This window comes from Glycine soja, chromosome 13 (assembly GCF_004193775.1).
Source record: "Glycine soja cultivar W05 chromosome 13, ASM419377v2, whole genome shotgun sequence".
NCBI classification, from domain to species: domain Eukaryota; kingdom Viridiplantae; phylum Streptophyta; class Magnoliopsida; order Fabales; family Fabaceae; genus Glycine; species Glycine soja.
In genome coordinates, this window is record NC_041014.1 from 10,235,506 (window position 1) to 10,374,179 (window position 138,674).

At 33.1% G+C, this 138,674-nt stretch overlaps 9 protein-coding genes and 2 pseudogenes across 13 annotated transcripts in view; 5 read left to right on the forward strand and 6 right to left on the reverse strand.

Moving 5' to 3' along the window:
• The window catches only part of LOC114381147 (probable receptor-like protein kinase At1g11050), a 2,169-nt gene extending 2,001 nt beyond the window's left edge, over positions 1–168 (forward strand). The window contains exon 1 of the mRNA XM_028340330.1: positions 1–168. This exon is cut by the window's left edge and continues 2,001 nt beyond it. The gene's annotated coding sequence lies outside the window, so the exon portion shown is untranslated.
• A 5,464-nt stretch (positions 169–5,632) lies between these two features.
• LOC114381148 (probable receptor-like protein kinase At1g11050) lies at positions 5,633–6,109 on the forward strand. Its single transcript, XM_028340332.1, has one exon. The coding sequence runs from the start codon at positions 5,633–5,635 to the stop codon at positions 6,107–6,109; it is 477 nt and encodes a 158-aa protein (XP_028196133.1).
• Positions 6,110–8,884: 2,775 nt separating this feature from the next.
• On the forward strand, positions 8,885–10,311 carry LOC114381565 (annotated as a pseudogene).
• A 20,935-nt stretch (positions 10,312–31,246) lies between these two features.
• Positions 31,247–33,321, forward strand: LOC114381476 (probable receptor-like protein kinase At1g11050). Its single transcript, XM_028340742.1, has one exon. It carries the CDS (start codon positions 31,341–31,343, stop codon positions 33,192–33,194), a length of 1,854 nt encoding a protein of 617 aa, XP_028196543.1. The 5' UTR covers positions 31,247–31,340; the 3' UTR covers positions 33,195–33,321.
• Positions 33,322–34,646: 1,325 nt separating this feature from the next.
• LOC114382590 (probable receptor-like protein kinase At1g11050) lies at positions 34,647–36,968 on the reverse strand. Its single transcript, XM_028342114.1, has 2 exons — positions 36,540–36,968; positions 34,647–36,402 (listed from the first exon to the last, which is right to left on the reverse strand). Exons 1-2 carry the CDS (start codon positions 36,910–36,912, stop codon positions 34,934–34,936), a joined length of 1,842 nt encoding a protein of 613 aa, XP_028197915.1. The 5' UTR covers positions 36,913–36,968; the 3' UTR covers positions 34,647–34,933.
• Positions 36,969–50,293: 13,325 nt separating this feature from the next.
• LOC114381566 (protein MAIN-LIKE 1-like) lies at positions 50,294–52,268 on the reverse strand. Its single transcript, XM_028340838.1, has 6 exons — positions 52,047–52,268; positions 51,895–51,933; positions 51,541–51,813; positions 51,278–51,438; positions 50,553–51,087; positions 50,294–50,470 (listed from the first exon to the last, which is right to left on the reverse strand). Exons 1-6 carry the CDS (start codon positions 52,266–52,268, stop codon positions 50,294–50,296), a joined length of 1,407 nt encoding a protein of 468 aa, XP_028196639.1.
• Positions 52,269–60,991: 8,723 nt separating this feature from the next.
• On the forward strand, positions 60,992–62,725 carry LOC114381381 (transcription repressor MYB5-like). Its single transcript, XM_028340622.1, has 2 exons — positions 60,992–61,583; positions 61,708–62,725. The coding sequence occupies exons 1-2, from the start codon at positions 61,234–61,236 to the stop codon at positions 62,420–62,422; spliced, it is 1,065 nt and encodes a 354-aa protein (XP_028196423.1). The 5' UTR covers positions 60,992–61,233; the 3' UTR covers positions 62,423–62,725.
• Positions 62,726–63,408: 683 nt separating this feature from the next.
• LOC114381379 (multiple RNA-binding domain-containing protein 1-like) lies at positions 63,409–81,481 on the reverse strand. The gene is made up of 16 exons (XM_028340621.1): positions 81,214–81,481; positions 80,741–80,851; positions 80,527–80,641; positions 79,678–80,414; positions 79,315–79,446; positions 78,345–78,431; positions 78,122–78,245; positions 76,894–77,217; positions 76,427–76,491; positions 75,037–75,208; positions 73,735–73,839; positions 73,537–73,638; positions 73,278–73,451; positions 71,634–71,765; positions 70,389–71,382; positions 63,409–63,841 (listed from the first exon to the last, which is right to left on the reverse strand). Coding segments are annotated over exons 1-15 (2,556 nt in total). The 5' UTR covers positions 81,216–81,481; the 3' UTR covers positions 63,409–63,841; positions 70,389–71,208.
• A 1,542-nt stretch (positions 81,482–83,023) lies between these two features.
• On the reverse strand, positions 83,024–86,317 carry LOC114381567 (annotated as a pseudogene).
• Positions 86,318–86,398: 81 nt separating this feature from the next.
• On the reverse strand, positions 86,399–97,030 carry LOC114382007 (NAD kinase 2, chloroplastic-like). 2 transcript variants are annotated; one of them, XM_028341238.1, is made up of 8 exons: positions 96,548–97,023; positions 93,212–95,185; positions 89,518–89,639; positions 89,264–89,405; positions 88,386–88,610; positions 87,995–88,069; positions 87,081–87,182; positions 86,399–86,866 (listed from the first exon to the last, which is right to left on the reverse strand). In XM_028341238.1, the coding sequence occupies exons 1-8, from the start codon at positions 96,755–96,757 to the stop codon at positions 86,663–86,665; spliced, it is 3,054 nt and encodes a 1,017-aa protein (XP_028197039.1). In that variant the 5' UTR covers positions 96,758–97,023; the 3' UTR covers positions 86,399–86,662. The 2 variants fall into 2 exon arrangements, 1 of the variants encoding a protein (XP_028197039.1); XR_003660137.1 differs by lacking the exons at positions 86,399–86,866; positions 89,264–89,405 and having other exon boundaries at positions 96,548–97,030.
• Positions 97,031–100,747: 3,717 nt separating this feature from the next.
• Positions 100,748–114,102, reverse strand: LOC114382572 (ubinuclein-1-like). 4 transcript variants are annotated; one of them, XM_028342089.1, is made up of 13 exons: positions 113,532–114,102; positions 111,438–111,524; positions 111,187–111,276; positions 110,956–111,032; positions 109,565–110,159; positions 107,505–107,613; positions 107,304–107,413; positions 106,992–107,075; positions 104,660–104,785; positions 104,113–104,244; positions 103,976–104,023; positions 102,778–102,879; positions 100,748–101,512 (listed from the first exon to the last, which is right to left on the reverse strand). In XM_028342089.1, exons 1-13 carry the CDS (start codon positions 113,778–113,780, stop codon positions 101,057–101,059), a joined length of 2,265 nt encoding a protein of 754 aa, XP_028197890.1. In that variant the 5' UTR covers positions 113,781–114,102; the 3' UTR covers positions 100,748–101,056. The 4 variants fall into 4 exon arrangements, with proteins under 4 accessions (XP_028197890.1, XP_028197892.1, XP_028197889.1 ...); XM_028342091.1 differs by having other exon boundaries at positions 104,660–104,740; positions 106,992–107,078; XM_028342088.1 differs by having other exon boundaries at positions 106,992–107,078; positions 113,532–114,101.
• Positions 114,103–138,674: the final 24,572 nt, after the last annotated feature.

Below are 138,674 nucleotides of genomic sequence, written 5' to 3' on the forward strand. Positions count from 1 at the left end.
ACACTTGTAAAATTCAAAGAAAAAAAAATTGAGAGGAAACAAATAGATTTTTAAGTTCAGGTCCAGGCTAGTTCATGTAGATAGTATTTAAATAGACTTTTTATTGGGAGGATCATCGCAAGGATTGGCCTTGGAGGTGTCTTCATAAGGATCAATTTCGAGTTTTAATGTCGGCTTCAAACATTTCTTAATTTTTTTATTTAATAAAGTAAAAAAAAAATGATCAACTCTATTACATAAATATGAATACATCATATCTCAAACAAGACAAAAATTTTGATTTCTTTTTTGTGAGCCGTTAGGATCCATCTCTAATTACTGGTATCACTGAGATTCTGGCATTTTGTCTTAAAAAATTAGCATTAGTATGATTCAAAGAGGGATCTTTATCACCTTTCCTGGTGTTTATGGAGGAATTTTGTTTGAGTAATCAAACATATTTTCAATTGAGTTTTTATTTATATTAAACTAACAGTGTTTTAATTTTTAACTTAGAGAAATATGATATTATTTTCAATGATACATCACTTTGATCTTTATGTTATTTTGTTGAATTAAGTTATTCGAAATGATTATTTCAATCAAGATCAAATTTATATTCGAATCAATAAATGTGCTAATTTGTAATTGTAACATCAATCAAAAAGCAATTCGAGACAAAATTTACTCCAATGAGTAAATCAAAGCATTCAGAAAATCATATAATGTTAAAATATTTTCAGTGTAGATAAAAGACTGGTTTGTTTAAACTTATTTTTTTAATAAGTGCTTTAAAAAAAAAAGAGTATTTTTGACAAGTAGATATGATTTGTTTATCAAAATAAGTAAAAAATAATTTCTTTTAACCATAAATAATTTAGACAAACACACTAATAAATAAAAAGTTACTTATTTTTTTTATTAAAAAAGTGTTTTTTTAAAAAAAAAATAAACAATCTTACCATAATCGTTTATGAAATCAGAAAACTAATTACTAATATCCTCAAAAGTAAACATTTCGTTGATTATGAAATTGAATCACAAATACGAATTTAAAAAAGATGCAATGTTGAATCAATAAAAAGAAATACACAAAATGCAAAAATAATGAAAAGTAAAGTGATCGAAATGTAAAATTATTGAAACTAAAAAAGTGAAGTTTAGAGAAAAAAAATGGTGAATGAAAATAATTTAAAGTTTGGAGAAGAAAACTAAGAGTAGAAAATTGCATAAAAGTAAATTAATAAATCAAACGCATTGACAATAAATGTAAATTACATTAAAGTATGAGTTGGATGGTATACCTTGTTCTTAACTCTTAAGATTGATAGTCATTTTTCAAGTGTGGTGTATTGATATAACATAACTGTGCGATCTTTGTAACCACAGAAAAATATCACCGAAATGTCTTTTTTTAATTTTATCGACTCAACCATGTACAACTTATTCTAACAGACTAAGTTATTATCATATGTCTTCTCATTATCTCTGTCGAAAAACAATTGATAACTGATTCTTCCGCTTCTTTTATATGGAAACTACTGATAACGTCTTCGATTGCACGCTTGAGAGCCACATATGTTTTTTATGAATTTGTTGTTGTCATTGAATGCTTTATTTCTTCTAAAATTCTTCCGTAAGTTGAGTTCATAAAACACTTAGAGTATGTTTGGACGAAGAAATTTAAAATTTTAAATTCTAACAATTTCAAATACTTCAATTAAAATTTTTTTATTTTCAAAATTTTATATTTGAATAAAAAAAATTAAAATGATGAGGGTGAAAAAAAATGAATGAAAAAAGAAAAGATATGATTAGTGTGCTAGTTATACGTGTTCCTCTATGCTCAGATTCGATCGATGTTCCACAATCTCATAAGATGTTTCTTGAAGAAGAATTTAAGAAGAGAATTTCAATTTTTCACCTTTTAGAAGAAAATTGAAATTCCAAATTTAGTTGTTTAAAATTCTATTTTAAAATTCCAAAATTTTAAATTATTCACAAGAAAACATCCAAACAATGAATTCTAAATTACAGAAATTCAAATTCTCTGATAAATTACTTTCCTCAGTTAAAATTTTCTATCCAAACATACTCTAGATGTATTTCACAAAGTAACTCTCTTTGTCGACCTCCACACATTTGGATTACTCAATCGAAATACACATTACACTTCCAACTCCTATTTAATCATGCAATCAAATGACTTTCAAATTTTCCAAACAACATATAAACTTAATTGTAATATCAATACTTAATTATAACATCAACCTTCATAAAGTCACTTTCGACTTACTAACAGTGTGCACATCTTCGATTCACCAATCGAAAGCAACATTTGGACATGAAAAATTGAATCAAACCCATTCTATACTTGGAAAATTTTACTCACACCCCAAATACTTGGTGAAGTTGGAAAGCTGTTACTGTACAAGTTGCAATGACCTATCTCAATTGTGTGTCCTCCTTAGCCAATACGTTAATTTAGTTTGTTTTAATTGTGATAATTTGAGTGATCCCTTGATTGCAATTAGTATTTACGAGTAGTATTATATTTCTATAGCATGAGTTTATTAAAAACTAAATGAACTTGATAATACAACTAGGTCGTAGCTTTTCACCAGCAAAGTTTTGTTAGAACTTGGTGAAGTTGAAGAAAGGTTTCGCAATCACCACATAAAAGATACTGTGCTATCTCTTCTACCGATAAGCACTGTCCACGTAGACTGTTTGATATTTATTTGTTCTTAATTAAATGATTATATGATTTTTTGTAACAATAATTTATAGTCATAAAAAATCATACTTAAATATATTTTTAATTCCTGTAATTTAACCTTTTTTCTTTTAAGATTATTTTTTTAGATAATTTACCAATCTTTTTTAAGACAAAAAATAAAAAAATTATTAAATTACATAAACTAAAAATATATTTAAACAGTTATATATTAAAGTTTATGCTCTACAAGATAAAATACCAATATATATGGAAGCGAATCTCTCCTGCAGTCAGCGTCTCCGATCCTCTCCTGCATCCTTATAAACCCTTGGATTAATATGAACGGATGGGATTAAAAGCTACATTAAAGTCATATTCAAAAGGCAAATAGCCAAAGTATTAGTGTGCTTTTTTTTTTTTTGTGTGTGAAATACTGTAGCGTGCTTGGACTACTTTACTAATAGTATTTTGGATTATTCATTAATATATGCTTAACTTTTATAATAAACAGATACTCTTAAATATATAAATTATATTATAATTAAATTTAAATAAATAAATATTTTAAACATATAAATTATATTTTAAATTTATGATATTGTAATACAATATTATTTATATTTATTGACAAATTATTTAAATTTCAATTAGAAATAAAGGCAAGAAAGATAAATTAAAAGAAAAAAGTTGTTAAGAAAATGTTTTCATACAATAAGAAATCCTAAAATCTCTTTCATTCAATAATAGTTCCTACAAATGCTTTTATATTCTTATAATTTTTTATTTATTATTCCCTTCAAATATATTCTTAGGTTTAATTTTAAATTTAATTTAATTTAACATTTATCTCAAAATATAATTCTCAAACATTTCAAAGACTATTCAAACTACATCACCAAACATGTGAACCGAACATGTGAATAAATGGGGTGAGATTATTTTAGCTTAACAATCTTAGACTTAAATTTTGAGTATGTAATTGCATTAAATATGTGAAAGTTTTATGATTCATGACCCGGACAAAATTAATGTCTTAAGTAAAAGATGCATGTAATTTAGAAAAAATAACTTAAACAATTTTCTTTATCCATATACCTAATTTTCTTAAAAGAAATTATCTCTTTTAAGTTATATATATTTTTATTTCTAAATTAAGTTTTGATATATATTTTTAAATAAATTTGTTAATACTTAAAAATAATCTTGTATAAAAATATAAACAATTTATTATAAACCTAAAATATAGTTTATACGTTTAAAATATTTTTTATTTATAAATTTAAATTATAAAAAAATAAATATTTATTATAATATTAATTTAAACTTATATGAAATAGTCCGTCCAATCACAATAAAATTCCCTTGTCTTTTGTATATAATCTATAACTTTTAATTCTACCCATCAATAAAGATCCAAGGGCTCAAAATAAGCTGGCTGGAGAGGACTGGAGATAATGGTGCAGGAGAGGATCCGGATCCTACAGCAGAAGATATACAAGTTTCAAGTTTGATAGCCTTGGGTGACTACTAAGTCTGTAAGTCAAAGACGGATTCTACACTGCACCAGTGGTATGAGTCTTGTAACGTGCACAAGCAATAAGAACCGTTAGATATGATGAGCCATATCATTGTGCGTTTTACATGGCACACCTGATTTTACATTTTTACTTATTAAAAAAAAAAAAACCACGTGCAAGTCATTTTTGATTTGTCCAGAGGTTGTTCTTCAGGTTTTGTCTTTCTTTCAAAACAAAAGAGTCATAGCTACATCGGAGTTGGTCCTTCGTTCTGACTTCCATGATTCGTTTTTAAAACTGATTTTCGAATTATGACTCTTCCTACCAACGACTCTTCCCGATTAGTATACATTTTCCATGCCATACTTGACTTGGTTTTTTATAAATTAAAAAAAAAAACATTTTTTTTATAAAAAAAAATAGTTTCTGCAGCTGAAGCTTGCAGATTTTATCCTTTTATGTCTAAAAACTCAGGTTGTTGAGATATTGAGTGTCATGAGATTTTTGGATTCATGAGTCACTCTTTGTTAGCAGTACTTTCGGACGGAGTCACTTGGTAAGTTTAAGTGACATATTTCATAATGATTCTTAATTTATGTAGTTGTTAAAGATGTCATGGTTTCTTCACCCAATGTAGCTGCAAGCGAACAAATCTCCATGATTTAGCTTCTTGTACATACATGATACTTGATGGGTTATGCTAGGGAATGCCGATGGTGTAAAAACGGAAGACACACCAACGTTGCTACTTTTGGAAGAGAGTGAAAAAGGTAAATGTTTTAAATAATAGACTAAATGTTTTCCTTTCTTAATAAATATTTGATTTCTGTGTTTTTTATTTAATACATTTTTTTAAACTGAGTGTTTAATAAAATAATATTTTTATTCTTTATTTTTAATATTTTGTTTTAATGTTTGATAAATTATAAAATTTGGTATTTACTTTCTAATAAATTAATAAATTTTGTTTTAGTATGTAGTATTAACAAATAAAAATATTTATTATAAAATAAATATAAAATTTACTAATTTATTAGAAACTAAAAAAAATGTCAAGGATTAAAAATAAAATTTTTATTTTATTAAAGACTCATTACAAAATAAAATTTATCAAAAAACAAAAATAAAATCAAATATTTATTAGAAATTAAAAATATATTTAGACACAAATAATATAATATACGGCATCAAAATGGAGACAAACAAAATGTACAATCAGGTGTGCCATGAAACCTGTGTACTAGCCTTCATCTCAGCCACACAAATCTAACAGCCCACATCTAACGGACCTTATTACTTGTGTGCCGTGCAAGATCCACACAACTTGTGCACCTTAGAATCAGTCGTAAGTCAAAAACATACATCTTTGGTTTTTGGTAATTTGAAAGCTAAGAGAAGGTTTTTGGTTTGTGATTTCATGCCTAATGGCAGCCTCATTTATCAATTGTCTCTTGCTGGGGCTAATAGGCTAACGTGGCCACAAAGAAAGAACATAATCCTTGATGTGGCTAAGGGGCTTGCTTATTTGCATTATGAAATCAAACCCCCAATTTATCACCGTGACATAAAGGCTACCAACATACTTTTGGATTCCAAAATGAATGCTAAATTGGCGGATTTTAGCTTGGCCAAACAAGGTAGTGAAATCCAATCTCATCTCACCACAAGGGTTGCTGGCACATATGGTTACTTGGCACCAAAGTATGCTCTTTATGGACAACTAACAGAGAAGAGTGATGTATACAGTTTTGGTATTGTCATCCTGGAAACCATAAGTAGTAGAAAAGTGTTTGATAATCTGAATTCATCTATGGATTCAATCACAGATTGGGTATGGACACTTGTGGAATCAGGAATGATGGATGAGATTTTGGACGAGTCAATAAAGAGGTGAAGGGCCACAAAAAGTTCTGGAAAGGTTTGTTCTTGTTGGAATGCTATGTGCTCATGCAGTAGTGGCGTTAAGGCCAACTATTGCTGAGGCGCTTAAGATGTTATAGGGTGATATTGACATTCCCAAATTACCTGACAGGCCAGTGCCACTAGGTCATGAGTCCTTTCATTCTTCTCTATTTGCAAAAAAAAGTGTTTAAAGATGAACGCCACTTATTTCAGGTGTTTCTTCCTACACCCCCATAAAAATAAGAGACATCTCTTTATATATCCGAAAGGCTAATGCCAATTATAAAAAGTTACATTCCAAATTAGAGGAGGTGTCCCGTAATTTTTATTGGGTGCAAGAAACTTTAGCCCTTATTTCATCTGTTATTCAAGCATAAGAATAAAATATTGAATCTACCTCTACTCTAGCTAGTTTGTATAGGTAATCTTTTGTTTATAATCGTAACATTTCTTATGCATACGACAAACTGTTTTTAGTGATAACTCTTTTATACACAACATTCAAATATGAGACATATATATAACTCCTATTTACCTAAGAGTTGTATCTATATTGCTGCACCATTAGCCACTTCGATCATACTTTCATCATTGTAAACCAATTGTGAAACACCTAATTTTGGTTTCGACTGGAAGAGGCCGAGCCTTGTAACATCCAAATTTTTGTTATTACAAATGACTTAATTAGTTTTTAGTCTCTGAATTTTAACAAATTATTTTTTTAAGTCTCTAAAATGTCAATTTATTTGTCATAAAATGTCAATTTATTTGTTAGAGACTAAAAATAATAATTTATCAAAATTCAAGGAATAAAAAAATCATAACCTAAATTCAGGGATTAAAATAGTAATTAAGCCGTACAAGAGGGTATAGTGAATTATGTGACTATGCTTAGGAACATTGACAACCCATAAGTTTTTTTTTTAAAATGTCTATCTAATGATAATTCAGTTAGTATATAGTATCTGTCATAATTTGATACTTTATTGGTTTTTCATGATAATCCAAGATTCAAAGCTGTAGCATGTTCAAATCAATAAAACATGACATCAAACATCTTAGTTTGTAATCATCAGAATCAGAAATGTATAAATTTTCGCCACAACATGGCTTAGCACTCAAGTATTGATGACAATTTTAGTATTTTTATTTTATATACACCACTATTCAGTCGTGAGAATTTGAATGGTGTCCACATTAAAAAATTATATATATTAAACCATTTCCCTATGAAGTTACATTGCTCGGCATGCGAATTTGCCTGCTGTCCGTTACTCATGCCCTCCTTTGGGTAGTACATTGCTCCCCTCCTCCTACTTACTGGGAGTTTGCTTGCCATCCCTGACTCATTCATTAATGGATTCAGAGTTCAGACCACAATTTTGGTTATGTAAACAGAACATAGTATTTAGTTGTTGGCGACAAAGAAATTGTAATGGAAGTATGAGTTACATGGTAATTTAGTTTTGCTTAGTATGAGTTTATCAAAAACTAAATGTACCTAATAATACAACAAGGTCGTGCAAGATTTTTACCAGCCAAGTTTTGTTAGAGCTAGGTGAAGTTGAAGAAAGGTGCTGAGCAGTATCTCTTCTACCGGTAAGCACTTCCCATGTAGGCTTATTAAACTGCAAGTATTATCAATCAACTACATGAAACATATGCAAATTCTTCAGCATGTATGATTTTCAACTAAATTTGTTGTATATTGGGCTGAAATTTAAGTTTCTGAAGTTACAATTGTGGGAGTTGATGTTTTTGACAGGTTTTGCCGGCTGTTATCATGATTTTTAATTTATACTTGACAAGTTGTAGTCACAGAATCCATCTCTGCCATGGATGGAAAGAAAACTTGCAGAGGAAGCTAAAGAGAAAAGAAAATGGAGGAAAATCTAATTAGCATAGAATGAGAATTAGCTTACAAAAGTGTTGACTATTACAGTTTATATAGTTGGTTCCAAGAGTAACTAACTTGTAACTAAGCTAACTCTACTTACAATGTGATCAACCTGAATTAATCATGATTAAAATGATATCTATGCTAATATCCCCCAATCAAGCTAGGAATAGATATTGGACATTCCTATTTTGGAATACAAAAATTAAAAAACACCAGGTAGCAAAGCCTTAGTATATATGTCTACAAGATGATTAGTAGAGGTAATAGGCAACAATTTCATAATTCCTTTCCGCATCTTCTCCTGAACTAGATGACAATCAATCTCAACGTGCTTTGTTTTCTCATGAAAAATTGGATTTGCAGCTATGCGAAGAGCGGATCGATTATCACAATACAAAAAAATAGGTTGATGAAAACCTATTTTGAACTCTTTAAGTAGGAAAGTAAGCCATTGTATCTCACAAGTGGCACTAGCAAATGCTCTATACTTAGCTTCTGAGGAGCTTCTAGATATGCTAGCGTGTTTCTTCTATTTCCAAGAAATCAAAGAATTACCAAGATATATTGCATAACCAGTAATAGTTCTTCTTGTATCAATACAACCAGCCCAATCTGAATCACTAAAACCTTTCAGATGAATGTTACTATCTGTAGAAAGAAAAATCCCTGCACCTGGAGACCCTTTGATATACTGAAGAATCCTAAAAGTAGCTTTTTGATGAGCTGAGGTAGGTTCAACAACAAACTGACTTAAATGTTGCACAACATAAGTGATATATGGTCTTGTGTTAGTCAGATAAATCAGTCTGCCAATTAATCTCCTATAAGATGAAGCATTCGTAGCCGAAAGACATGAACCGAAAGTCGATGGAGCCTAGTGGTATAATTAGAGGGAGTAGACACTGGTTTAGAACCAAGCATGCCAGTGTCATTGAGAATGTCCAAAGCATATTTCCTCTGACAGAGATTGATGCCATCAGGAGTTCTAGCTACTTCAAAGCCTAGAAAAAACTTCAAATCACCTAGATCCTTTATTTTGAAAGCATTGTTTAACAAATGTGTGATATTTTGGATTTCAATCAAATCATTACCAGACAAAACAATGTCATCAACATAAACCAGTAAAGTAGTAATGGACTTAGATTCATGCTTGAGAAACAAAGAATAATCAAATGTACATTGATTGTACCCATGTGAGATTAAAAAGGAAGACAATCCGGCATACCATTGCCTACTTGCTTGCTTCAGACCATATAAAGATCTTTGAAGTTTATAAACCTGTCTTGGCTTATCTGACTGCATACCTGGAGGAAGAACCATATACACTTCTTCATTGAAATCACCATAAGATCTATTAATCTTTATCCAATAAAGACCATTACATACATAATGATCTATCCGGATTATTGATGTCCTATTCACAATAATCCTACGTTCAATAACAATTTAGACAAAATTATAAATGACTTATCATAATCTCTATCATGATAACAAGTCTCTAATTTTAATCAAGGACTTATCAAATTACAATTTAATAAAACAAAAAATATTATAATAAAATAAAGAACAATTCTTTACTAAAATTGATAATATGATGGATTAGATCTTGGGCACACACATTTATCCCCAACACAAAGATCAATTGTCTCTTGCTAGGGCAAATAGGCTAATGTGGCAATAGAGAAAGAAAATAATCCTTGATGTGGCTAAGGGGCTTTGCTTATTTGCATTATGAAATCAAACCCCTAGTTTTTCATTGTGACATAAAGGCTACCAACTTACTTTTGGATTCCAAAATAAGATTCAAAGTGTTAGATTTTAGCCTGGCGAAACAAAGTAGTGAGGGCCAGTCTCATCACACCACAAGGGTTGTTGGCACATATGGTTATTTGGCACCAAAGTATGCACTATATGGGTAACTGACTGAGAAAAGAGATGTGTATAGTTTTAGTATTGTGATTCTTGAAATCATGAGTGGAAGAAAAGTGTTTGATGCTTTGAATTCATTTGTAGATCCAATCCATGATTGGGTATGGACACTTGTGGAATCAGGCAAGATGGAGGAAGTTTTTTATGAATCAATAATAGAAGCGCAAGTAAAATTTATGGAAAAGTTTGTTCTTGTTGGAATACTATGTGCTCATGGGGTGGTGGATTTAAGGCCTAGTATTGTTGAGGCCCTTAAGATGTTAGAAGGTGACACTGAAATTCCTAAATTACCTGAGAGGCCAATGGCACTAGTTCATGTGTCCTTTCAATCTTCTTTGTTACATGGTTTGCAAAGAAGTAGTTGAAAATCTACACTACTTGTTTCATCTTATTCAAGCATATTGAGTAAATTATTTAATTCAACCTTTACTATAGTTTGTATAGGTATTCTTTGGTTTATAATCATAACATTTCTTAGGCGTACTCTTTTATACATAACAATCACATTTGAGATATCATATATATATATATAATTTATACACTTTTTAGTTTGTTAGTTAAAGTTTATCTAAGAAAATCCAAAGACAAGAAAAAAATGAAAGAGAGAAATTGAGAAAATGAAAATTTGTCAAATATTGTGTATTAATCTTCTATTGGCAATAGTGAATCGAGCCTAGAATTTATAGAGGAACTCCACATTTTATTGGATCTTTACAATTTTCGAGTGCAAGAAAAAACTTTATAGAATAAGCATGACCTAATCTAAAATGCCAAGTGGTAAAGAAAGCATTACAATTGGAACTATTTGACTATGACACTTGATTACGAGTCTTATTGAACTGGAAGTTGAAATTGAAGGTGAAGGGACCACAAATGATGACTTTGTGATGTGGACATCATGAAATGCATATAGGCCATTTCTAAACTTGTCTTCCCAAAGAGTTTGGTTGGTTGGTTGAGATTTAACACAACATCTATCGGCATGAAATATAAAAAACACTCATTATCTCTAGCAAACTATTAAACATTTCACAAGTTTTTAGCAATGGGAACATGCTATAAATTGTGCAAGAATATGGATTTAACATTGTAGGAGATATGAAGAAATATTTAACTATGAGTTATATCCTTATTGCTACATCATTAGCCACTTGAATCTTACTTTCACCATTGCAAAAAAATTTGGTCACAAGAGTCCAAGATTCATGTATAATATGATTTGAGGCTCCAATTCAAGGTACTAAGAGGGATCATATAAGGTTTTAGGAGTTTCCATCATGGCTATGCTGAAAGCATCATTGCTCTTTGTTAGACTTTTGACAAGCGTACTAATGTCTTCGTAGGTTACAAATTTTACAAAAGAGATCATATCCACAAGGACTTGAGTTACTCAGTTTATCCAGATAAAAGTAAATATATCAATACACACACACACACACACACACACACACACAACAGATTTGATCGAAATTTCATGGGTTTAACGAAAGAACGGTAAATAGCGTAAAAGTCATAAACATGTAGGATTAGGAAAACAGAATAAAGTGAATTTAATTAATTCAAGAGAAGTGTAGGATTGGATTTCATCATTCATATCTTTAACATCGAAATAAAATTAATACATATGAATCATTTTCAAGCATCTCTGATGCACATGTTAGATCACCCCGAATCAATTCCTTGCATCCGAGAATCCTAAGAATATTTATCGAATATTGATTCCTCACATATGAAATAAATATTTCAGCGTTACAATCATAATCTCGTGCTATTTGCAATAAAAAACGTCCTGCTATATTCCTAGCAACGTAACGTAAAGAGTGAATTCATTCAATTCAAATTCTAAGAGTATTTTCCAACCAAACTTAAAATCCAATTTTCATGAAACTAGTGATCAAATAGAATCAAACATTAAGAATAAAATGAAATCACCAATAATGTGTAGAATCCAATTTTCACTCTTCTCTTTCTTCCTCGTGCTATTCTTGCTCCCTGTTTTGTCTCTTTTCTGATGTTGTTGCTCTTATTTTAACTTTTGTTCGAGCTTTTGATCCATGCGGTGCTAGTAAACCTCGCCCAGGCAAGTGATGGCTAGCCTAAGCAAGTTCACCCTAAAACTCCCATGTTCTACATGTAGGCTCTCCCAAGCGAGCTTTCATTAGCCCAAACAAGTAACAGAGAACTTCACCTTTTTATAATGACCCTCAACAATCTTCAGCTTGGCTCTATTTCTGGTTCAAACAAATCACCATCAAAACATAACAGAGGAATATAAAATATATAAAACAACGTAAATTAAGGAAAGTTTATAAGAAAACTATTAAAATCAAAATATTAGTGTTAACATTCAAACCCCGAAAATAACTAAAATATGACACTTATCACTTTTCCATTTCACTTGTCATGGATGAACTAGAGAAGGTTTCATTTTGCTTGAATGAAGTTAATCTTCTTGATATGTCTATGATAATAATTCAGTGTAACATGACCAAATTTGTCACAGATTGACACTGAGGCTTATTGCCTTGCCTACCCATGCCTCTTGAGTTCTTTATTTATCTATCTACTCTATTTGATTTTTTTCTTCCTCTACCTATATTACTTTTTAAAATTGTGGAAATTGAAACAGTTTGGTTTGCACACAATGCATCTAAATCTTTCTTATGCTTTTCAAGTCATTCATCTTGAGCCAGCAACACAGGCTTTCATTTCCTATATGGTAAAAGAATCAGATATAGAATGAAATTTTTTTTAAAAATATCATATTGATCTTTGCTCCAACCACTGCTAGCATATCTACAATCTTGATTGCCAAAAAGTACTCATTGATTGTACCAGTTTTCTTAACATTCTTTAGTTGCAACTTCAATTGATTGATCTTTGCTCTAGTTTGAGAAGAGAACAAAACTTCAATTTTTTTTCCAAATATAAAATGTATACTCACATGATCCAACCATTGTTGTTGTCAAGCTCTCAGACATAAAATACAACAACCAAGATGCTAGTATCTGATCCTGCTTCTCTTAATTGGTGTAGTTTTCATCTTTGATGAGTAAATTTTGTTACTTCCATGGCAAGCATTTGTTCTCATCCAACTTGATTGCCATTGGATTGGGGAAATTATGAACAACAAAGAGTGGAATAACTGCATAGTTTTTTAGTTTTCAAGTTTCACCATCACTGGATTTGTGAAGCTCTGATAGCATAATGGTGTAGTAAAATCATCGAGAGAAGCAAAGAATCATTGAGATAAACTGAGAAAATGGAAAACAAAATGACAATTTTGTGTATTAATCTTTAATTGGCAACAGCCATATTGCAAATTCTAAGCTAAATTAGATATAAATGTCTCCTCTAAAAAAAAATTGCACGAACCCCCATAGGGAATTGAAACACTTTCTTTTCGTTGTGCTACTTATAGGGGATTAACAAAGACAATTTGTAAGATCTAAAAATCAACACTTTCTTTCTGTTGTCCTAGTTACAGGGGATTGAAGGTGAAGTCTAATATTAAGTAGTGACTTTACTTTCATACTTGTGAGAAAGTATAATTGACCATCAAATATAGGTCCAAAAAAATGAACAGATTGGATTTGCTACCCTGGGGGATAACTTGACATCTTACATCGGGTTTCTAACTTGGTAATAAAAAAATATAATATTATAAATAAATTTTAAAAAAATGTACAAATGAAAAGAAATAATAAATGGTTACATGCCATTATTTCCCCCTCTGATTGGGAAGAACAAATGTTGCTTCGGGAAAGAAGTGAAGATGGTCTATGAAGGTTACATAGGTTGAGTTAGCATAGTGGTGGGTGGCCAATAAGGTCATTATACGTTTGCTTTGAGGTTAAGGGTGGAGTCGGAATTGAAAGCATTTGTGTGGCCAGCAGAACTGGAGAGTAGATTGAAAAATTCTTTTTAAAGCATTTGCCTACGTGTCGGATTTGAAGTTTAGAACTGAAACTTCTTTCAAAGCAGGGTAATAATTAATATGCTATAATCTTTTAATGATATGTTATTAATTTGGGTCTGAAAACCTTATTCATGATTGGTAAGTGGATTTAGTTATTTTGGTTGGATTAGTTTGGTTTGAAAATATATGATTACATAGTATTTTATCTATGTTAAATTTGTTTTACTAATTGTTGTGGGTTGAGGAATGTTGTAGATAGATAGATAGAGAATGTGTGTGTGTGTGTTTTCTCCTATACACTTGTGTATTTTGTGTATATTATTATTATTATTGTTATTGTTGTTGTTGTATTATATTATATTTGTTATTATTATTTGTGTATTATTGGTTTTGTCCTAAGTATGTACTTGTGTTGTGATAGTGTGTGTTCCTATACAATATGTATTTTGTGTATATTATTGTTGTTGTTGTTGTTGTTGTATTATATTATATTATATTTGGTATTAGAAGAGTATTATATTAACTTCTTATAGTTAGAATGTTTGAAAAGTTTTCAAGTCTAGTGTTAGTTTTATAATGACAACCCTAGATAGACCATGTCAATCTTGAGTTATAGTTTTCTATTTAAGGTGTTTTTTTCATTGTTAGAAAGCTTGTTGAAAAAGCTAAAATTCATTCATATATCTTAGAAACCAAAATCAGCTTCTATCTAAGAGAAAATCATCTCCAAAGTAGGTCACTTAATCATGAAAAACTCTAAGTTTCATATTGGACAAAATAACCTCATGAGCCCCTTTCTTTTCCTATATATAGAGGAGACCAACAAACCATATATGACCAAAGAATTAAGTGGAATTAGTGTTAGGCAAGAAGCTCCTCAATCAATATTTTTATATTTCCTTTTGAGTTTTCAAACTCAAGGAATTTAGACGGCTTGAGATTGTGTTTTAAATCACAATCAAGTTTTTGTCATAATAAGAGTTGTCGTGGATATCATGGTGGACAAAGCCATTGGGTCAATGTGTTTTAAATCACAATCAAGTTTTTGTCATAATAAGAGTTGTCGTGGATATCATGGTGGACAAAGCCATTGGGTCAATGTGTTCTTGGTTGTGGTCACGAGATTGTCTTCATTTTTCTTGTTAAGGAATTGCTTCATTTGAGGTTAAGGGAAGTGGGTTCTTTTTTTTTTTTTTTTTTTGCATGAGTGGTAATGAGCCACAAATAGATTGTATGATATGGGTTCTGAATACCCTAAAGCACTTTGTTTTGTTATGATTTGGATGAATTTGATTGACGAATGTTTTGATGTTTTGTCATTTTGATATTTTTGAAATTGAATTTGATAATTGATGTTAGACGCACTTGCTGATTTTTTTTTATAAAAAATGTTATTTTAGAACACCAAAATGTGTACTTAAATGATAGAATTAGACTTTGGATTATTCATAAGAGTTGTAGCCCTAGATGTTATCTAGCTAAGGGATTTGATTTCACTAAAAAAGGATTTATATAGCTCTAGATGTTGCAATTTTAGTGAGTAAAGGTTAAGTTGTCACAATTATGTAGTCAGTTTATATATTTCCTAATTTTAGTTTCATAAACGATTGAAATGAATTTTGAGGTTAACATAGAAGTTGTAAATAACTGTCTTATCTTTTTAAAAAGATAAGAACCAACTTAATAGGATTAGTACAACTCTAGACATGATTATTATACTCTATGAAAGTCATAGTAACGTAAGAGGAAAAATGAGTATGAAATATTGATATCATAATGAGTGGTAGTACGATGCATGACATTTATACTTATGATTTGACAAAGGAAGTGATGTGATGATAATTTGTGTAAATGAGTGAATGTGTCCATGATTGATATTGTGTCTGAATGCATGATGTCTATGAGTATATGCGAAAGTAATATGTCATTGCGTATGTATTGCGAAAAATGTTAGGAGAATCTAATCCTTATGGGATAGGAATCTCCAAGGGAATTTGAAAATAAACCATGTGCATATTTTTTATAAACCATACATCATGTTGTGCATATGTGCTTTGAAGTGAAAGACGTTTATGAACCTAACTAGGGAGGTCATGAATGAGTTAATGTATGACTCTGACCTTGGGGGTACAATGGTTTGGAATCTCCTTTAAGCTCATGTTAATCACATGTGTTGGAGTATCCTTGCAAGGTCAGAACACCTTAACGTGTTGTCAACAATGTCATCTTGGTTAGAGATAGTGTTAGGTTACTCATTGTGTGACAATTCGTTGACTACATGGACTCTCAGGCTACATTCATGGTGTTTTCCATAATAGTACCACATTCACACGAGTCTATAGGTCTAATGTGCATTGCATTTAGTGTGTGACTTTGTGTATGGAATGTTTGATTTGGATGAGGCATGTTTGTGTTGTGAAACGTAATTGTTTATAAATGTATCATATATCTTTATGATTTTCTTAATGTTTTAAATTTATTGTGAGATGTATCTCTCTCCCTGTCTTGTTTGTGTTTGGGTTGAATGTCATCCTTGCAGGTGAGTCTTTGTAAGGTTATGATGAGGATGCTACATGAGAACCTTAGGTCTTCATTTTATATTACTATTAATTTTAGGGTTATGAATGCTTTGAAACAATGTGACATTGGGACATAAGTTTTATTAATTTATCTAAGAATGAAATTAATGAGTAATTATTCATCATATTTTATTTAATATGATTTGTATGGACTTAGGAGCAAAGATTTGTTTAACATGTAGTTACCTTTTTTATTGATCTATTTTCTTTAAGTTTACAAATATTTGGTGTGCAATACTTTTATTGTAAAATTATTTTTAAAAAAAAAATCAATACATCATTTTAATTAAATTATGTTACGAACGTATTTAGAAAATATTAAAGTATATGTGTCTTAGGGTAGAAGGATTTTACACATGTGGTCACATGATTTACAAAGTTACGAAGTATAAAGTGATCATAAGGGAGTGGCACATATCACATTACCCTTTGTGTGAGTTGTTTGTATGTTCTTATCAAAGATATGAATCTTTTGGGATTTGATGTGGCCATGTAATTCCTGTTTTGGTGTATCTAAACTTTGATGAATTGCCTAAGTTCCTAATGCTACCAAGATGGACTAATAGTGCAAAGAGTGCATAAAAAGGTCAACTAACAACTGGGGCCAACTTTTGGGACTCACATATTGTTGGCGGATATATTTGATTACTGGAATCATGTAGGGAATGGTGTAGTCTAGCTTGCCAAAAGTGGGGAAGAGTACAATTATGTCAGAGAAAAAGTGGGGAATGAAGTTCAACAACTAAAAAATAAGTATGCTAGTGTGTTGGAGGTAGATGAAAATTAAGCATGTGAAGGTACTTTAAGGAATGAAGCAAGCAATGCAACTTTGAGGAATCCACCAGTAGCAAGGCAAAGGCAAAAGGGCGGTGGGTCTAACGATATTCCATCGTGCTCAGGATTAAAATCTAAACGTAAAACTAAGTGTGGTATTTTTAGGGTGCTTGGGCATAATAGAATAAGATGCCCATTTGCTGAAAGATTTTGATGACCATGTGCATAATGTTGTTGGAAGAAATATGGCAAAGGGTGGCGAAGGAATAACGTTTGGGAATGAGGATTTCAATGCTGCATTGTGAAGTATGTCTATACATTAATATGATTGTTTTTGACATATTTGTTGTTTAATGTTGGGTTAGTTATGCAGGGAATTGGAGACACTATGCATTCTGATGTACCCCATGAGGCAAATATAATAATTATGGAAGTGATCAAGATGTTTGTACAAATTCGAAGAAGATTGTTGTTGGGTTGTTAATTTTGTTTGTTTTGGTTCATATTGGTTTATTTTGCTTTAAGGACTAAGGTCATCGAATTTTGGCAGATTTTGGTTTCTTTTTGGGTCATATTGAATTTGTCGTTTGTAGTTTATCCTTTGGTTTGAAATGTCGGGACAAGTTTTCAATTTCCAATTTACGGGGCATGTTGGTATGTAATTGACCATCTACTTCCACTTAGTTAAGAAGCCACCATCTATTATGTATCATAAATATTGTTAAAATGGGCCAGAGCCAACAGATAATTGGGGTGTTACTTTGTGTATCCAACATTTTCTAAAAATATCAAAATTGTCCCTGTGTTTTTTTTTGTATTTGTGATGGGTGTGCGTGAGGGTGGTCCGTAAATTGTACGGATCAAGTTGATCCGTAAGGTTGATACGGATTAAGTTGATCCGTATTTTGATATTAAGCATACGGATCAACTTAATCCATAAGCCTTTTATGGACCAACTTGATCCGTAGAAGTCTTACGGATCAACTTAAAAGGCTTACGAATCAAGAGTATTTTCGTCATTTCATCTTAAGTGCTAGGTGCACCAGTAATAATATGCTGGGTGCACCTAGAAACACCCTATTAATTGTAATGTTCAGGCCAACACTTAAATAATCATCATTCAATTGAGCTATATATTTGTCTACAGTAAACTTTTACTTCCTGTACATCAATTTTTACTTCCTACATCTCTAGCTATGTGCTTTTTTTCTGCATAAGTATCGTCAAGGATGCTTGGGTCAATGGTGGTATTGGCCATTGGGTATAGATGGGATTTACCCAGGAGAGATAGGGGTATTTTTGTTCATTCAAGTCTTTTGGAAGGTTCAATAAGCAATAAATATTTACATATCTGATTGAGTATTTTTAAATGGTTGTATAACCCAACCCAATGGCATAGGGTGCAAACGGATTTTTTTTTTTTGAAAGTAATATCATCAAAGTTCACAAACCACATTGTGGTCAACATGTTCCAGCCTCTCCCACATGTTACAATGTGACTTAGCTCTGACTCGTCAACTAATGGATAGCTATTCTATCTTTAAGACAACTACTCCACAGGTCTTGCGTGTCCGTGTGACTAAAGGAAACCGAGACCACAGTTAATTATGAGAACGATGTCCAACAATTTTGTTTTATTTAATTCTTAATGTCTAATTTTTTTAATAGTCTTGAACAAAAAAACAATAGTAATTTTTTTAATACTCCAAATAATGGTTTGAGTTGGACTCAAGTGTTGTGCTGCTTTTATGCGGCTCTTCATGCGCTCCTTAATAAAATATTCAAATTATATCTCACCAACAATAAATCAATAATAATAAATACAAAATAATCATAGATCTTTTTATCACTTACATCCAATAATGTTACCAAAGATATTGCCATGTTTTAAGTCATTCATCAATTGATTGAGTTTTATTTTGAAAACTTGTGTGATAATATCAAGGCAATTATGAGGGGTGACATTGGATTGTGTGACCTTGCGTTGTATTTCTGGCCATGTTGGATTACATGTTATTGTTAAAAATAAGTCTGGAAATCCAAGATGTCCACAAATTGTCATCCCATCAAAATAGAGTTGCTCCATATATCTTTGACTACCAACAAAACTACTTGGCAGTATGATTCTCTTTCCTTTACCCCTACCAAGTGTTTCAGGATGATCATTAGAGACACTCAAATTGATGTATTTGTCAACCCTGAGTTTTTGTTGATGTTGTCTCACATAGTTCAATTTTTGAGACTCAATCATACAATATCCATCAACAATCCATTGCTGAAATAATCTTCTGGAATGAAGTATAGTCTGAGTTTCGTTGGTTCTTGACTGTAGCCTGTAACAAAAATATTCGTGTAACGTAACTTTTTTCCTCTTTGCAGTATGTATATTGGCATGATCTTTATGAGGTATATCTATTCTCTAACCATCTTCTCCTTTTGGGTATAAAAGTGGATATTGCAAAGGCAAATATGCAAGATGAAGTTCATGTATTCTCTTCAGAAGTCCGAATTGTTTTTCTATTATGATATCTCTTTTATCAGCTGAGTGTTCATCACCAACAATCAAAGTAGCAACTTCAGTGGTAGTTGGTAAGTTATATAACCTTTCGTCTGTTTGTCTTTGACTAATCAGTTTTATCTTTAGGTCTGGAAGTGCAGCAGATTGCAATTTGTCCCTTGCCATCCTAAACTTTTGGGCATAATGATTTTGATGATCGAGCATGTTTTTGATTGCAATGATAATTTGTTCATGAAGCATATCATGCATGCTGTAAATTAAAAATTAGTCAGAGCAGAATAGGCAGGCATTTGAAAATGTAATCTTTTATAAGTGTAACATAAGTATAAATACTGACGGGTTTTGTGAAAGTCTATTGTTAATCTCATTTTTTGTATCATAAATATATAGTTGTGCAAACTTGGGTGAGTTATTAGGCATAGGGAGGAGGCTTCCAATAAGATGATGCATTTGTCCATGTATACGAAAAGTTGGAGGTCCCTTTCCAGTGTTATAGGATGTGTCAATTTTGATACCGGGAGATGTGAACGTAAACATTAGATTATATATTCGTATGTACTACTGGAAATTTTTAGCTGTAGGATCCTGGTTATTGAAAAGTAAGTAATTCAATGGATGGGGTGGTTGTTGCAACAGAGACAATTGTATTTTTCCATCAGAACAACATAATGAAAACCTTGGTTTCTTGGTTTGTTTGTCTTTATTTATCCTCTCATCATACCACATCATAGCTTTACAATATGGGCATTCCCATACAGGATCTCTAATATCAATGTAAGCACCACCTATAAATAACTTATCAGTAATTATATATATCAAACACATTTGAATACAATTTTTAGTTGGAAGATAAAACCTGTATTTTGATATGCAGATGAGGCGATTATAATGGTCTGTTCATCATAATCATCAAAGATCATCTATCGTTGGGTCATTCAATGAGTATTCTATATATATTGATTTGGTATAACACACATCAGTTGAAAGTATTTGATTGATTTATTTGATGATGGAAGAAGCACAATATAAATAATGGATGATTACCTATATCGATGTTTTCCTGTGTCATATTTAGATCATCATCAGTGGAATCTGAGAGGTCATGGCTGACAAATTGATGATCCTGTGTAGTGTTAGATGGTGTGTGATTTTTATCTGCATAATAAACACACAATATGACATCAGTTGACTATAGAATAAGATTTGAAAAGGATGTAATAATAAATAAAATGTGTCTATGTACATATGTAATAATAGCATAACAAAAAAAATTACCTATATGAATGTCACACTGTGTGATATTGGAATAATGATCACTGACTTGGCATGTGGATGTAGAAGGGGTTGTTCTATTTTTTTTATTGTCATAACATGACATCAAATTCCTCTAGATGGAAGAAAGATTGATTGTATGGTTTGTCGAGCAATGTCCAGATTGATTCATAGATAAAGTTCTGTGTGGTGGTGGTGTACATTGGGAGCTTGTAGTGGGGTTATTATTATGGTTAATGGTTGGGCTACATTTTGAGATATACTGCAAGTTGCCTATAATAATAGTCTTTGTAAGTATAATGTTAATTTGAATAATGTATAAATGAATTACAAATTTGTATTAATTGTTACCATTAGTGACAGAACGTTGTGTTTTTCGTTGTAAAATAATTTTCCTACGCTTTCTTCGTTCAACATAGTTGTCCATGAGAAGTTTGATTTCTGCAACAATTGGCTTATATAATTGTCAAACAACATGAAAATCAAACGTTGAAACTGACTTAAATAAGTAGCTGTAGTAGCTGGATTTTGAAATGATACCAATATTACAGCTATTTGGATGAGCGAGTAAAGGGATATGTATTTGCAATTGAAAAAGCACAATAGCATAAAAGAATACAAAAATTTATAGTAAAACATGCATTAAATTTCATACTCGATGGTTTAGTCTAGTGCGAATGATCTACTGTTGTAAAGTGTTTGGTTTGCAAATTCTCTTATATGTGAACATTTATGATCATCGTCCTTGTTTTTGAAGTTGAATACATTCAATGTTTGATGAGTGAGGAAACAAAATGTTTGAAATTAAATGGTGCATTGCCAGATGAATTGAAAGTAACAAAAGTTTTTGAAGAATAGTTTACATAGCATTAATATTGATATTGATTGATTGACATCAATGGAGGATTGACAAAGGCCGTCGAATGAGGGAAGTAAGTTTATACACTGGATGAAACCACCTAACCAATCAAGGTTAGTCAGTGTTGCTGGTAAAGGTGTATCTAAATTTGTTTCATTAAATGCATGGAGCGTGGCATCCCAAAAAATAGCTGCCTATAAAACGCAGAACAATCATATCATACATTTTTATAGTTGTACACATTAAATGCATTTGCAGGTAATGAGGTTAGTGACAATATAAGAATAATTTTAAGTATTGAAAAATTCACAAAGCAATAGACATATATTAACGACATCATTGTTATTGTTTTGGTTTGGCTATGGATTTTTAATATCTACTCAAATAGGGTGGAGTGATGGGATCAATTTGAAAGAGTGTTTACGAATTTTGATTGTTTGATTTTCTCCCTTTTCTTATATATCTATAAAACTGTGACACTAATGCATGGGCACCTGAGGGAATTGTTTAAACCGATGGGAGAAATTTTATGAGAGAAGCAATTAAAGAGGAAGAAAATGGGAGATGTTGGACGTAGAAGACATTGTGCTACGCTTCTGTTGTGTCTAGTCACTAGTGCATGCGGTGTTGAATTCATAAATGATGTGATGAATTCATGAATTTTAATTGTGTTGTGTTATAGGCTAAGTAAATAGAATTGATTTTGTGTGTCGGTAGACAATGTTTTACGCAGGTATATAATAGTAATAATTGAATTAAAATTTAAGATCACAAAAAGCAAGAGATTGTACAACTGATTAAGAAACATGTTTATTATATCATATATAATATTGATTCAAGTGGAACAACAAATATGATATTGAATTAAAATTTAAGATCACAAAAAGCAAGAGATTGAACAGCTGATTAAGAAATATGTTTATTATACCACATATAATATTGATTCAAGTGGAACAGCAAATATGATATTGTCTAATATCCCAACACATATGAAAGCAAAAAAAAATATAAATTTTCTAATGGACAACCAAAGCAACGAAACATTGTTATAAGTGTTATCACTCTTATTTAGGTAGACTCCTTTTTATCCCATCCAATGTCTTCGCTCAGGATGATCAGCCATAGACCTCCGTTTGGGTGGTAATAAAAGACAATCTCATGTTGAGGCATCAGGTTATTGTGTCTCAGGTCAACAGAAAGATATTGAGATCTGTGATCAATGATATGCACGCCATGTGTTGGCAACAATAATATTTAAACAAACGAAGTTAAATATAATGGGATGGACGTGTTTTTGTATATCAATATTTCCATGTAAGGATATGATGGTCATCTTACCTGCAACAGAGAAATGATTGTAAGCTATATCTATTGTGGTCACTGACAAAGGCAAAACCCCAAAAATTTCTATATAGATTTCCTAAGAAATATAATCACACACTACAAATAATGGATCTTGATAGCTTCTGTAAGTTCCAATTTATTTCAAAGTCATACTGGAAGCAGCATCCCTGGTAAAGTAATAAGCATTTGTGACATTAAAGCACAACAAATGTAAATATAATATACTATAATATAAAATATAAATATGAATATTTGATATATATATATATATATATATATATATATATATATATATATATATATATATATATATATATCTGTGTGTGTGTGTGTGTGTGTATGTATAATATAAAATTATAAATATGAATATAAGAATAAATAAATAATAGCATTAAATCACATAAGCTAATATTTGGATATATAATAAAATAGTAAATATGACAGGAGGATATAGCATCGAAGGAAGTATTTTGTTCGTGACATAGTCAATGTCGACTTAGTAACATCCAAACAAAGCAAACTGAATCGATTAATATGTTATTGTATGGTAAATTGAACAGTAAATTGTTATGCTCTGATTTAATTGATTTAATAATTATAACGGCAATGGCGATAGTAAAGAGTATGAGACGGATGAAAAAAAACAGAAGTCAAAGGATAAATACATATTCACATATATATTTGACATTCGATTTTTTATACATCATTGCTATTAAATGGTGGTGGACTTCACAAAATATATTGTCATATGTACTAAGTTAGCACATTCAAAACGATGAAATTGATGTAAAACAAAACATAGAGGCTGATACCACAGGATTATGTAACCACTAATTACTTAGCTTTGATATGTTTGTTAGTTGATAATTGATACTATGTATACTCATCAGAATCCAAATCAGAACTGGTTTGCTGACAACTAATCCTTTTGGTTGGAGTTAAACAGGTTGAGTTTCCCGGATCGTAATCAGCGGATTGTGACAACGATGGTTGTGGACACATTTAGTAGTATATATATTAACAAAAAATATGATAAGGAAAAATTTGTCATGATGTAATAATAGTTTAAAACATTTGTCAATTGTACACCCAGAAAAATATCGAAACAAAAATACCCACCGTGGGATGGAAAATTGGCGGTGAGCTTTCAGGCTCAACAACTATTGCCTTTCCCTTACTTGATTCTTCCTGTATGAAAAATATTAACACAGGAGAAACACCATTTATTGTTGTTGGCCTTATATTCTGATAAACTTAATTAGTTATTACCTTCAACCCAAGGGTGGTTGTCAATGTTTGAATATGATGGGGTTCTTCACTAACATCCAACACAGATGATTAGCGCAATTGTGAACGGAACTTAAATCAGATAGCCCAAGTTTTGGACAGAATTTCATCAACACAGGTTGGAAACACCTTAATATCGTCCCCAGCCTACACAGGGGATTTAATTGGTGTCAATCACAAACCACAGAATTATTATTTAATCTATGATTGTATCGTGCAGAACATACCGCTATCAATTCATCTCGACATTCTGCAGCAGTCTTACCAAACAGCTTGATACATGTTGCATCCCAGAAAAGGAAGTTTCCTTTGTCCCCATTATGCTCCATCCTAACATTTAATTTATACCTTGGCATCCATAGCAGTGTCAACAAAATTTGGTTAAACAATTAAACGTGTAAGTAAATAATTAGTGCAAAAAACAATCATGGCTAACCGTGGAACTGTATCGGTCACACTGTTTTGGCAAGAACGACAAGCTGAGTCACCTTTCGATGGATCAAATGTGGTTGTACAGTTAAGACAACTGTCATAACTCCATGGGGCATCAATGATGATTTCATCAACTGTCCCAACAGTCAAGCAGTAACAATCCTGAAACACGATAAATAATAGATGACAAAACAAAGATGGGGTAAAGCCTACATAAAGGAAAGCATTGTTCAATTAGTAACCTGTCTGAGGTTGTTAATTTCACCTATACTGACCACTCGAGCATTATGCAAAAACTTCTCCACCAGATTACTCTGGCTAGATTGGGACTGAGAACCACCTTTATCATGGGTTATTCCACCACAGTAAAATGGGACACACAAACTGAATGGACCACAATTTAAAAAATTAGAGTTACACCATTAAAGCATATAAAAAATGCAAAGAAAGTAAAAAAATGAGGGATGTAGCATGACAACATTTTAAAAATGTAAAATTAATGACAAACCTTAGACGAAATTGTTGTATCTCTGCAATGTTAGCGTTCACATACAATCTAGATCCAAATTTGACATTAGAATCTCGCAGTTACTATGACCAGACAATGACAATCAGCATATTAGTTGTTGCTAACCCATTCATCATATAAAATAATAAGGAGAAGCTGGAATGGTCTGATTTGATTAGTCTGAGAGGATATATATATATATATGTTAAATTAGGACATTTGAATACCTGTTATCCCTGAGCCTGACTGTCATCCTGTGAGGGGGATTAACTGTCTTAACATCAATGAGATCAACAACCACACCAACGATGTCTTGCCAAACATGGCCACCCAACACAAACGTTAGTTCGAGACAAAGATGCATATCAAATTGTTGGTTATATGAAAAACTAAACAAACTAACCCACTAAAGTATGGCGGGGTGCCACCCCAGAGATTATATCAACAAAAGGAGTAATCAGATAAATATTAGAAGGAATTTCTGGACGCTGGATTTCCTTGACATATGTAGTTTTTAGGAAATAAACCAAAAGTGGAACTGGGCTGACTCTGTATTCAGATTGGTTGTCAATAATGCTCAGGTTCTGAATCAAATACGAAGAACCACAATGTAACTTGTCCCACAACTCAGTGAATAGTTCTTGCCAGAGAGTAGCCCCAATTTTTGAACCCTAAAACACTTAAACCACAAAATGAAGTGACATCACATACAATACAAATGACTAATAGCAACAAACAGAAAGAACTCAACAATAACCGTTTGGTCCATCAACACCATCTCAATTGCTTGTTTACTATTTTGCTTGCGAACTTGCTAAAGATCAGTGATACGAACAACTATCTTCCATGTTCCTTTTCTGGTGTGTAACTCAGATATGAGATTTTCTTTCCAAGACATGGCTACAACACAGATAATGAAGACCACAGGAAATCACAAAAAAAACAGACAAATATAGAGAAAATAGGAAGCACATTCAAATAGGAGCAAATAGCGGGAAGGATACCAACATCCAAAACCTTTTTGTTCAGAATAAAACACCAAAGAACAGGAAAATAGTAGGAGACAAAATACTACTGACAATGGAAGACATAGACAGACGCAAACCCAAAAATAGTGTATTTGCACCATTTAGTGATCAGAGACATTTTTAAAAACCAACAAATGGGCAGAGAATCAAAAGGAACCAAATACAAACTTGGTCAATGAAAGCAATCAAAAAAGAAGAGCAAAGCATAGTTCAAAACCTGGATAGAACAAAATAACAACAGGAGTTAGCAAAACCGAATAAAAAAAGGTAAAGAGTAACTAGAAAAGAAAGATGCAAAAAAATAGAAACCTGGATAGGAGAACAAAATAGCAACAGACGTTAGCAAAACCCAAGAAAAAAGGTAAAGAGTAACCGGAAAAGAAGGATGCAGAAAAATAGAGGGAATAAAAAAGGAACCAAATACAAAGGTAAAAGCTTTTTAGACATCAATCAAAATGAACAGAAACACAAACCACAGAGGGGGCAAAATAAACAGTACACAACAAAATGAGAATCAGACAAACGTCACGTTTGTTTTCAGTCCAAAGCAATATACAACCAAACCAAATCAAAATCAAAATTAGACAAAGGTCACGCCTTTTTTCAGTTTTTCAGTCCAATGCAATATACATAAAAACCAAATACAAAGGTGAAAGCTTTTAACACATGACAGCCAACATAAAGGCCAAAAGGAACCAAATACAAACCTGGAAAAAGAAGAACAAAATCACAGTTCCAGACCTGGATATAGAAGAACAAAATAGCAACAAACGTCAGCAAAACCAAAGGAAAAAAGGTCATCTGTAACCAGAAAAGAAATATGCAGAAGAATATAGTGAAAGCCACAAATTTTTAGACATCAAAATGAAAAAAAATGCAAAACGATAGAGGAGGCCACATAAACAGTAGCGAACTAAATCAGAATCAGACAAAGGCCACACCTTTTTTGAGTTTCCCAGTCCAGAGCAATATACATAAAAAAAAAACAAATACAAAGGTGAAAGCTTTTAACACATGAAAACCAACATAAAGGCCAAAAGGAACCAAATACAAACTTGGAAAAAGAAGAACAAAATTGTAGTTCCAGACCTGGATATAGAAGAACAAAATAGAAACAATTTTAGACATCAAAACGAACAGAAAGGCAAAACCACAGAGGAGGCCAGATAAACAGTAGCAAACTAAATCAGAATCAGACAAAGGTCACGCATTTTTTCAGTTTTTCAGTCCAAAGCAATATAAAAAAAAACAAATAAAAAATAAAATGATTACATGCAAAGGACCGAGAATGAAAAGGAAGCAAAATACAAAACAAAAAGCTAAGCCAACAGGAAGTAAAACAAAAACCCAAACCGAAAAAGGAAAACAGAGAATGAACACGCAACCGCAAAAAAAAAAAAACAAATGCAAGACAAATCGAAAGTTCAGAAAGCAAGCCCAAAGGAGAGAAAGAGTGAACGGAGTGAGAATGGGAATAGAAGAGAAGAAGAAATGAAAAAAAAAACTCAGGAGAGAAAGAGTGAACGGAGTAAGAATGGGAAGGGGAAAAGCAAAAAAGCAAAAACGGGCAGGACAGGTGGATTGAAGTGAGCAAAGAAGGATTGAAGGATTTATTATTTTTTTTATTAGACATGTGTCAACAGGATAGACAACAGGCAGTCAGAGCCTTGTTTGTATATAAGATAGAGATTATGTGATGTGCTTGTTTTAAATTTTGGTTTTCAATTCAGGTTTGTTATGGGTTCAAATTTCTTGTTGTAATAGGTATTTAGTTAAACAATGTTAAAAAAACCACGAAAATATAATATCTGAGGGTTTTTCACCATCGGAAAATGGTTTAATATATTTTAAATATTTTTTCAAATAATTTTTTATAATATTTAATTAACTGCCAGAATATAAAAATCATCCCAAATATCTTAAATTAATTAAGAATTATTTGCCACATCCGCATTTAATAGAGGCACTTGATAAAAAAAAAGTGAACAAATGAAAGACTAAAAATATATTTTACTCTTTATAAAAATTTATAATCATAACTTATTAATGTACTCCTTTAAAAAAATAAGTGGATTTTCAGTTAAAAAATTCTATATATATTTGTTAATATATACTTATTTTTAAAAAAAATAAGTTATCAAATTACACCCTAAGCATATTTTAAGAAAATTATAGTTATAATTTATTAACGTGAAACGAGGCCAGCATATTTCTATCAATGAGAAGGAAAACTTTATGAAATTAAAGACAAATTTATTTGCGCTTGATACAATAAAGTCTAATAATAATGTAACATTTTGATAATATAAATTCAGATGGTAGGAGTTGAGGTAAATGGAGGAGATTATAGGTTCAACTTCAATGCGATTATTATAAAAAAAAAAAAAAGACCAATTTATTGCACTTGATAGAATAAAGTATAATAATGTAACATTTTGATAATATAAATTGAGATGGTACAAGACTTAATAAATTATCTAACATTATACATTAAAAAAAATATAACATTATATAAGAATTCATACTATGTAAGTAATTTCGGATCAATATGTTTAAATTTATTTGATGAAATAAGTATTTATTTTAATAAAATAAATAATTTTTTAAAAATGGTTAGTTTGTTTAAAATGCTTGTACTTAATAAAAAAAATAATTTTCTGTTTATTTTATGAAACAAATCATACCCGCTTCTTAAGAAATACTACAATGAATTTAAAAATTATAATCCAAAATCTTTTTCCTTTATTTTATTGAATTTCTTTGCCAATGTTTGAATTATAAATAAAATTTATAGTATAGGAAAATAGAATACTATGTTGGGTAAAAAATATGAGTTTAATGATTACATATTAATAATATAAAATATATATAAAATATTTTTATAGTGTTATTCAATCACAATATATTTTTAATATATCTTTTAAAATAATTATCATAAAAATCAATAAACTTAATAATATATTTTTTATATTATTATTTAATTATAATTTACTCTTAATATGATTTTTAAAATAATTATCATAAATTTAATAAATTGTGATGATGACTTATCATTGTCAGGAATAGAATGGGGCCACCAGGAGCTTCAACACCCTCGCCCTCCCTTATATGTGCAATATTTTTTTAAAATATATAATAATAATAATATATACAAATTAATAATAAATATACTACTTCCAATAAAAAAATAAATAGTATATACTAGTATATACTAATTAATAAATTTGATAATTAATACATGTTACTACTGATTATATATAAATATTTTTAATACTGTAAAAATACTAATCCTTTTAATAATATATCTTATCACTAATTATAATCTAATCCAAAGTGATATATACTAATTAATACATCTAATAGAAATGTCATTTTTATATGAATTTTCATCATTTTTTATTATCTACGTTAATTATGTTTTTTTATTATTATAAGTATCATTTATTTATCTATATATTTAATTATTAACATTAATTATTATTAACATACATTATATTATAAACATATTTATATATAATTATAATGAAATTTGATGATTTTTACTGTGTTTGAAATTTTCAAAAAATATTTCAAAATTTGAAAAAATTGTATGAGTTATAAACATTTTTTCTTGTATCATTTGAAATAAAAAAAATCAATTTTATGTGTAAAATTAATAAATAATTTTATAAAACTTATTATTCATTAAATTTTTATGGGTTAAAACTTAGAAATTAGATATTTAAATAATTAAAATATAAAAAAATTCAGCCCTTCATAGTTTCTTGGATCCGTTATTTTCACTGTACAACCCTCTTTCTTTTAAAAAAAAAAATATAACTAAAAGTTTGTTATTTAAAGATGTTGACTTACAAAACATCGGCTTCAATGGTCCATTTTTTTGTCTATCCCCGTAAAGACACTCCTGCGCTTTGCTTAAGGAAAGTTTGGTCAGATTCAAACATTCATCTGATTAAAATAAAAGCGTTGATCATAATAATTGGTATTTTAATTTTACGAGAGGAACAATTAAACACTGTACATTTTTTTCTTAATTTTAGATATTATAATTATCTCTTCCATTATTATTCTAATTAGTGCATGCAAATAAATATTTTGCTGTGAAAATTAAAACTGTGAGTTGAATAATAAAATGAAAAAAACATATAATGTTAGATGAAACATGGTCCGGTCATCACATTTTTATATTGATAAATTTGATTCTTAAATTTTAAAAAAAAAATGTGAATTTATTCTTTTTCATGCTAAGAATTTATAATACTCTTAATAAAGAATAAATCCATATAATATTTTTTAAAATTTGATAACCGAATTCATCATTATAAAATTAAAAATAAAAACTGTAACCATGTTTAATGGAAAGTAAACACCTTTTCTTAAAATAAATTATACTTTTTGAAATATCAAATTCTAAACATCCTATTTATCTGTATCTCTTTCTAATTTTTTATTTTCATTTTCATATCCATGCATTTTAAAAAAATATTTCACAGAAACAACAAATAATATCTGAAAATTATTATAAACAAAGCTGCACTATGAAAAAAAAGACTAGAGATCGTCGACCATCGCAATCCGTTCTTAGTTCTTACCTACCAACAACCCCCTAACCCAGAAAAACAAAAAATGTCAAACACGATAACCAAAAAGCCGGTCAATAAATAAACCGCCACAAGCGACTTTTTAAGTTTTTAAAACAAAAATAAACTAAAACATTTTCCGAAGTGGCTTTAGACCAAAGCAAACTAAGTTTGACTAGTACGATGTACAACATCATCATTCCTCTGAGAATGCCTTATTAAAATGCTTCAAAATCCAAGTTCCCAACAATTCCAACAAAACCATTGTTTCACCATCACAAAAAAAATCTCCAAATGGAAAACAACGTCACAATATTACTCTTTCTTCCCCTCTTCACCATTCTCACAACCGTTGCAGCTTCTAATTCCTCCTCCTCATCATGCCCCATCAACTTCACCTACGTTGAAACCTTCCCATGGAACACTTCATCTTGCACAAACCCAATCAACAAACAACCTTGTTGCATAGCATTAAACACCATCTTCCACATAGGCCTCACCCAACACCTCAAAGAAACCTCATTGTTTCAACTTCCCAATGAAAACACTTCCTCAACTTGCTTATCAGATTTCCAAACCAAGCTAAAAGCCTTGTCAATAGACCTTTCTTTGGTCCCTTTTTGCTTCCCTAACCCCTCACAATTTGTTACCAACTCTTCCACATGTGCAGGTATTATAACCACACAAGATTGGGAACAAAAAGTGGACTCGGTTAGGCTTGGTCCATTATACTCTTACTGCAAAGAAAGCCTTGATGACGAAACTCGGTGTCAAAATTGCATTGCATCAAGTTTTAAAGTGGCTTTTCAGCTTACTAGTACTAACCAAAATGCTAGTGTCAAAGAATGTTTTTCCTTTGCATCACTATATGCTGCAGCAGTTGTTAATCCACAAGGTGCAAGTGATGCAACCACGATTGGTTGCATATTGAGGGTGCCACTGAATGGTGAAGTAACAACAAAAGGGTCATCAAAGAAGAGAAGAAAAGTTGTGAAGCTGGTTTTTGCGGTATTGGGTGGCATGGTTGGTGTTGTTGTCATTGCTTTTGTGGTGATGGTTGTGTACAGGAAGTGGGATAGGAGAAGGAAGGAAAGGGTTTATTATCATAGGGAAATTGAAAACGGTGTGAGGAACAGTGTTTTGCCTAACACTGGTGCAAAATGGTTTCACATATCGGAGCTTGAACGTGCCACTGATAGATTTTCAAGGAGGAACATGCTTGGCCAAGGTGGTGATGGGGTTGTGTACAAAGGGAAGCTTTCAGATGGCACTTTGGTTGCAATTAAGGAGAATTTTAATTTGGAGAGTAAAGGGGATGAAGAGTTCTGCTATGAAGTGGAGATCATAAGCAAGATAAAGCATAGGAACCTTCTTGCTCTCAAGGGTTGTTGCATTGCAAGTGATGATTTGAAAGGTAAGAGGAGGTTTTTGGTTTATGATTTCATGCCTAATGGAAGCTTATGTTACCAATTATCTCTTAATGTGGCCAATAGGTTAACATGGCCACAAAGAAAGAACATAATCATTGATGTGGCAAAAGGGCTTGCTTATTTGCACTATGAAATCAAGCCTCCTATTTATCATCGTGACATTAAGGCTACCAACATTCTTTTGGACTCCAAAATGAGTGCTAAATTATCAGATTTTGGGTTGGCAAAAGAAGGTAGTGAGGAGGAACAATCTCATGTAACTACAAAAGTTGCTGGCACATATGGTTATGTGGCACCAGAATATGCTCTATATGGACAACTAACTGAGAAAAGTGATGTGTATAGTTTTGGTATTGTGATTCTTGAAATCATGAGTGGTAGAAAAGTGCTTGATAATTTGAATTCATCAGCGGATGCCATCACTGATTGGGTGTGGACACTTGTGGAATCAGGAAAGATGGTGGAAGTTTTTGATGAGTCAATAAGAGAAGGGCCAGAAAAAGTTATGGAAAGGTTTGTTCATGTTGGAATGCTGTGTGCTCATGCTGTGGTGGCTTTAAGGCCTACTATTGCTGAGGCTCTTAAGATGTTAGAGGGTGACACTGATGTTCCCAAATTACCAGATAGGCCGGTGCCTTTGGGTCATGCTTCTTTTCAATCTTCTCTGTTGCATGGTTTGCAAGGAAGTGGAAGATCTAAGGCACATGTTTCATCTTAATTATTCAAGCGTATGAGTATTGTATTGATTCATTTCAACCTCTATGCTATGCTAGGTTCTGTATGTATAGGCAGTGTTTTTGGTTTATAATTATAATATTTCTTAGGTGTAGGACTAATTATTTTTAGTGAGATTTTTTTTATACACAACACTCAACAAATTTGAGACATGACAAATTATACATGTATCAGGATCACTTGACTTTTATATATATATATATATGGTAAATTTTCAACTTGTCATTTTTTATTCAAATTTTTCAAAATTAAATTAACTAAATTATTGAAACCCTTTGTATATTTAAAACTTGCAGATCAAAACATTGAATATTCCTCTCAAATAGAAAATCTCAATTTTTAATTTTTATCTCTTCGGACCTATATAACATTCTATAAAATCTTTTAAATTTTATCAAATTTTGAATTTTTAACTTCTAAAACCTTTTTATACCTTAAATCCATCATAAATCTTTAAATATTTGGATAAGAAAAAGGAGAATTTAAGGCTTTTAGGTAAAAGAAAAAAGGGTAAAATATGTGACCAATTTTTGCTTAATTTTAAAAATATAGAAATTTAATGAACTTAAAATTTAAGGAATTAAAATCCAACATAAAATAAACTAAGAAACCAAAAGTGTAAAAATCTATTTTTAGAATAAGTTTAAATAATTTAATTTATTACTTGTTGATAATAAATTTTGTTTCATAATTGCTCAGTATTTAAATAAAATGGCTAAACTTTTATGTTTTAAAAAAATATGAGTTGAATTTTATTAAAAATTATACTCAGACCCTAAAGTTTAGAAAATGACCCATATTTGTAAGTAAAATGCTAATAATTTTCTTAAAATACTAGCTAAAAATAAAAGTGCTAACAGTGTAACACATTGTTTAAGTGGAAATAAAGAGTAGGAAAATGGAAAGGAAGAAGATACTATATAAATGTTATTTTTTTATTATTTGTTTGAGATTCTAATGGCTCCAACTCCAACTTTCATGTCGAATTCAAGTTCAGGGTTTTGAAGTGTGTCCTGCTCCTGGCTAAGAGAAATAATAAAAAAAATTGGTATGCTTGTCTATTACTTATAACGTTAATGATTTGGAATCCGAATCTTAGCTGGACATAATTGAAAAACTAAGGCAAGTTGGCCTACTACATGTTAAAATATACAGTTGTTGAATTTGGCCAACCAAGCAAGTTGACGGTTGGGGCCGGAAAGTATGAAGTATGAACAACTTACTCATGTGTTTAAAATGACCAAAAACAAAAGCAAAAGCCAAATTTGAATATAATATATATAAGGGTGGAGCAAGAATAAAACCTACCTAAGTTGTAGACTTATTTTTTAAAAATAAAAGAAAGAGAAAGAAACGAAATTATAGTGTTTCACTGTACAAGTTGATCTTACTGGTTATCAAAGCAAGAGGGTTCCTTGCTTTCAAAGCATTGAAATATATATTCACCAATAAAACAATAAAGTATATTAGGATTTTTACTTCATAAGTCTTTTCCTAGGACGCTATACATATGCAACAAATCAAACTTCATAACAATCGTATATGATCAAATTACAATGTACAAAATGAAAAAGAATAATCAAAGATATTTACGGCACGATTTCTGAAGGTCAATTATTCGAACCTTCAAATGCTAAGTGGTGGCCGTGAATTGCTGACTTACACCTAATTCTGATCCAAATACTAATGGCAGCACAAACAAACTAGTCTAGACTTTTCAATCTATACTGTGCTCATCCTTGTTGAAAAAGATGAAAGATATGATGAAAAATATGCCGTTGATCTTCCACTTTGTAAACCTTGCAACAAAGAAGATGGAAAAGACTCATGACCAAGTGGCACTGGCCTATCAGGCAATTGAGGAATGTCAATATCACCCTCTAACATTTTAAGTGCTTCAGCAATGGTAGGCCTTAATGCCACCATTGCATGAGCACAAAGTATCCCCACAAGAACAAACCTTTCCATGACCTTCTCTGGTCCTTCTTCTCTTATTGATTGGTCAAAAATATCTTCCATGTTCCCTGATTTTGCAAGTGTCCATGCCCAATCCGTGATCAAAACAACCGATGAATTCATTGTGTCAAGCACTTTTCTCCCACTCATGATCTCAAGAATCACAATGCCGAAACTATACACATCACTTTTTTCAGTTAGTTGGCCATATAGAGCATACTCTGGTGCCAAATAACCATATGTGCCAGCAACCCTTGTGGTGAGATGAGATTGTCCCTCATTACCTTGCTTGGCCAAACCAAAATCAGAAACTTTGGCTTTCATTTTGGAATCCAAAAGTATGTTGGTAGCCTTAATGTCACGGTGATAAATTGGGGGTTTGATTTCATAATGCAAATAAGCAAGACCCTTAGCCACATCAAGGATTATGTTCTTTCTTTGTGGCCATGTTAGCCTATTAGCACCAGCAATTGACAATTGGTGACTGAGGCTTCCATTAGGCATGAAGTCATAAACCAAAAACCTCCTCTTACCCTTCACATTATCACTTGAAATGCAACAACCGCGAAGAGCAAGAAGATTCCTGTGCTTTATCTTGCTTATGATCTCCACCTCATAGGTGAAATCTTCATCCCCTTTAGTCTCCAAACCAAAAATCTCCTTAACCGCGACCACGGTGCCATCCGAAAGAGTCCCTTTGTACACAACACCATCACCACCTTGGCCTAGCATGTTCCTCTGAGAAAATTTACTTGTGGCTCGCTCAAGCTCCGATATGTGAAACCATTTGGCACCAGTGTTAGGCAAAACACTGTTCCTCACACCGCTTTCAATTTCCCTGTGATGCATATCTTCCTTCCTTCTCTTATCCCACTTTCTATAGACAACAATCAACACAAAAGCAAGCAGAACACCAACAAAAGCACCCAATAGCCCAATAACAAGCTTCAACACTAGTCCTCTATTTGATGACCCTTTTACAGAAAGTGGCATGCCTAGTATGCAACTTGCCGTGCCTAAATTTGTTGGACCAAACTGGTTAACAATAGCTGCAGCATACAGAATTGTGAAGTAGAAACATCTTGTGGAGTTACTGTTGAGCCCTGATGTCACTTTGAGGCCAGCATCAGAGCATATGCTACAACGAGTTTGATCACTCAGGTCCCCATTGCAAGAAGTGTCTAAGGGGCTAATCAACCCCACTTTTTGCTTCCAATCATCAATGGTTATAATACCTGCACGAAATAACAATTATAAGACTGACTTAGTGGTAATGGAAGAATTGAGTGAGAGAAGTCGTGAATTTGAATCTTTCATTAACAAAAAAATTAACAACTAACATTGATCCATAAAGAAAACTAAAAAACAATACCTGCACAAGTGGAGGAATTAGTGACAAACTGGGAGGAGTTGGGAAAACAAGAATTGACCAAAGATGGGTCAATTGACAAGGCTGTGAGTTTGGCTTGGAAATTGGATAAGCAATTGGAGGAAATGGTTTCATTGGGAAGTTGAAACAAGGAAGTTTGTTTGAGATGTTGGGAAAGTCCTATGCCAATTACACTTAGCAAGACTTGGCAGCAGTGGTTCTTGTCAACAGGGTCTCTGCAGGATGAAGAGTCCCATGGAAAGGTCTCAACATAGTTGAGATCCATGGGGCATGAGCTGGAAGATTCAGCGGCTATTGAAACAGTGAAGAGGGACATGATGAGAAGGGGAAGAAGAAACAAAATTTGCTTATCCATTTTGTGAGTTTGTTGTGGTGGAGACACAAACTTGAAACATTGCCTTTTGGAAACGTTGCACTCTTATAATAACAACCTCTTTTAGAGAGTTGCAACTTTACTAGTCAACCTAGGCTTGCGGGTCAAAAGGCACGTTTAGTATATAGAATGCATTGTAAGATTCGAATACAGTACAAATTTTGATATTAAAAAACTCATTTTGGAAACGAGGTCTTGTTTTTTTATGCAGACCCTGGTCAATTTGTTACTACCACAATTCTTTAATAAGGACATTTGCATTTTCTTTCCAGTTTCCTTAGTCCGAAGTCTAAGAAAGCTAGCTTTTTTTAAAACTGCGCCGGTTAATGGTTACGTACTACTATCATGGTTAGACTATAATAACAATTTAAACGTAGTATTATTTTAATTTTAATATAATAACTAGTCAGGTCACTTGATTAACCAAACTTCAAAGATTGATGTTCATGTGAATTTAAAACTCGTGCATACGAATGGGTCACTTGATTAAGGGAACTTCAAAGATTGATGTTTATGTGAATTTAAAACCTGTACATACGCATAGATCACTTGATTAAGGGAACTTCAAAGGTTGATGTTCATGCACAATAATTGTTTCAGATCACAAAATTAACAAATTATATTAAGCTGAATCTCATGAGGCTCAAACATAATAAAGAAAATAAATGTTTAAAACTAAAAGGGTTAAAAACTAAAAAGAAAGTGTAATTAAATTGAGAATTGAAATTTCAAATAAATCAAATAGTTTTTTTATAAACACATGACAACATGTCAATTATAATACAAATTACTCCATATTTACATTTGTCAGGTCACATAACAATAAGTTGATTGTTAATTTACACTTAAACACTTGAATTTTAAGCACCTCAATAGTGACCATACTATTTCCTCTAATTACCTGCAATAAGAGGGAAAAATTATCAATTTCAAATTCATGTTCATGTTCTATTAAATGCAATATCTTAACAACTTAAATTTAAAAGACAATGCAAAAGAATAGGACTCACCACCATCCCTATGGCATTTTTCTCATTGCCATTCACTTCACCACAAAAAAAAAAAAATCAAGCAAAAAATGAGAGGAACACTAACGTCTTCAAATCCCGTGGTTGTTCTGGCCTACTCATGGTGGAGAGAAGGGATCATACAAACGAACGAAGAAATATGATAATAACATGACTGTAATTGTAAAGAAGAAAATGAAACATGAATTAATAAGAAAGAAGACATAAATCCATAGCACAATAGCATGAAATTTGAAGTTGAAGAACCTCTCAAATAGCTTGAACCTTCCATCAAAATAATAATAATAATAATAATAATAATAATAAACATGCATAAAACAAAGCACAAAGAAAGAACCTTGCAATCAGGAAAATCAAAAAGGGGAAAAAACGGAAAAAATTAATAAGGAAGAAAAAATATGAAACAAACAACAATAACTAAATAATAATAATAATAATAATAACAATAACAATAATAATATTGTCTTTTGCTAATATTGTGCCTGTAGTTGCACATTCACTCAACAACAAAACAATTTATTTTTTTCCTAATCTTTTTTATTTTTTTTATTAGAAAATAAACTAAGAAATGATAGAAGAACCTAAGAAATTATAGAAGAACAGAACCTACATAATAATAATAATAATAATAATAATAACAACAATAACAATAATAATAACAATAATTTCAATAATGATTATGACTTTATATGCATTAAAGGTTGATGAACGTTAAACATCAATTACCCAAATAAAGCAAAGATAACAAAATCTTGTGATACAAAACTTTGCTTCAACCCAAAGGATGTGACCTTTGTTGTTGTGGATTGATGTTTTCACTTGAAACAGAGATTAAGCATTGTATATTTTGAACAACTACAACAAAATATAGCCACTCCATTCCAAAGAGGGAAATAAAGAAACAATATTCAAACACAATTAGCTTAATAAAATCTGTAACAACAGAATCATGTTTGCTTGATTTGTTCTTCAGAATAATCCTCCTTAATCTAGCTTTTAAAGTCCGCTGATCTCCCAAATAACATGTGGGGAATTTTGTGATAAAAATAAATAGAAAAAAGAAGTGGCAACCTTATTATCTTCGACATTAAAAAGAAAAAAAAAAAAGAAGCAAGTGAAACGATGGAACAATTTCGTGACATAAAGAAGTAACTTAATTGTTGGTAATTTTAATTAAAAAAAATCTCACCTTTGAAATCTTACATATGTTGGTAGCAACTATTATATCTTACTGTATATGTTCTCGTATAAGGCTTAGAGATACCCAAGACGTAAAGCAACAAAGATCTTTATGGATTCCATGAGCCATCCTCTAACGTGAAAGAAATTGTGCAGAACCAATATATCCAACTAAAACATGGAAGAATGTGCAGAATCTATATATCAAAATGAATAAAGAAGAAGAAGAAAAATATAACAGCAATACAAATAAATCAATGATATGAACAGTGTTTGAGTAGATAGCATAAACTATACAGGAATGAGAACCAAATGAGGACCAATCCATATATAGAATCTACACATACTGATCTAAAAGCTATAAGTTGTTTGAAGGGTGCAGTGAGGAAATTCCTTGCTCTTTAACTAAGGCAAAAATTTCACAGCATCATTCGACCTTGTTTTCAAACTGAAAGACTATTTAAGCACTTAAAAACACAAACCAAATTACACATCAATTTTTTTTGTGTTTTCTCTAGTAAAATTCCAATGATTTAAAACAATTTATCAACTTCATCTCACCCACTAAAAAAATTCTTAAAGAAAGAATATGTAAAAGAAAGAATTCAAAACCTATAATTACCAACTATAATTGCAGGGAAGAAACCTGCAATTGTCATTATGCAGTTAGAAAATATCAATAAGTGTGTGAATAAATAACCCATTAGATATAATATTGTATGCAGATTGAAACAACTTTGTCAACAACTTGAATAGAAAATAATATATGTGCTTCCTTTTCACTTTTACATTATGTTCCATAATAAACCCCATATGGAATTACTTGACTTTAAAGTGATAAGGTACCAAGTTGCCTATTTTAAATCGAGTTCTAAAATTTTATAGTCATGAAAATTCAATTAGTAAAAGGAATACCAAAATGGAGTATTGGAAATTGTATTATTACCTTTGGTGGATCCCATTTTTCCATTTGAACTACTTTCCTTCTGTGTCTTTGTCTTCTGTTAATCATAATTAGTTATTCAAGTGTTGGTGGCCTCCTTATCACGTGTCTTTCTTAATCTTCATTATCAAAATCCTTAGCTCTTAGTTCTTGTGTACTTGAAGTTTCTTTTTTTCAAGATATCATCCCTTTCAAGGAAGCAATATTGATAAAATATGAATATATAGTCATGAGATCTAAAGGACTGATAATTAGTTGAAGGCAATAGAACCACATCGATAGCAGCTAGCTGGACTACTGTAGAGGATATTCAAAGTTCTATGTATTTGGTGAATCAACAACCAAGAAAAGCTCTCATTTGACTCTTCAAAATATCAATTATCTATATGGACCAACAAAATGCATGGGTTATAATCTCTGCAATTACCATAAAAAGTGTTATGGAAGTGATGAAGAACAAACAAGAACAACAGCAGGAGATGCAGCAGAACAAAAATATCATACACACAGATTGTAATAGAATTGAAAGAGAAAGAGATGAGAGAAAGAACGCACAAACAGATTTACGTGGTTCACCTTGGGTAAGGCTACGTCCATGGGAGGGAAAAACAAAAAGCTTTTTATTATGGTCGCAGTATACAAGTGGAAGCTTCTCTTATATGGAAAATACAGTGCATCCTTGCCTTATATAGGTAGAGGACAAAACAAAAAAATAACAGAATAAACTTCCAAATGGATTTTGGTCACAGCCTAACAATTCACCACCTTGAACTAACATCCATATAGGACACAAACTGCTCCCTCCAAGCACACATGAACTTAACCCCAACAATCAACATTGAGCAAGCTTAAGCAGTGATCAAACTTGCTCTTTGGAACTGGATTTGTGAACATATCAGCAGGATTGTGCAAAGTGCTGACCTTATGAATTTTGATTCTTCTTTCTGACCGAATGAAGTGATATCTAACATCTATATGCTTGGTTCTATCATGATGTACCTGATCCTTGGCCAAGCATATAGCACTAAGGTTGTCACAGTAGATGTTAGCATATTCTTGATTAATTCTGAGATCATTTATCAGACCTCTTAGCCAAATTCCTTCCTTTGCAGCTTCAGTAAGAGCCATATATTCAGCTTCAGTAGTTGAGAGGGCAACAGAAGGTTGAAGTGTTTCCTTCCAACTCACCAAGCATCCACCAAGGGTGTAAGCATACCCTGTTAATGACCTTCTCTTGACAAGATCAGCAACAAAATCTGCATCAGAATAGCCAGTGAGGCAGCAATCTGAGTGAGATCCATAGATCAAACCTACATTTGCAGTCCCTTTAAGATATCTGAAAATTCTCTTCACAGTCTTCCAATATTCCTTCTGAGGTTGGTTTAAGAACCTACTAACCATGCTAACAGCATAAGCAAGGCCAGGTCTGGTGCAGACCATGGCATGCATGAGACTGCCAACAACACTTGAGTATGGAACCTTTGACATATAGTCCTGATCGGCTTGAGCTTGAACCTTTATCACAGCAGACAACTTCTCTTTTTCTAAAAAGGGAGTGTTGATAGGTTTAGAATTAGCCATTCCAAACCTCACAAGTATCTTTTGAATGTAATCCTTTTGAGACAAAAATAGCATTTTCTGAGTTCTGTCCATGTAGATCTCCATTCCTAAGATTTTCTTTGCAACCCCTAGATCTTTCATATCAAATTCACCACTCAGGAGGATCTTCAGATTTTGTATATCACACATGCTTTTTGCTACAATAAGCATGTTATCTACATAGAGTAGAAGATAGATCATTGATCCATCCTCCACCTTGTTGTGATAAACACAGCAATCATAGAGACTTCTCTTGAATCCTTGGCTGGTGATAAAGCTGTCAAACCTCATGTACCATTGCCTTGGAGATTGTTTCAAACCATACAAGGACCTTTGTAGTTGACAAACATACATTTCTTTTCCTTGAACTTCAAACCCTTCAGGCTATTTCATTAGAATATTTTATTCCAATCTTCCATGGAGAAAGGCAGTCTTGACATCAAGTTGTTCAAGTTCCAAATCTTGGTTTGCCACAATAGCAAGCAAAACCCTGATGGATGTATGTCTGACCACAGGTGAAAAAATTTCGTTGAAATCTACTCATTCTTTCTGGCTGAATCCCTTGGCAACTAACCTAGCCTTGTATTTTATCCCTTCCTTTTCTGAAAGACCAGGTTTCCTCTTGAATATCCACTTGCAACCTACCACATGTCTTCCTTTAGGTAGTTCAACAAGTTTCCAAGTTTGATTCTTATATAAAGATTCCATTTCCTCTTTCATAGCTAACAACCAATTTTCAGCTTCAGGATGATTGATAGCTTCTTGATAAGTGGCTAGTTCATTTGAATCTATTTCTTCAGCTACATGTAATGCATAGGCAGCCATGTCTTCAAAACCATATCTTTCAGGAGGTTTAGTGACCCTTTTTGGTCTCTGATTGACTCCAGAATTAAGCTGTGGAGGATCAGGTTCAGCAGTCAAATGAGACTCATTTGCACTGAAATCTTCTAATTTCTCACCTTCTTGAAGAACCACAGGAGATGTTTCAGAATGATCCCCTTTTTCCGAGTCTTTGGCTGCAGATTCTATATCCTTTTCTTGAGGAGATTGGCAGCTCTGTGTTCCAACAATTGGAACCTCAAGCTTGGGATGAAACAGGTGTGATTCATCAAAAATTACATCTCTGCTGAGAAGAACTTTCTTTTCCGAGGGTGACTAGATCCTATAGCCTTTCACCCCATCACCATAACCCATGAATAGACCCTTTCTTGATCTAGGTACCAGCTTTCCTTCATTGACATGATAATAAGCATTGCAGCCAAATACTCTTAGGTTTGAGTAGTTTGTTGTTTTGTCATTCCAGATTTCAATAGGAGTTTTAAGTTCTATAGTAGTAGAGGATGTTCTATTGATCAGAAAACAGGCTGTATTGATAGCTTCTCCCCAAAAACTTCTGTTGAGACCAGCATTAGACAATAGGCATCTTGTTCTTTCCAGAAGTGTTTTGTTCATTCTTTCAGCAACTCCATTTTGTTGAGGAGTGTTCCTAACAGTAAGTTTTCTAGCAATCCCTTCATCTCTGCAGAATTTGTTAAATTATGTTGAGCAAAACTCCAAGCCATTATCAGTTCTGAGTTTTTTAACTTTCCTTTCAGTTTGTTTTTCAATCAGTGTTTTCCATTCTTTGAAGCATTTGAAAGCTTGACTCTTCTGACTCATGATGTATATCCATGTCATTCTTGAGTAGTCATCAATTATGGACAGAAAATACCTTCCACCACCTAGTGAAGGTACTCTTGCAGGCCCTCAACAGTCAGCATGAATGTAATCAAGAGTTCCTTTGGTGGTGTGAATTGCTTTAGGAAATTTAATCCTATGTTGCTTGCCGAAAACACAGTGCTCACAAAATTTCAGTTCATCCAGTTTCTGATTTCCCAACAGCTGTTGTTTTTTAAGTATCATCATACCTTTTTCACTCATATGACCTAGCCTCATGTGCCACAATTGAGTTAAGTCAGGTATGCTCTTATTGGATCTTGATGCAACAACTACTAGACCATCCTCAACACATGTTGTACCTTGAAGTATATAGAGATTACCCCTCTTTATACCCTTCATCACCATTGTAGAGCCTTTCTGAATTTTCATCCCATTTTCAGTGCTGCATTTGAACCCCTTTCCATCCATAATACCTATAGAGATTAGGTTCTTCTTCAGCTCTGGAACATGCCTAACTTTAGTGAGTGTTCGGATAATTCCATCATGCATCTTGATTTTTATTGTGCCAATTCCAATTGTCTTGCATGGGACATCATTTCCCATGAAGACATTTCCACCCGATTTCTCTTCATAGGTGTCAAACCAGGTTTTGTTAGGACACATATGAAAGGAACAGCCAGAGTCTAATATCCACTAATTTTCAGAATGTTGGTGATGATCAACAACTGAGAAAACAAGCTCATTTTCAGATGTGGAACCTTCCTTCGCAACAGCAGCAGATGGTTTGCCCTTTTTCTTAGGACAATTTTTCTTCCAATGACCTGGCTCCTTGCAGTAGTTACAGATGTCCTTTGGATGGACATGAGTCTTTTTCTTTCCTTTAAACACCTTTTTCTTGATGTTCTTGTTAGAGTTAGAGACAACAAGACCAGATCCATTTGATTCTTCAGAATTTCCAAGTGCTTTAGATCGAAGTTCCCTTGAGTATAAGCTGGATTTCACCTCCTTCATGGTGACACATTCCTTACCAACACTAAGAGAGTTGACAAAGCTCTCATATGATGGTGGTAGAAAGGCTTACAGAATCATGGCAGCATCTTCATCCTCTATCTTAACATCTATATCTCTTAATTCCATCAAAATAGAATTTAATTCATCAAGATGATCCTTAAGAAATGTACCTTCTTTCATGTGTAAACCAAATAGACGTCTCTTTAAGAAGAGCTTGTTGCAAATTGACTTAGTCATATACAGCTTTTCCAACTTGAGCCATAAGCCACTTGCAGTTTCTTCATTTGCAACTTCATATAAAACTTCATCAGACAAGGAAAGCAAGATTAGTGAGTGAGCATTTTCTTCTTGTTCTGCAAGTTCTTCAGTCTTTGAAGCAGAGGCCTTTTCTTTTGATTCAGAAGCCACTTCTTTCTTCACAGATGCAGAAGCAACAGGAGCCCAAACACGTTGTTCCTTCAACAAAGCACGCATCTTGATTCGCCACAAATTGAAGCTGTTCTTTCCATTGAATTTCTCAATCCTGATTGTGTTTGACATGATTTCTTGAGTGTTCTTGATCACAAAGAAGAAGCGAAAGAACCAAAAACAAGACTCCCACAGCTTGATCTTTATATTCATACGAGAATCTTGAATTCCCTTGATCGCAACTTGAGCTCTTGATACCAGTTTGTTATGGAAGTGATGAAGAACAAACAAGAACAGCAGCAGGAGATGCAGCAGAACAGAAATATCATACACACAGATTGCAGCAGAATTGAAAGAGAAAGAGATGAGAAAAAGAACGCATAAACAGATTTACGTGGTTCACCTTGGGTAAGGCTACGTCCACAGGAGGGAAAAACAGAAAGCTTTTTATTATGGTTGCAGTATACAAGTGGAAGCTTCTCCTATATGGAAAATACAGGGCATCCTTGCCTTATATAGGCAAAGGATAAAACAGAAAAATAACAAAATAAACTTTCATATGGATTTTGGTCGCAGCCCAACAAAAAGTTTGGGAAATCGTTTTTTTTAAGTCATGGCTTGAAATGGATACTTCGTCATCAGGGTTTAGGTACATCATCATCCTATCGTCAATTTAGGTACAAATTTACCAAACATGCATAACAGCAAAAAGGGAAAAAAACTTGCCTATTGGATGCTTCTTCATCAATAGCCTAGGAAAATAAAAAAGGAACCAAAAATAGAGTTGAAAAATCAGTAAGAAAAAATAACTATTATTAAGAAGAAAACATGCATAACAACAAACAAAATTAGAATCTTGCAAATAAAAACAAATAGTAATGAAACAAACATGCATAACGGCAAAAGAGGAAAAAGTGTGCCTGTTGGATGCTTCTTCATCGATAGCCCAGGAAAATAAAAAGGAACCAAAAACAGAATTGAAAAACCAATAAGAAAAAATAACTATCATTAAGAAGAAAGCATGCATAACAACAAACAAAATTAAAACCTTCCAAATAGAAGCAAATATCAATGAAACAAACATGCATAACAGTAAAAGGGGAAAAAACTTGTCTGCTGGATGCTTCTTCGTTGATAGATTGCCAACCTACAATCACAAAGAAATGGTAAATCATTTCCTTACCGCTTCAAATTTAAAAGAATAAGCATGGAGAAAAATAAAGCCTTAGTGCCAGAACAGATTAATAAAGCATCACCAATAACAAAGCATCCTTACAATCTCCTTGTATCTCTCCTCATCTAACCCTCTTCTCGAAAATAAAGCATGCATAGTTCAATTGTTAAATACCATATTAGGCAGCCAAGATCAATGTCAAAACTGGGAAAAATAACTAAAAATTAGAACCTTGCAAATAAAAAAAAATAGTAATGAAACAAACATGCATAACAACAAAAGAGGAAAAAACGTGCCTACTGGATGCTTCTTTGTCGATAGCTCGGGAAAATAAATAAAAAGAAACCAAAAACAGAATTGAAAAATTAGTAAGAAAAAATAACTATTATTAAGAAGAAAACATGCATAACAACAAACAAAATTAAAACCTTTCAAATAGAAGCAAATATCAATGAAACAAACATGCATAACAGTAAAAGGGGAAAAAACTTGCCTGTTGGATGCTTCTTCGTTGATAGCCTGACAAAATTAAAAGGAATGAAAAGAGGAAAACGGTGACAGATTATTGAAAAAGATAAAAGGAAGGGGAAAAAAAGTGGAAAAGAAAAAACCTTTGTGAGAAACAGGAACTTTCTGGTAAGAGGAACTTGCATGAATGATCCTAACACCGATTTTCATGTTGGGTCGAGACCAATTGTAAGCGATTGAACGCGAAATACCATTGAGCCACAAACACCCTGATCCAAATAAAAATTGCAAAAAATACAAAATGATAATGTGAGGTGCAGAGCTTGCATGCAAATCCAGATAATTAAGAACTGAGGAAAATGCATAAAAACTCGAAATCAGACAAAAAACGGTGATAGATTAGCGATAAGCAAAAGGGGCTTACACGATCAGTATGTATATCCTTTGTAACCTTCGATGGCTTCACGAATCTCTTTCCTGCGGAGGAAAATGATGACAAATTATTGAAAAAGATAGAAGGAAGGGAAAAAAGAGTGAAAAAGAGACATGCACAACAGTCCCTCCTTGAACTGCAAAAACAACGAAAGAGGAAGAAGAGAGCCAAGCGAATAAAACCCGGAATGACCAACCCAAAAGCACAACCTCACACCAAGAACAAAATCAGCAGAGCACGTGGCAGCAGAAAATAAATCAAGCATGGACGTGTCAACAAAAACTACAAATGGGAAAATTGAAACTGCAATATCAGAACCAACGCAACAAAAAGCAGCAATCCACGTGCTAGAAAACCAAGCCCAAAACTGGAGGGATATAAATTGACGAAAAAGTCAAGAAAATTACCACATGTCAAGCTCTCAGCCATGGGCACACCAGTAATTTTGACATACCTCAGTTTTATTAGATAGATATTGATGATTGATGCATTAAATAATATTAAATAAAAATAACATAATATTTATAATTGAATTATATTAATAATTAAATTTCATAACTCATAATATAAAGTGTTGAAAATTATGCCTGACGTAACATACAAGTGTGCGAAACCCGACTAAAATGAAACGAGGATCGATCACACACAAAGTAAAACTCATCTAACAACTATACCCAATTAACTTTTATACAAAATATTTTTTTATGGATGTTTTAATATGTTAAATTACATGAATAATATATCAAAACACATAACGTCTTATTTCAAAATAAAATATAAAAAAATATGTTTTTCTTATATGTCACAAAAATATCAATAATTACTCATTTTTTATCAATTTTCTTTTCAATGTACACCAACAAATAATCAATAAAAAAATTATTTTCCATATCATTACTCATTGTAAGCTTGTTATTAAAATATTAAACTAAAATATGAAAAACTAAAAATGCATTTCTTTTATGTGGTGCGGTGTATTTTAGTCTTTTTCAATCTAGCCGGCAAAAACTAATTGCATAATAATTTAAACAATAATAAAATATTAAAGATAAAATATGAAAAAAAATATTGATTTTATAATTTAGAAATAAAGTTAACACATAAAAACTAATTGTATAACAATTCAAATTAATATATATATATATATATATATATATATATATATAATATTAACTCTTAAATCATTTTTTTGTTAGAAATCCAATCAAGTGAGATTAACTCTGAAGGAATAAAGATCACCAAATAAGTTTTGCATCTCTCAATACATTATCAGAAAATTGAACGGTTAGCATATTTTAAAAACTAAGTCATCTATCAACTATAGTAAACCTTATTAGATTTTCAAATTAGATTATTTTACTTAATAAAAAATAATTTGTTTTAAAATAAATAAATAATACTAATCTATTAATTTTTTAGATGAGAAAAAATTCAGAGGGGACAGGATCCCTCCTCCTAACCTGGGTCCGCCTCCGAGTTCAACGACATATCATCACTGGCGAAGCTTTGTTGTGATTAAGGGGTCGTGACATCCCAAAAACCATTATATAATATTCATATTTACATTTTTAATTGTCACTGATAATTTGTTATAACATCCTTCTATACTTCCTACACCCCCTAAAAGACATGAACGGACACAAATACCCCTATCTCTCCCAAGTAAGCCACGTCTCCCCCCAATACCATCATCGACCCAAACATCACTGCCGCAACCATCCAACACCACCGTCCACGACCATCATGCAGAAAAACAACTCTAATGAAGTCGAGAACAAAAGAAAGCTGTAAAATTTGACTCTATCCTAGAAAGGCATTTCCATAATACACTGTTTTTTTTAATACCTCGATCATTGTTTTTATGATAGTATAAAAACATAATTCTAGAAAAAAAAAAAAAACCTTCTCAGATGTATAAATACATAATTTTGGAAAGGTCTGGAAGTATAAAAAATAGTATTCCATAAAAACCTTTTCAAAAGTACAAAAATATGCTTTTAGAAAGGTTTTTTCAGAATAAATTATTTTTTATACTTCTAACAAGGCTTTTATGAAATTATATTTTGTACTTTCAAGATGGTCTTTCTGTAATTATATTTTTATACTTCTAGAAAAACCTTATAGGAAGTATAAAAAAATAAGTATATTTTGGAAAGACCTTTTTGGAATAGGGCAATTTGTACACCTATCTTTGATTCTTGATTCATCTATGACTTTGCGCCTTCTTTCCTGCATTTGGGTGGTTCGACGCTGGTGTAAGGTGGTTTGCAAAAAGTGGTTTGGCGCTAGTATTGGGTGGAGGCGAGGCTTTGGAAGAGGCAGGAGTATTTGTGCCAATTCAGGTCCTTTGGGTGTGTAGAAAGCAAAAGAAAGAGGTGCAGGAAGTAAAATCTGAATCACTAAGCACACAACAAATATGAAGATTGCAAGATGCCTTTGTTTTGGAAGAGAGTGTTGTTAGGTGCACCAGCATTATTGTTGGTGCACCCAACATTCTAAAAAATTGACAAAATTGTCTTTGTTTGATTTTCTTCTTACGTACCGATCAACTTGATTCGTAAGAGAAAAATAATAATTTATTAATTATACAATATATTTAAAGATATTTATTTCATTAATTATAATATAATTAAATATATTTATTTATTTTATTAATTATAATATATTTATAAATATTGATTTATTATAAATAATTAATTTTTAATATATTTTTTTAGAATAAATTTGTTTAGAAGATGATATTAAAATACTTACTCAATCTCATTATAATTATTGTTTAAGATTATTTTATACATATTAATAAAAATCAATAAATACATAAAAGATAATAATAATTTTATAAAATTAATATTATCATCATTAATTTATTTTTTATTTTTATAATTAATCATATCATTAATATTATAAAGAATATAAAAAAATAATTAGTATTATATTAAAAATTAAAATACTAACTACTTTATAATACATTTTTTTACATGATCATTAGTATAAGAGGGAAAATAGTAATTATAAGAAAATTTAAAAATATTAGTACATTATATAAAATAAGGATCTTAGATAACGAATGATGTCCATTTTTTGTTTAATTTTTTTTCTACGAAAATATTAATTTATTTTTTTGTATGACCTCTATTCATGATGTCCATTTTTTGTTTAATTTATTTTTTTCTACACCCTTTTCAACTTCTTTATTTCAATTATATTTAAAATTATTTTTTATTAGTTGGTAAACTAAGTTAACTAGACCATTTATAATAATTTACATATATTATAACTAAGTTAACTAGACCATTTTAATAACACGTGTGTATATTGACACAAATGGAATACACAATCAATAGAAATAAATAAAACTAACATTACTACTGAAAATAAATAAAACCAACAATACTCATAAAATGAGTTCATGTACAATATATGTATATACATGGAATATCAATATAAAATATGTAAATAAACTACGCCTGATCCGTACGCCGCCTGCATTTAGACCTAACATATACTAGATGATCCTGTGTCACACTCCTGGCCAACCTGAGGAATTCTTCGATCACCTCATGTGTCAATGAGCCTGACGTGACCACCCCTAGACTCAGATGGCGCTCCAACATCTCAGCAGTGTCATCACAAACTTCCTATTACATACAAAACAAACTAATTACACAAATTATTATGCAAATATTGAGGTAAATGACATAAATTATTAGTATTACTTACCACTGCATGTCTAGGCTCCTCCGCAGATGTCGACGATGCTCCTGGCTCCGGCACGTGAGGGATATTCGTCTGCGAGACCTGAGGGACGACTCGGGGCTGAGGGGCATGACCATGAGGTAGAGGATCTAATGTGTGGCCTAGTGTCATGAAAGGATGCGAGATGCGGAAGAACCAGTACATGTAGTCACTAGAACACTGACCTGACACAATGCACACCTCACCTGCTGGAACGATATGATCCGAGTAGTGCATCCACCTGTCGTGTATATCATCATACGACACCCATGAATCGACAGGAGGAGCAGGAATGGTATGCGTGTATCCAAACTGCCGCATGACCCTCTCTGGTCGGTAATAAACAGCAACAGGCCCCCAGCGCAAGAGACCGAAATAGCATGATCTGACGTGGAAGTCTCGGACCGATCGATGCTCCCCATATGGGATCCAACAGACATCCGGAATTCGAAGTCGGTCCAGGCGCTCCCTATACGCCGGTGTATGAATGCTTTTCACGGTCTTCTTCGTCGCAATCCACCTACATGCACGCGGATAATCCTCATTGTACTCCTAATCAACAATGCAGTCCGCGACTAACAGAAAGTGCTCGTAAATCCAGCACTACAGATGTAACATCAAAATTATAAACATTAATAATGAAAGTGTAACAAAATTTAAAGTTGAACATTGTTGAGGCTAAACGAATGAAAAACATATTTGTTACCTACAGTAGTGTGATGTAACCGTCAAGCTGTCGGTTGTGGCTCATAGATGCATCGTTCAGCTGGTCGTACATATGTACCAAAGCAGTCACTCCCCAGGCGTACCTCTCCGTCATACTGAGGTCACGAAGGGCCTCCAAGTAGACAACATGGACATTGGTTGCACTCTTGTTAGCAAACAGAGTGCAACCCAAAAGATGAAGAAGATATGCGCGAGCCGAAGCTGTCCAATGACCTGCCTGGCATCGGCGCTCATATATATCACATACCCATTGCAGACGTACATACGGTCCACGACACTGGGCTGTCTCAGCCCTGGCAGACTCTGCAGAGACCATCAATAAGTCCACCAGCATCTGAACTGCATCGTCCACGTGCAAGGGCTCAAAGGCGTGTAAGTCGCCAACCACGGGAAGATGGAGAAGCGAGGATACGTCGTCCAGCGTGATGGTGAGCTCTCCCACCGGGAGATGGAAACTAGACGTCTCTCGGTGCCACCACTTCACAAACGCGGACAAAAGTCCCCGATTGTCGGTGTTTACCTAACACGCGATCAGAGGACTTAGTCTTGTACCAACAACAAGTCCCTCAATGGCAGGGACATGCCTGCCTAAAATGTGGACCTTCCTCCCATGAGAAGATAACTTCAACTCAGGACGCTCCTGAATTGAAGTATAAAGGAATGCAAAATTCGTTAAAATCATCATTTAAAGGAAAACTAATTTCAATCATAAAGTATAATTTACAAGTAACTAAAAATAAATATTATAAATACCTCTCCCGTCCAAACACTGCAAGCAACGTGATCCGCATACTGGGTTAACACGGATGGGTTGCTCGGACCACCCGAAAATCCCTCATGCTCATCCTCAGCAGCCTCTGTGCCTGTGTCCGCAGGAATGTCTGCCACAATGTCCTCTACAGCAGTTGGTGCCTCCATCGGGTCATCCTGAACATCTGGCATAGGGATCACTGGCTCATCGTGCGCCGCAGTCATCACGATCTCCTTTGCCCACACCTCTGCCAGTAACCTGACCTAAGACACGACCTAATCCTCTGGTCCTAACCATGATCTGCAAATGAGTACCGCAAAATCCATCACTCATTTCATTTTCTCAAATTTCATGCGTCTAACGCATATAGGCATTATGTTTTATCAGGCACTACTTGGTAGAAAAAGGATATTCGAACTTTGAAATTAAGATATATGCATTGCTTATAAGTGACACTGATTTGGGACAACAAAGCACCATCACCCAATGCTTGTTGAAGCATTTGGTTGACTCAATTCAATTACTCTAATGGCCACTTGTTGTTTTATCATATGTTTTAGTTATTAGAGAGAAACTTGCTGAGCTTTATGAATCTGAGAAACAATGGTCAACAGCATCTCAAATGCTTAGTGGTATTGACCTTGATTCAGGAATCTGAGAAACAGATCATTCCTGTTAACATCAGTATAGTATACCCTAATTCCATGCATGGTTTTGGTTGTGTTCCTCTCATTCAATGGATCAAAGTTAGGGCTTTGTTGCAAGAATTAAGGGTAAAATTTAGGGAAATTTCATTAAAAAGAATTAGTCAAACTGAATAGGCATATGGGATATGTGGGGGATTGATGGTCTACAAGCAAAAGAATAAGGGTTAAAGAATTATCAGGCACTCAAAGAATAATACTCTTAAGGGCAGAGATTTGATTGTTATCTTAAGGATCCATAATAAAAGTAAAGAAAGCTGTAGAAATTGAGAATCTCCCCCAGTTTCATTAGGTGTTGGTGGGGGTAGCATAATTGGATTCCTAAGATCAGCATTTAGGACTGTGGAAGGTGTTGGTGGGGGATGCATCTTTGTGCCCGTGCTTACTCTAGTTGTGATTTTTATCTTTGTAATAATGAGACTAGTTTTACTTGCAATATATGGTTTGTAATATTTGGATAATTTCATACAAACACTAGGTATCTCTTATAATTTTTTAAATGAAGTAATTCATGCTAATCAATCAATACTATTTATCTATAATCATAATTCATACAAGCACTAGGTGTCAACATCTCAATATAATCATAATTCATGCTAATCAATATATACTATTTGGATAATTTCCTAAAAGAGGATTATTCAAGCGTTTGAGAAGTACAATGTGGAGAAAGACGTTGCGGAGCAGATAAAGAAGGAGTTCGATAAGAGGCACGAACCCACTTGGCATTGCATTGTTGGTCGTAATTTTGGTAAGCTTTTTTTTTAATTACTTGTCAATGATTTTGGTACTTGGGTTTACTCAGATTTATGGTTTATATGATTTTTCTTTAGTAGAAATTGAGTAGATGTAGATCTATGTAAGTTAGTCCTTGGTTGCTTCTCTGCGTGATTGGAATTTAGAAGGGATGTTGAAACCTAGGTTTTTGTTGTTGTTCTTGTTGTTTACTTTCTGCTTATCTCTATTCTCTAGCGGAAAGTTGTGGGATGAATGGTATATGATTATGTAGTTTAGTTGGTGTGGTTTGTGTTGTGTACTTGTGTTGATCATTCACCATTCCTAATGTATTGTGGTGTGTAATGGTGACAGACATTTTGTTCCACTAGGCCCTGAACTCAACTCTTTGGTTGTACCCTCATAAGCTTCAGTGGATGAGTGAAGTCTTAAGTCGTTTTCTTGAATTAGTGGTTACTGGAGGAGAACATGGTTGAATGTAACATTGACTATTTACATGTCAATATAATCATAATTCATGCTAATCAATATATACTATTTGGATAATTCCCTAAAAGAGGATATATCTATATATATAGAAAAGTTTATCTAAATAGACCCATAAATGTAACGATTGATGTGTGTTTTATTCTATTCATCATATACTTTATATAACAAGCCTAACTAATATGTATGTCTATGAAAAAAGGATATTAGGTGCTAACCGGGACAAGATTTTTTTCTAATGTGTCCAAGAGTCAGTAATTAGTCATGAAGATATATTTTAGATGCAAATTACAATGTTCAAGTTCAACAATATTGAAACAACCAAAAACAAAATAAGGCAAGCAAACCTAATTAAAGGGGGAGCATTGATTTGCAGGCAATGATTGTACATTCTAAATTAAAATACCCTAAATTAAAATACCCTAATTTCAAAAAAAGCTCACAATGTATCAAAAATTTGGCATTTTTTCAATTAAAATGAAACTGTGACTTTTACGGATCAAGTGATTCGTAAACTGTTTGTTAGTAGTTTATGGATCACGTGATCCGTAAACTACTAACAAACAGTTTACAAATCAGGTGATCCGTAAACAGCCTAGCAACTTCCCGATAGCGGTTTCCGCCATCGCCGGCAACAATGGTGGAAAAAACAAAACTCGAAGAAGAAGCAGAAACGCGAAGAAGAAGCAGACCCACACCTTCCTCTTAATCACGGCAACAATGGCGGCTGGGGAGGTTCACTTGGGAGGCGAAGAAGAAGAAGAAGAATGAAGAAGATGGAATCGCGGCGCAGAAGAAGAAGACTGAAGAAGCAGAAGACTCCGAGGAAGAAGAACCAGAACTCTAAGGAAGAAGAAGCTGAATCATGGCGCAGGAGAGAGAGAGGTGAGAGAGTTGTTTTTTTAAAAAAAAATACTCAGGGGCTTAAAGGACTTTTCCCAATAATTGCTGGGTGCACCAGCAAAATTGCTGGGTGCACCTAGCAGTGCTCTTTGGAAGGCATGCAAGCTAGACATGTCACTTTTTCTACTTACCCCTTGCTAAACTTACCTCCCTGTTTGCTAAGTTAACTCCATTTCTTCTCATTAAATTTAGTTACCAATTATACCTTTTTAATCTTGTTTTTGCACTCACCTCTTGATTTCACATTCCTCTTCTTCCATTCAAACTGCTTAAAATGAAATCATATATGCAACAATGAAATTAGATTTGCAAAATGAAATTAGATATGTACAAAATGAAATCAAATCTACAAAAATTGAAGCAAAACGAAACCAGATCTAGATTTGAAGATGATTTCTCTCTTCATTTTCAATGTTGGTTCACAATGGGTGTGGGCAAAGCGTCGACAATAGGTGTGCGACGATCTTGCATGAAGGCCATCCCTTGCCGAACCAAACAATCGCAACAACCATTATTCTTCCTCTTAACACACTCAAACCAATTTTTATTGTTGAAAGTAAAAGTGAAACCAAGGTTTCAAGCCAGTTTTTATTTGCTCTGATGTGGGGTTTTTAGTCGGCAATGTTGTGACACTAGCAACAACCATTCTTCTTCCTCTCAACACCCTCTACCTTTGCTTCTTTGAAACCGATCACCTAATCGGTGACAAAGTCATGTTTTCTATTTTGGGGTTTCAATTTGGATCTCAATTTATAGTTGTTTGGGTTTTGGGTCTGTTCGCAGGTCTGATTGAGGTTGCAAGGGGGAGTAAAGGCAACGAATAATAAAGGATTCACAATGGTTTTGAGGTCGAGCGATTTGTGGAGGTTCATGGTGTGTTGGGTTAGAAGATTTTGTGAAGGTTCATGGTGGAGGTGGTTTATGGAGACAAAATGAAAAACACAATCATGGGGGGTGTAAAAATAGGGTTAAAAGGATATGGTCGGTATTAACAAATTTAATAAGAGGGGGTTAACTTAGCAAACTGGGAGGTGCATTTATCAAGAGCCTTTCTACTTATATACACAATAGTCTTTAGAGTGTTACTTGGTGCACCCAGCATTTTTGTTGAGGCCCCTAGCATGTAGGGTGAAATGGCAAAAATGTCCTTCACCCTAATATAAATAAAGCTGCAGTTTCATCCGTACGGCACACACATCCTTCTTTTTCCTCTTCCTACGACCTTCTTCTTCCTCTTCTTATTCCTACGACCCTTCGTCTTCCTCTTCATACGAGGCTTCTTGTTCGTCTTTCTCTTCCTACGGTGCTTTTTCTTCCTGTCATCGTTCATGTTCATGGTTGTTCCTTGCGGTTCTTCTTCTTCCTCCACTTTCCACGCAGCTATGGTTTTTCTTCTTTCCTTCATCTTCCTTCACTTCTTGTGCCGCTGTGGTTCTTCTTCTTCCTCTCCAACAAAAAAAATGACATTTTTTTTGAAAAAACTCCATACAAATTTGGGTCATACGGATTGTTGATCCGTATGAGTTTTTTTTTTGTTAAATAATTTTTTTCAAATTTTATTCTTATAAATTTGTTTTTTTGGAAATTTTTGATTTGTCAATTATTATTTAAATTGTTTTGTAGTGTAATGTTGTTTTATAATGTTAGTGAAATTTTATAATTTTTTCTTATTTATACGTTAAGTATTGATTTTATTTATAAAAAAATATATTAATTATTACTAAGATTAGATTAGATTGCTAAAATTAAGATTAGATTGGTGAAATAATTAATTTTCAATATTGTTATATTATATTTGTGTAACTTTTAAAAAAATTGAAACAAATATTTAAAAGATATTGAATTTGTTACTTATGAAAAATATTGAAATAATAATTAAAAATAATTTAAATTTTTTAGTTACAAAAAATATTTAAATGAAAATTTTTAATAATTAAAATTTGTTATAAAAATATTGAAACTCAATTTTTAATTGTACAATAAATCTAATAGTTATAAAAAATATTGATACCAAAATTTAAAATTTAAAGTATGATAAGATTGCTAGTTTAAGATAATAATTGAAATCAAATTTAAAAATATATTAAATTTGTTAGTTATAAGAAATATGGAAACCAAAATTTAAAATATGATAAGATTGTTAGTTTAAGGTAATGATTGAAATTAAATTTAAAAATATATTTGATTTTGTAGTTATAAAAAATATTGAAACCAAAATTTAAAATTTAAAATATGATAAGATTGTTAGTTTTAGATAATAATTTAAAATCAAATTTAAAAATATATTAAATTTCTTAGTCATAAGAAATATGGAAACCAAAATTTAAAATATGATAAGATTGTTAGTTTAAGATAATGATTGGAATTAAATTTAAAAATATATTTGATTTTGTAATTATAAAAAATATTGAAACCAAAATTTAAAATATGAGAAGATCGTTAGTTTAAGATAATGATTGAAATCAAATTTAAAAATATATTATTTTGGTAGTTATAAAAAATATTGAAACCAAAATTTAAGATTTAAAATTTATTTATTAATCCATATGTTTTAATTTTTTAAAAATAATTTTTTTAGAAATTTTTTATTCATTTAATTTATTTACAAAATTTGATAATTAAAAAAATTTGATATTTTTAACATATGTAAATACTTATTAAACTATCATTTTTATTTATAATTTATATCTGTAAACAAATTAATTATTATATAAAAAATAATCATCACAAATTTTATTATGTAACATTAAATATAAATTAGAAATTTTAGTGTTATATATAGCGACACTATTTGTTTATAACATAATGTGTCAATTAACTCAGCTGGTTTGGGTGTTTTATTAATATTGTCAGAGACTCAAGTTCGACGATCTCTTCTTGTATCATTAATTTTAAATTAAATCGTAAATTATATTTTTGAAAAATAACATAAAATAAAAATCCTATGGATTCGTATGACCCATACAACAATTCGTATGTATTTCGCGTATCTCTTCTTCTCCGACAACAAAAACTGACCAAAATTTAACGTATACTTCTCAGCATCGCACGTACATCACCGGAGACCAAATACGTTTCAAATCGACCTTAACAGAAGCAACCTACACTAAGTGACAGAGATTTTATGGGAAAAAAATGGCAATGCAGAAATGAAAAACTCATTCTGTTATTTATAACCGAAAATATCATAAGGATATTTTTGACATTTCAAAAAATTGATTGGTGTCCCAGGAAAAATGTTGGGTGCCCCAAGTAATTCCCTAGTCTTTACCTAGCCTAAGCTTTCTTACAATGACCTACATAGCCCATTGGCTTGGTTGCCACCTATCCTAGGGTGCATGCTATTTAGTTCAGAATTTCCAAACAATTTTAAAGTATGGATAATGATGATTTCTCTTAAAACTCATTTTTTTATTTGAAATATCATATTGTATAAAAAATAGTTTGGTTTTGGAAATACTAATCATTATTTAATTATATTTGGGAGTACCAATTAATTAATATACTATCACTAAAATTAATCTTTTATATTTATCAAATAAAAGCACTATTATTTTATGTGAAATAAACAACATTTTATGTGAAATGGTTGTTATTTTATGTTAAAATAGTTATTATTTTATGTGCATAAAATGACACATGAAAGAGAAATGTATCTATAAATTTGTCACAATCAGTGACATTTATTATAACTAGTGTTTTATTTTATTGCAAGTTTTCAAATAAATAAAATAATTAACCTACCTGATGTGTTGGTGTGCATGTATATATGAACTTAATTTCACAAAAGTCATACATAAGAACTCGCTTCACCTACGAAGATATAATTTTTAAGATTAGCAAGAAAATTGAATTTCGTGCCCAAGAATTTATTGTGTGCATATGATCGATCGAACAAATATTGGACCTTCAAGAGCATACTTGTTGTTCAAAGAATAATTTGGAAGTTATGAAAATGTTAGGTGTACACAAAAGAATCTAAAAAATTATTCAAGAGATTTAAAGACATTGATTAAAGACTATGATGCACATGTTTATATTGAAAACTTTATGAGAAACAAGAAGTAAATCCATCATAATAATATTATGCATATGAGGCATATGGACAACGTCAATTGAAACATGTTTTTTGAGCAGATGGTATTTTTAAGAATAAATTAGATTAAGATATATGTTTCGTCCTATAAAATTTTCAAAGTTTGTTTTTTGTTTTACAAAAATAAAAATTATTTATTTTTTCATTCTTGCAAAATTAAATATATTACTTTTTGACCCTAAAGTAAGATTTGGGCCTACCCAAATTTCACGTTCTTTATAATTTAAACTTTAAAATACTATTTGTGGAAGCTAAAAAAATCTTAATTATCAATTTGGTTTTTAAATTATTTTTAAAGAATCAATTTGATTCTTATGTTTTTAAAAATTTAATTTGATGTTTAAGATTTTTTAAAATGCACCAACTAATTTAATCCTTTCTGTTCAATTATACTTACACATACCTTTCGAGTGTAAATTAAAAATGCTTATTTTTGGCGTGAACTCATTTTAAAACGAAATTGGGAGGTTTGTTTTAATTGTTTAGCAATCTCATCATTTCTGTAAGTTAAGAGTCGTTACACTACGCTCCTAGTTTAACCAAAAAAGAATTTATAATTACAATTCTAAGTCTCATTAATAAAATAAGTTATTTATGATCGATTAAAATCAATAATAGAAAATTTACAAAGTTACGGTCAAGTATCCAAACAAATTTTCACCGTAAACAAATACGTTTGCTGCCTATATATCTATCTGTGTGTGTGGTCAAAGAGTGTTTGATATTTTAATTCATTGTTTTAATATTTAATTAATATTTTAATTTCTTAAAAATTTATTACATTCATCTATTGTCAACTAATTTATATCTCCAGAGGAAAAGAAAGAAAAAAGTGTCAAACAAATATGTATAATATTATTGAAATATTCATGTATCCTTGTTAATTTTTCAACATCCAATGATCACTGAAAAGATCACTTTATATATTTTTCCAATGTAAAATCTGTGGTTTATTTGAATAGTATACCTTTTACCATGTTGTCACTGTCAGCATTTGTCCTTCGTTGTTCAGAATAATTTCTAACTAACTAATTACGTACAAATTTTTACATTTCATATTTTAACATTTCCTATATTTTCATAAAATATCAAAGTACTCAACATATAACGAGAGAATCTCTAAAAAAAACATATGACGAGAAAAGATAAATTAAAAAAAAAGGAGAAAAATATCAGTAATCGTAAAAGTAAATATATAAAATAATATGAAATAATTAAAAATGACTTGTAGACATTCCCAATCTTTTTGATAACTATAAAGAGTAAGATTTTAGTGTTTGGTAGGTATGAAATAGAGAGGAAATAAGAAGCAAAGGTAGAAGAAGAAAAAATTAAGAAATAAAAAAGTGTGTATCCCATTCTTTTTTATTTCTTCATAAAAATGAAAGCAATTTATGCATACAAGAAGTTAAAAAATTTGGCTCATCAAAAGGGGCATATCATGTTAATTTGATGCTATATATGGCTTTTTATTTATTTTATTAATTTCTCTTAAATTAACACTTCTATTTTCACTCGTTTTTCATCTACTTTCATTCATTCAATTTCTCTCTTCTCTATTTCTATTTCTTCCTACTAATTACTTATATGTTATAAAAGTGTCATGATGTGATAAAGAAAAGAAAAAAAAATAGTAAGAAAAATTATTAAATAATCTCACAACAAATAAACAAGTATGATAATTAAGTATTGTCGATCAATTCTCAATAACTAAACTCTATCAATAAATAGTGAAACGTGTTCAATTTTATTTTATTTTTATAAGCACGTGTTGTCACTTAATAACACGTTCTTTTAACTGAAATTAAACAATTAAGTAACTAAATCACATAATTAAGATTACAATTGCAGCTAAAAAAACTGAAATTACTGGCAGTTAATCCTTGCATCGTGTTTGCTTGTACTTTGTACTACCACACACATTTAGGTATATACTATATTTTTATTTTAAAAGATTAAAAAAAAAAAAGAGAGACAGAGAAACAGAATAATTAAAGGCAACAATAAAAGACAAAAAGGTTTAGTTGTTATAGCAACAGAGATATCCATCCACACGTGGATGTCAGTGCCGCGCCTCAGCGCGTGTTCATTGGTGTTTAAAAGCAGAAAAAGGAAAAAAGAAGATAACAGAGAGAGAGAATTATATAGAAACCCCTTCCAATTTTCCATTATCATTTCCTTTCCAAACCCAAAACTCACTCACTATATACTCTTCATTCTTCGTTCCACTTCCATTAATTGCCCTAATTTCAGAAGAAGAAGAAAATGAGGAATCCATCATCAACAACAACAACAGCAGCAACAACAACAACCAAGACCAAGGTGAAGAACAATAGTAACAACAACATTGGTAGCAACAACTCTCCATGTTGTAACAAGGTTGGGTTGAAGCGAGGTCCATGGACGCCAGAAGAAGACGAGGTATTAGCGAATTACATCAAGAAAGAAGGAGAAGGACGGTGGAGAACGCTCCCCAAGCGCGCCGGACTTCTCCGCTGCGGCAAGAGCTGCCGCCTTCGCTGGATGAACTACCTCCGCCCCTCCGTTAAGCGGGGCCACATCGCCCCCGACGAGGAAGATCTCATCCTCCGCCTCCACCGCCTCCTCGGCAACCGGTACTTATATCACCTTCTGTTTAGATTCAGGATTTAGGGTTAGGGATGAAAAATTAGGGTTAGTTCTTACATTTTTTTTCTATCTAGGGTTTATTAATTTGTTATCTCTATACTGGATTGGCAGGTGGTCTTTGATAGCTGGGAGGATTCCTGGAAGAACAGATAATGAAATAAAAAACTATTGGAACACCCATCTAAGTAAAAAGCTTATTAGCCAAGGGATTGATCCAAGAACTCATAAGCCTCTTAACCCAGCATCCATTAATGTTCCTTCTTCTTCCACTACTTCTTCTAAACCTCTTCCAATGATCATTACCAACAACCATATTAACCCTGTTCATCACGATCTCACCAACATGTTTAATCAAGGAGTTCATCAAGTTCATCATCTGGGTCAACATCACCACCAACCTCCAGCTTCTAATCCCTATGATAACCATAACCCAGTACCTGCTGCTGCCACCGGTGATGTTTCTGCAATGGCTTTCATGGACAACAACAACGAGGATTGCAACGATGATATCAACATCAATTATTACTCCGACGATGTTTTTTCTTCCTTCCTCAACTCTTTGATCAACGATGATGCTTTTGCGGCGCAACAGCATCACGTGCAAACGGAAATCCCCACACCCAGTGAGCGTAGCATCATGAATCCACTTCCATGTGATGATCGTGTTGGTGGTCATCTGGGTTCAATCGCCACTGCTTCTGCAGCGCAAGGTTACGATGATGAACTTGGGGTTCTGTGGGAATCGCCACTCGTGAATGCTGCTACTTTCAGCCAACACGTTGACGATCACATCACCAAGAGGGTTCATGATCACCACAATCAATAGTATCTAATACTGTTGTTATTAGTTAACTGCTGCATCAAAGGGTTCAAGAATACTTGTGTTGTTGTCTATCCTGCTGTGAAAAGATGGAGAGAGTTAGTAAGAAGGACATTAAAGAAAGTTGTCAAGAAAGATCTTACATTAAATAATATTCTTGAAGCTAGCTATGGTCTTTAACCGAGATGAATAACGTCTAATAATTCATATAGTCGACCTTACTTAATGGAATAATTAAGCTTTTCGTTGTTGTAATTGTGTTGTTGTGGTGCTTCCATATATAAGTTATTGTTGCTTTTGTTGTGTTGAAATTTTAGTATTGGACTTGGTGAGTTTGGTGTGCTTAATTTCATGTCATGCATGTTTGCCTCTAGCTAGCTTTCTGCCCTTGATCTATTCAAAACAAGACAGATTTTAATGTATTAATGTACTATGATTTGTATTTTAAGTTATAGTAGTGCTTTACATTAATGGATTTAGTTTTTTTTTTATAACACATTAATGGATTTAGGCAAGATGAATAGAATTGAGATTATTTGATACTACGTGTGTCTTCTCCACTTTAAATAAACTTCACTCTTCATCATTTAAAGGATAATTTTGTTCGTGTTCCATTTTGATATTCTTTGTGTGAACGAAAGAAGTCTTTATTATAACAATCAATTATGAGTTTGAAGATATTAAGATATCAAACTCTATGAATGATGTAATGATATATACATTATGAAATTATCCGTTGTGTAATATTTACTATTTTCTTGAAGACAGAATCTAATTGTTGGAGAAAAAATCAAATATGTAATGGGAAAAATGAAAGCATGGAAATTACAACATTTTTTTATATCAGCGTGTGTGTGTATATATATATATATATATATATATATATATATATATATATATATATATATATATATATATATATATATATATATATATATATATATATATATATATATATACACGAGGTGTATCCCTGTTGGAGGGATAAAAAATTATAAATAAAGATGGCCATTATATTTCTTCACACACTTAATTAATATAAAATGTCTCCTATTTATTCTAAGGAAATAAAAAGCTTGAGAGCTTTAAATAATGACTACACTATAGCCTCAATTACATAATTCTTTGAATTAATACAAGTGCGCACATGCATGACTATCCACACAACTTCATCCAATTTCTAATTGTTGCAACCTCTAACAATCGTCTAGAATGGAAGTTTGAATTTACCTTCAAGGGCATGTTTGATATAGCACAAACATATGCCTTAGTAGTCTTTCTCCATATATGGAAACATAAGTACACTAGGATCTCTTGTGCAGTTTCTTGAAGTTTGCATCCCTTTATATTGCCATCATGAAGAGGGCAGCAGGTCAGCGGGTACAGCTTCACAAAGTTGAAGAAGCACAAATCATTCCTTACATTCTGAAGCGTAACAAAGAAAAATTTACGTTAATCCCAAGTGTATTGAGTGTATTTGGATAAGCTAATTCAATAAGTTTATTAATTTAGTCATCGCAAAAATAACATATAATATATTGGCCGTACAAGGTATCTTAACCCTTCTATAAGCACACACATTACAAGGTAATGTTATTTATCTTAGTAAAGCATAAGATCCAATGATCATTCAAGAAAAGAAAAGAAAAAGAAAAAGAAAAACCTTTACCTTAGTAATTTATTAGATTAAATTAAAAATTTTACAAGGTCTAACATTTGCAATGTCACCTTTTGAAGATAATATTATTCAATCATCTTTTCCTCGGGTTTATAACAAAGTGTCAAAGTCAACCTAGTATGACTAATCACCTACTATAATAATCGACCAATATTAATTATTTTATAATACTCTGACTTAACGTACTCTGAGTTCACCTATATTCATCTCACTTACTCTAATGTTAAAAAAGAAAATTACCCTCCCAAAAAAATGGCACACTTGAAGCATATGAAATTCCACAATATATATATATATATATATATATATATATATATATATATATATATATATATATATATATATATATATATATATATATATATATATATATATGCATGATGCTCACAATGAAATCAACCTGTCTCTATAACATATAAGTGGAACTTAATTGGCTGAACCAGCATGCCATAAGAGCGCTATTGGAAAGCTATGGACATCGATCTGACAATAAAGTGAACTTCTTAGATTAACTAAGAAGCTCAACGTTTGGAATCAAGATGGTACATATAATAATGACTCAAAATGAGAAAAGAAGATATATTGTTGAAAACTCTAGAAACAACTTGAATGGCTGAATATAGAAGAATCTATAAATTGGATGCCATATGTATCGAATGAAGGATGGTGATATAGCTCAGATTTCTTCTATTTATTTGCTACAATAATTAAAGCAAGTCTAAAAGTTAGAGGAGAAATCGATATCATCAATTACTTTAAGAAAAAGACCCCCACTCAGGATCTTCGTCAAAACCAACAACGAAAATAATCTCATAACTAATGTTATACTGAAAAAAAAATGAAGTTTTCATATTGAGAAGCCGCCAAAAAGTGGTCTAAAAACATCAAGATGGTGCACATGATATAATATGTCAAAGTCAGGAAAGAAAATAAAGAATGTAAAAATATCCTATAAATTACTTGAGTGACCCAACATAGAAAAATAATGAAGTTATAGGCTATGATTACTCAAAAGAAATAGAATGATATTAAATCTTAATTCTTCATATATAATTATATGATTTAAATTTAATTTTCTTAATCTTATATAAAATGTTTTTTCTCTTTTATATATATAATGAGAAATATTATTTACATGCATAAAGCTACATTCGGCTTATACACAATACTAGAACCAATAATCATGAATGAGAGAGAATAAAAGATAAAGAGAGAAGATGAAGGGATACAAAAAATGGACCTGTACTACATAAAAAAAGAAACATGTGTCAAAGGCTGAGTAATTTTTTTAATACTATTGATGAAGAGTACCTAATCACCTAACCAAATTTGTAACTCAAAATTAATTAACTTCCAACTAAATTGTAACTTAATATTTAATTGTAATAGCTTCTTGCTAGCTGGAAGTGCATATTTGCACTTACAGATTCCAATATCAAATAAAATGCAACCAAATCAGCAAATTATGGATCATAAGTAGAAGTAGTCATGCATCTAGCCAATATAGAAAAAATGTTTAACCATAAGACAAAGGTTTCATTCAATCTACTTAACCACCTAAGCTACTAAAAGTAAAATGAACAAAACTTAACTACAGAAGCAGAACCTAACTCCATGCTTAATCATTTTGCAATCAGCAATTGAGAAACAAAGGCTTAATTACCATGTGATCATGAGGTAGAACTTAGAAGCAACAAATAGTTAACTATTGATAGTAGAAGCTAAATATGAGACATATTAACCACACAAGACAGAAAAAAATCAAATAAATATCAATGTTTCAAAGTAGAAGTTCACATCATTAATGCTTAACCACTAACAACAGAAGCAAACAATAGCTAAATAGTGTCAGGCAAATAGTCACCACCAGCTAGCCAACATGAGTCTAAATAAGCCTTCAGCAAGTAAAATTAGAAAATCAGAGAACACCAAACGATTTCACTAGCCAAAACAAAGAAACATAATCTACAATAACATACTACTTCAAGAGTCTATCACCAAATACACGAGAATAAGGAATTACTTTACCAGCCCTGCATATAACAACTTCAAAATCCCCAACATTTGCATCAGGCAAATAGTCACCATAACGCAAGCTAAGCAAGCAAAGTCAAGAACTTACCAAGGAGCTCTAGCTCAATTGGTTGAGCGATCAAGATACATGAATTGTTATAAACTTTCTGATATCTATTTTCGATTCTTACACTTAAAAAAAGAAGTCAAAGAACTTGAGCATACTACCAATATATGATATTTCCGACAAATCCCGACACAGGCTTTTCCTCTCTATGCAAATGCATCACAGGTATCTCTTCATTCACATGCACCATAAAAGTAATGTTTTATTAGAAGTTAATTGAGTCAGTTGGATTAGTTGGAAAACCAATCAATGGCTAGTTATTAATTTGATAATTTCGGTTATATTTGTCATTTTGTCAAGTGAAGTCAATTGGCTACCAATTGCCCATGTATAAATAGGAGGACCAACTCGTTGTGGGATTAATTTTTCATTCACTCCAATAATAGAAAACATTCTGTTCTTTAATTTCTGATATTTATAATATGGTGGTATCATAAAACAAAGTCAAGGAATTGCACAATTTCCCCACAATTAACAAAATCCATAAGCCACCAACAACTAGGAATTTCTTCATATCTCTTCACTCATCTGATTGTGGCAGGGGTCAGAACACGAGCCTAAGAAGGTCGAAAGTGGAAATAAGACAATTTATTGTAACTATAATATTCCTTAATATTGGTCTCGTTTTAGGTTTGGAGAATCAGGGTACTAACTAGAGTTTTCGAGATAGTAGACCCTGATATATATCGGTTTTGTTTGATTACCCTGTACAACTGTATCCAATTTTCTACTAACTTTTCGTCCTTTGCATTTGGGTACACCTCTATGTTGGTCTTGCGGAGGACCAAGTCTCCCAAGATGAATAATGTGAGAACAAGATTGTCTTTCTCACAAACAAAAAGCCAATGTTCGGTGTGAACTTAAGGGATGCTTAATTCCGACATGAGTAAGAATCAAAATGAAGGTTGAAATTGTGATTGAAAATGGTGGGTAATGACAAACCATGATGAAGATGAGTAACAATGCTGGTTGTTGGACCACACTCCAACGCTCAAGTAATAACATCTAAAAAAACTAAGAATGTGATATAGAATTAGTATGTACCTCTGAAAGGTGCAATTACCCACTTTATATTTGTATCACCTGACATCATAGACTCTAATAAGGCAATGAATTTTTATTTTTTTCTCACAAGTATCTTGTTCAGAAGCAATTATGTATGAGATATTAAACACTAAATATAAACATTTCTTGCACGAGAGATTAGACAATGATTGCTATCATTTATTAATTTATAACCAACTAGACTGTTTAGTTTATTATCTCACTATTATTATTTTTTTTTTTTAAGAGAATCTCGCTATTAAGTTAGTCATTGAATTGATAGCCTTCGTGAGAATAAAATATATCTAGACTGGATCTTCAAGTGGTTATTTATTAGGCCTCATATTAAACTAGACCTCAATCCAAAATAATTTCAAACATTCATGTCCCAAATTACTAATTAGCTATAGTAGAGATTTTAAGATTGGACCAAACTAACTAACTAGTATAACTTGATTAATCAAGAACCTGTTCACGGATTGATTTGGTCCATCCTTTTCAGTCCAATAGTTAATAAATTAGCTTCTTTTTTTATAACAAAAGTTAACAAATTAGCAATTAATCATTAAATCAGGTACAAACTATACCACACAAACCAATCATTGTTCAAGCTCTGTCTCACCAAAAATATGAAATTTAATCCTGATTGTCAAGCCCTAACATTGATAATGGCTTGGAGACCTGAACCAAACTTTCAACCAAAAATACACTCGTTATTTATTTACCAAATGATTTATTATTTTAAATAAAAAATATATTTATTCATAATACTTTCTTAATTTATATCTTTTTTATTAATTCAACTCTTATTATTATTTTTGTTTTATAACTTATAACATGATTCTTATAATTTAATTTAAAATTTAACTTGAGTTTTTTTTTATACATTCATCTTAGTTTACTATTTAATATTTTATATATATATATATATCATTATCTTAATCACACTTCAATCATATATGAATTAATGTGTTTATAGGTTTAATTTAAAGATATCGGCTATAACTCAGCTAAGAATGTTTAATTTATCAGTAACTTAGTATTTTCAGTTCAATAATTGGTTCAATTTAAAAAATATTGATCGTAATTCATTATTTACTTAAAGAAGTAAAAAAGATCCAACGTTTCAGTAACTCATCCCAACGTGAATTGGTATTAGCTAGATTTGGGTCATATTTAAAGTTGTATTGACTGCATTTGATATTACACTATATTTTAAGGTATATATATATTTTTAAAAGAATTAAGAATTAAAATAACTTATATGCGTTCTACGTAACATTCTAATGATATTACACTTTTAATTAATTCATTTCAATATTATAATAATGTTAATTTTTTGCAACTTGGTGATTATCAAACCAATACAAACATCTTGATTTTATACTTTCAGAATATTATTATTTTTATATTAATTTTTTTTTATTACCCATAGAAATGTATTAGCCAAATCACTTTTTACATTCAAGTGACGATATCGTATTGTTTTTAAAAAATTATTAACTTAATCACTCTACTTTTTTTAAATGATAAAATTTTCACGAATCCTACCAAAATCGACTCAACATCAACCATGACCCAACCTAATTTACACGCATTTCTAATCAATTTTAATTATTGTCAATTATATATAATTATGCAATCAAATAATTGTTCAACGCATTTCAATTTACACGTGATTGAAACTTGAAAGGATTAAAAAGAAAAGAAAAGGTGAGATAATTATTACAGGCGGTTGATTGCATGTCAGAAAAGTTATTTATCAAAAATCTATCAATTTTAACTTCCTTGGAGAAATTATAAAGTCTGACAATTTTCCAAATATGGAAGGCCACAAATAATCTAACAAAATAGTAATGATCCTCAACTCAACTCCGACTCAAACTACCAGTCTTTGCAACTTGTATATTGACTTCGACTTTGCAAACTGATTTGACCGTTTGATATACAAATTTTACTATGACTATTTGATTTGTTGTTACAATGCAATTTATGTATGAGAAAAATTAAAGTACACTTTTACAGTACCGGTCTTTTATGGAAAAAAAAACTTTATTTTGTATTATTCTACTTCAAATACTTATATCTGATAATAGTCTCAAACTACACAATCTCCTTTTTTAAAAAAACAAAATCATAGTACCATCATTACTTTTTCACATATACATATCTTGGAAATAACATAAAAATGTGGGAAAAATTCTAAATTCGAAATATTTTCTCTACACCTATATGCAAGTAATTGGATGGCTTGTACAACAACCTATTAAGGTGTGACATTCCATGCATAGACTTGTACACACGAGATGTACGTATTAAATCAATTAATATTACAAATAATTATATAAAATATTTATGTTTTAAAATTAATTTATCACTTAATATATATAGCAACGATGTATATTATTTGTACATGAATCTCTTTAATTTCTCTTTCACATCTCTACGATCTTTTGCCGGTCAAAAACTTGAGTTTTAATTAGCTTTCTTTATTCACCAGAAACTGATATCTTAACTCGTTTTAAAAATCAGAAATGCTTATTTATGTAGCCATTAAACAATAAAAGGGATATCCAGAGCAACTAAAGGTATTCTTCTTAACGTACAATAGCAACAACAAAACTTCAACCTAAGATGATATGCAGATTATGCAAACACAACTACCATTAGGCCAAACCTTAGTAAGTTACTTAAGGTATTGTTCGATGTATGAAAATGAATTTGATATCAATTTTGGATTCAGTAACTTTTGCTACATTATTTAGTATGTATAGTACAGTACAATTAAATTTCTAATTCTGAATATGATAACTTCATAAAACTGAAAAATAACCAAGCAATGTGAATTTATTCGCCTAGCATATTCTTTTTATATTCTTGCGGGAGAAGAGGAAACAAATAATAATCAAGATAAATAGTTGTTAACCCAAACAAAAATGTTAGAAATAGCACAAATACACGTATAGCTGGAAAATAAAACGCACAAACATGCAAACAAAACTAAGCATCCAATTCATCATGCATTCATTCGAAAGATTAGTCTTTAGTAGCTCTTAGTCAAAAAATACTCCAAGCAAACACAAAACTATTGTTGGATGGCAAGGACTCACTTGGAAAACTTGCAACATGGAGAACATCATGCTCGAAAAAGACAAAGTTGAGCATTCACTTCATGGTTGAAGTTGAGGCACACACATTTGAGAAATTGAGAGCCCTCCTCCCATCTTCATTACTCTCCCAGCTACCTCAACTTTGGATTCTCATTTTAATATCCAAAATTTGGATCAACCAGTCATGATGTGGAGAAGGGAAAGTTGATAAGTGAAGAGTTTGTGTTATGTATATTTGTTTTGTGACATGCTGTTAGGTCGGAGCAGTTGAGGAGTAGTAACTGAAAATCTATGGCTATGGCTAGGTAGATGCTTGCATTGGGAATTGACTGTTAGATTTGAGAGTCCAGAGAACTAAGAATGAAGGAATTTATTGACCAAGTCTAGCACTAACCAAAGTTACCAAACGTTCTTCACGCCATCCAAACCAACTTTCCTTTCAGCTTTCAAAGTCCAACACTGCTTCTCTCAAGCAGTGGCAGAGAGACAGACGGCACCTCTTTCAAGTTCTAACCCACATTTAATTAATTATCTTGAAATTTGATTAAATCAATATCCACCGACTCCAAAGAAAAAAAAATGATAAAATGGAATTACAATGATGGGAATATAAAAGTTTAGTGTAAATAGGTGAACACAATTTTACGGGAGATAGAATTATGGATGAAGAATAGAAACCTAAACTTAGAGAAGTTATTTTAACACTTGATGATAAGAAGCAACATGGCATGTTTATATAAACTTGGAAACCTATGACAAAATTGTGATCCCAGAATTTCCAGGACATACGCAAAATACTGTTTAAATCTTTGGAGCTGTACTAGTCAGCCATTCTTCCAAACTTCATCTTCCCTTCATCCAAGAAGTCAACCTGCTTCCTTTTCTTGGAAAATTTCATAGCACTTTGAAATCCATTCTGTTCATCACTAAATTGGGCAGCTGTTCGAGCCCGCAGTTCTTCCAAGCTCTCAGCTTCTTTCGCTCTCTCTATCACCTGAAAATAATAAGAGCTATTAGTTCTCAAATACTTCAAATTTTAACAGGCCTTCTCGATGCCCAATAAAAAAGCATACAGGGTGTGTTTGGTTTAACATTAGATTGAACAGGCACACATTCCCATGCCCATTTTGAGAAAAGTAGGAATTCATAGCTTTTGATTAAACAGCCATTTGGGGGCCTCCCAACGGAAAACCAAACACCACGCACTCACTAAATTTCTCAAATTCAAAATTTAGTTTCACTAACCAGATGCCTCCCATAGAGATGGGTGCTTGAAAGTGCTTTGAGGGCATTTTGTGCCTCCTGCTGAGTAACATACTCTACAAAAGCAAAGCCTCTATGGTTTCCAAACTTCATTGGCAACCTTAAGCTCTTAATCTGCACAGTTTAGAGCAATCAAACATTAGTGAAAACAAAGCAGTAAAATGCACCAGAAAACTAGATCTACATGTTTTGGCTGAAATAATAAACAGATTTAATCAAAACTCATGTGAGTTTCATGCACGAGGCTTCACTTTTAGATATCAGCTAAAATTTAGCTAACACAGGATTGAAAACTGAGATGAAATAGTCATATAACTCCTATAAACAATAGCTAAAACTAATTAACACACAAATTGTTGGGATATCAGGTCCGTTAATGTGTCTCAATTTTTCGTGAATCTCATTTCAACATGTAAGATGTAACTGACATCATTTGGATTTGGCATACAAGGTAATTGTACAAAAATCATGTGCAAGTCCAGGCTCATTATTCTGGACCCACTATCAACATAATTGCACATTATCATTTTAATTAGCAGTAAAGAACTCAAATATTCAAAATAAAGCAAATATTAAACCTTTTTTTGTAGCAGGTTACTGATTGCAAACACCTTAGGAGTGGTTCAATATCAACCAACTGGCATAATATGTCTTAAAATTTTGATCCACTACAGACAACACTCAACTAAAATCCAAAACATTCTATTGGATGCATCAAACCATGGATAAGATAACTACTGGAGGTTGGTATATTCCACAGGACGTGACTGGTGATAGATGCATTCAGAAATAATTTAGAGAGGAAGAATGAATATTTACAACCAAATAGCAATTGGCACAAAACAGGGATGGCAACATGTAGGGTTTAGGTAAGGTACTATAACTCCTGTCTCCATACCCACATTTAAAAATATATACCCATACCTTACCCATATTCACATGGGAAGCAACCTCAATACCTGTACCCTTATTATCCGATGAGTACCTATACTCACTCAATACCTGCATTTTGGTTGACTTGAATATGGTCTCTCATTATGTGTTTGACAAATTAATAGAACATGGATGCTATCATATTCATAATACTAAACCCTAAACCCTAAACTCATACCCAAACCCAAACCCATAACCTGCATTTTGGTTGACTTGAATATGGTCTCTCATTATGTGTTTGTTTGACAAATTAATAGAACATGGGTGCTATCATATTCATAATACTAATATTAATGATGAAAAATCAATAAAAAAAAGAGCACTGATTAAAAGCAAAATATATAACTTAAATGAGGAAAACATTCAAAGATATTCTAATTTTGAATTTTTAAAGCATTAAAAATAGAGTTCATTAATTTAATTAACAAACTATTTTTTAAAATTTCAAATTTTAGTTATAAAATAACATAAATATATTACGCAGATATGAGTAAGGTTGGGTCACTTGGGTGGTATAATACCCATACTTGCAGCCATACCAGCAAAATTTTGTAGGTAAAACTACTTATAAGTCATAACCAAACCCCCGTAGCTTATTTGACAGATCGCAGGTAATTTTAAAGGGTACGCATTGGGTTTGGATCCGAGTGCCACCCCTAGCATAAATTAACTCTCTGAATAGTAATTAATCACCTGGCCGAATGGGCTAAACAATCGTCTCAGGTCCTTCTCTGTTGCCTCAAAAGCAACATTTTTTATGAGCAATTTTGTTGAACTCCTATCCTTCTCAAGTGTCTTTTGTTTTTGCCCATCATTCTTGACATTACAAGGTTGTAAAATAAGAGCATGGCTGTCCAAAACTGTCCCCTGAATTAAAAAGAAAATAGAATTAAAAAAAAAAAAAAAACAGAAGTAGAATTCGGATCTCAAAATGCAAATAACATGTAAATACCTGTAAATCTTTGCAAACATTTGTAGCAGTTTCAGGGGAGTCAAACTCAACAAATCCAAACCCCATAGAAACATTTTTCCCATTTTTCAAATGCTTCTTCACCTATTTGTGAAAGCAACAAAACCAAAATAAGAGAAGCAACAAAACAAAAATATGAAATATAGCCAAGTCATAAAGAGTTAGAAATAAAACCAATACCTTGACACTCAAAATGCTTCCCTCTTTCATGTGTTCAGTTAAATGTTTCCTCAGACTTTCATCTATAGTCTTGAAATTTAGGTTCTTGACAAACAGGGACCGGGCCTGAAGCATGACAGATTAGTTAATAATTAATAATGAGGAACGGGCAGTATGGATTAGTTAGAAGCAACTAATTTCAACAATTTAAAAAATATTGAATATTTCTCCATAGAGGCATCATGATGCAAAAATATAGATAGATGACAAATTTCATTATTGGAAAGAACAGACTTGATAGCTTGAATTCCCTATAGGAATATACTTACTTGGTGTGACTTTTCTTTTCTTTTAGCTAAACTGTAAGTCTAAACTATAGTTAGTAGTTAGACTATGGATAGTTAGTTTAACAGTTAGGATGGCTGTGTGACACCTGTCACTAACTAACTCGGGTTAGTTGACAATTACATAACTGTAACTGTTATATAAACTGAAGCATAATCAGTTTCTGTTTGGGTTGAATACAATTATACAATCAACATTTTCACCTCAGTTTAGTTTTCTAAATTCTCTTAGATTCATTTATTCCCACATCACTTCACTACCATTTTATAAAACATCATTTTTTCAAAAATATAAAATGCTCAGGGACATATTGACTTGACAGTCCAGCTAAAGGATTACTTTAATCATATGATACACACTGAGGGTAGACACTTGACAAGTCAGTGACTATGTATTTAAGTAGAACCCTAGAGAACATAAACAAGACAAGGACATACCTTTCCTTCCAGAGAATACATATCCTTCAAGATTTATAATAAATACAGAAAAAGAAATTTGCAATTTGAGGTACTGTTCTTATAAACTAGAAAGTATAGAATGGGCCAAAATTAAAATAAGTACCTTCAAGAAAAGTTATAAATGTTTAGTGGATAAATACTTATGTTACAACAATAAATAGAAAAAAGGAAAGAAAATTTTCTCTCTAAAATTTAGGGGGTTAAATATCCAATGTCTGTCCTTTTTCAATAATTTGGTCTTGATTGTATCACCATCAGACTGAAGTATTTTGCTAGCATCAAGTAATTTTCCCACAGAGGACTTTAACAGGTGGTAAAATGTTGAATGAATGTCTCATTTTTATCCTTCTTTTGTTGTCACTTGCATATAAAATGGCCTAAAACTCTGCTTATGTTTGTCCTCTGACCTTATCTTTCCTTCTCTTATTCTCAAAAGACTAATGCATCAGATCAGAAAAGACAATACCACATTAAAATAGAGGAAAAGTATAGTGAAAGAAAAGGATTTAATAGGTCAAACCTGTACTCTGTCTGAATCAATATCCACATCTGTTATTCTTTCCACTTGTTGCTCCAATATCTGCCTCTTGGCTTCATTTTCACCAATTGCACCATTTATTTCATTATTTTTAGATGTTGAACTTTGGCTAAGAATATTGGAAGGAGCCCACTCCAAGTATAATGGAGCATCTCTACATTAATTGAATATGAAAGAAGTTAAGAACCTACAATGGATCAAGACAGGAAAGGTTTTGGAACCCCCATCGATATCATGGGCAGCAGATTTATTTATATAGGTGTTGGAACACCTATTGTTAGCATTTATGATCTTTTTTATTATTATTTTGGAAACGGAAGGAGGGGTTGCTTTAACCAAGAATATTCACACATCCAAGAGAGGCAAAGCAAAATTGTGGTTTTATGTAGCATCTCAAAGTTACTTTCCACTCCCAACCAGCAGATTTTAGTCCAGTTACCACAGTAATACAAGTAACTTCGTACCTCATTGCCCAGAGGCTCTTCGCTATGCGAAGGTATGAGGGAGGGATGTTGTACGCAGTCTTACCCTTGCATATGCAAAGAGGCTGTTTCCGGATTCGAACCGATGACCAACAAGTCACCAAGGCACAACTTTACCACAGTAATACAAGTAAAAACCAAAAAGTTAAAGCCTCAATTTTGGGTTATTCTTCCACAATAGGACCTCAAGAGTAACTAAGGTGCGTGTATGAAAGGGTAAAAAGGGAGTGGTGTAGGAAATCATAGCTAATAGAGAGAAGATGCAACATCATTTAATGACCTGGCAAGAATGATAGGGTGTAAGAGAATTCTGTTGCTTTTTTTTTTTGAGGGGGGGAGGGCACATATGACACGATAGTGGGATGGTAAGAGATAGCTGAAAATTAGTTGGGAATCTAGGGAGACTGGACACTTTCAAATTGCCTAGACCACTTTCATTTTCTTTAGCATTCATAACCTGTCATCACCTTGATACAGGCCTGGGATTAGCATTAATACTATATACAAATTCTATTATATCTCTGATACCTATCATTCCATTTCTTTTTTCATATGCTCTATACCTCCCACTCCCACACTCCTCCCTTTGTGTGCAAGAGAGAAAGAGTTCTGACAAAACCATTCTCACTCAATGCTTTCCATTTTCAAAATAACACAGAAGACAGAGCAGTACGGTTGTAGACCTGCCTAAAACTTATAGCTAGCACAATAGCAATAAGTTTATTTTCTTCTTTTTTTATGAAAATCAAGAGAGAAGGAAACAATAAATTCATTCATGGAGGACAGCCTAAAGGGTAGATTATCCATTGATAGAAGTTAAATTAAAATATTACATTATTACTGAACACTACTAGGTGAAACTTATGACCAGAAGAAAAATAGATTATTACTTGAAACGCTTGTAAGCTAAACCTCTAAAAGCTGCTCGAGCTTCCACTGGTTCGAGGAAAACAACCTGAAATATCATCTCCAAATGATTCAAAGCTTGACATAAATATCATTACACAATGAACAAGTAACAGTGACAGCAATAACTTTTCCAATACCTCACTGCTGAAGACAGTTTACCAATCCACTAAATAAGAAAAGCAACAAAAATGCCAAGATAGGATAATGAGCTAGAAAAGATCCTTTAAAATCTTAATTCAATACACCCCTCTAACTCCCCAAGACTGTTTCATATCCACATACTCTGATGGAAGAAATACTATTAAAACTAGAACAAATTAATGAAAAATGTATTAGAAATAAGGACAGAAACTAGGCTATAAGATAGGATAATGAGCTAGCAAATATCCAATATAAACTGCAAAGGCATGTCAAAAACATAAAAAAAAAATAAGAATGAAAAATATACCAGCGCCAATGTCTTTGTTGGAGGGAGAATTATTTTATCCAAACTACCAAATTTCCCAAACATCTTTGCAAGTTCATTTTCTGTAGAACCATATGGCAAGTTCTTCACTAAAAGCACATGATTGCTTCTTTTTAATTCATCTGTTTTATTATTAGCAAGTTCCTCCAAAGCCTCCACATTCACTCCAGCATTTTTAAATGCCTTTTTTGTCTCTGAAATCACTTGAGTCTCTCCCAAAGCAATACGTACAGCAAGATCATCAGCTTCTCGGTCAAGTAAATCACTTTTACTAACACCAAATTTCCGGGCAATGTTTTCCACAACCTATTAACAGCGAAACATGCCTAAAATATATATACAAGGAAATGCACAACCATAAAGCAAAAGAGAGCATTTTTAAGAAACATTTTAGGAAGAAAAAAGAACAACAATAATGTTAATTCCATTACAAGAAAACAAGATCTTCTTTGCACCCATCAAAGGCCAAAAACAAAAGAAAATGATATGGGAATAAAGATTATATTCATCTATTGTCAAGAAAATATATGAATGCATTTTTGAATGAGAAATGCCAGCATTGCAATTTTCCTGCTACCCAGGCCTCTAAAACAAGAAACTATACTTATATAACCCTGAATGATTTTTTATAGAAATGGAACTTATTACAAAGAGAAAAAATTCCAAAACAAAGAATACCAGCTGAAAGAAATTTTTTTAAAAACTAAAACTCTATGGATGCTAGAAATAGCAACTCCATTAAAATAGCCATTAGCTAAACACTATTGTGAGGCCATAATAACAATCAAGCCTAAGTTATGAGGTAGAGAGGTAATGCTTAACATGAGAGAAATCCATTCCAATCAACGTAAAATTACATATTCCCACAATTTTATTTGTCAAATCCTTGGAACCAAATAAGTAGAAACTGTTCCAGAGTAGAAAAAAACCAAGAACCCTCCAAAAACTTTATCCCATGAGAAAATTATCACTAACAGTGTAGGAACAAGTGACCATGGCTTCAGAAGTAGAGCAGCACACACAAACAAGGGACAGCTCAATAATGGTGAAAAACTGAAAACTAATAAGAAAATGTTGTTATTTTCTTTTGAAAAATGAAGTTAATAGGCATATTTCAGAATTTTAATTTACTGATGCCTACTCAGCTATTCAACAAAACCAGAAATACTAGAATCATGGTTAGCAATTTATCAAGTTTCAAGAAACATACAGTATCAGAGCGCATGAACAGACTATTCCATGCTCTAGTATCTCCGCTAGCTTCATCTGCTTGCCTTTTTTCCTGTCTCTGTTGTTTGAGGGTTTTCGAGCTTTGGTCCTTCAAAACATTGTTCCTACAAGAAAATTGCAAACCATACACTATTATGCTAATTCCAATAGAATGGCATCAGAATTTTAACACTGTTCATAGTGCAATATTTATTTTCACTTACTCTTGATTATCAGAATGTCTTTGTAAGGCTGGCATTACATGCAATAATCTTCCTTGAAAGATTGAATTGTCTAACTCTTCTTGAGCCCTGATAACCAATTATCACGAGGTCATGTAAATTATCAGCAAAACAATTTTTACTAACTCATTGTCAGCAGCTGACAAGCACCAGCTTATGTTTTGAAATAATGTTAGTATAAGACGAGGTGGCAGCTTTCTGAGGCCTATAGTTGTAGCTACATTTCAGATAGCAGGGGATTACACACTAACAACCTATGTTTGATTTATTGCAGAAAACCTCTTACTCAAATTCCAAGATGTTGAGAATCTTTCAGGTCTTCTCAACAACTAAACTTACCAAGCAATATATATTATTTTGACTTCATAGTCTTAATGCAAAATCCAGATTTGGAGCATTGAAGTATAAAAAGAAAATACTATTTTTAGTTAAAAAAGGTATTGTTTAAAAGAAACAAGGGCAAACAAAAACATTTGGATTAGATGCCTTAGATACACAGAGAAACATAGAGAAGACACCCACCCTTGGATGGACAATGGGGTGAACATTAAAAGGTCATAAAAACAATCCAGTCCAAGCACAGATTTAAGAACTATGGACTGAGAAGAATACTTAAAGATAATAACGTTTCATTAAGTCCAAATACAAGAAAAGAGAGGCATTGAGACATATCATAGTAAAGTCTTTCCCTCCTCGGTTCTACCAAATCCACTAAAGTTAAACAGAAGAAATTGTTCCAAACTGAAAAGAAAAACCTAAAATTAACCAAAACCATCAAAGAAGTAAAGAACCAACTCTAGAGAGAAGTGGCAATAGGCAAGTCTAAGTAGTAAAATGGTCCAAAAATCATTGTCAACCTGGAGATTCATTCTACAATGAAATGGGTTAACTTGACACTTTAAAAGAATATCCTACAGACAACAACTTCCAGTTCCAGGCACCGAATTGTTACCTGGCTGCAATATTTGGGGCTGTATAAAGAATGTATGCTATTCCTTTGGATCGCTTTGTATCTTTATTAACAACTAGATGAACCTGTGAGACACTTCCAAAGCGACTGAAATGTTCTTCCAGTTCCTCCTCACTGTAACAAAACAATGGAATGATTCAAACCAACTAGAAATAAAAGAAGCATTAAGTTCAAGTGAAACCATAAAAAGCACCTATAGATATAGGTATTGCAGATAATTCAACTAGCTTAATTAAAACATTCTTTGGAAAACAATGTAATTTGAAAAGTTGCCAAAATAATATCACACATGCATCCATAATAGAATTCAAGAAAAAAAGAGAAGATATATATGTATATAAGTACGTGGTCGTATATGGCAGATTACGGACAAACAACCGACAGGAATCAAAAACTCCTTTCTCGTCTTCTGATTTTGATAATTGCCCCCCTTGCTCAGTCACGTTCACTTGAGTCTTTCCATTGGTAACATTCTCTCCACTAGTATCTTCTTTGCCCTCTAGATCTACATCTACCTCTCGAGCACCATTTCTTGAATCACAATTGTCTTCATCTTTACCAGCATTACTATGATCATCTCTATCACTGTCAATGCATGAGGAATCATTGTCATCATCATCATCTTCACCATCACTACTTTCAGAATCAGACCACTCTGTCGTCACCCTACTCTTGAAATAATCCATATCAGAAATGACTTTATCGCGTTCAGGCTCATGTGACTTGTTCTTGGGTTCAGAATCCTCCAGAAAACCATCTTCTAATGAGCCACTCTGATCACTTGCAACCGATGCCCCGTCGTTATCCTTATTTGGCATTGCCTGCCTGTTGTCAACATTAGTTGCAATTGATGTATCATTCGCCCACATTTTAGACTTAACCCGAGGCTGCATGACCTGAAGAAAATCCTGAAGCTGCGGGTCATCAACATCATCACCAACACTGCCCTTTGAATTCTCTCCTTGTCCCTTATTAGCTCTAGCAGGTTTCTCCACATCTGGGGCAGTCACTTTATCGTCTTTCTTCTTCGAATGTCGACTCCATGGACGAGGAAGATTTTCATCCCCATGTTTTCGAGCCACCTGCTTGGTTAACGAGAAGAACATTATTGTAAAACACATTTTGTGGCTTTCAGTCTCAATAACACAAATTTGAATAAAAGACACAATAGAAAAAGGCATATATATAACAGACCTCACAAATAATTCTAGATGTCCGAAGGAAATTTTTATTGAAATATCGAATGGCTTCCTGAGCTTCATCTTCAGTACGATATCCAATAAAAGCAAATTGGCGACTCTTACCATCTCTGAATTAACAAGCAAGTCCAAACATATAGAACAGTTGTTATGATTTCAAAATTCTATGTTGTGCACCGAGGAAAGAAAGAGAAAGAGTAGTATAGTACTTGGTGCGCATAAGCTTGGCATCGGTGATTATTCCTCCTTTTCCAGAAAAGAATTCCCGCAGTTCATCCTCGGCGACATCTTTCGGCAAATTCTTCACGCATATCCTCGACCTGCAGAATCACAATGGTGCATTGGTTCTCACTCAGTGTGAGTTTCTCATTTATTATTATTATTATTATTTAATAAAGAGAGATGAATGGATGGCACTTGGATACAGAAATCAAGAAAGTGCAGAAACATAGCCTAGTAAAAATTGAAAAATACCAACAATTGGCAAGAATATAAAATCCCCCATGTAGACAGAGCAAAGGAGTAACAATGTAATGAACCCCCTGAGTTATTTACATAAAGAAATCAATCTATAAACCATGATATGAGACTAATAAGTACTATGTAACACGCACGGTGATAATTTTGATTAGTTCAGAAGGTGAGAAATTGATGGAAGAAACAGTGGCAAGGGTGCACTTACATGAGGCGATTGCACTTGGATACAGAAATCAAGCAAGGGTAGCTACAATTCACGACAGAGGTCAGAGAGGAACTAGGCTAAGGATTCTCCTCTTTAACCCTAAAATGTGTGGTTCTGAGTGTTGTTGGAGATTTTAGGGCTTGGTGGTGTCTGTGCGTCTGTGTGCTGCGCAGTGGGAGGGAGGAAGGGATACTATACGAAGCCAGACACCTCAACACAATATTCAATGTCCGCAAAGCATGAGAGAGAAGCTTAGGTCAAAGGCAAGAATATCAGCTCAAGATTTTATTTGTCAATTATTATTTAAATTGTTTCATAGTGTAACGTTGTTTTATAATTTTAATGAAATTTTATAATTTTTCCTTATTTAGTGAAATTTTATAATTTTTCCTTATTTATATGCTAAGTATTAATTTTATTTATAAAAAATATATTACTTATTATATGTTAAGTATTAATTTTTAAAAAATATATAAAAAATATATTACACACAAGGTTCCCTGAAATAATTCACCTAGTCATCTGCTCCCTCGAACATAAAGTTCAAGATTATCACAGGATCCAAACACAAACAACAGAGGAAGTGAGTTATCACATGCCTAACTAATATAGAAAAATAAGACAACATATAGGTATAAATATTATATAACAAAATACAATTTACTTGAGCATAACTCACGTTATTTCACCATACGACAAGACAAACCATACACTAGCAAGTCAAGTCACTCTCACTATGTAATATCACAGGGAGACCAGTCAGCGTCACAGTGTTTTGCGAGAATGCTCCAATCATGCGGGATCAGCACAAACTTAAAGGAGCACTCAAACCGGGTGACCCCAAGGCCTACACTCCAAAGAGTCCATCAGGGTCTCTCCCTCCTGATTCAAGTCCAACACAGAAAGCATTTTAGCACACAGACTCTATCTATGAACTGTACAAAACACACAACTCCTCAATTGTTCTCAAATATTTTTAATTCATTGCCCTTTAAGGGTCTTAGTATTAACTCGTCGCCCTTAAAGAGTTTTGGCATTAACTCGTCGCCCTTAAAGGGTCTTATAGTCGTGTGATTGTACAATCCACCGTTTATAATTCAATGCACACAACATCTCAATCATGTGCATACTCAATTAATAACATACACTCGATTTCAATCACAATGTTATAATCTCAAAATAACATGTTATCACACCTCATAAATCATACACACTTTACTTATGAACTATGCAATACACACAACTACTCAATTATTTTTAAAATCATTTTAACTCATCGCGCTTGTGATTCAACTTGTTGGGTTCCCACAATGGATCCTATCACAATACTCGTCGCGCAAAACTCATTGCCCTTAAAGGGTCTTACAGTTTTGTGATTGCACAATTCATAGCTCACAACACAATACACATCTCAATATACATGTATTACATCATTCATCACATGTTCAATTCACCACATACTCACAATTTGAATCATCATTTCATATCCTCACTATAACAATTTATACAAAAGACTATCACAACCTAGGGAGTAAAACCTCTCAAATAATATTACACAATTATATCAAAATCATAGGTCAAAATATACAAATATCAAGAGCACAATTTATCAAGCGATTCTCATTAGAACATCAATATTTTATTTATAATCATAAAGGAAAAATTGCAATTTAATAAACATCCCAAAATAAAACCCTAAATTAATCCTCTAAGGATCCATACACGTGTTCTCACTAACCCCCAATTGTGAATAACTCATCCCTTACCTCTAAGCGGACTCACGTGTCTTTCGACAATGATAGTGAAATCTCTAGCGGTTCCCCGAGATTTCTCCAGTTTTTCCTCCGACTGCTTCGATAGAGTTCCCAAACGTCAAAGAGACGGAGAAGGGGTTGAAGCCTCCATTTTTACTATCTTCGTGCAATTCCTTTTTCTCTCCCTGTGAATATTATCTCACAAATCCCAACAGTGAAAGTGTGCAGAATTGAATTGCGAACCACATATCAAAATTTCATGAAAGTCCAACGGTTAACAAAATTGGGATGGTAGTTTTACTGAGACCATTTTGGGTTTCTGTGGGAAAAGAGAAAGCTACGGTGTAAAGGGTATTTATCTTAGCTATGACATGTTTATGCAATTCCCAACGGTGAGAATGCTAGAAATTGGGTTTCAAACGTGGTGCTCAAATTTGACAACGGTCCAACGGTGAATGAGTTCGAGACCGTAGTTTTTCTGAAACAAGTTTGGTGGGTTACGAGCAAAAGAAAGGGCTTTGGGAAGAGAAGAGAGAAAAACGAAAATGAAGGGAAGATAAGGCATCGTCAGTCTGAAAACTGACCTAACACGTCTCTACTTATAGCTAGGGTACTTACAACTTATTATTTACTTTATTATTTATTTTTATTATTTTATATAAAAAAAACTCTATTTTATTCTCTATCAAATGAATAAATAAAATACTTTTTTTCTCTCAAACTATTATTTTATTATAACTATTTTTATTTATTTATTTAATTATAAAATATCATTATTCTCTAAAATTTTATTTACGAAAAAATGAAATGCTACACATCGCGTGCCTGGAACATGGATACAATGAAGGATATAATGTTAACATGCATTATATTGCATAACATGATTATCGAAGATGAACAAGATACATTCAATGGTAACACCGATGTTAATTATGATCACGTAGATAATGACATTTTAAATGTTGAAGTATCTGGTGGTGCTCCTCTTGCTTTTACTACCTACTTGTAAACAAAATGTGTTATGCATATAAGATAAATTCATCAGAATTTCAAATAGACTTAGTGAAGCATATTTGGAAACGTTATAGTCACAATAATAATGAAATTTAATTTTTCTATGGCATTAATGTGTTGTATTTTTTTTATATCAGATTTATGTATTTCATTTGTTTAACATTTAGTCATAAATAAAAATTAAATTTATGCTCATTTTCCTATTTCTTAATATTTATAAATTTTTTCCTTACATGTTTTATTAATTAAATTTAATTACTTAATTAATTATATTTAATTTAATAAATACTTAAAAGTTGGATCCATGTGAGACCTATTAAAAACTATCTAAGATTTTAAAATGAGATCTAACTCTAAAAAACAATGAGAAAGATCTTCAAACCTACCTGACACTCTACTTGTGATATACTGAAAAGTAATATAGATCTCAATTTAGAATCTCTCACTAAAAATACTCTTAGAGTCTGTTTGGATGGAAAAATTTAATAGGATAATTCCATTTTTAAAGGATTTTAATTACTTTTTAGTGAAATAAGATGTATGGATAAAAAATTTGAAAAGAAATTAAAATTTCAGTATTTTGTTCAGGTATTTTAATTAACTTAAATATTAGGATTTGAAATTCTTTCAAAAAATGAAAGAATTTGAAATTCTTTTGTGAACTTAGGATAAGAACATGTTACGTTCTCTTGCACCTTCATCATTTTCAACAGTTTCTCCCTCTTTTCTCTCTTGCAACACTTAGGATCCTTGGCGAGCTCCATCAGCACCGTCTCAGGCTTCCCGACCCACACGACGAGATCAGAGCCGCATGCCTGGAGGCTGCAACAGAAGTTAGAGACGGAGTTGATGAGGAAGGCGGCTCAGTAGGGGCTAGTCTTGTCGAAGTCGGATGCCGACTTGCCGTAGTTAGAGGGGTCGAAGCAGTAGACGGGGAGGACAGAGAAGGAGTCGTTATTGGCGGTGAGACACTCATTGTCGAGGAGGCGGAGGTCGTTGCGGAACCAGACGAGGGTGGAGCAGTGGAGGGCGGCGACATTGGAAGGGTCGTCGGGGCGGTGGGGAGCAAGGGGCGTGGAGGGGATTGGCGGAGATGGTGGATTTGAAGGAGGTTTGGGAAGGAGAATGAGTGGTGGTGGAGAGAGAAAGGTGTGTAAGGGATGAGGCTTGGGTTGGGACTTTGAGCTTGCTTGGTTGAAGGGTGATTGATGGGATGTTCTTGGGTTGGCGAAGAGGAAAATAGTGGGGAGAGAGAGAAAGGTGTGTAAGGGATGAGGCTTGGGTTGGGACTTTGAGCTTGCTTGGTTGAAGGGTGATTGATGGGATGTTCTTGGGTTGGCTGCTTCATGCTCTTTCTGCTTCGGAAATTGTTTCAATCTTATTTTTATAACTAATTTTGTTTTTTTTTATTACATGCTCAATCCTATTTTTACTAAAAAAAATGTTTTATTCAAATATAAAATTTTTAAAAAAATGCATTTGATTATTTTATCAAAATAAAAAATTTTGAAAAAGAAGAAATTTAATTTCTTTATCCAAACACAAAATTTTAAAAATGAAGAAATTTAATATTTTATCCAAACACAAAATTTTAAAAATGAAAGAATTTAAATTAAAGCCTTTGAAATTCTTAAAATTTAAAATTCTTTAGAATTTTAAATTTTCCCCTCCAAACACACTCTTAGACTCTATTCTCACATACTTTTAGATTATTTTTTTTAATGGCACGGTGGGTGCTAAGATGAATCCGTTGGAGCTTGTATCGTACAGCAACATTACATAATTTCTACTTTAATTTTTTCTCTCCTTATTTACCTTTGTCCTGCCCAAGGTAGAATATGCAGTAGTATATTTTTGCAAATATTGTATTTTTTGAAGAAAAAAACTCTTTTTTTTTTACTTAGCTTCAGGGCAATGAATCAAATATTGTAATCAATACCATCCTTTTTTAACGTGATTATTAGAAACTTAGGACAAAACATTGCCACTTAAACTCAAGCTATAAAATTTTCCCTACATCTAAGTGTCTGTTATAAAGTGATGATAATAACAAAGTGCAACATTTTTCTTTCTTTTTCTATTCTTCAGGTGCACATAGTTTACTTTTCTTTAGGTGAAGCCTCATAGTCACTTTTGTTGGCTTTAATTGGTCCAAATTATACTCTCATAAGCATCTTAAGCAGACTAATACATATCTTAGAAACAGAAAGTAACCAAATAGCCAAACACTAATAAATCTTAAAATCCTGGCAAGAAAATGGAAATTACTTGGCTAGATTTTGTAACTCAGTCAGCTGACACATAAGTGAAAGAATTGCAGTTTCTGCTTTCCACATTTTTGCATGAAAATAGTTTGTAGGTCAGAAAGAATTCATATTTTCCCAAGGAAATAAAGAAGTCTAGCAAACAGTGACAAATTTTCACATGGAACAAAGAGCTTCTTCTAAGATTAAAAAAAATTACTACATTTTATAAATGTATATACAACAGCATCTTGCCATTATGACATGTTGAAAAAACATTGGCAAACCCTATCTTCACAATGGTAGCCAATGTAATAAAGTGTAGGTATCTGCTATATATCTAAGTTCTGTAATCTCAATGTACAAGCTGTACAGTAATTATAGAAGCCCTATCCTCACGTTAGGGTAATGCATATCTGTTCTTCACTTTCACATGCATCACAGAGCCTTTTGATCAAGCCTCTCATTCCAATTTAGGCAGCGAATCAAGCTACTGAACCAATCACCCGTTTGGTCAAACTTGTTAACAGTTGGAAGGGGATGCTGGCTCATCGATATTCGGACAGAATCGCCTCTCGAGAGTTGCTGCCTTCTCTTCCCATCAAATGAAACCCAGGCATTACTTCTAGCATCTTCCGGAATCTGTTATTAGTAAACCCTATGTTAAGTGTGTAACTCACATCCTTTTACTAAACCCTGAATTGTTAATCACAAATGAATGCCTAAGTCTCAGATCATAATTTATCACGTATCTTTTTCTAACACATGCCGGAGATGCAACTTAACTTAAAAAGGGAAAACATTTGGCATAGGAGACACATCATAAGCCATGAAAGAAAAGAATGATTAACCTCACCTTTAATTCTAGTTGAGCAGAATCTGGAAGTATAACTGGCCTAAATGAGAGTGAATGTGGACAGATTGGGGTAAACAGTATGCAAGGGACATTAGGATGGACCTGCAGTATTCTTTTGCATTAGATAAAAACATCAAGGAGAGCAATTATGAATTCCAGTATAAACTAAAAAGCATGCATTGGTCCATATATTGTACTGATACGGCGACACCATGCCATTGGAAGATGTACATATATTATATTTGAGAAGTTCTATGACATAAAATCATACAAGATGACTTCTATGTTTCTATACTAATTCAAATAATGACAATAGTTATTTATTCACTGTCTAGAAGAGGAACAGGCGTTTACTTTATTACATCTAAAGATTGATTTACTCTTTCTACAAGAATCTACATGTATTCACTACTTTTAGTTCACATACTACAAGCTAAGCTACAATTGGAAGCGTAAAATAAAGTATATTTTCTTTAAGGGATATTTTTATTTTTAGGGAAGCAACAAATGAAAGGCGTACTCTATTTAGGTATTTATTTCACAAAAGGGAAAAACTCGAGAGAAGAAAACAAAATAAACATAACAATGTTTAGATATTGTGCACTGCAACTCATTCAGCATTGTCTACCGACATTTGCACAATAGGAAAAAGAGGATTATAACTTGAACAACATTACTAGATTCACTACCATCACTACCTCCTTGTTACATTATAAAGAATCTTATCCAGTAATCTTTTAAGTTTTCACCTATAGAGCAATGCTGTAAAATATGGAAGACACCTCAACACAATATTCAATGTCTACGTCTCTTGTGCAGAGAAAGCATGAGAGAGAAGCTTAGGTCAAAGGCAAGAATATCAGGTCAAGACATCTAATAATTCCATAATGAGTAAATCTCTAAAACAAGCTTACCATGGAACCTCCGGCAGCTGTAGAATAGGCAGTACTTCCTGTAGGGGTGGCCACAATGACTCCATCACCTTGTACCTGAAAGACATGACATGAGTCATACAGAAGGTATGCCACTGCTTTATAAAGGTGTTTTGAGATGAGTTGAGAATCAGAAATATTTAATGTATAGATTTATTAGGATTTGATTTATAGGAAACATATCTGATTTAGAGGAAATTGAACATTCTCTCATTATCAGTATTTATTGTAATGACCACTATATACTAGAGCATCCGCTGTGTACTTTGACACACAATTTCACTCGATTATCCCTCTATATTGACTGTTCTCATCATAGAATATAAAAAATGCAGATATCTAGAGAGCACATAATAAAGACTCTAAAACTCACTTTGGTTATAAGTCGATCATGTTCATAGCATTCAATCTTTGAAAGGTATGGATTAGAACCCCGATCAACAACAACCTCATTGAGGATGTCAAATACTTTCCCTGGCATTGCTTTACCTTTACGAAAAATTTCACATCGGAGGCGCATTCTAAGAGTAATATACACACCATCTCGTGTATTATTTCCATGGATGACTTGTCGTAGGTCTTGCTTGTAATCTTCAAACTGCAGACAGAAGTCAAACAAATAAAATAAAGCTATCTATGCTATTTTATAGTAAAATAAAGGTTTAATTGCAAAAAAAGTTCCCTTATTTTTCTCATTTTACTAAATCTGTCTCCCTATTTTTTAATTCACTATCGGAGTCCTCCTATTTTTTCAAAAATCACTATTTGAGTCCTCATAGAAAAAATTGAACGTTGACCATTAACATATTTTACACATCTCACATTCTCGTTGCTCAATTTGGGTTCGTGTTGCTGATTTTGGGAATTATGGATTTTTGATAATGTGAAGGTTAGGGATTTTAAGTGGATAAAGTTTACGTTTTGTGGTTGGGATAATTGTTTTTGAGATAATTATTAGTTACCTAATTACTAATGAGGATAAATTGAAAATAACGTAAATAATAAATCACTTTAGTTACCAATAATGATATTTTCTAAACACATAAATACCTCTTAAACGATCAACTATATGCGAACATGTGATAGTCAACATTCAATTTTTCCTCTAGGACTTAGATCGTGAATTTTGAAAAATATGGGGATTCCGATAGTGAATTAAAAAATAGGGGGACCGATTTAGTGAAATGGAAACAATAGGAGGACACTTTTTACAATTAAGCCTAAAATAAATTATGAATTTGGAAAGCTAACATCATGAGAAGTCAGAAAACCAAGGGAGCCAAGGTTAAATGACACAATAGGGGGAACAGCATCTCTGAATAGATTTGACGCATGCAGTATAACGCCATCTCCACCCAAGCATGCCACAAAATCGACTTTCTCATGTAGATCACTGAATCAAAGACACTTGATATGTTTAACAAACATTGAACGAAAGCAAGACATTTTTAGGAGCAGAAAAAACTGCTCTGAAGCTATTCATATAAATTTACAAACTCCAGTACCTGGTATCTTGACTATAGAAGGTCTGAACAAATCCAAAGCCTGGAATTCTAGCAAATATGTCATGCACATCAGGTTCCACAAGAACATTCATTTTCTCTTGGTGATAAAGAAAAGAAGCAACCTGCAGATTAGATATAGAACTGTATTAAGAATGGATGTAGTGAAATTATTTATAGAAGTTCATAATAAATACTCACCATTACCATAATATCATATGAATTAAAAACGAACCAAAGGCTCTTGAATACCATTCAAAGCTCAGAACTACTCCAGTCTCCTGTTCCCTAACAGATTTTATTCCTACATTACTCTGAGCCTTTATTTGATAAGGAAGTAGGTTTAATCTCCTTTCTGGTCCATTCTTATTATTGAAAATCTAGATCCAACCATCCCCAAAACATTGCTGCACAGAAAATTTTCCATGACCTATTCTCTACATTTTACATCTAAATGTTGTGAATGCAACACTTTTACTTAAACCAATATTTTTCACCTCTCCAATTTTCCGTATTTGAAAAATCCTTACAAATTAAACCCAGGAAAGGGACAAACAAAATGTTATAGCTTTGGGTTTTATAATTACCCTAAATCATTCTTTTATCAAGAAATTCAAAATATCTGAAACTAGAGTTAAAATAAATAATAAAAATCTACCAATCATAAACAATTGATTATCATAATGAGCACATATAAATGAACAATTACAGACCGATCTCCTTGGACCTGTATACTTTTGCAGTCAACATCATTCATAGCCTTGATATCTAAGGTATCGGACCCGGTATTGTTGAACGATTACAGACCGATCTCATTGATAGGGTGCATGTACAAGATAGTGACTAAGATTTTGGCTAATAGACTGAAGAAGATCATGTCTAACTTTATAGATGAGAGACAATCAACATTCATAGAAGGAAGGCACATGTTACACAGTGTATTAATAACAAATGAGGTGATTGAGGAAGCTAAAAGAAACCAGGAGCTGTGCATGGTATTCAAGGTTGACTACGAGAAGGCGTACGATTCTGTCTCATGGGACTCCTGATTTACATGATGAGAAGAATGAGATTTTGTACCAAATGGATACAGTGGATTGAGGAGTGCTTAAAATCTGCATCTGTTTCGGTTCTCATAAATGATAGCCCTGCATCCGAGTTCTCCCCACAAAGAGGACTCCGACAAGGGGACCCTTTAACACCGTTTCTCTTCAACATATTTGCTGAAGCCTTAAATGACCTGATGTCAGAAGCTGTGGGGAAAGGTTTATTTAGTGGTTTTCCAGTTGGTAGAAATAAGTTGGAAATTAGCATCCTCCAATATGCAGATGACACAATTTTCTTTGGTGAAACATCTATGCAGAATGTCAGAGCAATTAAGGCAATTTTGAGGACCTTTGAAATGGTGTCAGGCCTTAAAATCAATTTTGCCAAAAGCAGCTTTGGAGCATTTGGCATGTCACAACAATGGACACTTCATGCAACAGATTACCTCAATTATAGCTTGTTGTCCTTTCCTTTTACCTATCTTGGTGTTCCTATTGGAGCAAATCCAAGAAGATGTCAGACGTGAGACCCTATCTTGAGAAAATGTGAGAGAAAACTAGCGAAATGGAAGCAAAGACACTTGTCTTTCGGGGGGAGAGTGACTCTTATACAGTCAGTCCTAACATCCATTCCTATTAATTTCTTTTCATTTTTCAGGATTTCTAAGAAGGTGATGGACAAGTTGGTGAGCCTACAAAGGAAGTTTCTATGGGGTGGTGCACATGAGCAAAACAAGATAGCCTAGGTCAAGTGGGACACAGTATGCCTCCCAAAAGAAAATGGGGGCCTGAGAATCAAAGACATCAACGCTTTCAACCTAGCATTGCTTGGGAAATGGAAGTGGAACCTTCTTCAGCATCAGGGAGAATTGTGGGCAAGGGTACTTGAATCTAAGTATGGAGGGTGGAGGAGTCTGAATGAGGCACCGAGAGCTAATACCGAATCCATATGGTGGAGGGACTTGAAGTTGCTTTCGAATCATCCGCAACATAGTGAGGCAATGCAGGATACAATTGTGTGGAAGGTTGGAAAAGGTGACAAGTTCAAATTTTGGGAGGATAACTGGACTGGTGGAGATGCTTCGTTGTCAGCTAAATATCCTAGGCTGTATGCCATTTCTTGTCAGCAAAACCAAATTATCCAGCAGTTGGGAGATTGAAAAGACACGGGGTGGGAGTGGACCAATGTTCGATAGCGAGATTGATTTGGTTGTATCATTCCTAAAAGATGTTGATTGCAAAAGTATACAGCCTCAGTACGAAGATCAGTGGGTGTGGTCGGCAGATCAGAGAGGTCAATACACAGCTAGAAGTGCTTATATTGTGATGAGGGGGGACATATCAGAGGAGACCGAGGGTGGAGCTTTTCAGGAATTATGGAAACTTAAGATTCCAAATAAAATTTCAGCGTTTGTATGGAGGCTACTCAAGGATAGACTACCGACTAGAGTAAACTTGAGAAGACGACAGGTTGAGGTAGAGGATAGCACATGCCCTTTTTGTAGAAATATGGAGGAGAGCGCACGTCACTTGTTTTTTCAGTGTAGTGGAATTCTTCCTGTATGGTGGGAATCACTGTCTTGGACAAATACTGTGGGTGCTTTCCCACAAAATCCAAAGCAGCATTTCCTCTATCATATAGGTGGAATGAAGGGCGGAGCGAGGGCTAACAGGTGGAAGTGGTGGTGGCTTGCACTCACATGAACAATTTGGAAGCACAAAAATAATGTCATCTTTTCAAAGTTACCTTTGATGCCAACAAAATGTTGGACGATGCACTTTTCTTACTTTGGATGTGGCTTAGGAATTTGGAGAAGGGTTTCAGCACTCATTACAATCATTGGTCCAACAATCTTAGTATAGGCTTTAGTCAGTCGTTGTGGACTTAATGTTAATTGAATGTTACACCTTACTGTCAGCTTTCTAGCTAGACAATGGTTCCCAGCTTGACTAATTTATGGTTTGCGTGGAACCATTTGTGTGGCTATTAACTTTAATATGTATATTTTGGTACCTCTGGTACTCAAGTAATATAATCATTATTGTTTGCCATTAAAAAAAAACATATAAATGAACTCAACCTTAAAAGAGTCCAAACCTTAAATGAAATCTTATATAATAAAACCTTTTATTGAGAACCTATACAGAATTCCATACATATTTGTTACATAATTATATAATTGCAAATAATATGAAAATTATTTATATAATTAGATATAAAATTATATATAAAATAATAACACAATACAACATAATTATAATATATTTTTATATTTTTTATTATATGAACTATTAAATAGTCAAGTCACTCAAGCTAGGCTTGTTAATTAAATAGGTATAATCCCTATCTCAAGCTCAATTGATTTACTACATGAGACAAACCAAACCCAAGCCTTTTTACTCAGCTCACCCACAATCCAACAACTTTGACACTTTAGATTAATGGGGGAGATGAGTATATAAGGCTGATCAAAGAAACAACTATAAGCATGGAGGATGGAAAACAATGTCAATGTTTGTCATCTTCAATGCTAAATCTTTGGGCAAATATAGTGTTCCTAAACACTCTGATGCGAAGACCATAGAAATACCAAAGAAGACAATTTCTTTGAACCATTTTCATGCTTTTTGGAGTCTAAGAAAATCATTACCATTTTTGCTTCTTCCATTAGTTCTTCCCCCAGCTTTTTCAACAATAACACATTCTTTGGCATAGACTTCCACATAAGCATCTGCTGCTGGGTGCTAGGATGAGTGAAAGCCAAAGAAGATTCAGTCACTTTTTCTCTGGTACAAGAAAATCCATCTGTTCGAACTAGGAACATCTCAGCTTTCTTTCTTGATTGCACTCTTACAACTCCTGTTGAAGAAGCACACATATCTCCTTCAATGGATCCCAAGTCGTCATCATTTAAGGCTAACCTATCCTTAACCATATGATCTTCAATCCTTTGAGAGGTAGTTGTGACATTATCAAAATCATCCTTCACAATGATGGAAGCATTGGCATTAGTCATGTAAGGCATTTCCCGTTCACTAAATTCATTTACTGTTGTCCTAACAGAACTACAGGTACTCCCGTTCACTACCTTCCTATTGCTGCTAACTGCAATCTGGAACTCTCTAGATGGATGATCCACATGGGCTGAACCATTTGAACTTTCTGGACCTAAACTTTTAGGTTTGGGATTGTCACTACTGCTGACATTCACACCTCCCTGTAGTCTTGTGATATTCATGTTCCTTGGTTGCAGAGAGCATTCTGACCTTCTAATCTGATAATTGACATAAGAGGGTGGTGAGATCTTCCGGCTTCCCAAAAATTTCGACATCTCTCTTTTGGAAAAGATATCACAAGGAGGAACTTGAGCTTCTAAAGGGTTAATTTTTCTGAAGTCACTTGGAAAAGATCCTTCCTCATTAGCAGCAGTGGCTTCTGATAATTCCCCATTATCAGTAGAAACTTCACTCAAGGCTGTAGTACCTAGTGGTTTACCATTATGCTTCTTTTGGGAGGTACTTCTGTCAAATGTTCCAACAGAACTATGTGTTGTGTTCAAACTCTCTTGCAATGAATTGATATCCTTTTCCAGGGAGGATCTCTCTGCAGTCACTGAAGAGTCCTGAGGTTTTGCAGAACCATTTGTATTACGAGATAACATGTCATAGGGTGTAACTGGTGGATTAGAAACAATCTGTGATGAAGATCGAGTCATGTACTGCCTCCACCGGGAGACCATGGAAGATGTTCGCAAAACTCCTTCCTTGCTGTGAAGATAGATAGGCCTTTTGCTGCAATCTGAAACATAAGATGCAAACTTCACAACCTGTTCCATTGTAGGTGCAGTCCTAACTTCAACCGGGATTTTTACCAATTCAATTCTTCCAGATGAAATAGCATCTTGCAGAGCCGCTTGACAGAAGTTATCTTTTACAGTCTCTGCTCTGAGATCTATAATAGTTTTATATCCTTTATCCAGTAACCACTTTAGGCCTTCTTCTGTTACCTGACCACCAGTCCAAAAGGCTGGCTCTGTGTCTTTGGATTCCGACTCATCTTTAGAAGCAGATAAATATACAGGACTCCAATTTGCAAATAGTGTGTGACAAGGACAACCCTCCCCACGAGGAAAACCAGAATCATAGCAGACATTCTTCAGTCTTTGAAGTTTTCTCCATACATTTAAGCTTCGATCATCATCAGCTATTAAATAGTTCTCAAGAGCAACATGTAAGCTCTCAGAACATCTTTTCATCTCACTCCTGAAAAGGGCAAGCGGGGGGAGCTTATCCTCTGTTGTGCTAACCTCTGCAGCACGAAAGGAATTCATAATTGAGGATCTTCCAGAAAGAATATCCTCTCTACCTTTGTTCACAAGGGATATCATACATCCAAGGACAGAAACTATTTTATCCTCTAGTTGAGGTTTCTCATCTGATGGAACCTCATATGAGACGCTACATTCACCAGTCAATGGGTTACATAATGCATCCATTAATGCAGAATGAAGCCTTTCTGAATTCCTAAAGATCCTACAAAATGCCTCAACTTCAGCAATATCGCCTGGAACTGGACCCATCCAAGACAACTGTGATGGATCATTGGACTGGAAGGAATTCAAGTTCTAAAAAGAAAAGTATCAAAAACAAATTTGAAAGATGGATGTCAGTCCATGACATGAATTACAGGAGTTAAATCATTGATGCATATAAACTGAAATATTAAACAAAAGAAAAAGTGAAAAACAAAGAATAAGATGACAAAGACAGTAACAACAATATGCTAATAAAGGACACATACAAAATTAAGAAAATAAATTCACTGTAGTTGAATTTGATATTCCAGGTTTTAGATGTACTCAGCAGTGCCCATTTGTTCATATTGCAAATTAACTAAGAAAATAAAGCAAATGGTTTCACCAGTAGCATGCATTAGGATTGGCCAAGTACGCATTCAAAAAACAAAGGAAATAAAAAATGTCAAAAGAAATCACATAGCACAAAGATGAAACATGTTAGGCATGGGCAAAATTCAGAGAGAAGGAAAAATTATTTCCTTATTTGCATTTCTTACTTCATACCACTGAGTGAGGAGTTCACCACCGATATTTATATTGAATGAACAAGAAACCACATTGGAAATAACAAGATAAAATGAGCAGCAATAATTTCCCCTCATTTTGAGGCAAACAGTTCAACAATCACAAAACAAATTTCAGTAACGGACTATAGCGTGATTGGATAAAATGAAGCTAAACAGTAAAATGAATTGTTTGTCTTAGATTTTGGGTATCCAAAATCAATTCTGTCATCAGTATAGTTGATTTTCAGAGAAGGAAAAAAATTTAACTTTTCTGCTGACAGTAAGTGATTTCTGCTGACAATAATTTATTAATTAAACTCCCCAACAAGGAGAAAGTATCATCACTTTCACATCAAACACAATATTTTATAATAAAACCGAATCCACTAAGAATCTTAATCTAAATATAAAAAACTTGTCCCGATAAAAAGCATGTTTGGTTTGCAGTTGTAAAATTACGTTCAAGACAAAACTCATGTTTTTGTATTCATTTTGCTTTTATTCATTGGATTTGCATTGAAACGCATATTACAACATCCATTGTAGTTGTATTGAAACATATGTCAGAACATTTCAAACTGCAAATCAAACATGCACAAAGTATTGTGCTGTGCTTTCCAAAAAAAAAAAAAAGTATTGCGCTGTGCCTCCCAGTCCCAGGCACAACTAATAAAAAATTCAAAATAACAATAAAATAATTTCAAAAAAGACCTTGTTACTCTCATTGTTATCTTAATTAATTATTTCTTTTATAACAAATTCCACTGTGCTCGCGTCAGAATTGCTTAATCGAGTAAGTCCCTAGAACGGTGTATACAGTTAAAGAAACTAAAAAAAAAAAAAAAAGAAACATATCATAAACTAAACAAAGAGAATGTTAAAAAAGAAAAGAAAAGAAAGGAACCTGAGAGTCGAGACCGAAACTCAAGGAAAAAGAGTTGGAAAGTTGAGCGCTGATGACCAAGTTGAGGTGTCTACGGAGTCTTCTTCCCTTCCTCCGAAACTCAAAGCCCAGGCCCAGGCCCAGGCCCAATGAGGGAGGGGGCTTGAAGAAACACTGGTACGAGGTGACAGAGCTGCGGTCATGTCCGCCGAGAATGCCATGTCGATACATGCTATCATCGGAGTTCAACCAACGATCCACAAAATAAAAAATAAAAATAATGATGTTTTTGTTATAAATAAAAATAGAATGGTTATTTTTAAAAAAATTTTATATTTCTGGATGGTTAAGATAATGATGATGTTGTTGTATAGGGAAAATGAGAATGAAAATGGAAAGATTATTGTGGTTGGAGCATGGCGGAGGATAATAATAATTTTGGTGGTGGAGGCAACATGTCCTGTCTATGGACATATGCCGATTATGCTCTTTCTTGAATCTTTGATTTGATGTGATGCTTATGTGTGGCTTTTAGCGATTTTTCCTTCTCGTTATCCATTTTTCTTGTTCACGTTTCATTGGCCCAGCTCACCATCGCACCATCTTATTTATCTCACTGTTGTTCTCATTTTCATAATAATAATAATAATAATAATAAAACAATTATTATTAAAAGTTGGTCTTACTTTCTGTATTTTCTAGAACGAAGAAATTGAGGCGTTTAAGAATGAAATTAAAAAAAAAAAAAGGGTGCAGAATATGTGAAATTGTCAATATGATTTGGGACTAGTCTAGAGCAGCCGGATGACCCTACCATTTTTGCTGCTAGATTGTTTCACATTTTCCCCGTCAGCATAAGGCAAAAGGAAGAAGATAGATGATTGAAAATTTGGCTTTGTATTTTTTATTTCAATTTTTTTTTTAATTTTTGATAAATTTTATTTTCCAAAAATTAGTTTTTCACATTTTATTTCAACTTTAAAAGAAATTTATGAATTTTATCCTTTGGTATTTTACTCCTAATATAATTATATTTTTTTTATTCCACTTTTTTTTTGGGTAAATTTTACCTCAATTTTTATTTTTTTTGACAAATTTTATTTCCAATATTTGTGTTTATTAATGAAAAAATACTCGAGTAAAATTCACAAATATTTTTAAAAATTGAAAATAAAATGTGTCAAATTAAAAAATTAAAATAAAATTCGTTAAAAATTAAAAATTAATTAAAAAATATAATTAAACCTTAAAATTTAGGTAAGATTCAGTATAGTCTAAATATACCACATACTTACATTTTTATTTATGATTATGTAAGAAATAATTAAGTTTATATTAGGATCTAAAACATAAAAAGGGTATAATAAATTGCATATTTCTTGAAGTATTCTTCTAAAGAAACGCAATCTCATCAATTGTTAAAAGTGTATACACTTATATTAGGACTTCTTACAACCCAAACTCTTCACGTGAAAATTCTTCAAGACAAAAGAATTTCGTTTCTACCATCACTACTCCAACACCAATAATATTGTTTGGTGTTTTCAAAGTGGAGGATCACATATGGCAAGAAATTGCATTGTCAAACTTGTGACTTACTGTCGAAAGCTTGGCCACTATAACAACATTTGTAAGGAACCTGGTAATGGAAGTGGAGGAGGCAATAGTGGAAAGGTTCAGGTCGAAAGGTTGAATACTACAAGACAAATTCTTATCACAAATGTTACGAGACTATTCAATCTGACGACCTCATTCAAAGAGATGGACACTTCCAAAATAACGAAGTTAATGATTTTTTAGTTTTAAGCCCATTAGGATTTAAGACTTTGGTCGAATGAGTTAGAAAATAACTAGCAACTTAGAGTTTGTTTTATTTCCCTAAGACAAAATCGTTCTTTTACTTTGTAGTTATGATGTATGTAGAACCTTATTAAGTATTTTAGTTTAATGTTTATTTTTCCTCTTTGTGTCGTGCAAGACTCTGTTTCTTGGAATAACGATGTTATTTTCTAAACTTATTTTGGGTCAATTTCCTATTCATCATGCTTACATATGATTTTGTATCTTTTCACCTTAGTTTGTTCTTCAGGTGATAAATTCGTTTTTCAATTGTTATCCCTTTTTATGATTTTTCTTTAAAATCTTCTTGTATAATTCTTTGATAAAGGCAAGGATTATTCTAGATCACTTGCTCTTATATTTAACTTGATCATTTCCTTCAATAACTCCAGACTTAGAAAACTTTTCATCAACATGCCACTTGTACAATGTTGGTTCTTTCCTTAAGACCAAAGTAAAGGTTTATTATAGTTCATGTATGCCTGATTTTTTACTATTGAACAAAATTGCAACACCCTAGTTTTCTTAATTTCGTGACTAAGTGTTTGATTAATAATGTAAGAGAATATAACTTTAAATTATGTTGTTTGACATAATAATTAACTAGAATTTTGTGTTTTGTTATGTGCTATGTTGTTTTTCTTTTATAGATATTCATATAGAGAGTGTACATTCTGAGAGTGTTGGACTTTATGAGTGAGTTTTAGTTGCAGTCATTGGAGGGGTGTAGTTGGAGGGGAAACTGGTGTAAGTAGTAACAATCCTACATTTTCTAAAAGTATATGTGTGTGATAGAAAAAGTTCACATCTTTCTATCCTTTATTAGCCTTTTCCTTCTCATTCAAGTCCTTACTCCTCTTGTGGGAGATTGAATTCTACACCATTTTGAAGCTTGATTCTCTCTCTTCCCTAGAGACTCCTTAGTTGATTTCAAGTTGGTAAGCTCATAGTCTCTTTCTTTTATGTCTCTTAGTTCATTCTTCTTCTTCCAAGAGCTTGGGAAATGGGTCTCATCTCAACTCTTAATTAAAGGATGAAAATTTAATTGAAGCTCCATTTAATATTGATCTAGCTATCCTCTAGTTGATTTCATAGCAAAAGTTGAGTAAAGATCATTCTTGAATCACCAAGTTTCCTTCCCTAGCTTTCTCAAAGAGAATCTCAAATTCATTGGGTAAGGGAAGCTTTAGCTTGATTGAGTAATTTGCTTGTATAATCTATGCTTGGAATGTTACTTTTCAGTGTGGAATGATGATTATATGTTGTGTTTGATGTAAACTTCGGATTTGGACTTGTTTTGTAGCCTTTAAGGGTGTCAAAGCATGGATTCATGAAGAACTTTGTGAAGATTTGCAGTTTTAGTTTAAGCTAATTTTTTACATAATAGGGTTTGGACGGATTTAGCTCAAGCTAATTTTAGTCAATGAGTCTGGACGAATTTAGATTAAGCTAACGTATTTTAGCTCAAACAAATTTTAAATAGAATGAATCTGAACGAATTTAGTTTAAGCTAATTTTTTAACTTAAGCTAAGTTTTTCTAGCTTTAGATAATTTTAGGAAAAATGTTTTACTGAGCTTTAATACTTAGAGTTTAAAAAGCAATTTCAAGTACATATAAAATTACTATGAGTCTTTATAATCATGTTAAAGTTGATTATGAGTTGAGATAAGGTAATTCATATTCCTATGCGGATTAGGGTGAGGTGATTGCAAGGATTCTAGATATGAAATGTGTTATTTTTCTTAGTAAACTAAAGATAAATTTATGAATAAGGTGAACATATAAATAGTGAATTAATGATACGACGAATGTTATGTAATGTATTTTCAATTGTAATGGTCACAACTATACAAGGATTAAGATGTCACACTAAAGTTCTAGAACTATGTTGAAAAAGTTTACACTTTTATTAAAAATAAAATGCATGATGTTCAAAGTGAGAGATTGTCTTATTTGGGCTTATGGAGGTGCTATATGGACCCATAAGCAAAATATGAGGAACATGGTGAATTTATAACATAGAGGACACATGCAATATAACATTGTGGATGTGTACATAACATTACATGTGAGACACATAAATAGAGAAATATAAGATTGTGGATGTGTACATAACATTACATGTGGATAAACACATAAATAGTGTTCGACAAGATCTCAACCTAGTAGTGAAGATTTTCATAATGACTAACAAGAATGTGCCTATAGATAGATGAGTCAGCAAATTCCTACAGACCTAAAGTCTTGCAAACCTTAAAGAGTCCTAAGTTTCACGGGTGCAAAGTGGTACCTATAGTATATAATGGTTACTAAATTAAACTTAAGATTTTTTTTTTTTCACTACTTTAATCTTCTAAGGACCATGGTAACACTTTAGATATTTGGACGACTAATTTGATGACACTTTTTTTATTAAACACTAATAATTTGAGATTACTTATGTTTGTTTTTATCAAAAACTACTTTTGTTTCATCAAAATTCCAAGCTTACTGCAGAAGCACCACTACCTGCGAGAAGCATCATCCAGATATGACTTACCAACCAACAAATCTACCTATATACAAAAATGGCAACAATAAGTAGAATATGAATTAATTTTGGGAGAGGAAATTGAGCCAAAGAAAAAAAATTAGGGGGGAAAAACTGAAAAATACATTCTGTTGAGTAAACATCCTAGTTGATATCATGTTAGCTTGACTGCTCAAGACCAGGTAGAGAAGTTGGCTGAAGGTTTGATTTCGGGGGAACACCTGCAGACTGCTTTAGGGATCTTGTTTTTTCTTCTCCTTGCAGAGAAGCTCCTATCTTCTCAGGGCGAAAGTGAGTTCCTTCCAAACCCTGTTCTAGCTTTCTCTTTACCTTCTTCTTTATTAAAACACCATCAGCACCCTTGACATCATCCAGAGAACCACCTGAACTTCCCTTTGCTTTTTCTTGTTTTGGACCATTGACAGGATTGTGAACCCGTGCGGTGGTGACTGTATTAGAAACTGTCTTGTTTACTGAAGCATGAGGATGACCACTAGAGTCTGTAGCTAATCTTTCTCGCAAGGGCTGTTGCAAAGTAATTGGACTAGGATCAACTTGAACATTCTCCTCTGGTCGAGGTGCCAACAACTTTTTCCTCTTGATTTTCTCCTGATCCTAACAATGAGTAACCAGTGAGATAGAAAACTAAAAACATCATTCTCATAAATATCAAATCCTAATTGTCATTTGTACATACAAAAAACAGAAAGCAAGTTCTCCAATTCTTCTGATGTTAATGGTCAAAATGTATTCAAAACATTTAAATTCATGAAAAATTATATGCCACATAAATAAATTCCTACCCCTCCTCCCCAATTTTATGGCCATACAGAAATGGTTTATTAGGAAATAGATGTCTAGTAAAAATACCAAGATAAACCTTACACAAGCTACGTTGCTTTAAGTGTTTGAACAGAGAAGAAACAAATAAAGGAAAGCTCCTATATAAAAGCCTAGATAGCAACGGGAAGGGACATGATTATTGGAGCATCCTCATTTTGGAAGGCCAAAGACTAAAGACAGCATCAGTTGTCAGAATTAATATTAGAATTCATACTTGCAAAAGAATTAGTCTCTCATGTGGCACAGATAATTCTGAGTCAATCTTTGATGAATCTTTGTCATCGACAGAAAAAGTTAAATTGCACCCAATTTTGATAGCAACATCTAGAAGGAGTGGATTGCTTAGGTGATGTTTTCTTGAGGTGCACCAGACAAAGCTGACTATAATGGTAGTACAACTTGTCTGTCAGCATGCAAGGAGCAGCAGTGCACTAGTTCCAACTTTTGAGGTAAAAGAAACAGGGCTTGGGCTTGGTCTAGGAAGGTTTGATAGCAGCGTCAATGCAAGGGGTTTGGGCTTGGTCTAGGAAGGGTTCCCCAAGTAGAAGTCAACTAAAGGGGCAGAGAGAGAGGGAGCAGAGCAGAGTACAGAAAATGCCAAAAGCCACCGAACAAAAAATATCAATCTCCCAGTCAGATTCTTCAAATTGCAAAACCATGTCTGAATAAGAATCCATAAATTGCAAAATCTGAATTTCCATTCTTAGCCAAGGTGAATCAGATTTGACATATCCAGGAAATAATAGCTCAATAAGTTAACATTTTAACAATATTTTCAGTGATTCATAATTAATAGTTATTTATTTAAAGCTATAATTAAGGTAAGGATGAGAAGAAAAATTAAAAGACTCCTGTTTGGTTTCCAACATAGTCATGCCTCATAGGTATTTGCAGGCTAGACCACAAATTATGATTGTGAAACTCTTCAATTTTCAAAACAGAGAACATGTGAACTGTAAAGGCTGCTTTGTTTTAATAGAGATTTTAGAATATTACTATACCAAAGTTAAAAGCTATTATTTATTGCAAATGCATACCTTATGTCTGCTGTACAGTGCTCTGCGCCTCTCTTTTGACCTGCAAATTGCACGCTTGATCCCATGGTTGTCCATGTAACCATTTGGCCATAACTCTGCAAGCTGAAGACAATGCACTTGAAAGTAAGAAAAAATATGTTTATAAAAAGCAAACATTAATTTAGACACCACAAACTGCAATGCATATGCACTACACACAGTCGCACAAACAAAAAGTAACACAAGCTTCTGAAATAAGAGAATCATTTATGAGGACTCAGAAGGGGAAAAATGCATGGGTGAAAATACAATTTAGAATCCTTTTCGTTTCAATGTTTTCGGCATAGTTATCAATCCTAGAGAGCAATGCTTAACAGCCAAACCTCAAAAGATATGGCAGGATAGTGAATAACATTATTACTATTTTAGAGATTATTATACAGATATATGATCCATCATTATGTACATAATTACATATGCTAAACAAATACTTATAATTAATATTTCTTGGCTGATTCCCAACTATCAATAAAAAATCATAGGTCTTAAGAAAAACAAACAATTAATAAAAACAAAAATGAAGAAAAATATATATCAAGTCAGAATAGAGATGAGAATAGAGATGGGAGGCTCCACAGGTTTGGTTGCATAGCAAAACAAAGACGAGAGAGAAGAAAGGGGTTATCAATCACAGAAATCAAGAAGAGGAAACATAGGAAAATTGAGGGCAAGGGTTATATACGTTTTCTGAAAATGGAGGGAAGTCAAATTTTACACTTAAAGTACCCTCAAAAATGCTTTTCACTTTAGAGGCAGAAAAGAATTTTCACTGGCTTCTCTGCAAAAGAGGCTACAACAGTTGTGAGCAAAAACACCCCATCTACTGCAGTTTTGACACATCTGAATGACATTCTACTCTGCACCTCTGTAATTGCACCACGATTGTGCACTATTGATAACTATGGTATTGAGAAGAAGGGATAGAAGAGATTTTAAATAGTACTAATTTAGAAATTTTAACTTGAACTAGGAGATATAGAATAGAAAATAAACCAAATCAAACCCAGAGGAAGAAGGTACTGAAAGTCTGAAATGTAAAAACAAATTAAGGTTGTGATTCTATGTAGCATAAATTCATCATTCAACTCCAGATAAACCTTGAAATCCATTAACTCTGCTAGACAAATATTGAGAGGAAGGCATAGAAAATTTGAACCACCTCAGCATACAACTTTCTGATTTGCGGACCCGAATTTTCATCTAACCCCTGGAACAATTGCAAATAAGATTCATAAGAACAAACTTCAAACCACACAGGATCTACAAAATAAATACTTAAGGTTCAAACTTCTGTACATCAACAAAGAGGTCATAGAGATCACAAATCTTGTCTTCCAATGCAGTGTCCATACTAAAATTCTTTTTAGTTATTGGTTTCCCATCAGGACCTAATTCTTGTTCCCCAGATGCTGCAGCTTGCTGCTGTAGCTGAAATGCAGGAAAACATGAAAAAGCATTGCATATTAAATAACCAAAATCTTCATCAATCAATCATAAGTACAGTTATTTCCTGTAAAATTGCAACCAAGATACAATGGAAACATCAGGAAATATATCAACAAAACTAGATTCAGTTTCATAATTACAACTAATGAAATCCTTTTCCAGGTAAAAATGATCCATAAGTAAACATGACAAAATAAGGATTTACATATAAAACTCAAAATTGCATTGAATGGATATAAAGAAGCATCCATAAGAAAGAGTGAAAATAAGTATACTATGGACTATAACTATAATAGGGGGAACCAAAAAGTAGCTACGTGAACCAGCTAAAACAAGCAAGAAGTACTGAATATTTGATTTTGATATGGAATGAAATAGCAAGTGTAACTATAATAACCTTGGATTCTATGGTTGGGGCCTGCATCTTAATCATCTCAATAACTTCCTTCTTTATCAGTTGAAACCTAACATCTTTCTCCTGCTTCGCAGACAAACCCATACTGATCATAATTTTTAAGTTTCTCTGTAGCAGGAAGATATTGAATGAGAAGATAAGTTTCAATTCTAGCATTAATGGTAACTAAAATTACCTATCTAACGATGAATACAAATATAAATATAAATTATAAACAAAGAGAAGAATAGTTGCAAAAAATCATTGACAACATAAACAATAAATAATAGGTGGGAAATTACTTTTTTTTGGATTGGATTGTAAAAGAACAGAGCTCATGGTTGAGTTTGTTTGGTTTTTATACTGAAGAATAAGTTTTGAAATATAATTATATAAAATCACTTGAAAATAGTTCACTTGCCATAAAATTAATTTTGTAGTGATTGGAATAGAGATTTTTTCTTTTTTGAAAATCACCAGCTCCTACTGTTAGTGTTAGAAAAAAAAACATTTATTATGTAAACAGTGTATCCATTACGACAAATTAGGGATTTAGATTGATTTTTCATATCCATGATTGATTCTTTCTACACTAATCCATGATTATAAATCAAGAGCGTGGGTATAGAACACACACGATGTTCAACACATTCTTTCTTAGCTGGAATCAGTTCTATTAACCAAGGCAACAAAGTTTTTTCCTAAATCTGTTTCTATGGCATTAAAAATTTGAGCTTGGGAAACTTGATCCATTACAATTAGTGCGGGTTTGGTTCAATTTATTTAAAGGAATAACTACTTATTTTGGCCCGCTTCATGAGAGTTTTTATGAAATAAGCTAGTATTTCTCCCAAAATAATCTTATACCAGTCTTGCACTTAGAATCAATTCAGGAAGGCCATCTGTCACTTTGGAGTCCCCAAAGTCTAAAGCAAACAGGTGAAGGAAGACCAGTTTTTATTAAAATGAAAGTTGACAAACAATCAATTTGAAATAAGAATTTCATAGACTCAGTCATGGCTCAAGCTAGGGTGGGCAAACCCTCATAGGTCTCCCACGGTGGGAGATGATTTTTTCCCCATTAGATTTATTATCTTTTAAATCAAAGGTCCAATTTTGTTTTTTTTTTATAATAGATAATTATCTTTCCTGGTTTGCCCTTGACACCCTCGCCACTTTCCACCGCAAAACCTCCACTTGCAGTAGCCTCACTCTCCTCTCTCTCCCCATCAGTTCCCCCTTCGTCCAACCCAAGACACCCTCTGCCCCATTCTCGCTCTCCTCTCTACAACCATCTCTCCCTAGGCTCCCACCACAACCGTGACACGGACTCTCCATTGCCGTTGCGCCTCCCTAGTCTGGTTCTGCAACAACTGCCCCACTGCCACCAACAACGAGCCCTCTCCTTCCTCCCCGTCTACCGCTTCAACCGCACTAACTATGCCAAGTCTTCCAGCAGCGCTGCTGCACCGCCCTGGTTGAGTCCATCTCGGACCTGTGCCAGAGCCTCCAGGCTCACAGCTTCAATCTGGTAATGCACATCTGGAAGCCCAAGTCAGTGCTGGTGGACTTGGCGAAGGCCATCAACACTGGTTTTCTTTTTTGTCTACAGTGGGTTGTGATTTATTTGGGTTTTAGGTGATTGTTTTCGGTAGTGGTTTGTAATTGTAGTTTATAGTGGTTGCAGTAGAGGTTCTGTCATCCTAGGGTGCTTTGTGGTGGAGGTGTTGGCGGTGGCTTGCGTCATCGCAGCAGAGGTGAAGCGACAAGATGGAGTGAGAGAGAAGGGGGCAGAGACAGATTGGGAAAAAAGAAGAAAAAAAAATTTAATCCTTTATTTAAAAAGTAATAAATCTAATGGTGAAAAAATCATCTACCACTGTGGGAGACCTATGAGTATTGTCCACCCTAGTTTGAGCCCTTAGACATGACATTGAAGTACACCATAAAAAGGGAAAAGGATGAAAAAAAAGGAAGAAAAGAGAATCAATCTTTAAGAAGGTCACAAAAGTAAGTCACTCAATCAAACCACACAATGTGATTAGGTCACAAATGTATTCAAAGCCTAAATATGGTATTGTTATATCATAACCTAATCATCAAGCAGACTACAAATTGTACAAAAGTTCAGGATAGTGGACTGGACAGCAAGATAGGTGATTTGAGAGATGCAATAATTAGTTTCAATTTAAAAATTTTGTATAACTTTTGGGTTCAACAATAAAAAGGCAGCCTAGTGCTATAAAGCTCATGCTGAGCATTGGGGGGGATTATAACCGCAAACTAAAAAATATATACTAAAGGATTATCTGTTACGTTTATCAAGCTTAAATACCTTTAGCGTTCTGAGCTGAATCAGATGCCCAAGAATACTCATAAGACGGTTAAGTAACTCCTTTGATACTTTCCCTTGGCTTGCCTGCTGCAACAAAAACATATAGTCAATATTACAATATGATAAATATTTGATACTAACTATCAGATCCAGTGAAATTGAAATCATTTCAAAACATTCACATTCATTCTCTCTCTATTCTAAAACAATGTTCAAACTGAGAAGACTTTTGAGAAGAAGAAAAAAATACAAAATTGTGCATATATCTAGAAGCATTTAGCATAACAAGAAGAAAACAAAATTTGCCAATACCGCTAATCTGGCAACTTTAGCAAGTTTCAGCTTTATTTCTCTAGGCAATCTCCGTTTGACACCCTGAGGTGTGGTATCAACCTCCTGGTTTTCCATAGTTGGCGGCCTTGCTGTAATAATATTTAAAAGAAAAACTTAGCATTAGCAACAAACTTCCCACATTTCCTATAATTTGAGCTTTAAAACATTTTCCAAACTTACATTCTGCAACTATCTTCTCCAACTCTCGAATAGCTTTCTCAAGTGTTGTAGTTTTAGGCCTAGCACTAGAACCATCTTTCTTGAGCACATTTTCAGATTTCTGCATAAGCTTCAAATCAGATCTTGATTAACACGGTATATGTTACACACATAACAGCCCACTTTCACAACTTTTGTTGTCAGAAGTCATATTAATAAGAACATGTTATCTCACCAAGTGCATGCTACATGGATAGTATAGTTTGCCAAAATCTTAAAGAAAAACCAGCCATGTATACCAATATCCCTTAAATAGAAATTATTTTGATTGAAAAATGATGATCTGCAACCGCCAAGTTAACAAGTCAATGGAGTAAATTGAAGCAATAATGCTGCACTGTTAAGATCCAATCACAAGGTATGAGACTTGAATCCCACAATAATAGTCAACAGTGGATAGCGTCACAGGGTCACTCCCAAAAACATTAGTGGGATGACGGCTATTTGAATATATATGTGTATATAAAATAACATATAAAATATTTCTTATTCTTTCTTGTATATATATTTCTTATTATGATATTATATTATATTATTTGATTATTTCATTTTCTATTTACATATAATTTTTTTTATAATATTTATATGTCATTATTATTATATACACTACTTTTGTCCCTAAATATAGACTCTTTTTAAATTTGTTTGTCCTTTTTTATAAGATTCTTTTCAAGTTGTATTTTGCATATTTTTCACCACAATACCCTTAATTACTTTACAATAAATGCTATAAATTATTAAGACAATTTCATTCTTTCTCTTATAGGATTGGAGAAGACTAGGACACATTAATTAATTAGGTAAAAAGTAATTAAGTGGAAAAAGAGATGATGAGTTACAATAATTTTAAGGGTAATTTTGAAAAAATAATACAAATTGCTAACAAATTTAATGTTGATAACTAAATTAACCAACTTTCTTCAAGGATGTGAATTAGTTAAAAGAGTTTTATATTTAGGGACAAAGGTAGTAATATATTAATATGGTATACACTATACATTTGTCTCTATTATATAATATATCATGTGTTAATATTTTTCTATATTTTTAAATATTATAGAATACTCTATCAGGGCAAGCCCTAGCACAACGGTAAATTTGTGCCTTGGTGACCAGTTGGTCATGTATTTGAATCCGAAAACAGCCTCTTTGCATATGCAAGAATAAGGTTGCGTATAATGACCCTCCTCCATACCTTCACATAGCAAGGAGCCTTTGGGCACTAGGGTATGTTAGTTTTTTAGTTTTTATTATAGAATACTTTATAGTATAATATATGGTTGATTATAAAAATAAAAAGCAAAAGAAAACCTCCCCAATTGTAGGATTGTTTGGGTTGGAGAGTAGCCCAATTTAGGGTACAACACCCACTCCCAGCCAAAAACAAAGTAAGAAATCTTGGGCTCTCCTAATACAATAGTTAGCTTTGTGGTGTGGTTCTCTCAAGATTCTTATCAATTCGCATCAAAGCTTTTCACCGTGTCTCTTAATTGCAAACAAGTGATGTGGATGGTGATGACAACATTGCAGTATTTGCTCAGAACTAGTCAAAGAACTAGTGCATAGCCAATCTGAATGGGCATTGGGGCTGCAGAGCATGGTGAGATGATAGGATCCAATTACAAGGTATGAGACTTGTGTCCCATGTTGGAAGTATGGGATTCAGGTGTGGCATTTATAACGCTTTTTTGAGCACTCTAACTACAACTGTTTTTGTATTATGATTATCTCAAGGTTCTTATCACACTTTCCCTGGCACACAGCATGTCATGCTTCAATATAATCTGCTAATCGCAATGGAAGTGATCAACTAGAAGTGCTTATTTGGTGGGCAGTTCCATGCTTCATATGGTAACTATGGCTTAGAATGGAGAATCCTTTAATTTAAAGCTGAATAGAAAAAATGAATTGATATAAATGCAGCAGCGAACCTTTTTGTTGGTATTAAATGTTTCATTAAATTAAATTAATCATATTGGAAATAAAATAAAGACAACAGAAAAGCAGCTACGTAAACTTACTGGTGCTTGTATAGCAGATTTTCCGACATACAAGTTAAGATCTGGCAGTTCATGGATGTCATTTTTATCTTTTGACCGACCAGCCTTTTCTAGATTGTCAACACTAATTGAGATTTTTCCAGGCTGGGATTTGGATTTTGCAGATGCACTTTTTTCATGGTACTTCTGACGAGAAGTATCAAGCAAGCCACTTGCATCTTTATATTTATCACTTGTGTTCTTAGATTGAAGTACTCTAGTCTTCTGTTTTTCAGCATCTTCTGCAGCAGCAGGAGCATTAGTTGATACTTTCGAACAAACAGGAGGATCCAACATTGGTCTTGTGTCAGCAGTTTTCCTTTTCAAACTAATTCCAGACACATCCAATTGATTCTGAAATGTCATGTCTTCATAATGTTCACCAGGTACACCCAAATTATGGGAGGAACTAATCGTATTTTTCACAGGTAACGATGCAGTCTTTCCAGCAGCAGTCTTGCCCACTTTTACATGTTTATTTGATACATGACTATCAATATGTTCTCCAGGATTCTTCGGTACATCTTTTCGGCGCCTTTTCTTTGCTTGCTGGATAGGTAATACTGGAGGTTCATTTCTTGTAATATAGAAAGAAACAGAAAATCAATAAAATCAGGAATTTGTGTGAAAAATTCATCTACTCCAAACTACAATTTTAATAGACTCAAAATGTTGGCACAACATATGTAAATAAGTGTCACAGGAAAGAATATTCAACCATAAGCCAAGAAAAATTGTTATCAGGAACAGGAAGAAAGAACTTCACAATATCAGATACTAATAAAGATATTAAGTTATAACTGATGAAAAGTTTAACTCAGAGTGACAGGTTAGTTTAAAGTACATAAAAGTAAATTCAAAGTTTAGATCAAAATAGTGTAATAGACCAATAATCAGCAATGAAACAAGACCAACATTTCAAGCATTAAAATTAACAAGTTACAGGAACCCCAACATTAGTTGTTGTCACTACTCAAACTATGACTGTGAATGATACATGATCTCATTTCGTGTTCATATAAAAACACAAGCAAATATATAACTTATGGTGGCAATATTATTCCACTGACTTTAATATTATACCCATCAATTAAAAAAGAGAGAAGTGCAAAGACTTTCAAAATTAAGTGGTTTACAAAGAAAAGAGATAGACATAAAGAGCACAACCCAGTGCATGAGGTTCCAACCTAATGGGATTTGAGGAGGGAAGATGTACACAGACTTGGCCCCAGAAGTAAAGAGGCTATTTCCAGGACTCAAACTGGTGACCTCAAGGCCACAAGGCAGCAGCCTTAGTGTTGCACCAAGGCTAGCCCTCACACAAAGAAAAGAAATTGACATACACAGAAAATATTCAAACAAAAAACACTTACATGCGTTCCAATTTCCCCCTATTTACAAAGAATCCATCATGTTTGATTGAAGAATTATCAACCTCAAAATACTCATCCTGCAGAAAGAACAGTAGAACTACATAAAAAAAATATGCAAGGTGAAATGGCAACAATATAGGACAATACAATTCCTATCAACATCAATGAAAGGTCAAATAGTCATAATGGCATGAGTCATGACAAATCAAAACAGTATAAAAAGATACCAACCAATTCAGCATCATCAATGAAAGAGTCGTCTGTATCATATTGATCATCAGGAACATCAAGTGCATCCTCCTCATCACTGCTGTCCTTACCCTAAAAATGATTCAGAGTCCCATTATTCCCAACATGGAAAGTAGCTCAAAAAATTTAATAGAATACTTACATGTGCATCTATGATATGAATTTATAGTAGAAACCAATTCATTTTTGTACAGAGCATTGAGTAACAATCTCAGGAAGCAACACACCCATACCATGTAAAGGCGTTCAATCTTCTCTATTACAGCACTGAAACGGTTTGTCTGAGGTGCACCCTGTTCTTCAATCTCCATAGGTTGTCCCTAAAACGACAGGTGATATTAAAATAGAGAAACACAAAACCATAGTCCCATACAATTTCAAAAGACAATATGCTGATTCCTGCTGGTATACAAGTACCCAGAAGACCAATAATTATACTGTAGCATAAAACAAGATTGAGTCAATTCAAGGCTTGATTACCTTGACTCCATACAATTTCATGCTATAAATAAATAGATATATACTACATACTGCACGTATTGTATAGTTTAAAAGGACAGAATTCCAAACAACAGCACTTGACCTATTAAAAAAAAGTAGGAGCCAGATACTGGTGAACTGTAGCCTATTTACTTTTAGATGTTGGCTAAATTTATTTGTTTCTCAAATAATAAAGCCTTATTCAGATCTATCTATTAATCTCAAGAAAGTTCAGCTAATAAAAATAACTACATATAAGAATATGTATTGAAGGTAGAAGACAAAGGTATGGAACAACTAAAAAATCATGCAAATAATACTGATTTGATTTATTGATTTTTATGCCAAATCCCTTTAACAAAGGGTTAGCCTTGAATCAACAGTAATGTTACTGCTGTGACCAGGAAGTCATGGGTTCACCTCTTGGGAAAAAGCCTCTCCACTTGGCGGGGGTAAGGCTTTGTGCATCTACCCCCAGAACCCAAGAGGTGAGGGCCTCGCACACTGGATCACCTTTTTATTAACTACCTTAAACTAATGAGAAAAAATTAAGGCTTCAGTTATGAAACTAGTTAGCATAACATTAACTCCAATTATACCTATATATCAATTTAAATAAAAACAAATAACATGATGTTCCATCGGTTCACCAAATTTAAAAGAGGGCCACACATTAATAGTGTTACTGTATTTGGATTTGCATTCTGGCACATTTTCACGACAAGTCAGCTAACTGACGTAAAAGCAACATTTACTTGCTTTATCATTGATGCAATCATACCATGCCAAAACCAGTGTTGCTAAATAGCAGCCAAGGCAGAATGGCAAGGTGGATTTTTTGCCAACCACCATAGGCAATTTGTGAAGAAAGGCCTGCCACGGCAGTACCATAAATCACAATGGCATGTTTATATGGAAGAATTTTGGCCTTCCACCATCCGCCATTGATAACACTGGCCAAAACACAAACACAAACAGACAGAAATTAAGTGAATAGGCATAACACACTCAACCTAATAAATATTTAGTCAAATACAAGTACTTCCATGAGCAATTCAACTTTGCCACAACAAAACCCTTTTTAAATAATTTTCCATAAGAGCAGTGCCACACAGCACAAACCATTGTCCAAAACCAACAAGAAACATCATGGCATAACACAAATCCAAATTAAGTCAATAGGCATAACGCATTCAACCTAATAAATATGAAGTCAAATACAAGTACTTCCACAAGCAATTTGATTTTGGCATGACAAAACCCTTTTAAATAATTTTCCATACGCGCAGCGCCAGGCAGCACAAACCATTGTCCAAAACCAACAAGAAACATCATGGCATAACACAAATACAAATTAAGTCAATAGGCATAACACATTCAACCTAATAAATTTCAAGTCAAATACAAGCACTTTCACCAACAATTCAACTTTGCCACGACAAAACCCTTTCGAATAATTTCCCGTAAGATAAGCGTGACACGGCACAAAACGTTGTCAAAAACCGACAAGAAACATCCAGGCACTTCCCAGTTAACAGCATGCCAGCTCAATCATTAACAGTTTAGCAGAACGTAAACCTAAAAAACTACACTATCCTAATTCCTAACCCTTATTTCAGTCCGGAAAAAAAAAACAGTCACAGCTCAGTCAAAAACCACTCTTACAAAATACAATTAAAAATATCATCCATACACCACAGTAACCCTCTCACACATTGCAACCTACTCACCGAATCACAATGTACGTAAACAGAAATGTCAGAAACAGAAACACATAAACCTAAACGAAAATTTCAGAAACACATCATTACCCGAACCAACAACTCGGAACCTAAAAAGAGGCTCACCGGAGCGATTCTGGACTCGAGCGCAGGGTTCGCATTGGGAGCGCGGTGCTCCGGTGCGGAAGCGGATCCATTGTTGACCTTGTTGGCGTCCTTCATGAGCTTCTTCCACGACACTATGGTGGTCTCTCCCGGGCGGAGCTCCACCGTGAACATTTGCCTGTCGCCTTTCTTCACGAACGACGACGGAGCCCTCGCCGCCGCCGACGAGGAATCGTCGCCCCCGCCGAGAGGAGCCGCCTCCCCCGCCATATGAGCAGTGCCGATTGGCGAGTTTCTCGGGCGTCGGTGCGAGATTTCGGGGAGAAATTGTTAGGGCGCGAGAAACATGGCGGAAAGCGAAACAATAATAATAATAATAATAATAATAATAATAATAATAATAAGCCCTAGAAACTGAAAATGAAGAACAGAGAACGAGAACGAGAAGAGGAAGGAGTGAAGAGGTGAATTGGGATTGCGCGGGATTCAAAAATGAGAGAGATAAGAAAATAAAAGAAAATATTGTGAAAAAATTAAAGGAAAAAGAAAAAGGGATTGTGGAGGGGTTTTAAGTTTAACTGCAATTTTGACTCGGTCGTAAAAATTTTCCGGTCTTTGTTTTCCGAGAATGGGTGGGAGGGAAAAGGGATTTGGGTCGGGTTAAGTTATTCTATGGGCCGGGTCCTGTGTTCAATTCAACATGATAGATTTTTTTTGTTTTCCATGTAAAAAAAATTGGAAGTTTTGTAATTGTTAGTTTAAACCGTCTGTGTTTTTTTAGTTTAATTTTTATGTATTTTTAACATAAAAAATTACACTAACCTTTGAAAAGCAACAACTCACCAAAGTTTCAAAAATAATAGACGATGTGATATTACATCCATAATAGTCAATAGAGCTTCCATTACAAATTTCACACATGTCATCATGGATGGAGCTTCATGCAAAAGAACAAAAGGAATAAATAAGACATCACTCAGGATCAGCGATTCCTGAACCCAACATGGCAAAGACAACACTTATACCGTAAATGGTTTTCATACTATACTTTTGTAAATAGTTTTTCTATTATTATTGTTATTGTAGAAAAGTCTTCAAAGTCTCTCTTCTCCACCATTTCATATGATTGTTTTTCATTTCTCCTTTCTCACTTCTTTCTTCTTCTCATACCTCTCTTCAATTATATTCTTCAGACGAATCAAATCCTTGCCACTAGAGCATTGTTTTGATGTCATTGTACAGACAATTGTTCAGACTACTCATCATCTTCATGCGACTTTGGAGACAACACCTATGTTTTTTCCTTTGCTCGCAACTTGGTTATGGTTTTTGTTCCTTCTCTCTTGCATCTTATCTTTTCTTTTACATTTTCCCTTTTTTTTTAAAAAAAACTTCATTAGATCATAGGTTGCACATTAATACAATTATTGAAATGTGACACATTAAAACACCTTTTTCTTATCACATTTAAAAACCTACTGCACTATAATCAAAACAGTTTTCACCTTCAAAGTCAAAAGGCCTTTCCCTAACAAAGACGTCATTTGGACCGCACACAAGAAAAGACAATTAGGCTTCACAGTTATTCTTTTCTTTTTGCCATTTTATTTCACTTTTTTTTTATCAAAACATTGAATTTAGATTTTTATTTATATTTGCTAGATCAATTTGAGGTGGACTTGAATCAGTCATCAATATCTACTACAAAGAATATAGGTATGATGTATTTCTTCTTATAAATTCAACTATTTTGTATTGTTTCTATTTTTTGAGCTAAATGAATTTAATATAAATTTTGGCTTGAAAATTCCTAAATAATTATTAAAAATTGAAAATTAAATGTAATTCATGATAACTATTTATAATATTGAACTAAAATTCTCAAAAAGTTTCATCAAAACATAAAATTGTTTGCTATAAAATTTGGAAATGGTCAACTTTTTACATGTGAATCGATCCCTAATCAAGTTGTTTATGCGCGAAACTGTTGACAATGATGAAGTGACAAAAATAGCACAAGAAGGGGAGGTTGAATTGTATTTTCAAAAAAATTTAATTCCTTTTTAAAAATAAAGAGTATTTGGATATAAGTTTTAAAAGAGAAAAATTATAATGAAAAATTGCTATGAGCTCCAAACAAAAATGCAACCAGTTTATTTTTATAAAAAGGCTTTACAGTTCAGAGCTATGTTTCAAAAAGACTTGTTTAGTCATAAAGACTTTGATGAAGAGGTCTAGTTTTAAGTTCCTTAAGACAAGGTTTTTCTGCCTTAATGATTTCCACAAACAAGTTAACAAATCAACACATAAATTAGTGCTTAATTGATAAGGTTAATTTGGGAAATTCAAAAACAATTAACATCGACAGCAATGGTTTAGGGAAGGCAAAAAAAAATGCAATTTTAAGTTAGGGGTGTTCATGTAGTAAGTGCTAACCTGAGGGGAAGTTAGCATAATTTGCTCTATTCTATAAGCAATGCATGCATTTGAAAAATAATCTAAGAATTTTATATAATTTAATACTTCTACTAGAGTGTTAACTTCATCTTAATTTTAATATTTCTCTCAATACTTTGAAGACTGAATATAAATCAAGACCCTTAATATGAAAAATGTGCACCAAATCTTAAATTAATTTTAAGATTAATACAATATTTTTTCAAATCATTTGCCTTAAAGTTTTAAATTTTCTAAATTCAAATAAAAAACCAAAAATAGTTTCATATTGTAAAAATTATTCAAATCGAGTCTCTATAGAGGAAATAGATTGTTCTTCTATGTATAGAAAATATCCAATACAAAAGAATCTCCAATTGAATGTGTGATCTCATTATTAACATTTTCATCAAAAAATGATTTTCTACGGATTATACGTTTTTTCACGAAATTTCAACTCTATATCTATTTCAATAACTAATTTGTGTGGAATCCAAAGTCAAAGTAAAACTATTTTCCCAATAATTTTCTAAATAAACAACGACCTTTTAAATAATCTATAGTAACATCTATATGCATACCTTTCGACTATAAAATCTTACTGACAAAATTAACAACAAACAAAATATCATACCAAATATTCATCCCTGATAAAAATTCAAAGTTTTCAATCTCATAAGTTGCTAAACACATGCATGGCTTCACTTTTTAATTTAGGATCTTCACAACATTTTGATAACTGAAGCAAATAATCTCTTATCTTTGGTGCTTGAGATTTTATTACTTTGACACTTTCAATTCTACTCTCCCATCTAGTTTGAGATAATAATTTCATAGTAAATTTTGCATATATTACCTTGCAAAATTTTCCATCATTTGGTGGATGAAGCAAATAAAGAATAAATGCATTGCAAAACTCCAAAAAAAATAACTCTAGGAGATAAATTAGTCATATCACATAAAACTAAATTCAAGTTATTGTAAAAAGAACTTGTTAGGTTTCAGCATACTGAGAAGTGCTACTCTAGAGGAAATATCTACTATGTTTTTCCCCAATTGGAAGTAGGTAAGTGTGCCATAGTTGCAAGAAATTCACCTACTTTTTTAAGGATCCAATTGTTGACATTGTAACGGCCTTTGTGTATGTTCTATAAGGCTAAGGCAGGACAATTAAGGCCTTCACCTTAGGCCCTTTTAAAATTATTTTTCTTATACATATATTTTTTTAGGAAAAAACAATTTTAAATTATGTATATTGTTTGTTAGTATGATTATACAACTTACAAAAAAGATACACATACATATATTGTTGTAAATTATTTGAAAGGTTTTATTACTCATTTAAAATGTAATAACTAAAGGGATTGAGTATCTTCATCAAGGTTTTAATCATCCCATTATTCACTTTGAAATCAACCCTCACAATGTGTTACTTCATGATAACTTCACTCCAAAAAATTCTAATTTTGGCTTAGCTAAATTGTGTTCCCAGAATCCTAGTTTGGTGTCGATGACAGCTGTTAGGGGAACCTTGGGATACGTTGCACTTGGAGTTTTCTCTAGAAACATTGGGAATATGTCTTATAAGTTTGATGTTTATAGTTATGGAATGTTATTGTTAGAAATGGTTGGAGGCAAGAAGAATGTAGATATGTCTTTTGCACAACATTTCCTTGTTTTGTACCCTGATTAGATCCATAATTTGGTTGATGGATATGTACATATCCATGGTGAGGATGAAGGTGATGTTAAAATTGCAACAAAAAATAGCAATTGTTGGACTTTGGTGCATTCAACGATAGTCGGTAAATCACCCATTCATAAAATTTGTCATACAAATGTTAGAAACTGGAGAGAAAAACAAGTTACATGTGACTCCTAATCCATTTCACTAAACCACTTCCACTACTACTACTAGATTCACTTCAGCAAGATGACCTTTGGAGTTGGAAGTGATTCAAGAATGATTTACAATGGGAAAAATTAATATTTTAATATGTATAAAAGTTGTAGATTTATTTTATGTAATGTAATGAAATCCATCCCCTAGTGTATAAAATGTATATTATTTTTTGCTTAGGATTAAAAAATGTTGTGTTTGAATTAATGATATGAAAAATAATTAAATTATTAAACTATAATATTTTAATTGTTGTGTAAATAAGGTTTATATTTGGATATGTTGGGTTAAAAGTGATTTTAAAATAATTCAAATGGCATAGATTATTTTAAAATCACGTTATATAGAGAACACCAATGAGAGCACACAAAGGAACCCTTAATGAACCAAGAGAAAGGGTTTCCTTTTTTCTTCCTTTTATAGTGGGTGCTCTTATAAAATTCTTGACAGATGTCATCTTGTGATTCCCTCTTTAGGCCATATATTTGTATGTTAGACATCTCGGCTTTGTGTTTGAGTACGAGAGTGTATGATGACATCTGCATGTCTTGTCGAGTATTAGATGTTCAATCATCCTATGTGTAACACTCCAATTTCTATTTCCCATCATATATATTAAAGGCGAAAATTGGTTTCATATAATTATTTATTTAAATAAATATTTTAGGAAGAGAAAGCATGAGTATTAAAAGGGCTTTATAGCTAAATGTTTTAAAATGAGTTTCTAAAATGTATTTTAAGCCTTCAGTGGTTTGCGGTTTTGTCTTAAGTTGTAGAACCATTTAGGGAAACTTCATAAGACATTGTTGTTACTGTGATCAGGGGATTGGAAGAGTAGTTGTCAAACAACTTGTAGTGTTTTTTTTAAAGGTAAAAGGGGACTGAGTTATCTCGTGCATGGGTGCAGCAACAATCATGAGTAGAGGGGTTGGCCTTGAAGTGACAAAAATACAGAGAAGGGGGTTAAATTGAAGTTCTTAACAATTTTATGTTCCTTTGAAAACCAAAAGGCTTACGTAGATAACTCGAAATGAATAAGTTCATAACACAAAAACTGTTTTGAGCTCATAATGAGAATTTGAACAGTTCAGAATGAAAATGCAAGCAATATTGGAAAAAAAATTCTTCTGCAGTTTTAAGCTTTTTGTTCCATGGATAATTCTTTAATAAAAACCTCTTGATAGGGTAAGATTAGTTTTGTTGTTTAGATATAAAAAAATTTAGTGTTTATGAACAAAACTAGTTTTCAAATCAGTGCAAAGCAAAATAAGAAGAATATAGAAGAAGAGTGCACACAAAGATTCATATACTAGTTTACCCCAACCTTTGGCTAGGTCTAGTCCTCATCCTCCAAGATGAGATTTTCACTAACACAACAAATTCACAACTGGACCGACAATCACTAGGTTTCACAACCTTGGTAGTTTCCCACTGGACTTCAAACCTAGCATCTGCTAGACTAACTACACCATTGAAGTTTAGTCTTGCCAAACATTTTTGGGCTTTAGAGAAAAAATTCTATGATTCTAGTGCACAAATAAAAAAATTTCTCCTTACAAGAGAGATTCCACTAAGGAATATGGTTTCACACTTCTAACTAAGAATATTACAAGTTATTAAGCACAATACAAAAGTAGATCACTATCAAAGAGAAGGTTGAAGCTAGAACACATTTCTCACCCAAAGAATTTGTTTAAGATGTTGCTGAAATGGAATGCTTCAACTTTATTTTTCATGACCTTCGAAAGTGCCTTAAAAAACTCCAAAACAAACAGTTGGAGTGGGCTCCAAAAAGTTGACCCACTTTTGGAGCAAGTAGGTTCACTTTTCAACTGTCACGGTGTGACAACTAAATAAAACTTTCAAAGGTTTGCAGTTTAACGAACCTTTCTGAAGGGCATTCTAAAGAATCACCAGTATTGCAATTTTGATGTTTGCTGGAACTAAGTCCCTGCTTTATTGAATTATCATGATGAAGTTCAAATTGATATTTAATTCTGATGTAGTGTAGCTTCCTCTATTCATAGCACTTCTTCATAACTTCATGCATTTTGAAGTTAGTCAACTTTAGAAAGACTTTTTTTAAAGTTTATTGTTGGTGTGTTAGTGTTTTTGTCCACGGTTAGACTGAGTTGATTTCTTCAATTCTTCAATATAATCCTTCCCACCAATGTTTCCCATGGATAATTTTATCTTTCAACAATTGTGCATCTTTTGATGTAGTTAGTTCTTTATTTTTGAAGTGCCCACAATGATTGTGGCAAAGTGAAGAATTGTTCAAACTTAAGAGTCTTGGTGTTTAATCACTCTATATAGCTTCACCTTGAGAGTATGCATAGTTCTATTTCATTTAATTTAAGGGTGTTGGACAAGTGGTCTCAGAAATTTTAAGAAGGGGGGGTTGAATTAAGATTTCGAATAACAAATAAGGAGAAGTAAACTTAAAGAAATATAAACACAAAAAAAAGTAAAAGAGATTAAGGAAAGAGAGAATGCAAAACTGGATTTATACTGGTTCAGCCACAACCCGTGCCTATGTCCTGTCCCCATGCAACCCGCTTAAGATTTCCACTATCCTTGTAAAATCCTTTACAAGCAATGAACCACAAAGGACTTCCTTCCTTTGTGTTCAGTGATTGCAATCAAGAAGTTATTCCCGTTTCTTGCAATGAACCCCAAGGAACGTTGGTCCCTTGTGTCTAGTGATAACAACCAAGAAGTTATACCCACTTCTTGCAATGAACCCGAAAGACGTTGGTCTTTTGTGTCTAGTGATCAACCAAGAAGCAAATCCTGCTTCTTGCAATGAACTCAAGGAACGTTGTTCCCTTGTATTCAGTATTTGCAACCAAGAAGACCTTCTCTTGATAACAATCACCAAGAGTAGGTCTCTTGAAAAACGTTTTTGTAAGAATGGAGGAAAGGAAGAAAATAGAATAGCACAAGTTTTTGTCCAATGAACTTTTCTTGACAAAACAAGTGTTGAACAAAAACTCTTAGAAAGATGTTGAGAATTAGTGTTAATCAATTTTTAAAAATTCGTGCCAATGTCACATATTTATAGTCATTTGATGGCTTTTGAAGAACCATGTTAAAATTTGTGTCTCTTGGCAAAAACTAATCACTTTAAAAGTTATGACTCTGGCAATTTATTTTTCAAAACCAATCACTGGTAATCGATTACAATTATGGTGTAATCGATTACACAGTTTATTTTATCAAAGGTCGTGTTCATGTTGAAGTTTGAAATCCAACGTTCAGAACCACTAGTAATCGATTACAAGTATTGCGTAATTGATTACACTATTTTAAAAATATTTTGACACAAGTTGTGACTCTTGAGATTTGAAATTCAGTGTTCAAAAACATTGATAATCGATTACATGCCCATGGTAATCAATTACCACTTTGTAAAACAGTTATAAAACTGTTTTGGGCTTCTGGTAATCGATTACTACCTTATGGTAATTGATTACCAGATAGTAAAAACTCTGGTAAAAGATTTTTCTTTGAAAAATTATTTTGGACAAATTGTGATATTCAATCTTTTCTTTGAAAAATTCTTTTATACTTGTCATACCCTAATTTCGTTCGGGGACTGTTGTTTGTCGACATGCGACCTCCGTTTGACCACTTCAAAATGTTTAATACCCGTTGCCATGAAATCCATAAAGTTACAGGACATTTCGGAAAGAAAACAGCCAAAAACACAAAAGTGGGGGGTGAACTTATCAAACACAGGGGTGCACTCAGTAAACTTCATCCAAAACATTCTAGAAGGGGGTGAACTTATCAATTACAGGGTGCATTTAGGAATCTTCCTCAAGAAGCCTTTGGGCGGCAACCACCTCTATTTTGTTAAAAAATGGCATCCGGGGCATTCAGGGCTTCCGTAATGCTTCCGTAAAATTTCCAAAAATCTTGGGTTATCATATTTCACTTAATATTGGTGAAAGGAAAGAGAAAAAAGAGGAAAATCAAGTACGAAATGCTCCCATAAGGCTTCCGTAACTTTTTCGTAAAGTACAAAAAGGGGGGTGAACTTAGTAATTGGGGTGCGCTAAAAAATCTTCCTCAAGAAGCCTCTGGGCGACAAGCACCTCCCCATTTCTCCTATAAATAGGGGGAGGAGGCTGAGCTTCAAGGATCCCTGACCCCTATGCTATGCATTTCAGCTGTTTTGGGTGAAAAACGTGTTTCTGTGAAGAAAATCCAAGCTGAGGTGTCCGTAACGCTTCCGAGACGTTTTTGTGAGCAAATTTGTGAAGATTTTCCACCATTCTTCATCCGTTCTTCGTTCTTTCTTCGTTCTTCAACCGGTAAGTGTTCGAATACGAGACTTTCAATTCATTACTTGTTTTGTTTGCTTTCATCTTCATCTCGTTCACTTTCGATTTTCTTTTCTTCTGTTTTTAACGAGCTTTTTACCTTTTATTTAAGTCATTATCTTGCCTAATAATTGATAAAATAAATTTCAACCGATCATTTATGTTGTAATTTTGTTTAATCACTGGTAGAATAAAATTCAATCGATTATTCACGCTGTAAGCTCGGTTAAATTAAAAAAGACAAAAATAATAATAAAATAATCAAAGTACGTTTGAAAAAAATATAATAAAATAATCAAAATATATTTGAAAAAGTATAATAAAATAATCAAAATATCTTTGAATAAAATAATTAAAAAAATCAATCTTACATTTTTCTTTGAAAGTTTCCTTTAATGAATTGACTAATAACGAAAGTGAAACTAAGGCTAAAATCAACTCACAAATCAAGCTTTGCCCACAAAAGTCACTTAAAACCGTTTTAAGGTCCAACGCCTTAAACGGTCCTATTTGTTTTTATCGGTTAACATGGACCATTCAAAAGCATAAAATCAACACATAACTTTATCGCTTTTTGCAAGAACTATGTAGGTCTGATTTCCTCATCACAATTGAGGATACGTAGGAGCAAAAGCCCCACTTTTGTCGACCACCCCAAGAGATCGTTAATGGTCCAACGCCTTAACGTTTCTATCCTTTCAAAATCAAAAGATCCTTTAATGGTCCAACGCCTTAAATGACCTTTTGTTCAGTTAAAATATATCTTGCAAAAAAAGATAAAAACAATTTAACCAACATTTAGTTCTAAAAAAACTACGTAGGTCTGATTTCCTCATCACAATTGAGGATACGTAGGAGCGAGGGAAACACCCTTTTCAACCAGTAAAAGATAAAAAATACAAAAAGGCCCACAAAAAGATAAAGATACAAAAGGCCCAAAAGATAAAAAAACATAAAAAAGAAAAATACATAATTTTGAAGTCATATTTGCACACTTGATTGAAGGCTGCCGTCCCTTGTGACGGACGTGTGGGGTTCTAATACCTTCCCCGTGCGTAAAAATAACTCTTGAACCTTTCACACTTAAAGTTCGTAGACCACACGTTTCGGTTTTTTCGACGTTTTCCTTGAATAAATGTTGGTGGCGACTCCACGCGCCTTCCTCCCTTGGAAGACTCACCCGTGAGTTCCGCGTCGCCCTCCTGCCTAAGGGTAGGTTGCGACAATACTTATCTTGATGCTTTTCTTGAGGTTCTTGCATATCTTGAGTCTTATCTTGATGTATTTCTTGGGGTTCTTGCATATCTTGAGTCTTCTCTTGAATCTTCACTTGAATCTTCATGATTTCTTTAATCCTTTTTGAATGTATCTTTTTAAAAATCTTTGGCATCATCAAAATAATCTTGGAAGCTTTGGTTCTACAATCTCCCCTTTTTTATGATGACAAATCCTGAAATCAAGAGAATATATGCAATATTTGATCTATTGTTCACTCATCTCTTTCTCCCCCTTTCTTTTTGAATTTATGCTTAATTTAAAACTCAGAAAATATAATATCTTGATTTCTAAAATACCCATTTTTCTCTCCCCCTTTGGCAACATCAAAAAGCCAAAGTGCGTGAAAAAATAAAATCATACATAAATAATTTTAAAACATACACAAAACATAATTTTAATAACACATTCATAAATTTCAGTCAGTCATATATCAACAAAATAACCAAGTTTAAACACATCAACTTAATAACCAAGTTCAGTCATAATCAACTAAGTACCAAATAAGTAAACAAGGTAACCAAGTTCAGAAAATAAACAACTAACATAATGTCATAAAATATAGCTAGATACACGGCAACGAAATATTAATCTAAATCTATGAAGGCGGTGGTGGAAGGTCGAAGCACTGACGGATGAAACTCACATCCTCCTCAAGCCGATCAATACGAGTATCCATGTCTGCAAATCGTGTATCAATGCGGCTTTCCAGGGAGTCAAAACGCTCACCGACATACGTGTGTAGTCCATCCAGTCTATCGAGAACGCTTTTCATAAGGGATGAAGAGTCATCCCTCTGAGGAGGTGGTGATGGAGAGCGGTCATCTACTGCATGTGCAGGAACGTCCTTCTTCACCCAAGAGCCATCACGCTCTTTGCGGTATCTGAAGGAAGTAACTATTCCCACTCTGATAGAAAATGATCTCTTGACTTGAACAAATGTCTCAGAGTCAAGAGGGACATCGAAATGACGCAATAATAGAGTAATTAGATGAGGATAAGGAAGGGGTGCATTTTATCGCAATGCCTTTTGCATGCGATATCTGACAAGGTGGGCCCAGTCGATTTGATGACCGGTAAGTAAAACCCACATGACAACCAAGTCTTCCTTAGAAACCTGAGCAAGGTTAGATGACCGAGGAAGAAGCATACACACAATCAGATAATGCATGATGCGACATTCAAATGCTAATGATCTGGCAAGTAATCTACGGGTCATATCCGCTTGATTGGTGCAAACCAACCTGCGGGCATCATGACTGGAGAAATCAAACTTCTAGTCCTCATCAATGGTGCCCTTAAATGGTACACCATCACTAGACAATTGGGTTAACTCAAAGAAAAGGAATTCATCAATTACCATTTTAATCCCATATACCTCGAAAACTAGAGTACCCTCCTGAATTTCTAAATTTGAATAAAAAGCTCTAACTAATTCAAGATAGAAAGGAAGTTTCATGGACATGAATTGGATTAACCCGGAGTTCTGAAATGCTTGAAAACAGTCAAACATTTCATCATCAAAGAACTTCAAGTCAAGAAACTTAGGGTCTAGTATAGAACGAGAAGAGAAAAAGGAAGTGTACCAGATACGTTGTTCTTTTGAAGAAAACAACGTGGAAGATGAAATGGAGGGAGGAATTGGTGTTGTCTACGCTCTAGAGGCTCTGTGACTTTGAGTTCTGGTGGCTGCGGATGAGGTCAAAACGCCCTTTCTTTTCTTTGATGATTCTGACATTTTAGGAGTTTTCTTGAAAGTTTTGTGAGGTCTTTGATTTCTTCTTGTTTTGATAAATTTGTGAAATCTTTTCACAAATAGAGAGAAGTCTTCTTCATCATTCGAGTCCTCATTGTCAATATCTTCTTGGAAGGAGGATGAGGCTTTAAGTGCTATCCCCCTTTTTCTTTTGTCGCTTTCTTCATTTTGATTGAGTCTTTGCAATTCCATCTCATGTTCCTGCAACTTTCCAAATAATGTGGCAAGAGACATACTAGATAGATCTTTAGATTCAGTAATGGCAGTTACCTTTGGCTGCTATTCTCTATTTAGACATTTTAGAATTTTATTTATTAAATCCTCATTTGGAAATATTTTTCCTAGTGATGCAAGATGATTAATTATGTGAGTGAATCTTTTTTGCATATCTTGTATGTTTTCATTTGTTTTCATCCTAAAAATTTTATATTCATGGGTTAGAGTATTAATCCTAGATCTTTTAACATCAGTTGTGCCCTCATGTGTGAGTTGAAGTGTGTCCCACATCTCTTTGGCATTTGTACAATTTGAGACTCTAAAATATTCATCTATTCCTATAGCAGAAGTATTGATGTTTTTGGCTTTAAGATTATATTAAAATCTTCTTCTATCTTCTTCAGACCATTGATTTCTAGGTTTTTCTGTTGTCGTGCTTGCATCTACTATGGTGGGTGCATAAGGTCTTATTTCTATGGCTTCCCAAATGTTTAAATCTATTGCTTCAATGAAGATTTGCATACAAGTTTTCCAATAGTGGTAACCCTCTCCATTAAAGATATGAGGCCTATTGATGGAATTTCCTTCTGAGAATAAGAAATTTGTTGAGGCCATATTTCTTAAAGTTTCTAAACTTTCTACAAGAAACCTGCTCTGATACCACTTGTTGGACAAGTGGCCTTAGAAATTTTAAGAGGGGGGGGGGGGTTGAATTAAGATTTCGTTGACTATTCCTAATTGAAAATTTCCCTTTCTTAGATATTCCATAGATTCAATTATTTCTTTAATTGTAAGTTACTCGAATAAAAAATAAGGAGAAGTAAACTTAAAGAAATATAAACATAAGAAAAAGTAAAAGAGATTAAGGAAAGAGAGAATGCAAAACCGAATTTATACTGGTTCGGCCATAACCCGTGCCTACGTCCAGTCCCCAAGCAACCCGCTTGAGATTTCCACTATCCTTGTAAAATCCTTTACAAGCAATGAACCACAAAGGACTTCCCTCCTTTGTGTTCAATAATTACAACCAAGAAGTTATTCCCACTTCTTGCAATCAACCCCAAGGAACGTTGGTCCCTTGTGTCCAGTGATAACAACCAAGAAGTTATACCCACTTCTTGCAATGAACCCAAAAGACGTTGGTCTTTTGTGTCCAGTGATTAACCAAGAAGCAAATCCTGCTTCTTGCAATGAACCCAAGAACGTTGGTCGCTTGTGTTCAGTGTTTGCAACCAAGAAGACATTCTCTTGAAAACAGTCACCAAGAGTAGGTCTCTTGAAAAGCTTTTTGTAAGAATGGAGGAGGAGAAGAAAATAGAATAGCACAAGTTTTTGCCCAATGAACTTTTCTTGACAAAGCAAGTGTTGAACAAAAACTCTTAGAAAGATGTTGAGAATTAGTGTTAATCAATTTTTTGAAATTCGTGTCATGGTCACATATTTATAGTCATTTGATGGCTCTTGAAGAACCATGTTAAAAGTTGTGACTCTTGGAAAAAACTAATCACTTTAAAAGTTATGACTCTTTGGCAATTTATTTTTCAAAATCAGTCACTAGTAATTGATTACCATTATGCTGTAATCGATTACATAGTTTATTTTATCAAAGGTTGTGACTCTTTATGTTGAAGTTTGAAATCCAATGTTCAGAACCACTGGTAATCGATTACAAATATTGTGTAATCGATTACACTATTTTGAAAATATTTTGTCAGAAGTTGTGACTCTTGAGATTTGAAATTCAACATTAAAAAATATTGGTAATGGATTACATGCCCATGGTAATCGATTACTACTTCTTAAAATAGTTATAAAACTGTTTTGGGCTTCTGGTAATCGATTACTACCTTATGGTAATCGATTACCAAAGAATAAAAACTCTGGTAAAAGATTTTTCTTTGAAAAATTCTTTTGAAAAATTGTGCTATTCAATCTTTTCTTTGAAAAATTCTTTTTATACTTATCTTGATGCTTTTCTTGAGGTTCTTGCATATCTTGAGTCTTCTCTTGAATCTTCACTTGAATCTTCTTGATTTCTTTAATCTTGTTTGAATGTATCTTTTTTAAAATCTTTGGCATCATCAAAATAATCTTGGAAGCTTTGCTTCTACAAAGGGGAGGCTATCTCTCAATTCATGCACTATAAGTCATATTGATTAAATCACAACATAATGCAAAGAAAAAAAAAATAGATGAAAACTTAGAATATTCATCCAAAACAAATTAGTTTCATTGATAAAAAAAAAGATCATTACAAAATACATCAAAACAAATATAAATAAGTCTAACATGATCCTACAAAAATTGATCCTCCATCTTACTCAAAATCTTCTAACACTTCTCCCTATTTGACATCAAGCAAAAAATAAAAAGGAGGTCTAAAGAGGAAAATCATTCACGCTTGGTAGAAGATGAGTTTTTGGACGATGAGGAAGAGGAAGACATAGTTGTAGCTCCTTGAGGTGGTGGTGGTGGTGATTTGTGTTGCATAACTGCAACTTCAGGGATCAAGGCAGGCCTTGCCTTGCTTGAGATCTATTCCTTAAGTCTAAGGAACCTCTCAAAGAAGTCGTTCGTTGTCTTCTGAAGTTGGTCAGTATTGGTAAACAACAACTTTTGGTCAGAACAAATTGTTTTGACTTGCTTCTCCAAAGATGTCAATCTTACTACTCACATCCGAAGCAAATAACAACAACAACAAAATCAAATCCATCAATGTCTTTTGCTTTTCTATGGTTAAGATTGAGAAAAAACAACAAAAAATGGTATCTTTTGCAAAGCACTCGGTTTTTGGGTTTGATGGGTAGTTTTCATATAAATATAATGCTCATAAAGGGTGTTGTTGCTCAGAGTGCATTGATTTTTCCACTGACATGATATTTTACATTATGTTTAAGACTATTTGAATTTCCTGTTAAGATTACTTGTATTCTCATTTCTAATATATTCTTTTAGCTAATAAAAAAAGTTATATTTTAGCCTAAAAAATAAATGAAAAATTGCTCTAATTTTATATTTTTATAAAAAAATAGTTTAGGCCCGTAGATCAGTCTGTTTATCTATGAGCTTTGATGGATGAAAATAGACTTAAAAAAGTCAATTTATTTCACGGACTGGATTTTTTGGCCCATATAAAACACAGGCTTCACAGACCAAGCCTTAAACAGGTCAAACCGATCCATATACCCACCCCTGGATGTGAACATAAGGAACATCCCCCTGAACCCTATAAGGTTCAATTATGATAGACGATGTATAAAGAAGATGAAAAAGGATATAGAAGGTAAAGGGTTAACCTAAGATAAGGCAAAGCCCATAAACAATTTTAATAGGGGTATCAAAGAGGGGATAGTTGAAAAGATTTCCTAGATTTTCAATGTTGAACATTGAATCCTTCATAAACCCAATTGGGGTCTTCTCATCAGCCTATGCTTCAAGTGCTTTTTGAGTATTAGTAGCAGTCTTTTCAACCTTTTAAGAAGGTTCTTTTTTTTTTTCCTTCCTTCTTCTTGTTTTGTGCTTTCTTTCTCCAAAATAGAGTCAGCTGTCTTTAGTTTGGCCAACACATCAACAATACCCATAACATATAGGACATCGAGGATAGTAATAGAACCCAAGGAGTTCTAAACTCTAACAATTATAACATCCTCAGAAGGATGGACATCTTCAACTTTTTGAGCTTCCACTTTCAAAGCTCCTTCTTCTTTATTCTAAGCAGGTTGATCACTAGCATCAACTTCACACTCCTCATTCACAAGCTCAAAATGGTCTTCTTCATCCTTATGTTTTGCCTTAGAATGATGTTCTGAGTCATCATGAAAAGAACCATAGTCCAAGTTTCTTCAAAAGAGTATTCTTCCTTAGAAGAAACTTTCTCTAGCTCATCCTCCTCATGCAGAGGGGCTTTTTTTTAGTTGCATTCTAAGCATCCTCAAAATTGTCTTCAACATTTTTTTATGGGTTTTGAGCTTCCTTAGAACTTGTTTCTCCAGTAGTCTTCTTAATCTGATAAGATATCTCCCTTTTGAGGTAGATGCTCCGACAATTGGAGAAGAAACAATTTCCTTCACCACATCTGTGAATGTATGAATCCATGGTTTTGATGATGCCAAAGTAGAATCAAACAAGGTTGCTTACAAGGTTACTTCAACAAACATTCAAAGGTCAAGCATTGCTTCAAGATTAATTCAGAATCAAGCAAACAAGATCAAGAAAAAGATAAGGCATCAAACAATCTCACTAGTTGATTGGTTTTTGCCTTAAAACAAATTGTTTCCAAGAGATCAAAGGCTCTAGCAATTGATTACTAGGTAGTGTAATCGATTACCAGAAGACAAGTTTGCAAATAACTTTCAAAAAGGGTTTTGAAATTTGAATTTTGAATCTCATAATTGATTACCAGATGTTTGTAATAGATTACCAGTAACGAAACTTCAGAAAATGATTTGAAAAGTCATTACCCTTCAAAATATGCCTATGTAATCGATTATCAGAAATTTGTAATCGATTATCAGTGATAAAATTTCACAAAAGCTTTTTGAAAAGACCCATCTCTTCAAACCATTTTGAAAAGACACGATAGGCGTATATATATGTGTGTCTAACTTCGAAAAGAAAGAGAGAGATATTCTAAGAGAACTTAATTGCAAAATGCTCTCTCAATAAATTTTGAGTAAACACTTGCAAATATATTGAGAATTCCTCTAGAATCTTCAATTTGTATCATCCACTCTAAAGGAGAGAAATATTTTTGTTCATGTCAGAAAGTCAATTGTAAGCAAGAGACTGATTGTCTCTTGGATTTTGAGAATTGTAATCAAGAGACAAATTATCTCTTGGAGAATCTTGAACACAACGGTGGGGGATCTCAAGGTTTGTTCAAAGTCTGTAAAGGATTTACAGAGATAGTGAAAAATCTTAAGTGGGTTGCTTGAGGACTGGACATAGGTATGGGAAATGGCTAAACCAGTATAAATTGAGTTTGCATTTCTCTCTTCCCTTATCTCAGTTATTTTACTGCAGTTTACTTTATCTTGCGCATTTAAGAGAACATTGTTAAATTGATTGTTTCTTCTTATTCTTCTGCATTTTGAGCCTATCATATATAATTTAAAAGGGGGATAAAATTTGTTGGTGGGAAATTTTGTAAGACTTAATTGACCCCTCCTCTTAAGTTATTGAGGCCACTTGTCCAACTACATCTTCCTCTGAGGTTTCCTTGACCTTATATTTCTCAGACAATTGGCTTCTACCAACCCTAGACCTCAACTTCTTCCCGCTCCTAATAAGCTTAATGAGGTGGGGTTAAGATCTTTTCTTCTTTGCTTTCTTCTCTTTCTTGTTCTTCTCCTTGTTCTAGGAATCTTCCTCATTAAAACAAGTGTAGATAGTCTCCATCCTAGGTCGAGGGTTCAACCTTAAGGCAACAACATTCTTGGCACCCCAAGAGAGTCCTTCATTATCTTTGCATTCCTCCTCCATAGACACTCCATAGTGTCTAAAAATCAAAGTCATGAGCATCACATAGGGGACATTGGAAGTGGACTTGAATCATATGGTTAACAATAAAAAAAAAGGGAGTTGGAGAGGGATTTTCCTCCCAAGACAGTAAATGAACAAAAGATCATGGGCAATTACTTGTTGGAAGGTACCAACCCTCAGCAACACAAAAAACATGTTGATCCAATGAACTATTATCCTACCAAAAGAAGTTAACGATTTTGACTTGAAATCTTCCTCCTCACCCTCTAGAAGTTTTCCTTGGATTTTCTTCTTTCTGAGCCCCTTGACTTCCAACCAATCATCATAAAGTCTTTCACTATCAGAAGGGACCCCTAACCAATCAACTAGTAGTTGCTATGAGATTAAGATCTCAATACCCTTTAGAGTGGCCTTCAAAGTGAAGTTGTTGGTATCAACCTTAGCAGCAACAAAGAAGGCTTCCAGAAACATTTTTACAATATAAAATACATAAAATAATAATTACACAACAAAATTAATTATCCAAATGATACAAAACATTGTGCATGTGGGAAATTGATTTCCCCTAAATCGATTTCTCACTTTTCTTTTGTTTTCTTAGTTAAGAAATGGGTTCTTAGGAACCGATTTCTTAACCACCTTTTTTATACATTTAGGAATTGGTTCCCAAGAACCAATTTCTTAACTTTTTATTTTATTTTTTTATTTGTTTTTAAATTGCTTTACTATTTTTTAATTTCTTTTTATGTTATTAATTGTCTATATTCATGTTTTGTTTAAACGGACAATAATATTATTTTGCATATGTTGTTTTTTTTTCCTATTTTGTTGTTTTTATCATTTTTTTTGAAGAGATGAAATCCTTTTTATTATTGAAATATTTTTTAAAAGTGTGGGATGAAATATTTCAACTAAAAAATAGAAAGACTAAAATCATTGATTTGAAAAAATAGGAAGATGAAAATTGTATTAGCCTAGAATTAAGTCACATCAAATTGAATATTTTACAAAGAAGCTATGTTGTGTAGTTTCACACAAAGTTTTTACAAGCGTAGAAATAAACATGTTTTTATTCTTTATGTAGAAGCAAAGCTTCCAAGATTGTTTTGATGATGCCAAAGATTTTTAAAGATACACTTAAACAAGATTAAAGAAATCAAGAAGATTCAAGATAAGACTCAAGATATGCAAGAACCTCAAGAAAAACATCAAGATAAGTATGAAAATAATTTTTCAAAGAAAAGATTGAATAACACAATTTGTCCAAAAGAATTTTTCAAAGAAAAATCTTTTCCCAGAGTTTTTACTCTTTGGTAATCGATTACCATAAGACAGTAATCGATTACCAGAAGCCAAAAACAATTTTATAACTGTTTTACAAAGTAGTAATCGATTACCATGGGCATGTAATTGATTACCAATGTTTTTGAACGTTGAATTTCAAATTTCAAGAGTCACAACTTGTGATAAAACATTTTCAAACTTGTGTAATCGATTACACAAATATTTGTAATCGATTACCAGTATTTCTAAACGTTGGTTTTCAAATCTAAACATGAAGAGTCACAACTGTTGATGTGTAATCGATTACACTGTAATGGTAATCGATTACCAGTGATTGGTTTTGAAAAATAAATTGCCAAGAGTCACAATTTTTAAAGTGACTGGTTTTTGAAGAATTTGCTAAGAGTCACAACTTTTAAAGTGACTAGTTTTCAAGAGAGTCATAACTTTTAAAGTGACTAGTTTTTGAAGAGAGTCACAACTTTTAAAGTGACTAGTTTTGAAGAAATTGCCAAGAGTCACAACTTTTAACATGGTTTCTTCAAGAGTCATCAAATGACTATAAATATGTGACCATGGCACAAATTTCTATACTAGTTATATACTGAATCATTCTCAACATCTTTCTAAGAGTTTTTGTTCAAACACTTGCTTTGTCAAGAAAAGTTCATTGGGCAAAAACTTGTGCTATTCTATTTTGTTCTCCTCCTCCATTCTTACAAAAAGCTTTTCAAGAGACCTACTCTTGGTGACTGTTTTCAAGAGAAGGTCTTCTTGGTTGCAAACACTGAACACAAAGGACCAACGTTCTTTGGGTTCATTGCAAGAAGCAGGATTTGCTTCTTGGTTGATCATTGGACACAAAAGACCAACATCTTTTGGGTTCATTGCAAGAAGTGAATATAACTTCTTAGTTGTTATCACTGGACACAAGGGACCAACGTTCCTTGGGGTTCATTGCAAGAAGTGGAAATAACTTCTTGGTTGTAATCACTGAACAAAAAGGAGGGGATTCCTTTATGGTTCATTGCTTGTAAAGGATTTTACAAGGATAGTGAAAATCTCAAGCGGGTTGCTTGGGGACTGGACGTAGGCACGGGTTGTGGCCGAACCAATATAAATCCGGTTTTGCATTTTCTCTTCCCTTATTTCTTTTACTTTCTGTTGTCTTTACATTTCTTTAAGTTAGTTTCCTTCATTTATTATTTCAGTAATTTGTTAACAAAGAAATAATTGAATCTAGGGAATAATAAAGAAAGGGAAATTTTCAATTAGGAATAGTCAATGAAATCTTAATTCAACTCCCCTTCTTAAAATTTCCAAGGCCACTTGTCCAATACTTTATATCTTCATTTTGTGGTAGTTTTACCAAAAACATTATAGTAACTAACAATAGTGACTAAAAATCCATAAAAATTACTCACATAAAACTTGTAGAATATTTAGATACCAAAACTGATAAAGAAGAAACAAAACTATAGTCAAAAGACTATTAAACCAAAAAAATTATTTATCAATAAATAAGGAATCATCTAGAGTTGAAATCCTTTGTATTTTCATTTTATTTGATTATTAAAATGCATAATTGAAATAAAAAACATATTAAACCATAAAGTTGAATTGAAGAAAAATATTTAATTATAAAATAGATATAAAATTACAAACAATAGAATAAAATATTTAAATTAGAAACAATACAACGAAGTTTTTAAAATACAAACAATATGACATAAACAATACACTTTGTTGCATGATTCCCCAAATAATCCTTTGTATACATTGGAGACACTTTCTAACGTATACACATGATCTATGTAGTTCCTATACTCATGGTGAGCATGTTTATAAGCAGCAACAACATGAGAAGAATACATTTGAACCTTTTGGAATTTTCCATAGTCACATCATCTCTAGCTTGACCGTAAATTTTCCAGTAGGCCAAACCTTTCTCGGGTTAATCCTCTCTTGAACTAAGAATCGTGTGTTGCATCGATTGAACTCAAGAACAATGTGAGAGTTTGTTTTTCTCTGTGTGTCTTCCATAGCCTTGTTTAGTACTTGTGTATAAACTTGGTAGATCTAATCAGTTGCGACTTCTCTCTTTCTTTGGTTGAACAATGTATTACACCTTTTATAGGTTGATTTTACCAACACATTTATTGGCAAATTTCGTGTTTTCTTGAGTTCCAAATTAGTCGACTCAGCAAGATCGATAGTCATGTGTCCCCATCGTAGGCTACCATCCCATGTGAGAGTCCATTTTTCTCTTGGAATCTCCTCAAGCCAATTAATTGCTTGATCCCCATCTGCTTCCTCCCTTAGATTGTTAACAGTGATTGAACGCCACTCTATCTTTGCATATGCTGAGTAGTTATAAACATACAATTTCAATATTATGAATAATACAAAATTAAGGGGTATTTAATATGAAGAGAAAGAAGTTTGATACTCACCCATATTGATAATTATTTTTTTTATGTCATTGTTCTTGAATCTCCTCATGTAATTTTTTGTAATATGTCGAATACAAAACCATGCACATAATTCTGTGTCATCAACCCACTATCACATCTTAAGTAGACACTTTTTATTGACTCATGCTTGTTTGAAATCAAACATAGAACATCTTGTGGGGTGGCATACCTTTATTTTTGAGGAAGAAGAGCCATGCTTCCATTATTTCACCCTTAACAACGGTAAATGCTATTGAAGGATTTTATTGTTGTCATCTTGTGCAACTGCCACAAGGAGCATCTTCTTGTACTTACCATACAACCATGTTCCATCAGGGTGAACTACATGTTAGAGTCTTGTGGTATTAGCCCCACATCACTTGATTTGTAAAAACTTGTGTCTGATTAGTGTTATATATAGAGACACCTTGTAAGCTTTAATGTGTGCAAGTAATAAAAGTTCTCTTAGTGTAGCCGTGGATGTAGGCACATAGATTGTATGCTGAATCACTTTAAACTTTATTTTTTCTCTTTTCTCCTTATTCCTTTCTCTTCTCATTGCTCTATACTAACAACTAGTATCAAGAACTTTTGGTTATTCCATGGGATTTCCTTAGTTTAGAGGAATTAGTGGGAGTCTTCTCAATTTAGAGGAGGCAGTGGGAGCAATGGCATTGGAAGAGGGGAAGGTCAAGATTGAGAAGTTTGATGGCAGAGATTTCAAATTTTGGAAGATGCAGATAGAGGATTATCTATATCAAAAGAAGTTGTATAAACTTTTATCAGGGGTTAAGCTAGACAACATGAAGCAAGAATAATGGAACTTGCTAGATCGACAAGTTCTTGGCGTGATCAGATTGACATTATCCAAGAACATTGCGTTCAACATCGTAAATGAGAAGACTACTGTAGGCTTAATGAAGGCGTTATCAGATATGTACGAGAAGCCATCGGCAGCCAATAAAGTATACTTGATGCGTCGGTTGTTCAACCTCAAGATAGGATAAGGTATCTCTGTAACTGATCATATTAATGAATTTAATACTATTCTTGCCCAATTAGAGTCAGTGCAGATTAAATTTGAGGATGAGGTGAAGGCATTGATTCTATTGTCATCACTACTGGATAGTTGGGTTGCAACTATTATTGTAGTTAGTAGTTCTACAAGGGAGAACACATTAAAGCTTAGTGGCATCCGTGACTTGATCTTAAGCGAAGACGTTCCCAAGAGAGATTCAGGAGAATCTTATAGTCATGTTTCCAATTCAGCATTGAATACTGAAGGCAGAGGAAGGACTACCCAGAAGGGTCAAAATGGTCGAGCTAGATCAAAGTCAAGAGGGAAAGGTTACACAAAATTTTGAAGTGACATTATTTGCTAGAATTGTGACAAGAGAGGTCACTTTACCAATTAGTGTAAGGCACCAAAGAAGAACATGACTCCCAAAAACAAGAAGGGCGATGATGATGAATTCGCAAATGCAGCAACTGATGAATTTGATGATGCATTAATTTGCAGCTTGGATAGTCCTATTGATTCATGGATTATGGACTCAGGTGCATCATTCCACACCACTCCCTCTAAAAAATTATTGTCTAACTATATTTCTGGAAGATTTGGGAAACTTTACCTTGTAGATGGAAAATCTCTTGACATTGTCGGAAGAGGTGATATCAACATCAAGACCTCCAGTGGATCCTTATGGACATTGCACAATGTCAGACATATTCCTGCCTTAGAGAGAAATTTAATATCTACAGGGAAGTTGGATGATGAGAGGCATTACACCACTTTTGGAGATGGAGCTTGGAAGGTAACAAAAGGTAATCTTGTTGTGGCTCGTGGAAAGAAGTGAGGATCTCTTTACATGATTGCAGATGAGGATATGGTAACAGTTACTGAGGTTGTCAATAATTCAACCCTGTGGCATCAAAGACTTAGACACATGAGTGAAAAAGGAATGAATCTTATGGCAGAAAAGGGTAAGCTATCAATCCTGAAGCATGTTGATGTCTGTGTTTGTGAACTGTTCGCAACCGGCAAGTGTACCGGATTGCACAAGTAGTATAAAACGGTAAGAACCAAGTATCGAACTCTCGGGGAACTTGTGTTATCTAGCAAGCTATTTCGATAAATAGACGTCTGGTGTGAAAATATGATTGTGTTTATGAACAGGTATTTAAACTATCTAGGCAAAAAGAAAGAAAATCACGCAAGAGAAATACTATGTAAAATCAAGTGGAGAATGTGTTGGTCTTCCTCATAGGTTGCTGATGCTAAATAGGATGTTCTCTATCTAACAATGCTCATGCATTCCTATGTTGTCTCCTGGACTGCTAGACCCCGATTCCTCATGATAGCCTAGCCTAGTCCTGATCAAGCCTCGTCCGCAGATTCCTCTTGTAAGACTAAACTCAACCAAGACCGCATTAAGACACACATACACAACTAAGTTCTTGTACCCCGATTCCTCGTGATAGCACAACAACTTAGTCCCGTACTATCTAGGAATTTAGAATCAGACCAGTTTCCACTATTGAATGACCCTAACAAAGCATGCATCTACGTGATCAAGGTAAAAACACATTGGAATAAAAAGCAGATAGCACAGAGAACACACAAAACATCATTACATAGATAGAAATATATTTACATAAGGTACCTACAGGGAAGATCCAACAGAGGATTTAACTTTCCATAGTCAGGAAACCTCCTTTACAATAAAGAGAAGAACAAGATGAAAGACTACAAAAACACAAGTGGTGAGGATGTGTCCTTCACCTCTAGGATGTCTTCCGCTTCGAACTCGCGTCTCTGCAGATCTTCACACAGCAAAATCTCTCAAAACTCTCTGGAAACTGGACCTTTCTCTCTCTAGAACCTTCGTGCATTCAGAGCTTCTCAAGAAAAGTGCCAAACTCCCTTTGCAAATATGATTTCAGGCTTAAATAGGTGGCCTTGTTTGTGCCCGTGCGCTTAGTGCAGATCTGGATCGCTTAGCACACATAAGTGGATTTTGGCTTGGCGCGCTTGTTTCGCTTAGTGGATGAGCTGAAGCGGTGCGCTTGATGACCTGGAGTGGTGCGCTTAGTGAACTTGACAACTCATCTTCTTCTGGATTCTTCCTCGCGCTTAGCCACTGAAGGTTGCGCTTAGCGAATTCTCGCTAAGCCAGCAGCTTGGCTTGGTGAAAGAGTGAAAAACAGCATTTTGCCAAAGTTGCCTATTTAACATGAAATTGAGAGAAATTGATTATTAAACGCACAAAACAAAAGTATAAATTATCTATTACCTATATTTAACAAAAAGTAGTTATAGTATTACAAAACAACCATAAATTGGGAAAGTTTGATACAATATACACAGGTTTTATACACAAAAGTTAGTCGTATTCATCGACTTACATGAACATTGTATCTTTGGAAAGCAGAAAAAGGTTAGCTTCTCAAGGGCAGGGAAGGCTCCTAAAGTTGAATAGCTAGAATTGGTGCACACAGATGTTTGGGGGCTATCCCTGGTGAAATATGTTGGAAACTCACGCTAGTATGTCACCTTTATCGACGACTCTATCAGAAAGGTATATGTTTATTTTCTTAAAAATAAATCTGATGTTTTTTCTGTGTTTAAAAGGTGGAAAATAGAAGTTGAAAATCAAACAGGTCTAAAGGTTAAAAGTCTAAAATCTGACAATGGCAGAGAGTATGATACTCAGGAGTATAAGGACTTCTATTAAGAACATGGGATCAGAATGATCAAGACAATACCAGGAACACCTGAGCAAAACGGTGTTGCAGAAAGGATGAATAGAACCTTGAACTATAGATTAAGGTGTATGCGGATCCAATCTGGCATGCCTAAAGCATTCTAGGCAGAAGCAATAAACACAACAACATATCTCATCAATAGAGGACCATCAGTTCCTTTGAATTATATGCTGCCCAAAGAAGTATGGTCTAGAAAGGAGGTAAAACTTTCACATTTGATAATTTTTGGTTGTGTTTCATATACACTGATATACTCTAATAGTAGAGATA

Bases quoted from the DNA above. Each gene is read 5' to 3' on its own strand.
- LOC114381148 (XM_028340332.1), top strand. From the start codon at position 5,633: ATGCCTAATGGCAGCCTCATTTATCAATTGTCTCTTGCTGGGGCTAAT.
- LOC114381476 (XM_028340742.1), top strand. From the start codon at position 31,341: ATGGAAAACAACGTCACAATATTACTCTTTCTTCCCCTCTTCACCATT.
- LOC114382590 (XM_028342114.1), bottom strand. From the start codon at position 36,912: ATGGATAAGCAAATTTTGTTTCTTCTTCCCCTTCTCATCATGTCCCTC. The intron at 36,403-36,539 runs GTATTGTTTTTT...TATTTCGTGCAG, and splicing joins TAATTCCTCCACTTGTGCAG to GTATTATAACCATTGATGAT.
- LOC114381566 (XM_028340838.1), bottom strand. From the start codon at position 52,268: ATGACTGCGGCGCACGATGAGCCAGTGATCCCTATGCCAGATGTTCAG. The intron at 51,934-52,046 runs GTATTTATAATA...ACTTCAATTCAG, and splicing joins GCAGTGTTTGGACGGGAGAG to GAGCGTCCTGAGTTGAAGTT. The intron at 51,088-51,277 runs GTAGGTAACAAA...GCGTGCATGTAG, and splicing joins GACGGTTACATCACACTACT to GTGGATTGCGACGAAGAAGA.
- LOC114381381 (XM_028340622.1), top strand. From the start codon at position 61,234: ATGAGGAATCCATCATCAACAACAACAACAGCAGCAACAACAACAACC. The intron at 61,584-61,707 runs GTACTTATATCA...CTGGATTGGCAG, and splicing joins CACCGCCTCCTCGGCAACCG to GTGGTCTTTGATAGCTGGGA.
- LOC114381379 (XM_028340621.1), bottom strand. The intron at 76,492-76,893 runs GTATATTTTTCA...ATGATATTTCAG, and splicing joins CAACAAAGACATTGGCGCTG to GTTGTTTTCCTCGAACCAGT. The intron at 73,639-73,734 runs GTATTGGTTTTA...TTTCACAAATAG, and splicing joins GAAGCATTTTGAGTGTCAAG to GTGAAGAAGCATTTGAAAAA.
- LOC114382007 (XM_028341238.1), bottom strand. From the start codon at position 96,757: ATGTATCGACATGGCATTCTCGGCGGACATGACCGCAGCTCTGTCACC. The intron at 89,406-89,517 runs GTACTGGAGTTT...TCTTTGATTCAG, and splicing joins TTCTATAGTCAAGATACCAG to TGATCTACATGAGAAAGTCG. The intron at 88,611-89,263 runs GTTAGCTTTCCA...TTCTGTCTGCAG, and splicing joins GTTTTCTGACTTCTCATGAT to TTTGAAGATTACAAGCAAGA.
- LOC114382572 (XM_028342088.1), bottom strand. From the start codon at position 113,780: ATGGCGGGGGAGGCGGCTCCTCTCGGCGGGGGCGACGATTCCTCGTCG. The intron at 107,614-109,564 runs GTAAGTTTACGT...TCTGATTTGAAG, and splicing joins AATCTGCTATACAAGCACCA to CTTATGCAGAAATCTGAAAA. The intron at 104,786-106,991 runs GTATTTAAGCTT...TTCCTGCTACAG, and splicing joins TTCAGCTCAGAACGCTAAAG to AGAAACTTAAAAATTATGAT.